The sequence below is a fragment of the Cervus elaphus genome, chromosome 22 (genome assembly GCF_910594005.1).
Source record: "Cervus elaphus chromosome 22, mCerEla1.1, whole genome shotgun sequence".
Lineage (NCBI taxonomy): Eukaryota > Metazoa > Chordata > Mammalia > Artiodactyla > Cervidae > Cervus > Cervus elaphus.
The window spans coordinates 6,868,153-7,006,487 of NC_057836.1; the positions used below are offsets into that span (position 1 = coordinate 6,868,153).

The 138,335-nt window shown below is 50.0% G+C and overlaps 4 protein-coding genes across 10 annotated transcripts; 3 read left to right on the plus strand and 1 right to left on the minus strand.

Annotated features, from left to right (window-relative positions):
- Positions 1-8,164: 8,164 nt before the first annotated feature.
- Positions 8,165-17,969, minus strand: LOC122679921 (proline-rich protein 2-like). Its single transcript, XM_043880782.1, has 5 exons — positions 17,960-17,969; positions 14,920-15,456; positions 12,243-12,334; positions 10,415-11,430; positions 8,165-9,794 (listed from the first exon to the last, which is right to left on the minus strand). Exons 1-4 carry the CDS (start codon positions 17,967-17,969, stop codon positions 11,203-11,205), a joined length of 867 nt encoding a protein of 288 aa, XP_043736717.1. The 3' UTR covers positions 8,165-9,794; positions 10,415-11,202.
- TCF20 (transcription factor 20) lies at positions 14,235-103,810 on the plus strand. 3 transcript variants are annotated; one of them, XM_043880583.1, is made up of 6 exons: positions 14,242-14,564; positions 56,430-62,114; positions 89,120-89,213; positions 95,932-95,981; positions 96,915-97,042; positions 102,509-102,644. In XM_043880583.1, exons 2-5 carry the CDS (start codon positions 56,466-56,468, stop codon positions 96,996-96,998), a joined length of 5,877 nt encoding a protein of 1,958 aa, XP_043736518.1. In that variant the 5' UTR covers positions 14,242-14,564; positions 56,430-56,465; the 3' UTR covers positions 96,999-97,042; positions 102,509-102,644. The 3 variants fall into 3 exon arrangements, with proteins under 3 accessions (XP_043736519.1, XP_043736518.1, XP_043736517.1); XM_043880584.1 differs by lacking the exon at positions 96,915-97,042 and having other exon boundaries at positions 14,235-14,564; positions 102,509-103,810; XM_043880582.1 differs by lacking the exon at positions 14,242-14,564 and having other exon boundaries at positions 96,948-97,042.
- Positions 103,811-109,942: 6,132 nt separating this feature from the next.
- Positions 109,943-115,421, plus strand: LOC122680394 (cytochrome P450 2D14). Of its 5 annotated transcripts, none has more exons than XM_043881719.1 (9): positions 109,943-111,376; positions 112,103-112,274; positions 112,831-112,983; positions 113,089-113,249; positions 113,630-113,806; positions 113,967-114,108; positions 114,309-114,496; positions 114,933-115,074; positions 115,174-115,421. In XM_043881719.1, the coding sequence occupies exons 1-9, from the start codon at positions 111,176-111,178 to the stop codon at positions 115,350-115,352; spliced, it is 1,515 nt and encodes a 504-aa protein (XP_043737654.1). In that variant the 5' UTR covers positions 109,943-111,175; the 3' UTR covers positions 115,353-115,421. The 5 variants fall into 5 exon arrangements, 3 of the variants coding, with proteins under 3 accessions (XP_043737654.1, XP_043737653.1, XP_043737652.1); XR_006336692.1 differs by having other exon boundaries at positions 111,022-111,376; positions 114,868-115,074; positions 115,235-115,421; XR_006336691.1 differs by having other exon boundaries at positions 111,022-111,376; positions 114,868-115,074; positions 115,174-115,311.
- Positions 115,422-122,979: 7,558 nt separating this feature from the next.
- Positions 122,980-128,030, plus strand: LOC122680396 (cytochrome P450 2D14). Its single transcript, XM_043881720.1, is given in 9 exon segments — positions 122,980-123,992; positions 124,719-124,890; positions 125,436-125,588; positions 125,694-125,854; positions 126,231-126,407; positions 126,567-126,708; positions 126,918-127,105; positions 127,542-127,683; positions 127,783-128,030. Coding segments are annotated over 9 exon segments (1,515 nt in total). The 5' UTR covers positions 122,980-123,791; the 3' UTR covers positions 127,962-128,030.
- Positions 128,031-138,335: the final 10,305 nt, after the last annotated feature.

Sequence of the window (138,335 nt, forward strand, 5' to 3'; positions counted from 1 at the left end):
CTGCCTTGTCCCCCATCAAAGGCCGCAGCTGCTCGAGTGGCGGCTGCAGCTTTGAAACTGCCATAAAGAGCGATAGCGGGAGGGGAGCGCGGGGGATGTTCAGAGCAGGGCCCGGAGGGTGGCCGGGAGAGGAGGGGCGAGAGAGGCGGGCGGAGGAGGGGGGCGGTGGCGCTGCTCTGGGAGCCCGGGAGCCCGGGGCGGCAGAGGCAGGGGCGTGAAGGCCAGGGCTCCGGGTCAGAGTCCCAGGGGCCGAGTCACTCTCGCTGCCCACCCCCTCCGGTCCGGCCAGCATCCTGGGGCCGGGACCCCAGCCTTGAAGGTGCAGAGGCGGCAGGGGGCGGGGGCTGGCTGCTGCACACCCCCAACCCCAACACCACCACCACCGTTATTTCCAAGGCTTATTCTTCCCTCTCCAGCAGGCCATTTGTCAGCGGTGATTCGGGACAAAGGAGGGGGCAGTGGGTGGTCCGCTCCAAGTTGGGCTAGGGGCACACAGCGCCAGGCCAGAGAGAAACGCTGACAATTAAGAGGCCGATGGAGGGCTTTGCTCATTGACGCTGTCGAGGGAGCCGTCATTTTGTGTTAGCGTGTGCGTGTATGTGTGTGTGTCTGAGGTGGGAGGAGGAAGAGAGGGGAGAATGACAGGAGAAGGATTATGACATTGTGTTGTCTCTGTTTGTGGTAAATGCAAATTTGGCTCCAGCAGCTTCCCCGGGAGAAGCAGCAGTGAGTAACCCAGGCCAAGGCCTTGGCCCAAACCCGCCGAGGGAGCCCCATGTGGGGCGGTTTGGGCTTTTTTCTTTTTCTTCCTTTTTTTTCCTGTCTGGCGTGTGCTTCTTCCATTTATTTTTACAGTGAAGTGCTGGAGACAGACAGGCCAGCATGGCGGGGAGGAGCTGATTCCCCCTCCTCCCTGGCCCGCCAGCCCCCACCCCTCACTCCGTGGGAGGCCCCCCCGCAGGGGTTTTCCTGACCCCCAGCTATCACCCCGTCTTGGCTGTCTCCCTAGCCCAGGGTCTCCGTCCTGTCAGGCGCTTGGCTGGGGCAGCCTGAGGTCTCAGAAGGCTATGTCCACCCAAGCTGCTTCCCCAGGGTAACTGGAGACAGCCAGCCAGGGGCTGGAGCCCAGATGGGGTTTCTAGAGGCCAGAGCTGGGCCTGCCCCGGCTGCAGGAGGCGAGCTGTGGGTTCTGTGGCTAGGTGGGTGATGGCAGAGCGTCCCAGGACCCCCCGTCTCCTCTGGCGGAGTGTGAGGGCAGAGCGCATGAGCCTGACCCGGGCTGAGGGCAGCCGTAGCCCTTTAGCTGTGGATGCCAACAGGGCTCAGGCAGAGGCAGCCGGGCCATAGAGCTCAGGCCCCAGCAGGGAGGGGAAGACCCCAGGTGAGCAGTCGAGGCGGGAGCCCACCTCACATGGAGGGTCGGGGGAAGGCTGGGGCCCTCTGGGTCTGGCGTGTCGCACACTAGGCCTCAGGCTGTAGCCCTCATTCTGGGTCTCCGTCCTCAGGAGCTTCTTCCTCACCACCTCTCTTGCCTGGTCAAGTGCTTCTGGACTCAGTTAACCTCCTCCAGGAAGCCTTCTCTGCCTTCAGTGTGACCTGGGGACCTGCCCATCCCCGCCTCCCCAACACACACACACACAGTGCTGTGAGAAGCATTGTCACTGTCAGGTCCTGGGCGACAGGAATTTTAAGACATCCTCAGTGTTCCCAGCACCTGCCCAGAGCTGAGCACAGAGATTTGTGCCCAGAAACCAGGGGTGGGGGGCGGACACAGATCCAGACTCGCTGATACCCCAGGAAGGCGGGCCACCAAGATGGAACACTTGCCCTGCTTCACACCCCGGAAGTGGTCATGGGCTCACTTCCTTTGGACAAACCCGCCAGAAGGGGACTTTTCTCCCCATGGAGCCTGACCTGTGGGGACAAGCCACAGCTATGCCCGTGCCTGGGACATCTGCCCCGAGCTGGAGAGCCTCCTGTGGCTAATGTCCCCTTTGGAAAGAGTTGTCTTCAGGTCCTAGACCCACAGGCAACCTGCATGGGGGAGCCAGGAGCTGTGTGTGAGGGGCAGCTGCCCACCTGAGCTTCCCTTGCGGGGCTCTGGTGCCCCATGGAGCCTCCTTTGCCAGATGGAAAAGGAAGGAATGGCTGACAGACTCTTCTCAAGGCTGAGGTGCTGGGTCCGTTCCAGGTCTGGACTCCAGAGCCTTCTGCCAGAGGTGCTGGGAGCACCAGGCGAGGTTCCAACTGGCCAGTCAGCTCATTTCACCCAGTCCAGGCTCACAGAGCCTGCCCCCTTGGAGCTGTGTGCCCACCCCTCCGGCCTGCATAGAGGGGAGAGGCACAGCAAGCCCCTCTCGTCTGTATGCCCCCAGTTTGATGCACCCCAGGAGCTTTGCAGGCAGACCTGAGTTACAGTTCTCCCTGGCCGTTCTCTAGCTATATGATCTTAGGCAAGTTATTTAATCTCTCAGAGATGCAGTGACTTACTAGCAGTAAGCTCTTCCTGCAGGCTTGTTATGGGGTTAAGGAGACTACAGGTGCCATGCCTGTACACAGCAGGTGCTCAGCGAACGGCAGCTGTGGCTGTGAGATAGCTGGCTGGCCAGCAACCTAGAGGCACAACAAAAAGCTCCCCCGAGGGTACCCTTGTGAATTCCGACAAGTCAATCAAGAGGGGCTTCAGAGAGGAGGTGGCATTTGAAGGTCTTGGAGAATGAGTAGGAGTTTGCCAGGCTAAGGCAGAGGAAGGTGGATCACCAGAAGGAAGAGCAACAGCAGAGCTGTAGGTGTGAAAGGCCAGTCACCTCAAGTGGCTGAAGCCCAGGAGGGGAAAGGGGAGGGACAGCGGGAGCCATTTCTGGAGGAGGGAGAGACTGACTTGATGAGAGTGGGCAGGCTGCCCACAAAGGTGGCTCATTCTAGCTCCTCCCAAATCAGCCTCGCAGGCTGGCCTTGTACTGTTGGGATTCCCGGACCGCCTGGGAGTTTAAGGATCAGCCTGGGTCTCCTTTTAACTTGCAGTCTCAGGACATCTCTGCCGCCCAGAGCCAGCCTAGTCCCCTCTCTGAGCCGGGGCCAACATTGCCAGGGAATCAGGGTAGACGCCTGGTCCCCAACTTGAGCGAGGGTTCCTGGAGCAGCTTCTTTCGCCTGGGACCCTGACGTGACTGGAAGTTCCTGCAAGAGCCTTCCTGCAAGAGCCCAGGGCCGCTACTCTCCCCATTTCACGAAAGGAGCTAGCCTGCCTACTTCAACCCTGGCTCTACCATTTACCAGCTGGGTTGCCTCAGGCAAATCACCTGCCCTCTCTGAGCCTCGATTTCCTGGCCACAGGGCTGTGGTGAAGATTAGGGGAGATAACTCTCACAGAGGAGTCAGCCCAGAGCCTGGCTCCCCAAGAGCCACCCAAGAACTGTTAGCTCAAAGAAAAGTCAGCCCAAGAGAGTGTAGCATCTCTTGTCTGTGGGCCAGTCACTCAATCCTTCTGAACCTCGGTTTTCCTAGCTGTAAAGTGGGGAAGATAATCATGCCTGGTAATGATAGCTAATATTTATGAGCACTTGGGTGGTAAGGAACCCGCCTGCCAATGCAGGAGATGTAAGAGACTCGGGTTCGATCCCTGGGTTGGGAAGATCCCCTGGAGGAGGGCATGGCAACCCACTCCAGTATTCTTGCCTGGAGAATTCCATGGACAGAGGAGCCTGGCCGGCTACCGTCCATGGGATCGCAGAGTTGGACACAACTGAAGCAACTTACCATGCATGCACACGCGCACGCACACACACACACACGCACACACACACACACACACACACACACACACACACACGAGCTCTTACTGTGAGTCAGGCAGGCTCTGTTCTAATTGCATAACTATGTAGTATCTTATTGAATACAGTAACTGACTAACATGTGAGGGTGGGGGTGGGGTGGGCAGGGGATCCCAGAAGCCAGAAGCACAGGGAAGAGCCTGTTTTCTGGGCAAGGCTAAGCTGGCACCCTTGGTACTGGGGGCCAGACCAGACGGTTTGGAAGGCTGGGGAGTGCAGCACGAGGAACACAAGGGCCCACCCACCACTGTGAATGGGCCACCTGGGACTGGACACCCCTTTATACAGGGTAGAGCCTGGGACACACATGGGGCCCCAAGTCAGTCCTGGCCCCACCCTAGGTCTCAGTCGTCCTGTCTGTCTGATAGAGGCTTGGGCTCGATCACCTTTCAGCTGCTGTAAGGGGCACCCATTTCTTTGGTCTCTTTTGTTTTCTTGGCTGGCTTCCATGAAGGTTGTGACTTGGGGGTTGTCCTCTGTCCATTGATTTTTCCAGAAAGGATGCTTTCTTCCCTTCCATTCTGCAGTCAGCCTACAGTTGAACAATGTGAGCATCCAGCCTTCCCACTGCTCCTCCCGCCCCACCAGCCTCCCTCACCTGGGCTGGAGGAGGGGGCAGATCAGGTCCAGTGAGATAGGGGCACCCAGGAGGGCATGAGGCTGCCCCCACACCACTCGATGTGCACCGTTTGGGGACGGTCCTGGGAGTGGGTGGGTACAGGACTCAGGAGCCACGACGTCCAGCCACACCCAGCAGGGTGACGCTGAGCTGCCTGGAAGACCCAAATAGTTCATCTACCCTTCCTCCTCTCGAGCTTCGGGGTCGGACAGACTGCTCACTCCTTGTCCCACTGCGCTGTGCTGGGTGACCGATGCTGCTTGAACGTGAGCCTGCCTGCTCACGGGAAGAGTGATTCCACCTCAAAGGGCACCTGAGGTCAGAATAAGAGAACCAGCGCTTAGGTGTGAGGTCGCAGAGTAAGCACCTGTGTGGATGCAGCCCTCTGTGGCGGGCAATGTTAATGTCCCCATTCCTCAGATGAAAAAGCTGAAGCTCCATGACTTAAGGAGCTTCTCAAGGCAGCATCGCCCTCTGCCCCATCTCTCTTTTCTATACCCCATGCCTGCGTGCTGAGTCTCTTCAGTCATGTCCGACTCTTTGTGACCCTATGGACTGTAGCCTGCTGGGCTCCTCTGTCCATAGGATTCTCCAGGCAAGAACACTGGAGTGGACTGCCATGCCCTCCTCCAGGGGATCTTCCCAACCCAGGGATCAAGCCCAAATCTCATGTCTCCTGCATTGGCAGGCAGGTTCTTTACCACTTGAATGACCTGGGAAGCCTGTTGTACACCCCACCTAACTACCATAAAGGAGATGTGGTAGATTCTAATGCTGGGAGCTCACAGGTAGCAGGACAGGTTAAGTGAGCCCAGAGACCATGGGGTGGAGGCGGGAGAAGGAGGCTGGGGAGATGCAAAGCCTGCAATGAGGTAGTGACTATGCCAGCAAGCCACTGGAACAAGGATGTTGTGGTTTAGTCGCTCAGTCGTGTCTTGACTCTTCCGCGACCCCATGGACTCTAACCCACCAGGCTCCTATGTCCTTGGGATTTCCCAGGCAAAAATACAGGAGTGGGTTGCCATTTCCTTCTCTAGGGGGGTCTTTCAGACCCAGGGATCGAACCTATATCTCCTTCATTGGTAGGCAGATTCTTTACCACTGAGTCACCAGAAAGAAAGAAAGTGAAGTCATTCAGTCGTGTCTGACTCTTTGCAACCCCATGGACTGTAGCCTACCGTGCTTCTTTTGCCTGATTTTCCAGGCAAGAGTATTGGAGTGGGTTACCATTTCCTTCTCCAGAGGATCTTCCCAACCCAGCGATCGAACCTGGGTCTCCTGCATTGCAGGCAGACGCTTTACTGTCTGAGCCACCAGGGAAGCCCCAAATAACGGTCATCAAATAGAAAAAGCAAAAAACAGAAAAGAAAGAAAAAAAAAAAGTAATGGTCATCAGGTGTGTGGGGGAAGGGCACCCACATGGTCCCAGTCCTGGAGGATGCATAGTTGTCATTTCCCCTGCCAGGGACGCCTCTGCCCACTTTTACTTAGCCAAGGGCTTGGGGTTTCTTAAAGGGCTCAAATCCCAGCTCTGCCACTCTCTGGCTGTGGGACTGCAGGCTAATTAGTTATTGCTCTGAGCCTCAGTTTCCACATCTGTGAGTGGGAATAATTGGGCTTCCCTGGTGGGCTCAGTGGTAAAGAATCCTCCTGCTAATGCTGGAGACATGGGTTCGATCCCTGAGTTGGGAGGATCCCCCAGAGAAGGAAATGGCAACCCACTCCAGTATTCTTGCTTGGAAAATCCCACAGACAGAAGAGCCTGGCGGGCTATGGTCCACGGTTCGTTCACAAAGAGTTGGACATGACTGAGCGACTAAGCAACAACAAAAGTGAAAGAAAGTGTTAGCCACTCAGTCGTGTCCAACTCTGAGCCACCAGGGAAGCCCTAAACAATAACAGAGGTGGAGGTCATCGTGGTAGTCACCTCTTAGGCTTGTTTTAAGGAAAACCTGAGCCAATGCAGGTAACTCTTGAGCGTGGCTCCTGGCGCACAGGAGAGCTGTAGGAATGTTCTCTATTGTTCACCCTCCAATCTGCCCAGGTTGCGCTGGAGAACTCTGAGTCTCCCAAGCACCTGCTTTGTGCCAGCACCCAGCCCAGGCAGCTGAGGCTCCATCACTCCGGCCCTTCCCAAGCCCTGGGCTAAGCCACCAGGGCCTGGGGCTAAGCGTGAAGATCTGACATGCAGGGGGAACGGCCTGCGAGAATTGGTGTGTTGGCTCCCACTGCTGGCGTGACAGACATCCTGATGAAATATATCACTTTAAAAAATTTTTCAAAAGAAGTTTCCAGAGAGCTCTCTTATCCTCACGGGAACCATAAGTAGCCTGAACGGTTGTCAGGTTCCAGGCTTGGCTTTGAGATGACTTTTCAGAGACCCTCCCTTGCCTGGGCCTCAGTTTCCTCATCTGTAAAACAGGGCAGGAACCGAATCCACCCATGAGGGTTGACCCTGTGTGAGTCTGCACGTGTGAAATGTGCTTTGTAAACTCGAAATCACCTTACCGCGATTGGGATCTTTCGGTTCTGTTTCTGGTCGTTTGGGACATGGTCACGGGCAGACGCCTGTGTAGTGTCATTGCTGGGTGCTGGCCCTGGACGCAGGCTTCAGTGAGATGCTGGCTATCCTTGCAAGGGCTCCTTGAGGAGTGACCTCACTGAAACCCTTGAATTTTGTGATTTCCAGAGAATGTGGAAGCCCCCCCACCCCACCCCCAGGCAGCCTGGCCCCTTCCAGGGGAAAAGCTGGTGTCATGTCTGTTAGCTCATTCCACAAATGGTTTTGGAGCAGCTCCACACACGGAGGATGATGCTGGAGAACTGGAGGTCAGCTCTACCCTTGAGAGCTCAGTCTTGGAGGAAGGGATTGAAAACTCCACCCCTAAATGACCAGACGGCCAAGGGTCAGGGGTGGCTGGATGCAAAGCATGGGCTTTTCAAAAGACACTCAGCCATGGAGCAATTGGCGGGATCGTTTATAAATGAACACTGACTCTTTTCTCTGCTTGGAAACCTTCCGCAGTTCCTCGTTTTGCCTTTGGGATAAAGTCCCCAAGCCTTTCTCGGTTTGCACTGTTTTGCTCCAGCTGCACCTCCAGCTTACTCATTTCATTTGAATTGCACTGGCCTCCTTTCCCTTCCTGGAAATCCGCTCGCTCCCTCCTGCCTGAGGGCTTTTGCCCGTGCTGTGCCCACTGCCTGGAGCTCTCTCCTCCAACCTCATTGCTTGGCAACTTCCTATCTGTCCTGCAGGTCTCAGCTCAAATGTCCTGGATCCCCCAAGTCCCAGGCTCCCATTACATACCCTCTGTGCACCTTCCTGCTTTCTTATCAATGTGTATTGTGCGTGCATGCGTGTTTGCGCGCATGCTTAGCAGTTCAGTCGTGCCGATTCTTTGCGACTCCATGGACTGCAGCCCACCAGGCTCCTCTGTCCATGGGATTCTCCAGGCAAGAATTCTGGAGTGGGTTGCCATTTCCTCCTCCAGGGGATCTTCCTGACCTAGGGATCAAACCTGCATCTTCTGTGTCTCCTTTGTGGCTATTACCAAATGATTAGTTATGTGATGATTTTTGCTCTAATGGTCCCAGGGGACTATATGCTCCATGACAATAGAGACCCTTGGGCTCAAGACCTCGTGTATGGTGAGGGCTCAATTACTGTTTGTTGAATGAATTTATATTGAGTATTAAAGTAAGGGCTCGTGGAGGTGGTAGCATTTGCGTAAGACTTGAAAGAGACTTGAAAGAGGGTATGATTTCAGTCTAGGAAAGAGGGAAAGGCTTCCTGCTTTGGGTAGCAGACAGACACACGGTGGGGACACGACTCATTTGGTTTGGCAAAGAAGCAGGATGGGACACGTGAGAGAAGGCTGGAGAGGTGGTGGGGGCCAGATGAGGGCTTTGAGAATTTACTTGAATTCTGAAACTCCTTGGGACCCACCGACAACTTTTGAGCCAGAGGGAGTTGGGGCAGTAGGGTCAAAGCTGGCTTCTGGAAACTGTAACGAGTTTGCGGCAGGGAGGGGTGGGCCGGGAAGAGAGGCTGCCATCCAGAAGACCAGCTGGGAGTTGGAGAATCCACTGACTTGGCTGCTTTCTATTTCCCCGGCATCACACATGTGCCTTGGAGTTATCCTGTGAGCTCCTGGGGAGACGCAGACAGTGATGTGGAACCTCACAGGGCAGGACTGCTTCCAGAAGGCTCTCACCTCGGTGGCAGGGCAGCCTCGCCTGAGTCCCTGGAGGGAGGGAGGTGGAGTGGAGTGGACGCTGACATCCACACTTCCCACACCTGTGTCCTAGTACCTTCCCCGTGGCCCGGGAGTTGTGACACCGTGTGGTAGAGGAGCAACAGCAGCATCTCCGTCAAAGCCCAGCACACTGGGGCCACCTCCGCACCCCTCATGGTGGGGGTGCGGCCGATGCGTCCCGAAGAACCGGGATTCTGGAGAATGACCCGGAGCCGCAACTTGGCAGCCGTGTGCCTTTGCGGGGGGGCATCTTATGAGCAATTCTGGGCTTCAGTGTCTTCAGCTGTGAAGCGGGGGGCTACTTGGGTGTCGTGAAGGGTCAAGGATGAGGACACACACACATGGAGCCCCAAGCATGGGGAACACTGGAGGCGCGGGAAGTCGTGGCTGTTATCATGGCTGCGTATTTTCTCCACGGTTTGAATTCTTTGCAGGAAGCTGGGGTTTCAGGCTTAAAGTGAAGAGCGTGTCAACAGAACAGGACGGAACAAAGTCTTTTCCCAGCATGCCTCAGCATGCAGCACTGCCTTCCTGTGGAGCCCAACAGGGACGGGGCTAAAAGTCTTGAGCTTTCAAGCAGAAATAATCCCGATGGAAAGGAACCTCCCTATTGTTCGCCTGTGATAAAGCCATGCAGGGGCTCCACAGTCCGACCCGCCTGGGTTCAGATTTCGTCTCTGCCTTGTGACTCAGTTTCCTTATCTGCGGAATGAGGTAATAATAGTATCCACCTCTTGGAGCTTTGGTGAGGATTAAGCAAGTTAACGCAGGTGAAGCGCTTAGAACATGCCTTTGTCACTACTATTGTTAGATCATTTCATCTTCAGTTTAACACTTTGCCGGGCTGCAAGTGACTCAGCTGCGGCTCTGGGGCCAGAAGGCTGAGTTCAGACTAGCTCTGTGGCTTGCCAGCTGTGTGACCTCAGGCAAGTTTCTTAACCTCTCTGTGTATCCCATTTCCTGCTCTGCACCGTGAAGATGGCAATCCCTGCCTCATAAGGTTGGGAGTGGGGAGGAGAGACGGGTCGGCCAGGTAAGGGACCCGACTTCCTGGAGGCAGGTAGACCACTGGGCTCTTCTTCCCACCTGTTACAATTTGAAGAAATGAGACTCAGGGCCATCAGATAATTTGCTGAAGGACACATGTCAGTAAAACCAGGCTAGGCCCCCAGCTCAGCGCCCTGTACTGGGCCACCACGCCAGGGACTTCCCAGGGAGACTCGGACCACAAGTGGCAGGAGTGGGGAGTGGGCTGAAGGGTGATCTGTCCCGTGAGAGGGGCCTCCTGTTGCCTGGCTGTGTCTCCTCCTGTGTCCTGAGTACGCTGATGCCCGGCTCCTGCCGTTTGGTGGGCAGGCCTTGGTCTTCCAGGTGTGGGTCTGAGGGTCCAATGCCTGCAAACTTACCACGCTCCAGGGATTTACGCTGTTACTTTGGGGAGAGGCTGACACCCACCCTGCTGTGTCCCCTCCCATCTCTTTTCCCGTCTGCCTGCAAACGTTGGGGCCCACCAACTGTCTGTGTCCATCCATCTTTCCCATGTTTATCGACTGCTGGGAAACTTAGTGGCTAAGAGTGCAACCTCTAAAGACCCCGGTTCCAATCCCAGCTTGGCCTCTTCTGAGCAGTGTGACTTGGGACAAGCTGTCCAGCTCTCTGTGTCTCAGTGGCTCCATCTATAAAGTGGGGATGGGAACACTACCAACCTCATCGCGTCGCTGCAAACCCACAGTGCCTATTCCCAGTGAGCTTGGATTCTTCTGGGCTGGGGATCCATTTCTAATGGGATCGTTGTTATGGTGATGGTGCCTGGCCCTGCCTTTGAATGCTGGAGACCGGAGGGAAGCAGAGGGGTCTGCCCTGCCAGTGCTCACGGTCCTGTGGGACAGAAAGGATGCGAGCACAGACAGCCCAGTGAGACCAGTGAGGGCTGAGGAGGAGGCAGCCACTGCTTGGGCCCTGGAAGAATGAGGGGGAGGGCAGGGTTGAGGGGCAGATCTCTGGGTCAGAGGCCACTGGGAGACCCCATGAAACCAAGTGTCCCAGATACAAGGCCTTGTAGGATCCCACCCCTACCCACCTCTGCACCCCCATCTCCGGTTCCCATGGCTGTGTGCACTCCTGGGAACGGCGTGGCTGTCCGCACTTGGCTCCGTCTTGGGATTCCCCGACACTCTATCTCTCTGGAGCCATCCCCACCCCCTGCGCCTTCCTGCCTGCCCTGCCCTTGCCTGGGAAAGACCTGTTCTGAGGTCCTGTGTTCCCTCCATCAGGGCCCGCAGCCTCGCACACCGCAGGTGGTCTGTGTGGAAGGAAGGCGTGCCCACAGAGGTTCTGGCCACCCCTGCTGTTTGTGCTCTGCGTGGGGAAAGTGCCTGACTGGGGACAGGCTCTGCAGGATGGGGGCGGAGGGAGGGGGGTCCCCTACTTCCGGTAAGCGGAGGCTTTTTTTGGTAATTCGTCTCCTGGAGGCCTCCCTCTTCGTGTGCTCCAGTTAGCAGGAGGCCCCTCCCAAGAGGAAGGAGAGCTGGGGCCCACTGAAGGATAAAGGTGCGGGCGGGCGGTACGTGTGCTCGAGAGAGCGCCAGGGAGCCAGAGGAAGGACATCCGCCTGCCGCTGAAGGCGCCGCACCCAGCTCACTTCGCACAAGTCACTGATATGCCGGGCAGGGCCAGTCTCCTCAATCAATCCGTGCTGACAGATGGTAGCGGAATCACTGACCTAGAGGCAGAAGGCTCCATTTGTAATCCCGGAGTGGCTCAGGCGCCTGGAGGAGGGCAGAGGAGTTTGTAATAAAGGGAGTGACACGGGGTTTCCAAAAGCCATCTCGGAGCTGGAGGAGGAGGGAAAGGATTAATTTTGCTTCTGGAATTGAAACCACTGATTCAATTCAATAAGTATTTTTTGAGGGGACTGGGTTAGACGAGAGAGAGGGAGAAAAAGAAAAAAAAACTCAACTAATCTACTGTTCTTCAAGTGTGGTAGGAAAAACAGGATTCTCACAGACGGGACAGTGAGAGAACAATGGAAGATACTAATGTGATCAAACAGGTCCCCAGTTAATTGTGCTCTGGCCACTATGGGGTCTTGACTAGTGACTGACTAGCTCTCTGAACCTCAGTCTGCTTGTCTGTCCACATCATAGAACTGTTGCTATTGCTAATGTGTGCCTGGTACTGTACTGAATTCTTTATGCATCTCTTTAGATTCCCATAACACTTCATGAGTGAGGTCACATTATCCCCATTTTACCAAGGTTCAGAGAGGTGAAGTGACTAGTCCAAGGTCACACAGCCCAAGTCTGTCTGTTGGTCATAATGCCCACACATGTTCTCTTTCCAGATGGTACTGGAAGGGAAAGTGATAGGCTGCTAAGGGGAAAATGTCCAGGCTGGCCCGGCCTGCGGGCTGGGGAAGTCTCCAGGTCGGTCGGATGTTAGCTAGCCACTGTTCCAGCAGGGTCCAAAGTGGGGGCTGTAGGGTCAGTCTCAGGACAGGAGGCCGGAACAAACAAAAGCCTGGACTTCAGTTACCTGTCTGCATTCCTTCCCTTCTGAATGAGGCTTTGCAGGGCTTGTCGCCATCCCTTTCATGTTCTGGTCCCCCAGTCTGAGACCCAAAGGGGCTGAGGAAGAAGGAATAGGAAGGAGAGAAGGATGGGGGCAGGAGACTCTTAGGAAATGGGCTTCCCTTTTCTTCACAAATTCTCTCAAGAAATTGAGAGAGCTCCCAACGCCAAATGGAAGCTCTCACACATCTTTCTGTGTTTGTCCAGAAAACATGGGTCTGTGCTAAGAGTTCCCTCTTTCCCTCTGTAGCTCTGACTCAAGCAAAAGCTAGCACTGGCCTTTTAAGTCTTGGTGCCAAAGAATTTGAAAATGAAACTCACAGAACAATGGGAACAGCCAGAGGGCAGGGCTTGGCGGCCTGTTAAGCTCTACCCCGGAAGAGACCGGCACCCCACCTGGCATGCAGGAGGTGCTGGGGGACCAAGGGTCCAAGAATAGCTCTGACCCACATTGGAGCCAGCCCCCACTTTGTACGATTGGACAGAAGCCAGGAGAAATCAAGGCCTTCCCCAGCCACATCCTCCTGGGGTGCCAGCAGCAACTCAGACCCTGCTTTGGATCCTTTTGCTGGCAGCAGGTGTTGCCACAGCCAGAATCCTCTGCTGGTGGCCCAGGGCAAGACAAAGCTAATGTCTCTGTCTAGGTAGGGTGACAGGTGAAAGGGCAGAGCCAGTCCCTGGGGAGCTGTGGACCTCAAATACACTGAAACTGCACCCCAGGCCGTTCCTATCAGCTTCCACCTGCTGCCCACTTCTTCCAATTCCAGTTTACTTTCAAGTCAGGTTGCTTTAGGAAAGGAAGCCACATATACTCTCTTAACATCTAGGGCAGATGGGGGCCCAATTTAGAATTAGCAGTTTTAGTCAACGTTAGGGACATCTAGTCCACATGCTCCTCCTTCCCACTGTACCAACCGGAAACAGGCCTAGAGTGGGGAGAGAATTTGACCAGGTTTCTGGGTGAGTGAGAGAGGGGATTACAAACACTTCAAACACAACCGACCCTCTCACTGGTTGTCTCACTGTGATGGCAGTGGGTCAAGCAGCAGAAACATCTCCGGTTGTTTTACAACTGAGATTTTCTAAAAAAAAAAAAAAAAAAAAAGTCAACCATTCCTTTGCTCCATAAAACGTACAGGAGATTTGCAAAAGAAGGCTGGGAACTGCCCGAGGCCTTGGCGCCACAAATCCTCCACCTCATCTCCAAATTAATTCTGGACCCTGGGTCCAGCCAGCCAGGCGTGGCAGTTTTTTTTTAAGGCTGCCTCAGGCAAAGGCAACTGGCATTTGGTGAGCATCTACTTTACAGGCGAGGTTGGTGGGCCTCCTCATCCTTGCTTTTATTGCGGAGGAAACTGAGTCCCAACAGGGCCCAAGTCATTCATCCAAGGACATGAGGCGCCAAGGGGTGGAGGGCGGTTAGGGAAGTAGGCCTGCGGGCCCGGAGGGCGCTAGGGCGGGCAGGAGCCGGCCCCACTAAGCCAGGTTACAGGGGGTCTCTCCACACGGGGCCAGAGGCACGATTTTGGTTTTGGTGGCTCCGAGGGAACTCCAGAAATCTCAAGGAGAGATTCCGGGCCACAAACTCCCCAGAAAGTTGGCTCGCGGCCACTCCCAGGACGGCCGGGATCTGCGGGCCAAGATGGCACTGGGTGAGCGGCGAGACACGCGCGCCGCACCCCGCAGCTGCCGAGGGGGACCCGCCGCCGCCTCCGCGCGACTCAGGCCGCCGGGCGGGCGGGGCGGGCCGGGGGGCGCCGGGAGGTCTCCGGCTAGGCGCGCGCAGGCCTCGGCGCGGCCGCACGCGGGTGGGCACGCGCGCGCCCGCCGGCCCCGCCCCCCCGCCGCCCCGCCCCCGCCCCGCGCCCCGCCCCCGCCGCGCGCCCCGCTCCCGCCCGCCCGCGCGCGCCGCTGCTCGGAGCCCGGCGATTGGCCGTCCGGCGTCACCTGACGCTCTGTTATTTCCTGTGTGTTGGGAGAATGGAGAGAAAAAACCCCGAGCCGAGCGGCTTTCGGCCCCTGCGAGGCGGCCGCGGCCTCCGCCGGGGGAGCCCGCCCTGAGGCGCGCCCGACCGGGGAGCGAGCGAGCGAGCGCGAGCGCGCGGGCCGGAGCGAGCGTCGAGGGGCCGCGGCCCCCCGGCCCGCCCCGCCGCCGGCCCCGGGCGCCCGAGCTGGAGGCGGCGGAGGCTTCCCCCACCCCCACCCCGCGCAGCGCCGTCCGCCGCCGCCGCTCCTTCCCCTCCCGCCCCCGGCTGAGGCCGAGGGACCGGGCGGGGGGCTCCCGCAGGTAACCGCCGCCCGCGCCTGAGGGGGAGGGGCCGGGGTCAGGGGCTGAGGGGTTTGTGGGGAGCGGGCAGGCCGGGTGTCTTGGCCTCCGGGGCTGGGGGCAGACAGAGGTCCTTGCCCTGCCCGACCTGAGAGTGCGCCGAGCCCCCCGGATTCCGAGGCCAGGACTCGGGGTGCTGAGGGGCCGGCCCGACCCGACCCGGGCGTGCAGAGAGGAGCGGCCTGCCTTGGCCTCGGGGCGCTGAGGGGAAAGGGCCCGGCCTGGAATCATCGGGGCGCTGAGGCGGGGGTTGGGGGGTCTCGGTCTGACCGGGCGTGGGCACCGGTCCTGGCCTGAGGGTGCCGGAGAAAGGTACCTGCTCGTCGCAGCCTCGGGTGCACCGGCGGCGGGTGTGAGCGGGCGGCGTCCGGGGGGTCGGCGGGGTCAGCGCCGCCCGCCCCGGGGTGGGGGGTGCCCCCCTGGCAGCCCCGGGTATATCCCGCAGCTCTCGCCACTTTGCTGGGGGCGAGGCGGGCGGGCGGGCGGAGGGCCGGGCTTGGGGAGGGGCCGGACGGGCTACCGCGGGCGGGAGCGGAGCTGGGGAGCCGTCGCGCGCCCCCGCCGCGGGGAGGGCAAAGGGCCCGCTTCTTGCCATGTGAACACCTGAAGCCATGTGGACGCGGCTGCTTCTCGCCTGTTGGGGGCGGAGGGCAGGTACCAACTGGCCGGGCGCAAGGTCCCGGCCCCCCACCCGGGGGCGGAGAGCCGAGCGCGGGACCCCCTTCCTGTGTGGGGTTTTTCTCCCCCGCCGCGGTGAGCAGGGCTGTGGGTGCTGCATCCGGTGGTCCCCCGTGTGCGAGCGGACGGCTCGTTTTGGTGGGGGGGGGGGTGCCTGGGGCTTTAGGCTTCTGATCTTTTTGGGGAAGATGGGGAGTGGTGGTGGAAGGAGAGCGGCCGGTCCGGCCCAGCCCGCTCTGGCAGAGGATGGAGGTGGAATGTCTCCCGTGCGCCGGGATGGGAGTGGAATTTAGTGAGTTGAGGGGCGGGGAGGGGGGGGTGTGGGGAGGCGGCGCAGAGGAGCGGCCGCCTTCCTGGGCCTGTGGGTGGGGATTATTGTCTTTCTGTATTTGTGGTTGTGGATTCTAGCTCTGTCTGCAGCCCCTTCGTTTGCCCTTAGGGGACAGATCAAAATTAGGATACCGCCCCCCCCCCCCCCCACCTCGCGAAGATTAGATGTCTCTGATAACTTCTGTAAAATGGATGGAATTTTCTAGCTGTTATCTAACAGGCAGATCTTTGAATGATAATCGGACCCTTCTGTTAACAGCTTCGGTGAGGAGTTTAAGGGAGGATCCTCAGTTAAGATCCTCACTGAGGATCTTAAAGGGAGTGGAAGCTGGCTGAAGTGGGAAACTGCCCTGAATGAAGTTCGACCAGGAAGACCCAGGAATCTCCTTCCAGCTTTGCCACCAAGTGAACTATAACCCTGGCCAAGTTACCTGCCTCCCCAATACTTCAGTTTTGTCCGCTTCAGTAAAGGCTCAAACGTTCCAGGGCTTTTAGGTAGTCCCTTGTGCTTTTGCTTTAGTGGTAGGTGACTTCCTGGGAGATGCAGACTGTTGCTTACCTGGCTTTTAAAAGCCTATCTCACCTTTCAGTTTTCAGCTTCTACTCCGACAGAGTGTAAGACTTGGTCAGGGTGCAGTTTTTCCTCGAATTCAGATGCTTTTCTGTGCTTCTCAGAAAGTATATTCTAGCCTGGGCTGAATGTGCCTTGTATTTTTTTTTTGTCTTTGCAAGAAGGAGTTATCAGGGAGAGGTTTTTTGGTCGTCTTCTGACTACTTGGAATTGCGGATAATGTGTATTTGATTCTGTGTGTTGGTTAGCTTCAAGGAAATCCAAGATCTTTCTATGCAGGATATTTCGAAGGGACCTTATTTAAAGTTCCTTCAAGGGATATTTGGCTAACTTTTGAAATTTCCAGCTTTAGTATTCTCAGAGAAGGAATAAAGTGGAATTCTATAACATCTCCTGTGAAGTGGCATGCTAGTGGAATTAACTATCACCTCAGGGTGCACTAATTATTTGCATCCCCAATTTATTCCTTAATGGTAGCTGGATGCTTCCTCTCAGATGCTGAAGAACCCCAATTAATTTCACTGATTTTATGGTGTGTGAGGGCCTTAGGCCATGCCTTTGACTGGCTAGGCCTTCTGGACCAAACTCAGAGGTTGGTCTTGTTTGTCTTAAATTTCTAGTATTGGGATTCTTGAAGGACATGTACCTAATGTGTGACATGTCTTTCTTAGACCACTTTTTAATTCTTTTTGTGCACACATTTCAAAAAGGGTCACAGCTTTGGGAGGTAGGCCCATAATGCCCACCTTGGAGATGGATTGATAGACTTTTCCTTGTGTGTTGACATCAGGCCTGTCACATAGGTAGACGCTTTTATATGGCTGTGCAGGTTGATTATTTGGGGTTTTCCAAAACAAACTATTTATGTTGGTATTTGAATTATGACCTTGCTTTGTGTGGGCTTTTAAAAACCTTACAGTTACTTAAATTGTAAACAGTTATCCTACTCACGTAAATTTACATTTTTGTTGTAACTTATGAGGAAAAAGTTATAAAACTCTTACAGAGGAAGCGTTTATTTGTGTGTACGTTTGTGAGAGAAGGTTGCCAAGGCAGTAAGATGTCAGGAGATAAGGATTTTAGGTTCTGTAACCTTTTTTTTTAACCTTCATAAAGTGTAGTGGGATGTAGATCAAGAAATTAGAGTTGGACTTCTAAGTTCAACCTGGTCTTTCTAAGGAGAGGAAAGGATGCTAGCATTTGTTTTAAAAAACAAAACCAGAAATACCCCAGTATGTTCTGTCCAAGGCGTTTTAACTTATCTAACAAAATCCACCCAGCAGACCTGAGAGATATATCACCTCTTCTTTTCCTGAGAGGTCAAGGAGCTGATGAGAGTCAGGGTTTGGTTGTGACTGTCCTCCCCCTGACTCCAAAGCCTCTGTTAGGTCCGTTATAGCTCACTGCCAGCTCAAGTAACAAATCAGCTAGTGGTAGATTGGCTTTGGAATCCAAATTGCCTGCTGTGCTTCCCTTCTTCATCTTTTCCTTTTTTTTTTTTTAATTTAAAAGTTATAATGAATTTGAAACCTGGCCTCAGGAAGGCTGTGCCTTCTGATTTAGTGATGCCGAGAGTTTTCTAAAATCTCACTTTCCTCAGAACTGGCCGGTTTTGCCAGTGCACCTGAGATTTAATCGAAAAAGTTTCTCTTTCATACCCAATTCTGCCATTCTGGCTTGAACTGAAAACTTCTGTCAGCTCAAAGAGTGACACAATATATAAGAGGCTGTCTCCCTTCCTGTCTGTTTACAATGTACAGGAACCATTATCTGGTACCTGCTCTCATTTTGGCCAGATGGGATTCAAAACGTACATTTATAAAAGACAGCTCTTCCCTAGTATGCCTTCAGCTGTCTTCCCCCTAGGGGCTTGTGTGCAAGACACCTTGGTGATATCGTTAGCTCTATCTGGGGCTTCTGACTGTGTGCCTTCATTTCCTTTTTGTGGAGGTAAAAGTAACAAAATAAAGGAAAACAGCATAATGCTATTTATATTGGAGCAAAACTGTACACATAAGTCATACATTTGAAATATAATGAAATCAAGCCTTTCATAGAGCATAATTTGGTCACATTGCATTTAGACTGAATAGGGTTTTTTTTTTTATTATTATTAGGTTTGAAGGTCGTCTTAATACCTACGGTACATGCAGTATGGGTGGAAAGATTCTCATGGCGACAAACACGATCAGTACTTTCTGCATTAGAGCTGTATTTACTTTGTAGGTAATGTGCATGGCCCAGCAGGAAGGTGAACCGTAAAGTGACTTACTGGTGTATCTGTGGCTTGTTATCTGATGCTTCATTGTGGGAATGTTAAGAAAGAGAAAGCATTAGCTACAGGGGAAGATATCCTTACTGCAGTCTGCATATGTAAGCTGTTCTGTGGGAAAGGGTGGAAGTTATTGCAACAGTTGAATATCCGCCTGATTGGAAGAGTGTTTTCTGTGTGTTTGAACAACACATCCCTAAACATGGTTTAAGGTTCTCTATGTTCTAATTTTCATTGACAAGCATTTGTAAGCACTGTTCTGAAACATGGGAGGTACAGTGGTGGGCAGGATAGAGAAGGAGCCTACTCTGGAGACGGACTGTTGACAGTAAGTAAATGTGTCTGGCAGTGAACATAGTGATGAAGAGAATAAAAAGACAATGTGATAGTGACTCAAGGGAAGCTGCTCAGAGTGATCATAAAGATGTCCCCGCTTCTGGAGAATTTTCTGCCAGTAGGGCAGTCAGACTGGATCTGTGGGATGGATGAAAGTGGCATTAAACAAAGTGAATGATTTGCTTTAGTCCTGAGCATCTTGAGAAGTTAATCCAAAGAATAGACGTGGGTTGGCTGAAGTCTTCCCTCTGCTTTGTGAATGGGGACCTGGCTCAAGAGAACTTAAGAGGGATTATTAGTGATACTTTATAAAGGGTAGGAAAGAGAAATGTGTGTGCTTTATTAACATTGTTCTGATAAAACCCAGAAATGTGGAGGGAATTCCCCTGGTGGTCCAGTGGCTAGGGCTCTGCTCTTTGACTACAGGGGGTGTGGGTTCAAACGAAGATCTTGCAAGCCATGCACAGTCCCCCCCCAACCCCGCAAAAGAAAAAAGCAAAACCACAGAGATGTGTCGTTATATTGATGACTGCTAGGCATTATTAGAAACATCATATAATTATGTCTGTTTCGCTGTTAAGAAGTTGGATTGGGGTGTTAACAATCATTGTACTTGGTTAAAACTTCAACTGAAGCTAGCAAAAATTAGTGATATCTGTATGCAGGGCACTCTGCTAGATATTGCTTCAAAGAGAAGATCCCAAGTGACCTTGGGTGGGGTAGTGGGGTGGAGGAAGCAGGGGTATCTGAGAGTGGGGACTTCGGCAGGAGAGGAGACAGTGCAGTCAGAGAGGCTTTGTTATCCACAGCCGGGAGGGTCTGTCCTCCACAGTTTTGCCGGCCAGCCAGTGGCATCCAGATACCTTCACCCACCCTTTCTGTGCTCTCTGGTAGTTATCTAGAGAGCTGAAAGAAATCGTCTCGTCTAGCACTTTACAACCTCTTTACTACTCAGGGAAGGGGCCAGGGGGTGGTGACCTGCCCATAGTTAATGTAGCTTTACACTGACAGTCAAGGCGAGGACCCTGCTCTTTGCCAGCAAGGCTGGTATTCTTTCCACTGTAGCCCCTGCTCTGACCAGAGGGTTGGTCGTTAACATTCGCTCCTGAGTAGAAAAAGAAAGGTCGCCTTGGGTTGCTAATGTACTCATGTAGGGAAAAGCCTGTGTAGTTCCAGTCTTAAGAAGTCAGGGAGAAGACACACATCAACCTCAAAAGCAGGGTATGGACAAAGAGAATTGTACTGCTCTTTTTTTTTTCACACAGATATGTATATATAGTGTTGGTTTCTTTGGGCCCACCAAAGACATAATCTCACCCTGGTTTTATCTTGATCCAGAATGGATGACATGGAGAAGTTCTGCCACATTTAGCATTAGTTGTGAAGTTCACGCTAGGCCCTTTAGATGTAGGGAGAAATTTCTGGTACGTGGCTAAAAATGAGTTCTAAAACTCAAAAGAGGTAAGGCCCTGGCAGTCCTAAGGTTTTCACCTCTCGACCTCAGTTTCAGGGAAGATTTCACTTTTACATTTGGAAGCACCCTAGGCTAAACCGTTCCTTTGGGAGCCTGGAGATCATCGACGGTGCCTGATCAGAGCAGGGGTTCTTGAGCAGGACTGCATCCCTAGATGTTTGCAGGACTTAGTGCTCAGGTGGGTCAGTTACCTGGGGGCAGGTTTTGTATCCCTTTCGCAGTAATGTGCAAGGGTATTCTTGCTGTAGAAATTCTATGTGATGGGCAGTTTATGGAGGCAGAAGAGTGTGAAGGAGAACATGTGGCCTCAGTCTGGCTCCATCACTTATTAGCATGAGTGAGCTTAGGCATTTTGTTTGAGCCACAGTTTCCTTGTCTGTAAAATGGAGATACATCTTCCTCAGGGCCAATGGGAAAAGGAACTAAAATAGGAAAAGTATATAGTGGAGTGCACCACCTATAGGTGAATGGTATCACCTGTAGGTGAATGGTAGTTGCCCACTGAAGCATTCCACTCTGTGCTGTGTGCCAGGACACTAACTGGAGCGGAGCTTGTTTTTCAGTCCCTCAGTCATGTCCAACCGACCCCATGGACTGCACCACACACCAGGCTTCCCTGTCCTTCACCATCTCCCGGAGCTCGCTAACTCATGTCCATTGAGTCGGTGATAACCGTCTCATCCTCTGTCATCCCCTACTCCTCCTTCCTTCAGTCTTTCTCAGCATCAGGGTCTTTTCTAGTGAGTTGGCTCTTTACATCAGGTGGCCAAAGTATTGGAGCTTCAACTTCAGCATCAGTCCTTCCAATGAATATTCAGAATTGATTTCCTTTAGAGCACAGCTCATTCTAGACCACCTGACCAGCCTCCTGAAAAATCTGTATGCAGGTCAAGAAGCAACAGTTAGAACTGGACATGGAACAACAGACTGGTTCCAAATCGGGAAAGGAGTACGTCAAGACTGTATACTGTCACCCTGCTTATTTAACTTATATGCAGAGTACATCATGAGAAATGCTGGGCTGGATGAAGCCCAAGCTGGAATCAGTCTTGCCGGGAGAAACATCAATAACCTCAGATATGCAGATGACACCACCCTTATGGCAGAAAGCGAAGAACTAAAGAGCCTCTTGATAAAAGTGAAAGAGGAGAGTTGAAAAAGTTGGCTTAAAACTCAACATTCAGAAAACTAAAATCATGGTATCCGGTCCCATCATTTCATGGCAAATAGATGAGGAAACAATGGAAACAGTGACAGACTTTATTTTTTGGGGCTCCAAGATCACTGCAGATGGTGACTGCAGCCATAAAATTAAAAGACGCTTGTTTCTTGGAAGAAAAGCTATGACCAACCTAGACAGCGTATTAGAAAGCAGAGACATTACTTTGGACTATAGCTGAACTTTAAAGAAAGTTGAGTACCAAAGAATTGATGCTTTTGAACTCTGGTGTTAGAAAAGATTCTTAAGAGTCCCTTGGAGTGCAAGAGGATCTAACCAGTCCATCTTAAAGGAGATCAACCCTGAATATTCATTGGAAGGACTGATGCTGAAACTGAAACTCCAGTACTTTGGCCACCTGATTCAAAGAACTGACTCATTGGAAAAGACCCTGATGCTGGGAAAGATTGAAGGCAGGAGGAGAAGGGGACAACAGAGGATGAGATGGTTGGATGGCATCACCGACCCAATGGACATGAGTTTGAGGAAGCTCCAGGAGTTGGTGATGGAGAGGGAAGCCTGGCGTGCTGCAGTCCATGGGGTTGCAAAGAGTTGGACACGACTGAGTGACTGAACTGACTGACTGACTGACTGATTCCTGCCAATCCTGTTGATTTTAGATCCTCATAGGTCTGCTCAGTGCCCATGCTCAGTTGTGTCAGACTCTTTGCAACCCCATGGACTGTAGCCCACCTCTGTCCATGGACTTTCCCCTGCAAGAATGCTGGAGTGAGTGGGTAGCCGTTTCCTACCCCAGAGGATCTTCCCGACCCAGGGATCAAACCCGAGTCTCCTGCATTGGCAGCCAGATTCTTTACCACTGAGCCACCTGGGAAGCCATCTGCTCAGTAGAGAAGGGCAGTTAAAACAGGGCTATTGGAAGTGCTCTAATGGGGAAATACATGGAGCTGAACCAAGACATATTATTCTCACTCAAATGGTCATACGAGACTTCTCAAAGGAGGGCCATTGGCTTTTTTGTCCTGACGCTTGTTGTTCTCTCAACAGTCTCTTCCCAACTCTGTGGCTCGTTCCTCCGCTTTTGCTTATCGGTTGGCATTCTCTGGACCCTCTTGGTTCATTGCACTCACTCTCCAGGTGCTCTCAGATACCACTAGGTTTTGATGATTGCCCATAAGTTGATGACCATCATGTTAATATCTTTAGCCAGACTCTCCTAGCTCCTCTTAACTCCTCCTGCTTGATGCTGCAATTTGGATAGCTCATCAGTAGGTTGAGCTTTGTAAGTCCAAAACTAACACATACTCCTTAAACTCTCCTCCATTTGTTCCCTTCTCCATAAGTGATTTTAACATCTAACCACTTTCTCAAATCCCATTCCTCCTTTTCTCTCACCACCCTCCACGTCTAATCTATCACATTACTGTCAGTGCAGTTGCTGTAATATGATTTGAATCTGTCCACTCTGCTGCCACAATCTCTGAGCCACCATCATCTCTTACCTGGAACATTGTGATTGCCTCTTAACATGTCCCCCTGACTTTTGCCCATCTGACTTTATTCCACTTTGCCCAGAGCGGCCACAGTCACCTGTCTTTGCTCCACTTTAAATCATTCAGCGGTTTCTCATAGCACTAAATAGAAAATCCAGACTTCCCATTTCTCACAAGGCTCTGAATACCCCGGCCCTTGCCCACCTCCCCGGTTGCCTGTCTCCTGGTTTTGCTTGCCATCTTTCAGCAACATTGACTTTCTCTATGTCCCAGAAGGCCCCAAACTCTTTCTCATCTCAGGGACTTCTTTATATGCTATGTCCTCTGCTCAGAACACTGGCCAACCCAGCCTTTTCTCATCCTTCAGGATATTTGTGGAATGAAAATGCATAGCAGTAAAGGTGATAGGGTAAGGAGGAAAAGTGTCCTTGGAGTGCGTCTGTTGTTCAGTCGCTCAGTCGTGTCTGACTCTTTGCGACCCCATGGAGTGTAGCACGCCAGGCTTCCCTGTCCCCTACTATCTCCTGGAGTTTGCTCAGAGTCCTGTCTGTTGAGTCGGTGATGTCATCCAACCATCGCATCCTCTACTGCCCCCTTCCCTTTTTGCCTTCAATCTATCCTAGCATCAGGGTCTTTTCCAGTGAGTTGGCTCTTCTATCACATGGCCAGTTTCAGAGCTTCATTGAAGCTTCATAAAGTCTAAAAAAGTGAAAAATGTTTGAAGAGCTAAAAGAATGTGAGTTTGGTTGTGTTGCAGGTGGAGTTATTCAAGCGAAACACTTAGGACTCAGGCAGCCAGAACTCCTATACTGCTGATGATGCCACGCCATTGGAAAACTGTTTTGAAAGGTTCTTAAAAGGTTAAACATGTCTGCCCTGTGACCCAGCAGTTCCATTTGTAGGTATTTACCCAAGAGAAATGAAAACCTGTGGCCACAAATAAGCCTTGTACGAGAATATTCATAGGAGTTTTATTCATGATAGCTGAAAACTGGAAACAGTCCAGTTGTCCATCATTGGGATAATGGATAAACGGAATGGATATTCATACAGTGGAAGACCACTCAGCAACAAAAAGAAACTGCTGATACATGTAACAGGGAAGAATTTCACACAGACACAAAAAAGTACACAATGGATGATCACATTTATAAGAGATTCTAAAATAGGCAAAAGTCTGTGATACCAGACATTGCATCAGTGGTTACCTCTTTGTAGCAGGGGGTTCACTGGAAGGGGACATGAGAGAACTTTCTAGAGTGATGGAAGTGTTCAGCACCTTGGATAGGCGTTCATCACATCTTACTGAGTGATAACCCTATATGTAATTTTGCTGTATGTATATTATACCTAAAAACAACTGAAGAGTTGTCCTAGATTTCTTTTTCCCTTTCACTCTCAATATTTAGTCTCCCAGCAAATTCTGTTCATTTTATGTCCAAGACACATTCTGAATCTGTTCCCCCCTCCCCATCTCAAGCACCATCTCCTCTTATCCAGGCTACTCTACTACTAGTTTCCTGACTGGATTTTCAGCCCCCAATATTTTTGGCCCTCTCAAATAATTTCTTCTGCTTTTCAGCTAAAATGATCTTTAAAAGTTCACGTTGGGTTTTGTCAGTTGTCTTCCTGCAGCCCTTCAGTAGCTTCCTACAGCCCTTCAGTAGCTTTCCATTGATTTCATGGTGACCGACAAGGGTCTCTGAGCCCATCTGACCTGGCCTCCTCCTTGCTCCCTTCAGTTCCAGTCTCTTTGACCTTCCCTCTGTTTCTTGAACACCTCAGGCTCATTTCTACCTTAGGAGCTGTTCACTCAACATTGCCTCTGCATGGGACATCCTGCTTCCCAAATCTGTGTGAGACTTGTTTCTGTTTGCCATTCAGGTTCAGTTTATCTTTTCTTTTTTGGCCACACCAAGCCACATGCAAGATCTTAGGTCCCCAAGCAGGGATCTAACCTATACCCCCTGCATCAGGAGTCTTAGCCAGCGAACCACCAGGGAAGTCCCCAGGTTCCGTTTAAATATTTCTTTCTCTCTGCGTTTTCTCTAGCCCTTATGGTCTGAAGTAGTGCTTCGTCACATCAGCCTGCTTTATTTTATTTATAACTTTTATCACCACCTGAAATTATCTCATCCTTTTATTTGTTTGCCCGTGCCTTCCTCTAGGATTGAGGTTGGCTTGTTCACCGTTGTACATCAATGTCAGCAGCAGTGTTTGGCCCATAAAGGTGGTGGTGGTGGTTTAGTCACTCAGTCATATCCGACTCTTTGTGACCCCATGGACTGTAGCCTGCCAGGCTCCTCTGTCCATGGGATTCTCCAGGCAAGAATACTGGAGTGGGTTGCCATTTCCTTCTCTAGGGAATCTTCCTTACCCAGGAATCGAACCCGGGTCTCCTGCATCACAGGCAGATTCTTTACCGACTGAGCTACAAGGGAAGATTTTGGCACATAGCAGTTGTTGTTTGGTCGCTAAGGCGTGTCTGACTCTTGTGACTTCGTGGACTGTAGCTCGCCAGACTCCTCTGTCCATGGGGTTTCCCAGGCAAGAGTGCTAAAGTGGGTTGATCTGGCACATAGGAGGCCCCGATGCTGGGGAGGATTGAGAGCAAGAGGAGAGAGTGAACACAACTTAGTGACTAAATAAACAACAAGGCCCTGTGTATTGACTAAGTGAAGGTAATGATGCTGGTGATGATGGGATGAGAACAGGCCAACTAGGAAGTAGATTTGTGAGGGAAAAGGAGGAACCAAGGAGAATCCAGACTTCTAGCTCGGAAACCAGGTGCTGGTGGCGCCATTCACTGAAATAGAAAACAGTGGAGAATGAGAAGATTGGGGTGTGGTAGGAAGTGATAAATTTAATTTTGAACTTAAATTCGAAATGCTTATAAGGACGGCATTAGGTGTTAGAGGCACAAAATGGACATTAGGGGAAGGGACTGGGCTATAGGGTAAGACGTGGAGGTGAGCATGTCTTTTCCAGCCTGGGAATAGATGAGGTTGCTGTCAGGGTGAACAGGGAGTGTCTGTATGTAGGAAAGTGTTCCTTCCTCTTTCCTGCCTGAGTGATGGGCGTCTGCCACCAGTAATGGGGACTTCACAGGACTCAGCCCCTCGCGGGTCTCGTAGTTGACACTCCCATCCGCCCTGCCCGCCCAACTTTGTGCCCCAGTTATATTGTTGCTGCTAATAATGACAAGGGCTCAAAGGGTCAGGACAGAACTGAGGAATGTGAACATTTAAGGCAGCAGGGCAGCGTTTAAAGAAGAGCGGAGAGGATGCAACCAGCAGGTGAGAAGGAAAACCCAGACAGCCTGACATGAAGAAAGCCTCAAGTCAGAGGCAGTAGCTAAGCTTGCTGAAACATGTCATTTGAAAGGATAGGGGATGACTGAAGCCAGGTGGTTGTGTATTGATGAGAAAGTGGGGTGAAGAAGTGGAGACAGTAAGTTTGGAGTCGAGCCTTTGTAAAATTTGGCCACTGAGGAAAGTAAAAAGTAGTTATAGGGAGAACCTGGGGTTAAGTGAAGAGTTTTTTTAGACATAAGAAAAACTTAAGCGTGTGTAAATGGAGGTGGGAAGGAGCCAGCACAGGGCTGAGTTGAAGATGCGGAAGAGCACTGGGTTGAGGACCTTCCAGGAGATCTCAGGGCCCTGTGTGATCCAGGCGATTGGCTTTGAATTGTAGGAATGCCCTCTTCTGGGGGAAAGCAAGTTGTGTGGGTGGGATACATGTGGGCCTGGGGGCAGTGGGCAAGAGTGCTTTCCGGGGAGCTCTGTGAAGCTCTCTGCTGGGGGACAAGAGCGAAGTGGAGAGCAGGAAGCTTGAACAAGGAAAGCTTTCAAGAGACTGCTGTGGCAGGCAGATAGAGCTGGCTGAGGAAACAAGGTCTGCAGGGGTAAAGTAGAAAGTAGTTAAGATGAGCTTGCTGCCTCTTGGGATTTTAGAGAAACTGGTCGGACCTTGACCAGTTTTGGATTCCAGTGATTTAGACTCAGCTTTTCCTGCCTGTGTCCCCGTGTGCTTCTGCTGTTCCCGTTTATTAGACCAGTGGCTTGTAAATTACCCCAGAGCTCTCAGACTTGACCTAACCACTGCTTCCATGCACTCCCTGTGTTAGGTGGGTGGCAGGGTTCTCAGTGTTGTACCAACACAGGTAAGGTGGGGGATATTCTTATCCCCTTGGACCTGGGTACCCCAAGTGGCCTGGCTGTAGTGGAAGAAGTGTATCATCTTGTGAGCTCCACAGCTCGAGCAGCTCTCATCATCTCTCTCTTCTTATCTTGGGTACCTGTAAGATTTTTGCTGGAAAAACTGCAAACTGTTTTCAAATACTCCTGCGCGAGGCTCTAAGGCCCTGTGGTCAGGGCTGTGTTGTGTTTTGTTTTGGAGCCCCCGCAGCTGGCGCGCTGCCCGTCAGCGCGTGGAGAGTGAACGCCTCTGAGCCTCTCCCTGGGCTGTCCTCCCTTTCTCCTGTGTCTGTCCATGTGTTACAGTTAATGTGGAGTGTGTCTGTTTCACCACAAGATTGGATTCCTAGATGGTCACCGTACTTTGTTAATCTTTATTTCTCTATGTCCCCTTCATATAGTACGTATTAAAGTAATGTTAAATTTGAATTTGTTGTTGAAAAAAACTTGCAAAGCATCTCTAAGAGTAACTAAAATAGTTGAAGAATGGAGGGAAAATTCGGAGACAATATCAGCCAAAGAAATGAGTTAATTTAGCCTGATAAAGTATTCTCAGCAATGAGTTGATGAGGGTCTTCAGTTCAGTTGCTCAGTCGTGTCCAACTCTTTGCGACCCCATGAATCGCAACACGCCAGGCCTCCCTGTCCATCACCAACTCCTGGAGTTTACTCAGACCCATGTCCATCAAGTCGGTGATGCTATCCAGCCATCTCATCCTCTGTCGTCCCCTTCTCCTCGCGCCCCAAGTCCCTCCCAGCATCAGGGTCTTTTCCAACGAGTCAGCTCTTCGGGTATGTTAGAGTGACGGCCTGCTGTTCCTCTCCTCTGACACGGAAAGCAGCAGATGAGGTCAGAGGGACTGCTAGTGGCTGGGGTGGACAAACCACATAACTCCCTGCCCTGTGATACCTTTGAAGGGAAGAGTTTGGGTTTGAATTTAGAAAAAAATAGAGTGGGGTCCAGAAGTGCCATTTTGGGGCCTGCTTGTTAGAACATCATCTGTGTGAGGGCAGGGACTTTCTGTTCCCCATCATATCCCTGGCATCTAGAATAGTGCTTGGCAAGTTGGTAGTGCTCAGCAAATAGTTTTTATATGAATTAATAAAAGAAGTAGAGTTTTCTTGCCAGCTTTCAAAGGAATGTGCCATAGGAGCTTCAGTTTCTTTTTCCCCTTTGGCTCACTGTTCATGATCCCTTTCTGAATTAATGAGTTCCATGCGTTTATTACTTGCTTGAACTTATCTTGCTCAGCTTTCAAAGGATGCCAGCACAGTCTACTGTTCTCTGGATTTAAAAAGAAATCAGCAGCTTGTTTTCAAAATGAAAAGGTTTTAAGATTTCATCAGAAATCTTTTTATATAGAAAAGATTTCTTTTGTTGATGCTTTTTGCTTATGTTTAAGATGTAAACCTTGAAAATGTTAAAGAGAATTGAAATTGACTTCTAATTATAGTAGTTGATTATATGTTTATTGAATCTTTTCTCAACAGACCAAACATTATCTGTACTTCCCTTTTTTTTTTTTTTTGCCATATTCTTAATATTTGATACCAGTCCTTCTGTATCTGCTCAAGAATCTTCCTCAGTGAGTAATTCATCAGGAAATCTCTTCTCAGAAGCCTGTGATAATACAGCTCAAGGGGTGTCTCCGCTAATGTAAAGTCACAACATTGACTGTGTAGAAGTCGTGTATCTGATTTCATTAGCAAATTAATAGGTGATACCGGTTCTGAGGAGGAGAGACTAATGTTTTCTCTCTGCTTTAGTTCATTCTAAATTAAATCATTTGGAAACAGGAAAATGGGAAATTCTGTCTTTCCATCTAGAGATGAGTAAAGACCTGGTTCTGTAAGCCAATACATTGTTTCTCTTGTTGACTTGATTCAGCTTATTAACATTTTATTGAGATACACTTTATAGTATTTTAAGAATAAGATTAGAATCTGCTAAAATAAAAATTTGAAAAAAAAAAAGCCCTACTACTCTTAACAGTATTTTTGTTCTAGAGTTAAAATAGTCATATGAGAATAGTTACTTTTGTTGAAATAGTTGTACATGGAAATAATTATATATGTTAAAGAAAAATGTCAAGAATGTTAGCATAGTGTTTTAGTTGAAACAACTTTTAGAACTTTTTTTTTCCTTGAAATGCATCCTTTTATTATAAAATTAGTGCATGCTCTTGGTATAAAATTCAAACAGTACATAGGTGTATAATCCTACTCTTTGGATATAGCTGTTGTTTATAGCTTAGTGCATATCCAGTACGTTAAAAAAAATAGGCTGTATTTTTTTAGAGCGGTTTTAGATTCACAGCAAAATTGAGAGGAAGATACAAATATTTCCTATATACCCTCTGCCCCTACACATGTGTAGCCTCCCCGGTTTATTAACATCTCCCACCACAGTGGTTCATTTATTACAATTTATGAACGTACCTTGACACATTTTCACCAAAGTCCATAGTTTACACTGTTGTTTACTCTTAGTGTTGTATTGTATATTCTGTGACTTGGGAGACATTTATGACCTGCAGCCATCATTACAGGATCCTACAGAGTAGTCACTGCCCTAAAACTCCTCTGTGCTCCGCCTGTTCATCCCTCCCTCCCGGTCATCCCTGGCCACCATGGTCTTTTTACTGTCTCTGTAGTTTTGACTTTCACAACATGATATAGTTGGAATCATACAGTACATAGTCTTTTCAGATTGGCTTCTTTCACTTAGTAATATGTATTTACATTTCTTCTTTGTCTTTTCATGGCTTGATGGCTCATGTCTTTTAAGCATTCAGTAACAGAACTGTCTTTTTATTTGCAAATGAAGGTGGTTCTTGGTACTGTTCTACAAAATATTCTGAGGTTTCTATTTGCAGGTGGTTCATCTCCTGAAGACTTCTTAACTATTTACTTTTTGAAACTTTCTGGAATCTTTTTTCCCCCATGTGGTTGGCTGAACTTGTGCATACAGAGAACCAACTGTATTTGGTTTGGACACAGGGAAGTCTTGTCCTTATCCAAAGATTGTTTTGGTGGTTAGGAACCTTTTGGAGAAGAAATCAGGATAGAGGTAGGTAGAGAATGAAGCGTAGCACGTCTTGTACGTTGGAATACACAACAGGAAGCCAGAAGTGACCAGGTGAGCATCAGCAGTTGTTCTTCAGAACTCTGGGATGAGTCCTAGCACTTATCCTCAGGGTGTTCAGTAGTGTAGTGAGGAAGCAAACAGGCAGTCAGTGATCCTGCATTGTAAAAAAATTGGCCACAGACAAGGGAAGGTGCTAGAAAACAGTTGTTGGTTCTAGAGAAGTGATAGCAGTGAGAACCAGCAGCCTTAGCAAGATTGTGGTCCTGACAGGTGGACAGAAAGGTTGGCATCACGCAACAGGAGGCAGTCTTAGGGCCAGGACGTCCATTGTCCTGTCTCCTTAAATGAGCATCACAGAGGGCATCTCAAAGCTATTTTAGAACAGTGATGGTGAAATGTTAGCTCTTAGTGTTCCAGCTCAGATCTTAAGGGAGAAGTAAGTTAGTATTAACAGAAACAATGGTGAATTTAGTGTTTGAAACCCACAGAGCAGCTTGTTCTTCAGTACCTCATGTGTTTGCAGACGGGAGATTGAAAGTCATGGCAGTGAGCCAGGACTGAGGGAGAGGAGGGGGCACCAAGGAGTGGGATGACTTCACTCTTTGGTGTCCAGGTTCTTTAAGGTACCTCCTTTGGGTTTGGTTTTGTTTCCTTTTTTTAAAATTGATGTGAAACACATATAAAGTGAATCTTTTTTAATGTAATATTGTTAACTGGGGCTTCCCAAGTGGCTCAGTGGTATAGAATCCCGTTAGCAATGCAGGAGAGGCGGGTTCAATCCCTGGGCTGGGAAGATCCCCCAGGGAAGGAAATGACAACCCACTGCAGTATTCTTGCCTGGGAAATCCTGTGGACAGAGGCGCCTGGTGGGCTAGAGTCTATGGGGTCACAAAGAGTCCGACACGACTAAGCAACTGAACAGCAACATTATTATTAGCTATACTAATCATTCCATACCTTAAATCTCTAGAATTTACTCATCTTACAACTGAAAGTTTGTGCCCTTTGACCAAAATCAACTCTTTTTAAGTGAACAGTTCGATGGTTCAGTGGTATTTAGTACATCCACAACATTATGCATCCACAGTCTCTGTCTAGTTCCAAAATATTTTCATCATTTCCAGAAGAAACTCCTGTACTCCTTAAGCAGACAGTTCAGTTTTCTGCCTTCCCCCAACCCCTGGCAACTACCAATCTGCTTTCTGTCAATAGATTTGCCTGTTTTGATTATTTCCCATAAATGGAATTAAACAGTATGTGGCTTTTTGTGCCCGACTCTAATTCAGCGTGTTTTTAGGTTCGTCTTTCTTGTAGCATGTGCTTTCCTTTTTGGGTGAATAATATTCCATTGTAGTATATATCACAATTTGTTTATCCATTTACCTATTCAAGGACTTTTCTCTTGCCCACAATTTTTGGTAGCTTACTAAGTTGCTGTAAACGTGTAAGATTTTGTGTTTACATAAATTTCAATTCATTTAGATAAATAGCTAGAAACATGGCTGCTGGATTGTGTAAGACTGTTCTAACTTTGTAAGAAACTGTAAAACTGTTTTCCAAGAGGGCTGCGTGTGGGACTTCCCTAGTAGTCCAGTGGTTAAGACTTCGCACTTCCATTTCAGAGGGGCACGGGTTCGATCCCTGGTTGGGGAACTAAGATCCCACGTGCCACACAGTGCAACCCCCAAAAATAAAGGCTGCATGTTAGCTTCTCTTTTTTTTTAATTTTGGTTAAGAAAATATATGACAGAATAGCCGTTTCAACCATCTTAATTTACTTTCTGTCTTTTTGAACTTGCCTATTCTAAATGTTTCATAAATAGAATCATACGATATGTATCTCAGTCTCTGGCATATTTCACACAGTTTAATGTTCTTAAGTTTTGTCCATGTTGTGGTACCTATCAGAACTTCATTCCTCCTTGTGGCTGAGTAATACTTCGTTATATGTGTATGCCACATTTTGTTTATCCGTTCGTCTGATGGACGCTTGGGTTGCCTCTGCCTTTTAACTGTTTTGAATAGTGCTGCAGTGAACATTGGCATACAGGTATCTGTGTGTCTGTTCTTAGTTCTTCTCGGTGTACACAGGAGTGGAATTGCTGGGTTGTATAGTAATTCTGTGTATAATTTTTTGAGGAACTGCTTGTTTTCCAGAGTGGCTATACTGTTCCCACCAGCAATATATGAGGGTTCCGGTTTCTCTCCATCCTCCTCAACACTGGTAATTTTCCTTTTCTTGATTATAGCCATCCAGGTGGGTATGAGGTGGTGTCTCACTGTGGTTTTGATTTACATTTCCCTAATAATGTTGTGAATCTTTTCATGTCCTAGTGTGCCATTTTTGTATCTTTGGAGAAATGTCTATTCAAGTCCTTTGCTGATTTTTTTATTGAGCTGTTGTCTTTATATTGTTGAGTTGTAAGAGTTCTTTATATGTTTACTCTGATCAGATACTAGATATATGATTTACATTGTCTGAGAATTTGGGATCCTTTTTTTCCGGTATCATTTGAACAAGTTTGGACACATTGCCTTAGTTCCCCTGACCAGAGTTTGAATCCGTGCCCTGGCAATGAACGCGCTGAGTCCTCACCACTGGACCACCAGGGAATTCCCAAGACACTTTGGTTTAGATATGAATAAGCCTGTATGCAGATTTGAACAGTACTTGCATCCCAGAAATAGAAGAAATTTTGAACGATTTTGAAGTTTGTTTGATGTCTGTACTTACGTAGTCATTGTATCCTTTCCTGATCTCTTGGAAGCCTATGCAGCTCACGAGACTCATGAGATCTAGAGAGACCACGCTTTGAGAGGCAGACCTAGCATGCATAAGATATTTATTCTAAGCCACTTTATTCCCAAGACAGACATTTACAGTTATGTATTGAATCATGTCTCTGTGTTTTAGTCTGAAGGTCATATTCCAAACACAGAAACATAGGAGCGCTCCCAAGTGATGGACAGCCTGTCCTGAAACTTCAGTAGCACTAGGCTTCAGGAAGGGTTTGTTTTATTTCATCAACACATTGGTCACTCTATCACCTGCTTCTTTGCATATCAGCTTTCTGACTTGGGAGCAGGGTTTATGCATTAACCTTTCAGCCAGTTCCTCTTCCACTTGATTCCCTGTGTGGGAATGAACGTGCCACGGAAGCTTGCGGGAACGGCAACAATGCAGGCTGTTTCCCTCCCTGACCCCTCTCTCTGGGATGAGAGAGTTCCCTGCGCATTTTGAGCTTTCTAGAAGGCAGAGACCTTCGGCTTTTCACAAGTCTGATTTTCCTGTAACTTGAGGATTCCATGTATTACATTTTTGCTTGTTTCTCCTCTTCACTCAGCTAGCTCCTGGTGGAACCCTCCTTCCTTTGCTTGATCCTCTTTGATCCAGCTTCTCCACGTTGTCTCAAGTAATAGAGGAGAAGATGGTCATTATAATGACGATGTCACCACTAGTAGAGCTAAGTTCAGTTCAGTTCAGTCGCTTAGTCGTGTCCGACTCTTTGCGACCCCATGAACCGTAGCACCCCGGGCCTCCTTGTCCGTCACCAACTCCCGGAGTTCACCCAAACCCATGTCCATTGAGTCGGTGATACCATCCAACCATCTCATCCTCTGTCATCCCCTTCTCCTCCTGCCTTAAATCTTTCCCAGCATCAGGGTCTTCTCAGTAAGAATTGTCTGTTTAGGTTTAATATTAAAAAAAAAATTTACTTAGATTGAAAAGGAGGTATAAAGAAATGATTCTTCTTTGACTTTCTCATGCCAAGGACTTGAGTTTAGCTTGTGAGGATGCTTCGTTAGCATGGTGAACGGAACGAAAGTAGCGTCTAGGCCTGGGCCTTGGCTCATGTTGGCATGTCCTTACTTTTACTCCTACAAGCGCCTTTTAGTTTATTGTTTTTAAGCTTAACCCATTTTCTTTTTAAATACTTCTCTCTAGCATTTTTTTCTGCCTTTTCCTTTTCTTCCCACCCCACCCCGTTTATTTTCAATAGTGCAGATGTAGAGGGAGTGTTGGATTATTATGATTGTAAGGGCTTGACTTGAGCTCTTCACATGCTGGGAGCCTTCTGTCTTTCTCTTGTCTATGTCTGGCCCCTCGTAGGACTGCAGTGGATGCTCAGTTAGCTGTGGCACTAACCTTATAGCACAGGCCATATTATTTTTAGAAGACCTTCCAGGATAATAAAGATCGTTGATTTTGTGTTCAGCAGGCTTCTTGAGTCTGTGGCCTGACTTCTGTCATCTGTTCTGGAGGATTCCCAGTGATGCTCTTCACACACTGCTCTGGTCCCAGTCTCTTCTCATTCTGCAGCTCCACTTATCTGGATATGCTCGACCTTCTCAGGGTTTCCTTTTGATCACTCTTCCTTTCTCCTGTATTTTTTATTCTCTCCGTTTTTCATTCTGGGTGGTTTCTTTTGACCTGTATTCCATATAACCAGTTCTCTCTGTCTAATCTGTGTTTAACTAAAATTAAGAACTCGATAAGTTTGAAAAAATACAACAAAAACTGAGAAGTTTGGGACCTTTCAAATTTTCTCTGTTGCTTTTATGGATTCCTGTTCCCTGCTAAAGTCTTCAAGCTTGGCTTTTATTTCCTAAAACAGAGTAGAGTAGTTGTTTTAATGATCTCGTTTTCTCAGTTCTGTTACCTGTGTCTTTGACTGGTTTTGATGGTTTTTACTCATGGTGTTTTCTCTATTCATGTGTTTGTGTGCTGGATGTAGTATTTGAAACATTATTTATAGAAATAATTAGAGGCCTTGGATGTCTTTTTCCAGGGAAGATTTTTGTTTACTTTTTTCCAGGTGCCTAAGGGCACCAGCAAACCATGATTATTTTAATCTAGGTTGAGAGTTTGAGATTTTATCCAGTTGACTGGGTGCTGAGTCTGAGAAGATTGGTTTACTTCTAGTTCGCTCTTAGCCCTAGGATGCAGCCCTTTAGGGCCGCAGTCCCCTGGTTTGGGGCCAGGCCGAGGTTACTCAGCGTCTCCTCTGCAGGACCTGGAAGGGTAGACGTGCGTGCCCCCTGGGCCTCTTGGCCACATCGGGCAGATCAGCAGTTGCCCTCGAGTCTCTATCACATCTTTGGGTTTCCATTCCTTCTAGGATTTTAACTAGGTAATGCCTCACTATCCTGTTAGCTTCTTGTTACTTTTTAAAAGATGTGTATATATTTCATCCAGTTTTTTCCCCAAAATTGTTTAATCCATCATTTTTGAATGCAGAAAAGGAAACCCGATTTTCATGGGCTCATGTTACGCTCATGTTCGCTTTGACACAAATGACCATCAGGTGAGCGACACGACACCGTAGTCTCGGTTACACACTCAGTGTGACACCAAGTACAGGGTAGCACAGCTGATGAGGACAACCAGGCATTGTTGGTCAGAGGGTTCTCTTCTAGCAGTCAGCGTCTGGAGATGGTCTCCAAAGCCAGCTACCTGATTTTTGAATCCCAGCTATGCCACTTATTAGCAGCGTGACTGTGAACAAATCTGTGCCTCTGTTTTCTTGTCTAAAAAATGAAGACATGAATGTACTTACCTGTGGTTGGGCTGATTAAATCTGTTAATAACTCAAGCTTTTAGAATATTGCCTGACTCATAGTAATCAGCAGATAAACTTTAGTTACTGTTATAACCATCTAGAAAATTTGGAAATTGCTGATTTTTCAGAAAATGTTTCTGTTGTTTTGACTTCTATTTTTTAAAACTTGGAATTGCAAGTGGTGATGCCTGTTTATTAGCCTCCTGTTCTCTTTGGGCTTATTTCAGAAAAACTGAGATTGGTATTTGCGAACTCCATGCCAGTGGTCAGGGGAGAAAGAGACACTCGCTGCTGGCAGAGACCGACTGCCTCCAAGTGGGTCCCTGCCTTGGTGGGGAGGGCGGGGATCTGTCTTGTGGCTGGTGGCTCCTGCCCGTAGAGTAGGAACGCATTCCATTGGCATTTTGACTGTGAATTAGGAGCACTGATTCACCGTGATGTGATTTTTATGAATCACGTTTTTATGATGTGATTTTTATGAATGGGCTATAGACCCCAGACTATGGGAGCTTTCTTAATTAGAGAAGTAAAGTGAAGCGAAGTGAAAGTTGCTCAGACAGGTCTAACTCTCTGCAACCCCATGAACTCCATAGAATTCTCCAGGTCAGAATACTGGAGTGGGTAGCCTCTCCCTTCTCCAGGGGATCTTTCCAACCCAGGGATTGAACCCAGGTCTCCCACCTTGCAGGAGAGAATGACACAGAAATTAACGATCATAGAGTGGTTTTCTATCAGTCATTGGGTATTTCGTTTTTTAGGGTTTGTTTGGTTGTATTTTGTTTGATTGATAAGTAACTTCTCCCATTGTTTTTCCTCATTGTTTGTCTTTTGCCTGTTTTGTTGTTCGTTCAGACTTTTACCTGGGAAAGAGATGATGGTAATACTGCTAATGATCACTTGAATTTATATGGTACGTAGCAGCTTACAAATTTATTATTGAGCATTCCTGTGAGGCAGCAAGGTAGGTAACTCCATTTCTGCAAATGAGGAAAGTGGGACTTTGAAGTTAAGGAACTTGCCTAAGTCACCAAACAGGTGGCAAAACTAGCATTTAAATATAGGTTTCCTGATTCTGAATGTAGTATTTTTTTCCAGTGCGTCACCCAGGAGAATCCATTGAAAACAGGTTTAATAGGGAAAGCAATTGTACCTTGCAAAAATAAAGTTGTATTTTTGCTCATCTTGCTTGCTAAAATAAAATTCTATTTCCAGAAGGTTTTTTAAACATGTTTTTCTTGGTTTCTTCAAGACATTTGGCTTGCCTCTGGTTAGGAGAAAGCGATGCTTGGTGCTGCACTGTCCCGTAGGAAGAGAGGATTCTGTGTTCATGGTGAGGGTAGGGGGGTGGTAGTCAAGAAGGGTTTTTATGGTTCTTGCTTTGTGAATATCTTGAAAAAGTGAACAGTTGTCAGGAGTGGCTTCTTTTGTCTGTCAGTGACTGTTACTTGTACATTTGGCACCCTCCCCCCCTTTTCCTTTTTGAAATAAGATGAGAACATAAAATACAGTGCAGAGTTAAAGCCATTCACTGAGATATCTTACGCTACTGAAATGATCTGCTTTTTATTTCTTTAAAGTTCTCCAACCCCAAATTAATTTGCTGATTAAGAGGCTCTTCTTGGAGGCTTAGAGGTGACTCTCTTTAGTTTGAAGTTGGGAGTTTAGAAGTTTGCTAGCATGTTTAGAACAATCTTTTAGCTATTTATAGGTGTGGGATTTTTGTGGGGTTTTTTGTTTTGTTTTTCGTTTCTCTGTTTTTAAGTGGAAAACTCAGTAATCTTGAGGACACTTAGCTTATAGATGCATTTAACAAGAACTAACACATTGTTCCTCAGTATTTTCAAGCTGTGAGTTTGAGGCAGTGGTCCAAGTTGTTGACACTCGGCTCACCTCAGCTTCTCCTGGCACCTGTGCTCTTTCACAGGACTTGGTCATCCAGGCAGTATTCCTCCCATGCCTGCTTCTCCAGCCACATGCAGAGGACCCCATAAACTGTAAAAAGGCCCATTGGCTTTTATCGGGAGTGGACTGCACCCTTAGAGCTCAGCTCTGCCTCTGCTTCGTTTGACAGGCTGACCTGTGGTCTTGGCACCTCCAGTAAAATCAAGTCTTAATGCTCGGTTGACTGCCTTTCTCATCGCTTTGCCCAGGAAGGCCAAGGGCACGTTAGAATCTGTTCATTCCATCTTGTATTTCCTTTCTGAGATTGCTGGGGCAGTGTTTTTGTTTTACTGTGTGTTGTTTGTTTGGCCTTACTTCTGCTCATAAATTCAGATGTGGTCAGATGGTGTTAAAAGAGCTTTCTGCATTTTTAGGCATGTCTGATTCACGGGGTCACATCTCTCCACGTTTATGTGTATGTAAGGTATCTTAATGTTTTTACACTTCTTTGTGCTGAACTTAAGGGAGAAGGTAACCAATTTTAAAGAGATGTTTAAAAAGAAAACCTTTTGATTTACACTGTTTACATTTTTAAATAGTAAGTGGTTTTTATTTGTCAGAAGTGGTGATCTGAAATGCTCAGCTCCTTTAATAAGTGCAGGAAGCTGAGGCTGAAAGTGGGGGAAGGGCTGAGGGAGGGCTCACAGAAACTCCCTTCTTAAGATTAACTTCCCTCACAGATGAGAACTTTTGGTCTCTGTGTTCTTTGCTTTTGTCAGAAAGAGATTACATTGTCAACTTAATTCACCCGGGATTTGAATGCTCGCATGTTTCCTCTATTGGGAAGTAGAGGGTTTAATTACTCTCAGGTAATGTTGCTGGGGGCTTCCCAGGTGGCTCAGTGGTAAAGACTTCACCTGCCAGTGCAGGAGGCACAAGAGATGCAGGTTCAGTCCCTGGGTTGGGAAGATCCCCTGGAGGAGGAAGTGACAACCTGCTCCACTATTCTTGCCTGGGAAATCCCATGGACAGAGGAGCCTGGTGGGCTACAGTCCATGCCGTCACAAAGAGTCGGACATCACTGAGCAGTGTTGGTAAACACCTCTAGGGAGGGGAGGAGTCAGGGGAAAGGCAGGATTTGCCCTGGACCTTAAAGGCCAGTGGCGTGTCAGCATAGCTCAGTTATTCAGGCAGAAGAGCCAGCTGGAACGAAGGAAGGACTGCACGATGCATGCAGGGGTGCTGAGGGATGCCAGAACAGGACTGAGGACAGGAGAGGTTAAGGGCACATTCTTAATTAGACCTGGGTTCAAATCCCAGCATTTCTTCTTTACAGACGAGCTGTGTAACCTTGTGAGAGTTACTTCAACTTTCTGCGCCTCAGTCTCTCCCTCTGCAGAATGGCTAAGACCTACATCACAGACTTGTTAAAATTAAATGAGACTATAATACGTTGTCTAGTACATAGGGTAAACACTCAATAAATTAACAGCTGCAGTCATTAAATTTCTTTTTAACTTTTGTTTTAAAGTTAACATGTTCATTAAATCAGTTCCTAGAAGGTCCCTTGCAGCCTCACTCCAAAGACAGCTGTTGTCAACAGTTTGAGGAATGTTGTCTTTCTCATTTCAACTCTGTGCATCTTTTTCATATTTGTTTTGATTGTGTCTGTTCAAGCATTAGGGAGTTTGGGAGGCAGGGAAGGGCAAGGCTGTGTGGCGTTTCTAGAAGACACGACTGAGCTGACTATGTGTTGTGCTAATAATTCGGAGCCAGAGAAGGTTTTAGAGTCAGGGGTGATGTGATCAGCTCTCAGTTCAGTTCAGTCACTCAGTCATGTCCAACTCTTTGTGACCCCGTGGACTGCAGCATGCCAGGCCTCCCTGTCCATCACCAACTCCCAGAGCTTACCCAAACTCATGTCCTACGATTCGGCCATCCAGCCATCTCATCCTCTGTCATCCCCTTCTCCTCCCGCCTTCAGTCTTTCCCAGCATCAAGGTCTTTTCCAACGAGTCAGTTCAGCTCTGTTTCAGTAATAATGCTGAATAATAATATAAGTCGGCTTGTAGTGGGGAAGCAAGCCTTTACTTGGCTGTTGAAGTGCCAGGCAGATGTTGAAAAGATTTGTTACCTGCTTCCAACTGTCATGTGATCCTCACTGGGGAAATGAGGTGCTCCCTGAGGCAGGGAAGTGTGGACCATGCAGGGACCAGGCACTGATGTGGCTTGTGGACAGGAAGTGCTGGTGTGAGGCAAGCCTTGAAGAGTGACTCCGATTTGGGAAGTGTCTGGGAGGGGCAAAGCGCGAGTCAAGAGTCAGGAGAGCAGGGGTCAACAGTCGGTCTGGGTGACGTGGTGGACATCAGCTGGCCAGCAGGGTGACTGGTGCCTTCGTCAGACCTGTTCACGCTCTGCCCCGTGGCCCTGACCTCACTCTCACTGTACTGCAGTTTTCTCCTTTTCCAGAGTGTAAGCTTCTTTAAAAAGACATCAGAGTTTTAGTCATCCCTGTGCTCCCCAGCCTGGTAAAGGGCCCAGTATGTAGTAGATGCTTTTAAAAAAAAAAAAAAGCTGAACAGCCGAGTATTTGCTACTTATGGAAATTATGACTGGATACCCTGTTGTCCCGACAAATCAAGGTCTAAAAACCCTACTCTCATCTCTCTCCCCCCTTTCATTCTGCCCTCAGCTGCGAGGCCTCCAACAGGCCGCCCTCCCCTGAGCGCCCACGTACCTCTCCGTCCCATAATCTGTGTACACCCGTGTGCGCTCAGGAGCACGTCCCCCTCCCGCAGCTCCGGGGACCCCCGTGGCCTTTCTTCCTCGCCAGCCGTTTCTTCCCTCCACTCTCCCTTGCTGGCTCCTTTTCCTCTTTCCCAGCCTCCAAATGTTGGTGGGATTCAGGGATCAGTCCTACTCTTGGTCCCTAGACCAGAGGCTTTACACCATTTTTTGACCAAACTACACGCCAACCTAGTATATGCCCACTGCGTTCACTTACGCACCTAAACTCAAGCCTGAAACAAAAGTTTCACAATAAAGTTCTCATGCTTCATCTTACTCTGAGCCGTCGTCTCTGTTATTTTCCATTCTGTTCTATTTCATTTTGTTTTTTTAATGCTGTTCATGACCCACTAAATTGATTTCACAACCTCCAGTTTGAAAAACTGCTCTGGGTGATCTCATCCACCCTTCTGGCTTCAAGTCCTATCTCTGTGCTGATGACTTTCCCATATGTATCTCCATCCCCACCTTCCCCTGAGGTCCAGATACGCCAGCTGTCTACCTGACCTCTGCACGCGGACCTCACCAGGAATCTCAGAGTTAACGTGTCCAGAAAAGCACCCGTGGTTCCTTCAGCCCTCCCCTCCCTGCCTCGTCCCTCTCCGCAGACGGTGCCCGAGTGCACGCTCCCTGGGCCTGGTGCTGCCGCCTGACGGGCTCTGGGGCCTTGGGCAGTCACTGAACCTCCTTCTGCCTGGCTGTCTTCATTTTAATAGAGCCGGGCTTTCAGCTGTACCTTTTCCTGGGACTGCCGTGGGACCTGAACAGATTTCTGCCTGTAGAGGACCCGGAGCAGTGCCTGTCACGTGGCTGCTGGGGTTTGTCATTGTTGTCAAGTCCCTCACATCCACCTCCGATCCATTAGCAATTCCCGTCGGCTCTGACTTCAAAATACGTCCGTCCTTTGACCACATATCACCACCTCCATCAACACCACATTCATCTCTGCAGCCAACACCCCTTACCCAGGCGACCAAAATAGCTTCTTCACTAACTCCCTGCTTCTGCCCTCGCCCCTCCCAAAGTCTGTTTTCCGCAAAACAACCAGAGCAGAGGTGGCCATTTGAGAATTGAAACCAGAGGGTGTTGCTCTCTAGCTCAAACCCTCCAAAGTCTTCTTGTAAAATCCAACGTTCCTACGTGGCTTAAAAGGCCCTTCATCTGTACTCAAACTGTCACATGTATGTGACTGACTGGTGAGCGTGTTAACATGCGGATTCAGGTTCAGTAGGTCCCCAAGGCCCGAGACTCTGCAGCTCCAACAAGAACCCAGACGGCGGTGCTACGGGTCTGTGGACCCCTCGAGAGCAGGGCCTGTGTGCTCAGGGTCCCTTTCTCTGGCTGCACCTCTCTCTCTTCTCCCTGCACTTGGCCTCTGCCGCGTCAGCCACTTTGCGGATCCTCTCGGCAAGCCCATTCCCGCCTTGCCTCTGTGCCCACCTCTCCACGGGTCTCCGTGTGGCCCGTCCCCGCCCCTCCTTCCAGTTGCTTGTCACCTCCTCGGGGGGTTGTCGTCCTGTGTAAACCATCCTGTTCAACTCCCACCCTTTCCCTCTACCCTTCTCTGTCCCCTTAGCCTCCCTTAGTTTTCCCTCAGCGTTTCTTAGCTCCTGGCCAACCCGATGTCTCTTTGTAATCGTTCAGTCTTTATTTGCTGTTTTCGTGGTAGCTCAGAACTTTTGAGACTTGTTTGTTGTAGCTGTATCCCCAGAACCTAAAATCAGTGCCTGGAATGTGATATTTGCTCAGAATGTGTATTGAAGGATGGCTATGCATGTGTGTGATGTTCCCCGTGTTGGACATGGGCCCCTGGAGGGAGGGGGCCTTCCTCACTCCTCCTGCTTTTCAGGTCGTTAACCTGCCTCCTCACCCCAGGCCTCTCTCAGCCTTCCTCGCCCTCAGAGCAGCAGTCCTCAGTGAGTGTTAGCTGGTGTTTGCTAGGCCGTTCTGCTAGGGGCTTTCGATAACCTTATGTGTTTTACAAACCATACTTTCATGTAAGGAGCACATGCGTGCGTGCTAAGTCGCTTCAGTCGTGTCCGACTCTTTGCAACCCTGTGGACCATAGCCCACCAGACTCCTCTGTCCATGGGGTTCTCCAGACAAGAATACTGGAGTGGGTTGCCATTTCCTTCTCCGCATAACACATGACTGTAGTCTTACTAAAAATAAAAAACAATTAAAAAGTCATTCCTCCCCTAGTTAATGTTGCCATGTATCCTTTCCAGCCATTTTCCCGACTTACTGTTTTGAAATGTATCAGTAATAAAAGAAAAGAGGGGAGGGACTTGCTTCACTTCTGGTATCAGGAGAAGTGTTCTTAGTGGAATAGCACTCTATGTTTCACCTCACCACAGGCAAACTCCAGGGGCATTTCTGTTCTACCATTGAGGAAACCAGTGCTTAAGAAGTGAGCAGTTTTGCTCAAGAGCTCACTAGCATTAAGCTGCAAAATCCAGTTCAGAATCTGACAGTGTCTGAGTTCAAGGTCCAGGCATACCCTTTCCGCCACTTCATGCTCCCAGGAGCTGTGGGGAGAGAGACTGGAGTGCTTGACTCATTGGAAGGAGGCTCCGAAGAAGGGATGTTTGAGTAGGTCGTCACAGAAGCATCTGAATTAATTGGATGGTGAAAGTGGGCAGGGGACTAGCATTCCGACAGGTAACAGCTTGGACAAGACCTGGAGGTCTGACTCACCTTTGAGGAATGGAGAGAAGTTTACTGTCCACTGGAATGAAGGTGAAAGCCGCTCGGTCGTGCCTGACTCTTTGCAACCCCATGGACTCATCCATGGGATTCTCCAGGCCAGAATACTGGAGTGGGTAGCCTTTCCCTTCTCCAGGGGATCTTCCCAACCCAGGGATTGAACCCAGGTATCCCGCATTGCAGGTGGATTCTTTACCAGCTGAGCCACAAAGGAAGCCCACTGGAGTAGGAGGTGCAAAATGAGGTCATGAGATATGGAGCTAGAAATTCTGTTCACGTCAGAAGCTGAAGGATCTTAAATTCCATGCCGTGAACCAGTGATGTTTCCTCAGACTGGTTAAGTGGGAAACCAGAATTCTGTTTATTTGCAAAATACGTCAAACACACAGAAAAGTACAAAGACTGATGACACCTGTGTACCCATCACCCAGACTGGACAGTGTCACACTGCATCCTTCTGAGTGTCTCCCTCCTTCCGCTGAGACCCGTATTCCCAAACACCAGGCCTTTTCCGTGTATTTGTTGTCCAGTCGCCAAGTCGTGTTGATTCTTTGTCACTCTTTTTGTGTATATTGTTTCTAAAATTTATCCATGTCCATAAATACAGAGCTACAGAACTAGTTTGGAAATTTTTCATTGCTAATTCATCTAATCCAGTAAAAGGAATAAAACTTGATCCCACCAAATGAGGAGAACCCTCTCAGTCTGGTTTGACATATCTGCATTCAGCTGAAAGTATATCCTGGCTTTCTGGCGTGGTTCAAGTATTATAGATTTATGCCTTGGGCTTGTCTGCCCCTTGGAGAATCAAGACATTTTTCTAGCCTGGGTTCCATTTAGTGAGGAATGGCATTTATAAACTCAAAACTGAATGTCAGCTTGTTTCCCTTGAATTATTAACGTTTTCTTTTAAACTGCCCTGCCCCTCTCTCTTCCTCTCTCTGATGTTTAGCTTTTTAATTCACCTGGAGTTTATTTTTGTGGATATCATGAGATGGGTCTAACACAATTATTTTTCTCCCTGAAAAACAACAGAAAGGTAGCATGTTATCCCTTTAGTTTATTTTAATTATAATTTAGAAAAAAGTACAATCCATGGTAGAGTAAGTATCTTCTGACTTTCCATAGTTTCCCAAATTTTCTTGACTAGCTTCATGTATTTCCTTTAATCGAACTTTATAATTTATTTATCAGAGCCTCACAGAGGCAGTGGAGAGTCTTCTGGTTGAGGGGTTGATGGTGAGGAGACGTGAAGGATGAGGCTGCAGGGCTTGGGAGGTCAGTTTTACTGAGCAAATGAGCAAAATAAGTACGTTGAGTAAGCAAGTGTCTAAGTACATATTGAGGCCAATGGGGGCCAGGTGCCTGAGCTATTTGAGGAGGAAGTCGCAAACATGGCAAGGTGAAAGGTTGCAAAGACCCTGGAGGGTGCTGGGTTGGAACTGGAGGTCTCAGGATGAACCCATGGCTCCTAGATGCATATACAGCTGTGGGTATGGAAATAGTTACGGGTGTGGGTGTTTGTACATAGTATTTTCTAGCTAGAGGCAGTGACATCCCAGCAGCAGTGAACAATCCTAGCATCCAGATCTTTGTTTCTGTATATTATCCTTCTCTAAAATGAATCATATCCTTGGAGATGCGGCTTGTTCCTGGGGGCGGCGTGGAAAGGGGTATATGATCCTGAAACACTTTGTGCCAGGACGCAAAGTCACGCTCAAGGGAGGGAGTGTGTCCAAAGGGTATAGGGACCACTTTGAAGAGGTCTTCACTGGCCAGAGCTGGATAGTTTGAGAATCAAATAGATGAGTGGACACGTGGGTTAGGAGGGGAAGTTCTGCCAGCTAGTGATGGACAGAGAGTCACCATTTGGCATCCATCATAGATGGCTCAGCGGTAAAGAAGCCACCTGTCAGTCCAGAAGATGCAGGTTCGATCTCTGGGTTGGGAAGATCCCCTGGCAGAGGAAATGGCAACCCACTCCAGTATTCTTGCCTAAGGAATCCCATGGTCAGAGGAGCCTGGCCGGGTTACATTTCAGGGGGTCTCAGAGTCAAACACATTTGAGCAACTGAACAATAACAATGAATCATCATAGTGGTGCTTGGTTGACACGGGAGTCGTCAGTAAGTGGATGTTTGACAAAGAACAAGCTATTGGCACAAGATACTTGATTGATAACCAAGGTAAACTGGTAAGTTTGTGGTGGGGAAACCTGGCAGGGGTGGGTTTGACCAGATGAATGTGATTGGCATCACAGTGGAGGGTACACTTGCCCTCCCTCCCTGGCGTGGTGCCCTGAGCAGAGCTCAGTGTCATGCCTCTGGTGTCGTTGCCAAGAAAGTGGGCCCGAGGCTGGACGTGCCTCCTGCAGAATGAGAGGACCGTGCTCTGTCAAGGACATGGGAGTCAGGAGAATACTGGGGGACCATTTCACACTGACGAGACACTGGTGAGGTGTGACAGCTTGTGCTCCTGGATGGGATCCTGGGCCAGAAAGGAAAAGGAGACACGTTGGGACAGTTCACAAAATTGGAATGGACTCTGTGCACTGGGTTGGTGGTATAGTTGATGTTGCGGTTTAGTCGCTAAGTCATGTCTGATTCTTTTGTGACTCCATGGACTGTAGCCCACCAGGTTCCTCTGTCCATGGGGTTTTCCAGGCAAGAATACTGGAGTGGGTTGCCATTTCCTTCTCCAGGGGACCTTCTCAGGTGGCTCAGTGGTAAAGGAATGTTAATTTCCTGGTGCGGAGGGTTTTATGCTGGTTATGTAGATGAATGTTCCTGTTTTTGGAAATGTTCACTGGACTGGTTGGGGGTGATTGGGCTTCAGTCTTCAGCCTACTCTCAAAGAGATCAGGAAGAAGCTAATGGGTATCATACAGGGTATATATCCTCTTCCTCAGTATTTGTAGGGGAATGGTTCCAAGGCCCCCTCAGACACCAAACTCTGTGGGTACTTGGATTCCTTATATAAAATGGCATAGTAGTTGCATATAAATCTTTCCACACATCATCTCTACATTACTTACAATATCTAACACAATGTAAATGCTACGTAAATAGTTATCAACTCAATGTGAGTACTGTATAAATAATTGCTAGCCATGTGGCAGATCCAAGTTGTGCTTTGTATACCTTTCTGTAATTTCTCCCCTAATACATTTGATCTGCGGTTGGTTGAATCCACAGATGCAGACCCCATAGATAACAGAGGGCTGACTGTATAGGTAATGAGTATGTATAGGTAATGCAGCAAAAGATATAAAATATCATTAAATTAAAAGTGAAGTGATATTATCAGTTGGAGAATCTTGTTGAAGGGATTATGTAAGCCCTGTACTATTCTTGAACTTTTCTGTACAATTTAAAATTATTTCAAAATAAGTTGTATTCTGAGACCCTACTGAGATTCTGACTGGCATGTTACTAGTTTTATAAGCTAGTCTGTAGGAACTTGACCTCTGTATGATACTGTGTCTTTGCATGTGGATACATTTGTGTATTTCTCTGGTGGGCTGGTTGGTTTTTGAGCTCTTCTTTGGGGTCCTTCAGTAGTTTATCTATATATGTAGTTTTTGCCTTCTACTTTGAGTTAGTCCTCTGGTATTTTTTTGTTGTTGTTGCTATTATAAAATGGAGCTGTTTTTGCCTACAAGTGGTGACACGGATTGCTTTCTGTGACCCTTTTTGTCTGTGACGGTTTAGAAATTATGTACTCATACAGCCTTTAAATGAGGGGAAAACATTAATAACATCGCAAAACCCCTCAGGCTTAACTTAGGAAAAACCCACAGGGAGCCCGTGCTCCGCGGGTCCCAGAGACACCAGTGGCCCTGCCCTTTTCCCAGCAGCTTTGGCCATCCTGCCCACAGAGGGGGTCATCTAAGTTGATACTGCAGTTACGAGACAGGCAGCTCTCTAGTGGATGGCGTTGGGGCCCCTTTGGCCTGTCTGGGAGCAGGGTTATGGCATCTCCATGCCGTTACAGACACATGCAGTGATAGGATGCTACAGTCTCTTTGCTATTTGAGATTATGTCTAAAAATAGGACTGCCCACTCTGGGGTGGAATTCAGTTGTTTTTATGCCTAATTCTGAAAAATAGCTCAGAGCTGGTGGTGTGTGTGTGCACACTCACTTGGGCACTGCAGTGCACATGCAGTGCTAGTGCCAGGTTTTCTGAAGCAAGGATTTCTGCAAGTGCCTCTCTCCCCCACCTGCCCCTGGACAAGATATTTTTGAGATAGTGTGAGAGGTGTATTTTTAAAATAAGGTTAATGAAATCATGAGAAACGCTGGGCTGGAAGAACCACAAGCTGGAATCAAGATTGCCGGCAGAAATATCAATAACCTCAGATATGCAGACGACACCACCCTTACGGCAGAAAGTGAAGAGGAACTAAAAAGCCTCTTCTTGAAAGTGAAGGAGGAGAGTGAAAAAGTTGGCTTAAAGCTCAACATTCAGAAAACTAAGATCATGGCATCTGTTCCCATCACTTCATGGGAAATAGATGGGGAGACAGTGGAAACAGTGTCAGACTTTATTTTTGGGGGCTCCAAAATCCCTGCAGATGGTGATTGCAGCCATGAAATTAAAAGACGCTTACTCCTTGGAAGGAAAGTTATGACCAACCTGGATAGCATATTTAAAAGCAGAGACATTACTTTGCCAACAGAGGTCCGTCTAGTCAAGGCTATGGTTTTTCTATTAGTCATGTATGGCTGTGAGAGCTGGACAGTGAAGAAAGCTGAGTGCCAAACAGTTGATGCTTTTGAACTGTGGTGTTGGGGAAGACTCTTGAGAGTCCCTTGGACTGCAAGGAGATCCAACCAGTCCATCCTAAAGGAGATCAGTCCTAGGTGTTCATTGGAAGGACTGGTGCTGAAGCTGAAACTCCAATACTTTAGCCACCTCATGCGAAGAGTTGACTCATTGGAAAAGATCCTAATACTGGGAGGGATTGGGGGCAGGAGGAGAAGGGGACGACAGAGGATGAGATGGCTGGATGGCATCACCAACTCGATGGACATGGGTTTGGGTAGACTCTGGGAGTTGTTGATGGACAGGGAGGCCTGGTGTGCTGCGATTCATGGGGTCGCAAAGAGTCGGACACGATTGAGCGACTGAACTGAACTGAATAAAATTTTAAAGTGGTTATTTTCTACACAAGAACTAATGTCAATAGAAATGAAAAGGAAGAAAATGCATCCACAATCCTGCCACCTTGAATAATGGAAGGGTTTTCATTTTTCTGTGCTGATTGGCCCTGGACCAAATTGATCTCCAGATAGGTGCAACCATAGCACAGGTTATTTCCTTCATCTTAGTATATAAAATAAGCGTTTCCTATGGTGCTGGAATCTTCACAGTTGTTTTCAATGAGTATGTACCATTTCGTTGAGTGAAGATACCACAATATGTTTAATCATTTTCAGATGATAGAAAATTAGATTCTTGCCTGTCTTTACTGCTTGTAGATATCACTAGAGTGAATATGTTGGTACCTTGGTTTTTGCTTGGTTGTTTTGAGATTTCTTTAGGATAAAAATCTAGTGAATAGAATTACTGGGTCAAAAGTTATTAATATTTTTATCACCAAATTGCTTTTCCAAAGGGTTGTAATAATTCATGCCGTTATTGTTTGTACCAGCTTCACCCCAACCTCGCCAGGTATCATATCATTTCTTCTTTTGAAAATTTAAAGCTGTAGTTTTGTGTCCCCACTTTATGCCAGCGTGTATTTGATCACAGGTGAAGGTGAGTGGATGTTTTTTGTAGTTTGCGTGGCTAATGTAATTCAGGTTTTCACCCTTAGAGAGACTTTTTAGGTCTGTAACATTCTAGTGGGCATATTTTCCTCTAGACTGTTGACTTGTAAATTCTGACTGAGTTGGTTCCTTAAGCTGTTTCTCTAGGCTCCCAAACCAGGGGACAGCCCACACCATCAGCACGTTATCTTACCCTTAAGGCCTGATTGCACCTGAGACACCTGTAAGCCACTGAGGGAGAGCGAAGCTCTGTTCATCGGCAAATAGAACATAGAATTTGAAATACCAAGTCAAATCTTCAAGCAAATCTTTTGCCTGATCTACTTAAGAAGATCCCATGTTTGCACATACATAGAGCAAATAACATAGAACTATCCAGGTATAGACAGTAGACTCAATTCTAGGAAGTGTCATGATTCCTTTATAAAATGCTCCCAATCCGTGCCAGTCTCGCTGCTGTTTCACGGAAGGCTTCTGCCAGAAGTACAGACTGGGTTGGGGTGGGGATTCCATATTCCACCTGGACGTTTACTATGAATGTTTTGCTTGTTTTAACTTTTCTGAGCCTCACTTTACCAAAAAGAGCGCTAATACTTGTTTAGAGCATGGTGAGGATTAAATACGTTAATATTCCTATAAAGCGCCTGGTGCAGTGTGTGACTTGTGTTAGACATGCAGAAAATAGGCGATAGCTATAGTTATTGTCTGTTAGGGTTTTTGTTTTTGGCCATGCTTCATGGCGTGAGGAATCTTAAGTTCCTCGACCAGGGAGCCAAACCCATGCCTCCTGCAGTGGAAGTGCAGAGTTTTAACCACCGGACCGCCGGGGAAGTTCCAAAGTATTAGAAACTTCTAAAAGCTGGATTCAAGTGCTCCCTGCTCAGTTTATGGTACAGTGAGAGAAGGGAAAGTGGGTTTTAGAACCAAAAGAATTTGAGCTATAGGTTATCAGCTTCAGTTTACTCTAGAAGAGTGACTTTCGGCAAATAACATAATTTATCTTTTTTTTTTCCCCCAACATATCCATAAGTTGAAATACATGTAAAACGACCAGCGCCTCACACATAGAATCAATGGTAGATATTCTCATCAATAGCACATACCTTAAATAGTGGTTAAAGGCAAATCCTTCCCAGATGGTTAAAGGGCTTCCCTGATGGCTCAGACGGTAAAGAATCTGCCTGTGATGCAGGAGACCTGGGTTTGATCCCTGGGTTGGGAAGATCTCTGGAGGGGGCATGGCAACCCACTCCAGGCAACATTCTTGCCTGGAGAATCCCCATGGACAGAGGAGCCTGGTGGGCTACAGTCCCATAGGGTCGCACAGAGTCAGACACGACTTGAGCGACTAAACACAAAGGCACATGCACTTCACTGTTTGTTTTATTAATAGAGAAAAGCCAACAGATGACCTGCTTTAAGGAAGATTTGTGGAAAAGGTCACATTTCCAGCACTCTTTTTGAGAACCATGTGACCTGACTTAGTAGGAAGGAACTGTGGACCTAGGAATGTTTCAGAGATGGGCTCAAGGTGAGGGCAGGGCCATAGCACAGAGGGAGCTGAGCAGGTTTGTTTGAAAGGGTAGAGAGGAGCAGAACCTGGGGTGAGAAGATGCTGGAGGGCCACAGGCATGTGGAGAGGCAGTGCTGTCAAAACAGCTGGTGAAGAAAAGCTGTTCCAAGAGAGTGGTCCTGGGGAAGAGAGATGTTATTCTCGTCCAAGAAAGATGAAAACGGCAGTGACAAGGCTGGAGAGGTAAAGGGCAAATACAGGTGGCGGAGAAGTTGCAGGATTAGTTAACACCTTAAATACAGAGAATTCAAGCAAAAAATGAGTTTGGGGTCATTCTAGGGCATCTTCCTTAGAGTATCTAAGAGATGTTCATGGTTCTCCTTGGGGGTAGGAAGTTGGGTCAGTTGAGGAAAGAACATTTTTGTCATTGAGAATGAGTTGGTGACTACCTAAAAATGTATCTTGTCATCTTTATAGAGGTTAATCTAGCCACAAGTGACACTGTCTAGAGTCTTTATGTGCAAAAGTGACTGTTCTGTTTCACCACCACCATCACCACAAGAGGGCTGGAGGCCTTGTCTGCTGTCCCTGTGTGGGTGGTCATTAAAAGCATTACCATGTTCATGGCACTTAATAAGTCCTGTAGACCTGACCCAACTCATCCCTCCTGGTCAGGGTTCCAACCAGTTTAGAATCCTGGGCATTCATTCTTCCTCACAGCTTGGCTGTGCATTGTCTGACATTTCTAGGTGTTTTGTTATGGGAGGACTTTAGACCTTGTGGTATATTTCATGAAACAGAAGTCTCTCACTCCCCCAAATAAGAATATGTTACTCTGAAATCCTAGGATTGAGAGAGGGGCGACACTAGTTGGAATCCTGGTAGGAAGCAGATGGCGCACAGAAACGGAATGATTTCAGGAGTGCTTGTTTCCTTCAGGCATCCGGAAGCTTCTGTTCCAGATAAGAAGAGTGTGATACAGGCACTAGGATCTGCCCAGCTGTAGGGGGAGCCGCGATTGGGATGGTCAGGGAAGCTTCTCCTGGCCATTCAGACTGAAGCCCCCCAGTGAGTGGTTCTCAGGAGCTCATGGGGAAGACACATGAATCCGTGTCTACTGCAGCCACCTCTGGGAGTGTAAACCTCTCGTTTTCTTCTGCCTTTCAAATCTTTCTTGTGCTTCTCTTTGTAAACTCTAGTCCAGATTATGCTGGAAAAGGGTTCTGAAAAGGTAGCTTCCAGCTTCTGATCTGCAGAGAACTTAGAAAGAGGGTGTTCACAGTACTGCTGAGTTGTCCACAGTGCAGACTGGGACTGTTTACCAAGGGTGAGCAGGGTCTGGGGACACCAGTGGAGAAAGTGGCGTCTCCTGGGCTGGCAGCAGTTAGGGTTGCTGCCCCTGTGCCTGGAAGGTGGGAGGAGGAAGCCGTTCTGGAGGGTGGAGAAGAGGGATATCTCAGCCAGCCTCAGCCATGGCCGGGGCAGGGGGCTCGGGGGGAGGGACGACCGGGACCGTAATTTCCTCCTTCTCACTCTCTTCCTGCCTCTTCCCATACAACTGGACCAGAAGCCAGAGGGGTGGTGGAGCCTCCTGAGTCCCTATGGTGACCCTCCCAGAACAGAGAGTAGGATGGAGGTGGGTGAGGAATAAGGTTGGAGAGAAAGCAGAATAATCCACCAGACAAGGGCCATATGTGTTGTTAACATCTTGGGGATTAAAGCATTTTTGTCAAGGCAAGGAAGGATATGAGCAGAAAATCAAGGGTTAACCCGAAATAAAAGAGGAAGCAGGTACTTGAAAAGATCTCTCAAAGAAACTACCTGAAGAGAGTTTGGAAAACTGTGAAGAGAATGGATTGGGGCCTGGGACAGTGTTGGACACAGGAAGGAAGACAGAGAAGATTAGTGTTGGTTTTCTACCAGACAGCAGGGTCGCTGGCACAGGCGTAGGGTAGGGGGGCATGGGTGCAGGCGGGAAGCGATGCTTGTCCCGAGGTCTCATGTGGACTCTGGATCATGGCCCCTGAAACAGAAACGGCGAAGTTCTGGACCTCACCAGTGCACCTCCACAGCCCTCCTGAAACCGTTCAGGAGGTTAGGAAAATGGGAGATAACCAGGAAAGGGGAGAATTGGGGAGGGAGGCAGCATTAGTAAACTTTTCAAAAGTGTGTGGCTTGCTTCCTTTTAGAGTATCACATTTTCTTTGCTACATCTATACTCATTCAAACGAAGAGATTCAGATGTTTATCACTCACTGTTAATCATGATGCTGTAAACCTGATTACACTGACAGCTTTGCTTCTCTTAAATGGTGGGACAGTATTGGATCAGTGTATTAGCAGCTTACTTGCCTGCCCACTGCCTGCTAAGTCACTTCAGTTGTGTCTGACTCTTTGCAACGCCATAGACTGTATCCTGCTAGGCTCCTCTGTCCATGGGATTCTCCAGGCAAGAGTACTGGGGTGGGTTGCCATTTCCTTCTCCAGGGGATCTTCCCGACATCTCTTGAGTCTCTGCATTGACAGGCAGGTTCTTTACCACTAGTGATTAGTAGCTTATTTATATACTAATGGTGAAACTAAAATATTCTGAGTGTACATTTTCAATTGCTAGTATACTTGGGAGTGATTTTTTTCCCCCCTCATCTAGTCCAAAAACCACAATTACAATAGTAGGGAGGATGCCATCGTTGCACAGGACAGGAGACCTCCAAGTAAGGCCAAGAGCAGACCTCTGAAGGAAGCACACTCACACCTTGTCTCCCTCTCTGGGGATGGGATTCTCCAAGGAGCCTGGCAGCCAGAGGTGGGGAGTGCTGATGCTAAGGGTTCTTTGCTTTCTAGCAGTGCTTATTTAGGAAAAATTTGGAGCAAGTGGCAACATTGTTTATATATTCAGTTTTCAGAAGCCTGATTTTATTTGCAGAACGATTAATTAAACTACATATAAGGTATTTATTTATGGAGAGATTATCTCTCAAGGAAGCTTTCCATTAAACTGCCAGATTTAGTCTTTTTGTTCTGTTTAAGTCGTGCATACTCAGACAGTCGTGTGTCTTTTGTGACCCCATGGACTGTAGCTGGCCAGCTCCTCTGTCCACAGCCTTTCAGCTGCCTTTTATTATGTAGAGAAGGCCTTTGGCTCCGAGAGCCAGGGTATAAGAAAACCACAAAGAGGAAAGATAACCTGTGTGGACAGAAGCCATCCTGACTATGTTAACTCCTACCCAGGTGGCTTATTTGGGGGCTCCTTACGAGAGGGAAACAGAGAAGGTGGAGGCACCCACTTTCCAGGCTGACCTATGACAAGTGCAGTTATCACTGACCACGTCTTCCGTCCTCTGGTTTGTAGTGCTGAGAACGTGGCCTGAGGAGCAGACTGCCCAGCCTTGGGAACTCTGGGCTTCAGTTTCCTCTCCTGGAAGATGAGGGTACCGGTTTTGTGAGGATTCGAGGAGTTGGTGCTTGTGAAGTGCTGGTACAGTGTCAGGCACTGCAGCAAACACTCCAGTAGGAATTACCTGGTGCCCAGCAGCACAGAGAACAGCAGTCTGAGGAGGCTGAGAAGCAGTTTCCTTTAGATGCTGAGATTGTTTGTTCTTGAATGTTTAAGGGTGACTTTGGGTCATGTGATCATATCATCAAGCTTAATATCCAAGTGGTAGACTCTTGTCTAGCTGTTTAGACTTAAGATATTTCAGGAAGAAGTGGCTCAAGCTTTTCAGAGTTTGGCATTACCTGACTGACCGTCTTCAGCTCTGATCCCTGTTTGCTTTCTGCAGTCTCCTCACAGCCCTCATGTGGCCTTGAGTTGGGTTTTTCCCCCCTGGAACCGGAGAATTTTACAGACAAAGTCTTAAGCGTCATCTAGCTTTCAGATCCGTCATATTCTGTCTTCCCTTCCTGCCCTCCTCTCATAATCACTGCCACTCTACCGCCTCGAGTATGGATGTCGTAGCCCAGTTCTCTAAGGCTTACCTCCTGTCCGTGTACTGGTTTACAGAATGCCTGCCATGTGCTCCTTACTGTTTTCATGACAGGAGGATTACAGCAAGGCACCAACTCTCTGCCCTTGGAAGTTTGCATTCTGCTGGGCTGGGGGGGCTGTGTGTATCTGTGCTTGTTGGGAATAAATACTGGGGAGGAGACATAGCAGGGGGATCAGGAAGGCCCAGGTGAGCATGTGAAGGTAGCTGTTTTTAATAGGCTAGCCAGGGGAAGGCCAAACTGGTTAGGTAACGTTTGTCCAGAGACTGGGCAGGAAGTAAAGGGGCCAGCCGGTGCCTGGAGGAAGAGCTAATAAGTTTCCGTGTGGAAAGGCTGGTAGCCTGTCCCAGAAGCAAGGAGACGACAACAGAACTAGAGCAGAGAGAGGCAGAGGAGGAGGTCAGAGAGGTTATGCGGTGGGGGTGGCCCTACCAGGCCTGCTTCACTTGGGATGAGATGGGGAGCTACTGCAGGGCTTGGACATGAGGAATCTACTTAACCTTTAAAAAGGACCACGGCCTTTCCTGCTGCAACTCCTTTTTCAGCTCCCCTGAGAGGGAATTTAAGAGGTGGGAAAACTTTGTAGGAAAACTTTGTCTTAACCTACCCATGTGTGTTTTGTAATTTCTGTTTTGAATAATTGATTTTAAAATCCGTTGGAGCAGTTTGGCCTTTCTTCTTCATCTCTGACTCTGAGAAGGAGACAGGCCCAGGTGAAAGGCAAAATAAAATCAGCTCTTGATTAATTGTGTAAGAGGAATATTACATTACATGAGAATTACGTTGAGTAAGATAATGCAGTGTTGACCGAATCAGATGACTTTGTAAAGAGTCTAGGTCCTAAGCTGGGTGAATTCTAATTTTCCTCTGTATCTTCTGCTGTCCTCCTGTGTGACTGAATTCCCTCTTTCATAGAAATGGACAGTAGTAACTTTGTGAATACTATATTGGCAAGTCAAAAACTACATGGAGGGTCAGAGATGCTAAATCTTCTTGCACACCTCTGGAAAAAATCTGGAAGAATAATCACTGCTACTTTGGCTTATGCTGCCTAGTCCATTTGCATGGGAATTGAGGATGGGGGCATGATGGCGGTGGGGGGGTCTTGGACATACTTACGTGTCAAGAAGAGGTTCACCTCCTAAGATTTTATGTCTGGCTGAAGCAGTAAGGCACCCATGCAGTGATAAAGAGTTGAGTGTCCTGGGATCACCCAGCATCACAGGTTGTTGGTAGTTATAGTAAACCTGCAAGAACATGCATTAGGGTATACGGAGCTGACTTCTGTTTTAGGTCAGGGAGGAGATAGGCCAGGGGAGTGACTGCCTCATCATCATGTGAGGCTCTCACGTGATGTTCCGTGATCAGTCTAATAATATATGAAACAAACTAAATGAATGTGTTTTTTTCTCACCCCTCCCCGACCACAACTGGAAGACTTATTTTAAAATAGCTGGATATTTTATTGACAATATAGCCCCATATTTTAACCCAGTTGAATGGGGGGGGGGGCGGGGCTCCTTTGTTTAAGAGAGGTCTTTAGTGAAGTGTACTGTAGTTTGTATTTACCCAGAGTGTTTTCTTTTCCTACTACCATAGAGTTTGGCCTCACACTTATGGCCATTTCTCTGTGTATTTGCGTCTTTAGAAACAGACAGGATAAGAAATAGGAAAGTGAAAGTCACTCAGCTGTGTCCGACTCTTTGCAACCCCATGAACTACACGGTCCATGGAATTCTCCAGGCCAGAGTACTGGAGTGGATAGCCTTTCCCTTCTCCAGGGGATCTTCCCAACCCAGGGATCGAACCCAGGTCTCCTGCATTGCAGACAGATTCTTTACCAGCTGAGCCACCAGGGAAGCCCAGATAAGAAATAAAGGAGATGTAATTAACTTTACCTGGGCATCTGAATTTCCGTGTCCCCTCCGTCTCTAAACTTGGCTTTGTTTGTCCTGGGGAGATGTGTGTCTCATGCTTCTCTTTTCTCCTTCTGTTTCCAGGAGGGCTGCTGGCCTGCTGCTGCGCTGCTGAGCAGTATGCAGTCCTTCCGGGAGCAAAGCAGTTACCACGGGAACCAGCAGAGCTACCCCCAGGAGGTGCACGGCTCATCTCGGATAGAGGAGTTCAGCCCCCGCCAGGCCCAGATGTTCCAGAGTTTTGGGGGTGCTGGTGGAGGTGGCGGTAGCAGTGGCGGCAGCGGCGGTGGGCGACGGGCGGCAGCGGCGGCGGCGGCCGCGATGGCCAGCGAGACCTCCGGCCATCAGGGCTACCAGGGCTTCAGGAAGGAGGCTGGAGACTTCTACTACATGGCCGGCAACAAGGACCCCGTGGCCACAGGCACCCCACAGCCTCCTCCGCGAAGGCCTTCCGGGCCGGTGCAGAGCTACGGACCCCCCCAGGGGAGCAGCTTTGGCAATCAGTACGGCAGTGAGGGTCACGTGGGCCAGTTCCAAGCACAGCACTCTGCCCTGGGCGGTGTGTCTCATTACTCGCAGGATTACGCGGGGCCCTTCTCCCCGGGGAGCGCTCAGTACCAGCAGCAGCCTTCCGGCCAGCAGCAGCAGCAGCAGCAAGCGCAGCAGCTGCGCCAGCAGCTCTACCAGTCGCACCAGCCCCTGCCGCAGGCGGCCAGCCAGCCGGCGCCCGGCGCCCCCCACCTGCAGCCCATGCAGCGGCCCTCCACGCTGCCGGCCTCCGCCGCCGGCTACCAGCTGAGGGTGGGGCAGTTCGGCCAGCACTACCAGTCTTCTGCCACCGCCGCCGCCGCCTCCTTCCCGTCACCGCAGCGTTTCAGCCAGTCTGGGCAGAGCTACGACGGCAGTTACAGCGTGAACGCCGGGTCGCAGTACGAAGGGCATAGCGTGGGCTCCAGCACACAGGCTTACGGAACGCAATCCAGTTACAGCTATCAGCCTCAGTCTGTGAAGAATTTCGAACAAGCCAAGATTCCACCCGGGACCCAGCAGGGGCAGCAGCAGGGGCAGCCGCAGGGGCAGCAGCACCCCCCTCAGCACGTGATGCAGTATTCCAACGCCGCCACCAAGCTGCCCCTGCAGAGCCAGGTCGGGCAGTACAGCCAGCCCGAGGTTCCCGTGAGGTCCCCCATGCAGTTTCACCAGAACTTCAGCCCCATTTCTAACCCTTCCCCAGCTGCCTCCGTGGTTCAGTCTCCAAGCTGTAGTTCTACCCCGTCTCCTCTCACGCAGAGCGGGGAGAACCTCCAATGTGGGCAAGGCAATGTGCCAATGGGCTCCAGAAACAGAATCCTGCAGTTAATGCCTCAGCTCAGCCCAACCCCGTCGATGATGCCCAGTCCCAACTCTCACGCTGCAGGCTTCAAAGGGTTCGGGCTGGAAGGGGTGCCCGAAAAGCGGCTGACCGATCCCGGCTTGAGCAGTTTGAGTGCCCTGAGCACGCAGGTGGCCAACCTTCCTAACACAGTTCAGCACATGCTACTTTCCGATGCCCTGACCCCTCAGAAGAAGACCTCAAAGAGGCCCTCCTCATCATCTAAGAAAACAGACAGCTGCCCCAACTCAGAAGGCTCCTCACAGGCTGAAGAACAACTGAAGTCCCCGTTGGCAGAGTCGCTGGATGGAGGCTGCTCCAGCAGTTCTGAGGATCAAGGCGAGAGGGTGAGGCAGCTGAGCGGCCAGAGCACAAGCTCGGACACCACCTACAAGGGCGGGGCCTCGGAGAAGGCAGGCTCCTCACCAGCACAGGGAGCTCAGAACGAAGCCCCCCGACTCAGCGCCAGTCCCGCAGCCCGAGAAGAGACCGCCTCACCGGGTGCCAAGGACACACCCCTGTCATCTGAGGGCAACCCGAAAGTCAATGAGAAGACAGTCGGGGTGATCGTCTCCCGGGAAGCCATGACAGGCCGGGTGGAGAAGCCTGGTGGGCAGGACAAAGGCTCCCAGGAGGAGGACCCTGCAGCCGCACAGAGGCCGCCCAGCACCGGGGCGGCGAAGGAGACCAGCCACGCGCCCCTTCCCCAGCCAGAGCCTCCGGGGGGAGGCAGTAAAGGAGGCAAGAGTGGAGACAGTAACTCCAACCACAACGGGGAAGGGAACGGCCAGAGTGGGCACCCCACAGGGGGCTCTGGTTTCACAGGCAGGACTGAGCCCAGCAAATCTCCTGGAAGCCTGCGCTATAGTTACAAAGACAGTTTGGGGTCAGCCGTGCCGAGAAACATCAGCGGCTTTGCCCAGTATCCTACAGGACAAGATAAGGGGGACTTCACCAGCCACGGGGAGCGAAAGGGCAGAAATGAGAAGTTCCCCAGCCTCCTGCAGGAGGTGCTTCAGGGTTACCACCACCACCCCGACAGGAGGTACTCCCGGAGTTCTCAGGAGCACCAGGCCATGGCTGGCAGCCTCGAAGGAGCCACAAGGCCTAATGTCTTAGTGAGTCAGACCAATGAGTTAGCTAGCAGGGGCCTTTTGAACAAAAGCATTGGGTCCCTGTTAGAAAACCCCCACTGGGGCCCCTGGGAAAGGAAGTCAAGTGGCACGGCTCCTGAGATGAAGCAGATCAATTTGGCCGACTACCCAATTCCCAGAAAGTTTGAAATAGAGCCTCCATCATCAGCCCATGAGCCCGGGGGTTCCCTCTCTGAGAGAAGATCAGTCATCTGTGACATTTCTCCACTAAGACAGATTGTCAGAGACCCGGGGGCTCACTCGCTGGGACACATGGGCGCCGACACCAGACTCGGGAGGAATGAGCGTCTCAATCCCAGTTTGAGTCAGTCGGTCATTCTTCCAGGTGGGCTGGTGTCCATGGAAACAAAGCTAAAATCCCAGAGTGGGCAGATAAAAGAGGAAGACTTTGAACAGTCCAAGTCCCAAGCTAGTTTCAACAACAAGAAATCGGGAGAGCACTGCCACCCTGCTAGCATCAAGCACGAGTCCTACCGAGGCAACGCCAGCCCTGGAGTGGCGGCCCACGATTCCATCTCAGACTACGGCCCACAGGACAGCAGACCCACGTCGATGCGGCGAGTCCCCGGCAGAGTTGGCGGTCGGGAGGGCATGAGGGGTCGGTCCCCTTCTCAGTATCATGACTTTTCAGAGAAGTTGAAGATGTCCCCTGGGAGGAGCAGAGGCCCAGGGGGAGACCCTCATCACATGAGCCCACACATGACCTTCTCCGAGAGGGCCAACAGGAGTTCTTTGCACGCTCCCTTTTCTCCCAATTCGGAAAGCCTGGCCTCCGCTTATCACACGAGCACGCGTGCTCATGCTTACGGGGACCCCAGTGCAGGTGTGAATTCCCAGCTGCATTACAAGAGACAGATGTACCAACAGCAGCAAGAGGACTACAAGGACTGGGGCGGCAGTTCTGCTCAGGGAGTGATTGCTGCGGCTCAGCATAGGCAGGAGGGACCCCGCAAGAGTCCACGGCAGCAGCAGTTTCTCGACCGAGTCCGGAGTCCCCTGAAGAATGACAAAGATGGCATGATGTATGGCCCACCGATGGGGACGTACCATGACCCCAGCGGTCAGGACGGCGGGCGCTGCCTCATGTCTAGCGATGGTCTTTCTAACAAAGGCATTGAACTGAAGCACGGCTCCCAGAAGTTACAGCAAGAATCTTGTTGGGATCTCTCTCGGCAGACTTCTCCGGCCAAAAGCAGCGGCCCTCCAGGAATGTCCAATCAGAAAAGGTACGGACCACCCCACGAGACGGACGGACACGGGCTCTCAGAGTCTACGCAGTCATCCAAACCGAGTAACGTTATGCTGAGACTTCCAGGTCAAGAGGATCATTCTTCTCAAAACCCCTTAATCATGAGGAGGCGTGTCCGTTCTTTTATCTCTCCCATTCCCAGTAAGAGACAGTCACAGGATGTGAAGAACAGCAACACTGAAGATAAAGGGCGCCTCCTTCACCCGTCAAAAGAAGGCACTGATAAAGCCTACAATTCCTATGCCCATCTTTCTCACAGTCAGGAGATCAAGTCCATCCCTAAGAGGGAGTCCTCCAAGGACCTTCCGAGTCCAGATAGTAGAAACTGCCCAGCGGTTACCCTTACAGGGCCTGCTAAGACCAAAATCCTGCCCCCAAGGAAAGGCCGGGGGTTGAAACTGGAAGCTATCGTCCAGAAGATCACATCCCCAAACATTAGGAGGAGTGCGTCCTCGAACAGCGCGGAGACCGGGGGAGACACGGTTACTCTTGACGACATCCTGTCTTTGAAAAGCGGCCCTCCAGAAGGTGGGAGCGGTGCTGTTCCGGATGCTGAGCTGGAGAAGAGAAAAGGCGAGGTGATATCTGAGCTGACCTGTCCCGCAAACCAGGAGCTGAGCGGAGAGAAGCCTCTGGCCCGGTCTTCGGAGGAGTGGCGCGGTGGTGGGGATGACAAGGTGAAGACGGAGACGCACCCCGACACGGTTGCTGCTGGGAAGGAGCCCCCTGGTGCCATGGCATCCGCAACCTCACAGAAGCCTGGGGGTAACCAGGGGAGACCAGACGGGTCCCTTGGCGGGACAGCACCTTTGATCTTTCCTGACTCAAAGAATGTACCTCCAGTGGGCACGTTGGCTCCCGAGGCAAACCCCAAGGCTGAAGAGAAAGAGAGCGATGCTGTGACGATTTCCCCCAAACAGGAAGGCTTCCCCCCAAAGGGTTACTTCCCCTCAGGAAAGAAGAAAGGAAGACCCATTGGTAGCGTGAATAAGCAGAAGAAACAGCAGCAGCCCCCGCCGCCACCCCCTCAGCCCCCTCAGATACCAGAAGGTTCTGCCGATGGAGAGCCAAAGCCAAAAAAGCAGAGGCAGCGGAGGGAGCGAAGGAAGACTGGGGCGCAGCCCAGGAAACGGAAAACCAAACAGGCCGTTCCCATCGTAGAACCCCAAGAACCGGAGATCAAGCTGAAGTACGCCACCCAGCCCCTGGATAAAACCGATGCCAAGAACAAGTCTTTTTTCCCTTATATCCACGTAGTAAATAAGTGTGAACTTGGAGCCGTGTGTACAATCATCAACGCAGAGGAGGAGGAGCAGACCAAATTGGTGAGGGGGCGGAAGGGCCAGCGGTCCCTGACGCCTCCGCCCAGCAGCACCGAGAGCAAGGTTCTCCCAGCCTCGTCCTTCGTGCTGCAGGGCCCCGTGGTGACAGAGTCTTCTGTGATGGGGCACCTGGTTTGCTGTCTGTGCGGCAAGTGGGCCAGTTACCGGAACATGGGCGACCTCTTTGGACCCTTTTACCCCCAAGATTATGCAGCCACTCTCCCCAAGAATCCACCTCCCAAGAGGGCCGCGGAAACGCAGAGCAAGGTGAAGGTCCGGCACAAAAGCGCTTCGAACGGCTCCAAGACGGACACTGAGGAGGAGGAGGAGCAGCAGCAGAAGGAGCAGAGGAGCCTGGCCGCGCACCCCAGGTTTAAGCGGCGACACCGCTCGGAAGACTGTGCCGGAGGCCCCCGGTCCCTGTCCAGGGGGCTCCCTTGTAAAAAAGCCACCACCGAGGGCAGCAGCGAAAAGACTGTTTCGGACTTAAAGCCCTCCGTGCCCACCACTTCAGAAGGTGGCCCCGAGTTGGAGTTACAAATCCCTGAACTACCTCTCGACAGCAATGAATTTTGGGTCCACGAGGGTTGTATTCTCTGGGCCAATGGAATCTACCTGGTCTGTGGCCGGCTCTATGGCCTGCAGGAAGCGCTGGAAATAGCCAGAGAGATGGTGAGTACCAGAAATCCCCGCCACCGCGGCTCTCGGTTACTTCCTTTGGGTTCTTTTTCTTCCACCTTCATTTGTTTCAGCCATACTTTTTATTCTTACAAATCACAGGGTAATTCCTCCACAGTAAAGCCCCAAGACTAATGGACAACACAGGGAATATAGCTAGTGCTTTGTAATGACTCTGAATGGAGTATAACCTTTAAAAATTGTGAATCGCTGTGTTGTATACCTGTAACTTAATACAGTACATCAATAATAATAATGCCCTTAGGCCTAAATGAGGGACAGAAAATGAAGTAATTTAGAGATTTGTTTAGCTTTTACTTTTATCAGTAATTTGTGTTCACAGGTTACAGGGTCATATTAGTCTCCTCTGACTCATTAAAACAAACATCAGTGTTTCACCCCTTCTCAAACCTGTCCTCTGCCAGTTCCCTCTGATTCTGAACAAACTAAGCTTTTACTGCTGTTTGGGTTATCTATGGATTTTTTTTTTTTTTTTTTTTCATTTTTCAACATCTGTCTCTGTAATACTGATGAAATTAATACTATGGTTATAACTTCTTTCTTTTAAAACTTTTTACTTCACTAGAATTACTAATTCATGTTTTTATTTGCTTTTTATTTTCTTGGACCACACATTTCCGACTCACACTTTCCCAGGGGGTTTTGTTCTTCAGGTCTGTTCTGTGTCTGTTTTTCTGGGGCATTCTTCATTGTCGTCGTCATCTGCCTCTTCCCTCTGTTGAATGCTGTTTTCTTACCCGTGTCTTCCCCTTACTTGGTCTGGGCCGTCATTTGATGGTGTGCGTCATCCTTTAGCATTTTCAGGAGAAAAGGGCGGGAGGCAGTATGTTGAGATCCTGTGAATCGGGATGTCTTTTTTCCATCTTCTTGTTTAACAGGAGGTTGCTTGGGTATAGAATCTAGTTGTTTCTCACTGTCTTGGAGTCGTGGTTCCTGACCTGTTCTCTGGTTCCTAGAGAAGGAGGTATTACAGTTGACTGGAACTGCTCTGATTTTCAGCCTTAATTTTGCATTGAGTCTTTGTCCTCTGAAAGTCTGAGGATCTTCTCATTTTCCTAGAGTTCTGAAATCTCAAACCATAGGCCTTTGTTGGCCTTTCCATGTACTGGGTGGCTGCTGTGAGATCTTGCCATCTGTAATTCATAGCTATTCGATCGGGAGGATTGTCAGGTGTTATTTCTTGGATAATTTCCTGTTTTCTCTGTTGTCCCCTTTTGCTGGAATTCTTATTAATTAGGAATCGTATCTCCTGGCTTCACCTACTGGCTTTGTCATTTCTTTCCTGTTCTGTGTTCTAGCTCCTTTTGTTCTGATTTCTCCATGCTTTCTTCAGCTTCATCTGATCAACATTTTATTTATTTATCTTCATTTCTGATATTTTCAACAACTTTTTTCTTCTCTGTTTCTCTGAGGGGACAGTTACCTGGTTAAATGGGGGTAAGTAAGGGACCTAGCTCCTCATAAAAACTTGGAGCGAATGTTCTGGTTTCTAGCCTTGTCTTACACCCCCACTTTCTGAGTGTTGCAGTTCCCAGACTCCAGGCCATGAGGTGACTGGCTTTCAGCGACTCCTCTCCTGCACGCGTTTTCTGCTTGCTTTCCATCAGCTGAAGCACTTGTTCTGCCTGTTCTGTTTCTGGTTTTTAGAATTTGGGCATCTCCTGTGCGTTGTTTGTTTCCCTGCCCTTTCTTCATGTCCTCATTAATTTGTCTATTCCTTTGATAAGTTTATTCCTTTTTTTTTTTATGGAAAGGAAACAGATGTGTACATGTTTGTTTAGTCTGTGATGTATAGTCAGATGAGAGATTTTTGTGTTGATTTACATTTAAAACATACTTGACACATGTACTGATGACTTCCAGTCATACCTAATAAGTGTTTTATCAGCCAGGATCATAGTATTCTTGGGCACTTCATACTGTCCTCTCCCTTCCCACTGCGGCTTCCCCACAGAGCTGTTTCATCACTGCATTACCCCAGAGTTTATCAGGGTCTGAGAGGAAGTACTCGCATAGTCAAGGGTGTAATTAGTGTGACGTCCACATACGTATTAAGTGAGAACGTTCTAACTGCCTCACAGGGAGCTCTCCTTTCCCTCTTAGACCTTTTCCCTATCCCCTTACTTCCTCACAGGACTTTTTCCTCCCGTCTCCCCTCTCTACCATCAGTGTCACTCCCAGACCCCAAGTTTGAAGTAGATTTGCTTCTTAGACACGCAGCATCTTTTTTTCTGGTCACACTGCTTGGCTTACAGGATCTCAATTCACTGACCAGGGGTTGAACCTGGGTCATGGCAGTGAAAGCCGAGAATCCTACCCACTAGGACACCAGGGAACTCCCCCACAGTGGCATTTGTGAAAGTCCTAAAGGGACATAAAATTTAAGACCCTAAAGTGTTGGGTTGCCAGAACGTTCTTATGGGTTTTCTTGTAACAGACTTTTTGGCCAAGTCAGTACAAAATTCTTCAGTTGCTTCTGGGAGCTCAGTGATCTATTAATCATCATCTTGTCCAGTTGATGGCCTGCTTTCTTCTGAAGGTTACAGTAGTTGGTGGGCTGGTTTGTTGTTAGTTTTTGGTGTGTGTTCCTGTCCAGTTGATGGCCTGCTTGCCAGCTTTCCTCTGAAGCTTACAGTATTTGGTGGGCTGGTTTGTTGTTAGTTTTTGGTATGTGTCCCTTTCCAGTTGATAGCCTGAATCCTAAATCAGCAGGCTAAATCCTTCTCAGCAGATCACTAGATCCTCTGTCTCAATTTAAGCCTAGTTCATAGACGGTAGCGAATACCCTATAGTGATGCGACCACCCTGAATCACAACCCCCTCCATCTTCAGGAGTAAGGAATTCCTAGTCAGGAGTCCTGTCTTCCAAAAGTAACAGTTTAGTCTTCTCCTTGTCAGCTTTGATCCCAAAATAAAATCCGGAACATTATAGTTGAAACAAATAGCTGAATGTAAGAAAGCAGTCTCTTTCTTTAACCCATCCCTCATATGGTTTAAATAACATGAAGCGCATTAGATAGAGAACATTGAAAGTAGTTTTTAAATTTTAAAATATTAATTGCAGCCTTAATTGTCTCAGTTGGAATGTTTCACTTAAAGGTAAAAGGCACGAAAACAGGTTTTTTTGGTCCCTACACTTGTCTTTACAATAGAGACCTGAACTTAGACCTTGAGGTTCCATGGTGGCGCCATCAGGACTGCAGGTTCCACTGTCTCCTTTAGTAACAGGTTTCATAACAGCTGACCTACTTTTGTTTTTTAAAATTGAGATGTAACTGGCATAGAATGTTATATTACTTTCATGACCAATCTCTTAAATAAATCTCATACTGCCGCTTTATCTTCTTGTATTGTACTCACTCACTCTACCAGTGCCCTTTAAGAATATTACATTTCTCTTCCCTTGATCCCATTCTATATTTTACATCCCTCTTTTAGAACAGAATGCTAGCTTGGGATATTGAATTTAGTTTTTCAATACACTGCACATCTGTTTTATTCTCACAAGCCTCCCAATGAGATAGGAAGAGAGAAGACACCAGTCCATTACCCTCAGAATACAGGATGGCTTGGCTCTAGTGACAGATGCTTAGGAAGTCTTGCCCCCAGTGATGTGTTGGTTTTTTAAATGTTTTTAAAAGTTATGCTTCTTGGCTCTTGGAACTGATGTTCCACTATGACTGCGAGATCCTTTTCAGTTTTATTTGTCTAGCTTTTATTCTCCGTAATGTACTTGAGAACAAATTTAAATGACACTAACTTGACTTCTTTTATTTAATTTGATAGATGCTGTTTCAGTTTGTCAAGGTCACTTTGAGTCTAGTTTTATCTCAGGTTTTAGCAGATGCCTTCAGCTCTGGTCTGCTCAGTAAGTGTGTTCTCAGTCCTATCATGCTGAGATAAGGCCACGTATATTTGATTAAAGATCCATTTTGGCCTGGGTATGTATCAGGTGTTTTGACAAGTGTGATATTTTAGCAAAATAATAAAAAGTCTTCAAAACATACTATTTCCTCTCCCTGTAAGCCCAAGTTACACTAACCTGAAAACAGCTGAAAGCTAGAACACTCCTGTACAAACGGCTTTCACTCTCTTTACGTTTCTGAATGTCTGTAAGTTTAAATAATGGGCAATAATAATTTGCCCTCTTATATCTAACAGGCTAGCATCCACCTTAATTTACTTTAAACTGTGACAAAAAATATAATTTGCCAAGTGTAAAAGTACTAATGCGTTGATTATCTTGAACGTGTGATTGCGTGTTAAAATGTCAAAAATGGGTTGGTTAGTTTCCCCCGTTATCTATAAAATAAAGACATATTCTCCCTGAACTCCATCTATGTGCTTCTTAAGCTAGCAGCCTTGCAAGGGTGCAGCCGTCAGCCCAGGTCCCCCTGAACCTTCTTCTGACTCCTGGTCTCTGCCCTCAGCTCCAGTCCCCGCCTTCCGCTAGTGACTCTGCCCGCCCGTTGCCCCTGCGCTGCCCGCTGCGTTCTCCTCCTTCTCCCTCATTCCTGCATTATTCGCTGTCCTCCTTCTCCTCTTCTGTCTTCCTCACACTCCCTCCCTCCCCAGCCCCCAGTCACCATAGCTGGCACAGCCTGTCTGCAGTAACGTTAAGGCACCAAGGGTTGTTCATCTCTCTGTTGCCATGTTATCATGCAGCAGAAAGTTGTGTAATTATCTTATTTCCTATTTTTCTTAACATTTTATCCGTGTGATAGATATCTCTTTTTCTATTCCTACATGATGGCCTTGAGACCAAACCTCCAGAGAAAGGGTTAATTTTCTTTTAGAATTTGGCTTTTCTGAATTCTAGGGAATCTCCTGTGAAACTTGGAAGTTTTTAATCTTATTGTTTATATTACCTTACACATTGGAAGAGTTTTCCTACGGTCTGTTTCTTTATTTCTTTTAGGGGTGGAGGGATGATGAGAGAAGCTTTACCCCTGATTTTTAAATAAAACTTATGAGGCTCAAACTATTCTTTGAGCATGCTGAAGGACCATAAATAAGAATATTGACAGGTCACTGTATATTAGGCCGAATAATTCATCCCTGAGAGATTAAACTAGGTATTGCTAATGTTAAAGAGCTTATAGGATCAAATAGCACATAAAAGTTAAGTGTTCATTTCAGTTCAGCACGTATCCGAGTCCTTGTTAGAAAGCCAAGAGTCTGACATTAGGGTGAGGTGGGGACTTCTGTCCCTCACAGGTGTGTGGAGGGGGCTAGGTCAGACCTGGAGTCACGTTGCTTCTGGGGAATTTCCTAGCTGGTCACTTGCTCAAGCCACTGACGTCCGTACTTCACTTTCCTCATCTGTGAACTGTGGAAGCAGATGGCACCTGCGTAAGTCAGTTTGTGCTGAGTGTGAAACAAGGTGCTCTTTGGAAAGTGCCTAGAGAGGGGCTCGGCGTGTGCTGTGGGCTGGCGTCTGCCCTCGAGTGGCATTTTCACGTGCTGTTTTGGCAAAGATGCATTCCCGTTGTAAACTCACTCAGTAAGTGGGGGTTTGTATCATTTCATCCTAGCACAATTAGTGGTTCGTCCCAGGGGTGTCCAGAACATATCCTCCTGGATAGCAAAGTTGCCCTGCACATAAAACAAACAGTTTCTCCTCATTTTTATTACTCTTGTGGGAGGCTCTAGTTTGAGGGGAGCAGGGATTCTGGTATGTAAGGTGCAGTATTAATTACTGTCTCATGAAATAGCTTTAGCCCACATGAACACCCTCAGGAGTTAGACTCCTCAAAGGAGAGGAGCAGAAGGCAGAGAATAAAATCTGCCTGCACACTAAGTAAAAGCATTAATATTCTTGTGAGTTGGTAAATTTTGATAGTGATTACCTAAGGCCACAGTAAAGAGTCTACCTAGTAATAAAGTTCTTTAAATAAGCATTTTTGACGGGTCAGCCCTATAAACGGAGATGCAAAATAAGAATTCACGGAATGATTCCGGACAGCCACACTCCGTCTCCCACCAAAAATAGCTAGTATGTGTCATATATATGGATGGCGGAGGGCTCTGTCGTAGCCTTTAATTTATGGGCAGTGCAAAACCACTGACAGTTTCTAAGCGTGTGTCGTATGATCGGGTGTGTGTTGTATGAAGGAGATTCAGGAAGGATGTGGGGAGAGATAAGCAAGCTGACCAGATGAGAGGCTGCGGCTTAAATTTATACAGGAGATGGTAAGGGCTGAAGAAAGGGTAGTGAAGGAATCAGAAGAGTGGGCATATGCTAACAACATTTTAGAATTTAAAGTTCATAGCATCTAGAAACTGACTAGACCTGGCAGGTAAAAGAAAGTGAGGTCAGTGGGCATGTGAGTGTGAGTAGGACAGCAACCGCAGAGAGAGATTGAGAGAGAGAAGGGCAACATTTCGTTTTGTGGCTGATGCGTAGCAGACCGAAGATGCTGGTACGAAAGCAGTCCACGTGAGTCAGCACTCTCAGCCTCTTTAATAAGGTTTGCTGATTTGTATTTAGCTTTTTGAGTTAACATGAAAGCTAGAAAACTTTTAAATCTAAGTTGCAAGAAAGTGGAGGGAAAATAGGAAATCATGAGATCTGTGTCATTTTTAAAAAATCTTATGTAGCGAACCCTGAAAAGGCATCAGAGAAAGAAATTAAGCTTATCATTGTAATCATTGCCTAAAATATGATTGTGGAGGGGTGGGGTGGGGCAGAAGGGGAAATTTGCTGGTTTTGGTTTTTGAATAATTTTTTTCCAAGATGTTGACATTATGGACAACAGAGTGGAATACCGAATTGCATATAATTACAGTGAGGAAGGGCTGGCTGCTAGGTGGGTCTGAAAAGGCTCTGTGGTGCACAGAGGCACCCATATTCTCAGAGTTCCAGAATGTAGCTAAAGCCTTCTGTGTGTTGAACTGAGGCTAGACAGAGTGCATGCGCTTTACCAGATGGGCCGCTGGGCTCCGAGGCTGTGTCCCTGGGTGGACACTTGTCTTTTGAGGGCCTGAGGCAGCTGCACTCATAGGAAACCTGGAGGAGGGCAGCTGAAGAGAGAGCTGGGCAGGCTGGCCTCGGGGTCTGGAGGAGGCGACTGGCAGGGTCCTCGGGGTCGGAGTTCCCAGCCTTACTCCCAAGTTGTGCAAATATGAAATACCCTTTATAAAGGTGTTACTTATCTACATAAGGTAAATAATAACAATGTTAATGTGTTTTGTTTTAATGCGCTGTAATTTCTACAAGTGTTCTTAGACTGTTGGACATTGAGGTTTCCAGTTAGTTTACTATCTGTGTTGTTCAGTCGCTCAGTCTTGTCTGTCTCTTTGTGACCCCATGGGCTGCAGCATGCCAGGCTCCTCTGTTATGCAAACAGATGAGTATACATTTTTATTCATGGAGTTTTATTTAGGGGAAATTTTTAAGATGTCCACTACTGAATCAGAAAGTGACCATTTTATGGTTTTGATAGGTATTATCTTGTGGTTTAACTGAAGAGGATTGTACCAAACTATGATCATCCATGTGAGTGTATGTTTTACTACAGTCTCATGACAGTGGATATTTTAAAATTTTTTTATTCTTTTTAATTTTATTTCATGTATGGGTGGTATGGCTGTTTCCTGCTTTAGAGCTTTATGCCTGATGATCATTAATTTAGAACTTTAAAGTCTCTCCTCGGGGTGTTGCCATTTTCCTGTGCATCTTTTTCCCAGTCTGAATAACTTCGGTTACCTGGAAATGTCAGATGTGTGAAAGCCCTTTCTCCAGGAGCGCCACCTGAGTGAGGCATCAGGAGGGCTCTTAGACGGTTTTCTCATCTATAAATAGGAAGATGACAGAGGACTGTTGGGGTGAAATTAACTTCACTGGAGATCAGGTAGCTTCCTTGGTGGGTTCCAGACTATTCCTAGAGGCTTTTGAGTTGTGGTTTTCAGACTAAACAAGTACTATGGGCTGATGTCCGTCCTAGAAGGTGTCCTCCCATGTCATTTTAGTAAAGATGTATTCCTGTCATTAAGCTTATTGGGTAGGAGTCAAACTGAAGAGAAAATTCAGCCCTTTGGGACTCTGTCCCAGGAAGCCAGGTATAGTCTGTGTATGCCTACAACAGACACTAGATTTGAACATATCCGCAGCACGCTGCTGTCTAGTAATGTGCCTCGTGAGAACAGAACTAAAGAACTGCCACAGAGGCAGATGCCTGAGCCAGGGCCAACGAAATAACAAACTTGGGGTCTGACGTGGTGCTGGTGCATTCTGATGGGAGTGACTGCAGTGATGTCAACCTTTCTTTCTTTTTTTTTCTTTTGGAGTATAGTTGATTTACGACGTCGTGTTAGTTTCAGGTGTACAGCCAAGGGAATCCGTTTTATATATATATATATAGCCACTCTTTTTTAAAGTCTTTTCCCATACAGGTCATCACAGAACACTGAACAGAATTTGCTCTGTACACAGTAGGTCCTCGTTAGTTATCTGTCTTATGTATAGCAGTGCGTCTGTGTCAGACCCAATCTCTGGTTTATCTCCCTGGCTTACCCCCAGGTAACTGTAAGTTTGCTTTGCTACATGTGTAGTTCTGTTTCTGTTTTGTAGAGAAGTTTACTTGTACCCTTTTTTTAGATTCTACTTTTAAGCGATACCATATGATACTTGTCTTTCTCTGACTGACTTCAGTCAGTGTGACAGTCTCTGGGTCCATCTATGTTGCTGCAAATGGCATTGTTTTGTTCTTTTTATGGCTGAGTAACATTCCAGTGTGTGTGTGTGTGTGTGTGTGTGTGTGTGTGTACCACATCTTCTTTATCCATTCCTCTGTTGATAGACACGTTGTTTCCATGTCTTGGCCATTGTACATAGTGCTGCTGTAAACATTGGGGGGTGTGTATCTTTTCAAATTATGGTTTTCTCTGAATATATGCCCAGGAATGGGATCGCTGAGTCATATGGTCGCTCAGTTTAATCTTTTAAGGAACCCGCATACTGTTCTCCAAAGTGGCAGCACCAGTTTACATTCCCTCCAACAGTGTAGGAGGGTTACCTGTTCTCCTGTGACATCAACTTTGAAGGCATTTAATTTCTTATCTGTTTCACTAAGCAGCTAGTGGAAGAGTTTTAGAAAAATGTACGTTCATTTAACAACTGTCAGGCATATTCACTGTGGCTGGCTCCATGGAGATGCCAGGTGGTTCCAGACTTGGAAAATAGTCTAAGAAGTTTAAATCTTGGTTCAGATGGGTGTCAGATGTAGGTCCTTGGTTTACTTGAGAGTGGCTTCGTTTTTTCATTCAAAAATTGCTTTAAACTGATTAAGGTAAGCAATAGGATAATTGCCAGATGGTTCTCTCTGCTTGTTTCTTGATAGAGTTCTCTCTGGAAGGAATCAAAATATATTAATGCCTTGAAAAGGCAGCCCCTGAGGAACGATATGCGAAGCCACCATGTGGTTGTAGGTGGCATCCTTGTGAATTGCTGCTTCTGCCTCCTGGCAGGCGAGGCCCTGCCGTGCTGCAGACCTTTTCCTCGTGAAAGCCCCTCCCCTCCAGGATGCTGCCTCTCTGGCAGGGGAATTCCACCTACCCCACCCCCACTTTGGAAAAAAGAGAGTTCCTTTTAAACGTGAATATGCCAACAAGATCTCATTGCTCAGCTCTGGAAGACTCTCCATTCACAACCTTCCCAGTTAACTCTCAGAAGCCCAGGAAATGATCCAGACACTCACAGAGAGACACACATACACACAGGCAGTGAATACCAGTTGCTGCCTTTAGCTCCTTACTTTGACTTGGGAATTGTGAAGCCCCGTTTTCTGTTGTTTGTGTAATCTCACTCATGGAAGAAAACCCGTATACATGGTGGAAGCACGTTTCATCACATCCCTGCTCATCACATCACTTCACAGGCTGCCCCAGGAACAGGGGCCAGCGGAGAGTGGAAGTGGCTCTCGGGTTTACCCCACTGATGCCTCTGAAAACACGGGAAGAGATTGCGTTGGGGAGCATTAGTGGTTACAGAATTCTATAGATCTCATTTTTTCCTTCATCCAAATATTGATAAGGATTGAGTTCTTGGAAAATTGTAACAGAACATAAGTCATTTTAGCCTATCCCAGCCTAATTTCTTTCTTTCTTCTTCTTCTTTTTTTTTTTTTTTTTTTGACATTCTATTTTTCTAGTCTTTTCCCCCATTTCACTTTTTAAAATTTATTTATTTTTTAATTGAAGGATAATTGCTTTACAGAATTTTGTTTTCTGTCAAACCTCAACAGGAATCAGAGATAGGCATACATACATCCCCTCCCCTCTGAACCTCCCTCCCATCCCACCCCTCTAGGTTGATACAGAGCCGCTGTTTGAGTTTCCTGAGCCATCGCCATCCTCATTTCTTAACCTATGAAGTGGAGGTAGAAACTGGGCTACCTTGTCAGATTATTGTAGGGATAAAATATTTCCAACAGTCACTTGACATTAAAAAAAATGGCAAAATGGATGGTGGCAAAGGTAGTTGTTGAATTTAACTAATTGTGATCTTGGTCATATAATTTCCAAGTTCCCATTTCCTCCATCTGCTGAAGTGAGCAGTGGCCTCTTGCTGAGATCTTCCTGCTCTTGAAGAAGAAAAGAGTCCACATCCATGAAGGTGGATTGAGCCAACAGCTATTGGACTTCCTTGGGTGGAGGAGTCACATTTGGCTGCCGCACGTTCAGTCTTTCTGGGTGGTGGTGATGCCAGGGCAGGCGACAGACTGGAATCAGCCCTGAAAACTCAGTGTTTAGGTAGTTGACTGAAGCTCGATTGTAAGCTAGTCGACTAACTCAGTCCCAAAGTTTCCATGCTAGGTTTGGACCAAGTTTTCCCTTCCAGTGCAAGGTTTCTGGGAAGAATAGGCCCTGTCTCATTAAGTGGCCCCATGCAGCCCACTCAGAGGGTTGGTGGGATCTGGATCTTGGATATGGGGACCAGTGACCCTGTGGATGGTTACACTGGCTTAATATGCTTAAATATGCCAAGAGGTCCCCGTTTTTAAAAATTCCTTTCTGCTGGCACTGTGTCCCTGTGTACAAGTGCTTCTGCCCTCTGTGCCTGTTCAAGCTGCCCTCCGCTTGAAGAACGTGCTGCTTCCAGGAATAGGGTGGCCTTGCCTGGCAAGATCTGGACTTGCAGAAAGAACTCTGTTGTTCCGTTGGGGAGTCAGGGATGGGTGAGGTAGAGGCAGATCTGGTCGAGAAGGGATAAAACAAATGCAGGTAGGGGGAAAGGCAGTGAAATAAGGGGAAGGCTCTCCGAGAGTTTGGAACATCTTCAGAGATAGAAGTTCCAGGATAAGCTGGGCAGGTTTGAGATGTTGTTAAAGGAAGCCATCTTTCCTGCCGCTGAAATGATAAAACCTTTAAACATGAGCACCTCTCTGGATGCATAGACCCAACTCCTGGGTTGGAGGAGCCTTAGAAAGGAGCAGGAGGCACTTTCCTAACAGGTAATTTCTTTTACAAGATACCTTTTTAGATTCAGAAAGCAGTCATTTCTCCTTGCGAGCCAGTCCATTCTTTGAGCAAGGGGTAAAAAATAAGCCAGCATGTAGTCTTCTTTTAAACTCTGTGTATAAGCGTTTGTCTGTGCACTTGGAGGAAAGGCCCATCTTTCTTCTCACTGGGCTGCCAAGGGCTCCTCCTCCTGCTGGGCTGGCCTTTCTCAGGTTCTCAGCTGCTGTTCAGAGCAAACATGCTAATTACTGCCTCAAACCGCCTTTCTAACTTCTTAAAGGGCACACATCCCTTTTTTTCCTACCATGTGGAGACTCCCCTTAGACAAACTATATAATGTTCTCAGCAGAGTTACAGCTTTCTTCTCCAGATATCAAAGAAAGCCTCTGATTAGAATTATTTTAATGGAGTATATGTACCTGTGGGTAGATAAAATGCAAACTATGTTTCAGGAAAAAATCAAAGTCTGGTTAAACCACAGAAACTTCATTAGTGAGGCCAGTACTGACTTTCTCTTAAGTGGAGTTATGAAGAATACATGTTAATGTAACAATATACAGTTCAAGAGCAGGAGAAAAATGGTTGAACCCAGCCTTTTATATACTTTAATATTCTAGAAGGGGGGGTGATGAAAACTGGTTTTAACTTAAATCGTGGTGAGTGGATGTACTTTCTTGGGAAACCTGCTTTGTATTGCTTTGATTTTGCCTCTGTAAATGTGTTATTGCTGAACCTGGAGACTATAAACCAAAGAGAATTAGAGTTAGACAGGAAATTATAGAACATTTAAAACCTACAGTGAACAGCCAGTATCTGTGCCCACCACAGCCACATTTGAAGTTCATACCACATGTGGTAATTAAAACTTTCAACTTTGTGGGCGCCTTGGTAGAAATAATTACTAGGACCTGTACTAATACTAGTACATGTTTAGAGAACATTGTTGGTGGGAAAAAAAAAAAAAGTGGTTAAGAAAAAGAATGTGCCTGGCCGGTTTTTTAAAAATGCTATTGTAATAAAAAGATAAATGTTCAAAACCAGTGCGTGAAAATGGCAGCATTGCTGGGTGTAGGCATTAGTAGTGGGTTGTTTTACAGGCTTCCTCCTCCTGGATGTCTACACTGATGCTGTGCCCAGCCTTCCAGGCCAGCCCACAGGGCTCTCCTGTTCGGGGGCTGTCCCGGGAACGCTGCTGGGCCTTCTTTTTCCCTTGTTTTTATACAGTGTCTTAGGAATCCCCTCCACGTCATTTAAACAGATACTCTTTTTTTTTCCCTTCATTGTCAGGCATGTTCTGGGTTGACTGGGGAGACTTTGGGTTTGTTTTCTTGTTAATTTTCCTGAAAGATTTTCCATCCTCCTCTTTTCCCCATCTGGGTATTGTTCCCAGTTTACTGTTGAAGGGAAAAAAAAAAAAAATTGAGGCTTAAACTAATTAACTGGCCCCAGGCTGGTCTTGCGGAGGAGGAGGGTAGCTGGCCGGCCCTGGTCTCCTCTCCTGCGGAGCCTTTTGCTGCCTGCCAGTCCACCCCCAGACGGCTTCCCTGGACAGCTCGTCCCAGGAAGGAACTCGGATCCTCCTCCCCTCACCCGCTGTCTCTCCGTTCTTCTCTTTTTGTGTCTTGTCTCTCTAGGCTGCCTGTATTTGAGGCCGGGATGGAGAGAGATAGCCCACTGAATGTGAGGCAGGCAAACCCAGGGGATGTCGGCAGCAAACCAGAGCATGTCTTTAACTGGGTTTTTTTTCCCTTCCTTCCACTTGAGGATAAATAAGAAAATGATCAGGAAAAAAGCTTATTAGCAGGTATTTATTTTTAAAAGCAAGTTTTAAGTTATATCTGGGAGTCATTTTGATTAAAAAAAAAAAAAAGCCTAGTCTCTATCTTGTACCTTACAAGACTATCCCTAATAATAGAATCATCACTGGGGCAATAGAGAATAATCAGTTTAATTCAAAATAATGTAGACCCATGTGTTCCAGAAAGGTTTCTAGGTTTACCTTCAGTTACCCAGAAAATGTCATTTGGAATTAAACCCTTTCCTCATCACTCCAAAGTCCAAAGCATTCTCTTCTTAAATGGACTTTTTCAAGGGCCCCTTGTGTCCTTCCCTCCTCAGAATCCAGCTGCACAGATGCTGGAAGGGCTCCCCTTCCACTGTGCCTGTCCAGTGAGGGTCCCCCCACTTCACCACACACACACACACCTAGGACCTGTGAGACACATCTCAGACTCCTGTCTCAGACCTCCATGGCTGTTGCTTATCATCAAGTCCTGTTGGTTTTATCTCCAGATCTCTAAATGCAGCCTCTTGAGTGCATTTCCACCCCCACCCCGCATACCCAGACTCTGCCATGACACCCCTAACTCACCAGTGGGCCGTCTTTGATCCCACCTCCTGCTCATCAGCTCTCCACCCCTTCAAAATCCTGCTCCACTGTGTCAGCCCTCCACACGCAAAAGTGCTTGTTCCTACAAGGCAGCTTGTTCCTTCTGCCCTGACATCTGAGTGCTTTCCTGACCTGCCTCACTAAGTCAGGGACCCCAATTCTAAGCTCTAAAGTAGTATTTATATCTTGACACATCACAGTTTTGGAGTCTTACTTGCAAGCCCTTCTGTAAGTCCCCCCGAGGGCAGACTTTTGATCTTCAGTTCAGCCCCTTTGCCTGGCACGTAGGCAGGTAAAATCTGTTGAATGAATAGAAAGGAAAAATTATTCTATTTCTGAAGTTCATATCATTTAAGAAGACTATCAAAGCAAAGGCCACTGATAATCAAAGGCACCTTGAGAGTCTCTTTCAACCTTTAGAGCAATCGAAATATTAGAGGGAAAGATAAGGAATAGAGAAAACTTGAGCCAATAAAGACCAAACTAATTGGGTTCTGTCTAATTTTCTTCTAACTCGTGTTTCCAGTTTCTCGGCTTTGCAGTTTTATGCTGTAGATGCAGAATTGACATGTTAGTAAGGCAAATTAAAAGTCCCAAGAGCAGCTCATTAGGAAGTCAGAATCCTTCATTTTTTAGTAGAGTAACTTGTGTTTAGTAGAGTAACTTGTATTTCATGATTCTGTAAGGAAGTACCAGCCTGGGTTTTTACTGTCAGCCAGTGGTTACTAACCTTTGCATCTGATGGAGGTACAACAGATGTGCCTTACTTCTAACACACCTAACAGGTGAGAATCTGGAATTTTAAAACAGCAACCACAAGAAAAGATATGTATGTGATAGAATCTTCTAGAGAAAAGACATCCTTCCCCAGCTGCGTCCTAATGTTTTCATTATTTGCTTGCTGAATGATAAAATGAACAAATCCGTCACAGAAAAGCATGTGCACTGTAATATTTTTCATGTGCTCAAGGTTGAAGGTAAATTCTGGCCTCTTCTGTTCGGCAGACGAAGTGCAAAAAAATAAGAAAGGACAGAAAAGCAGTCCTTTAATCTCACACTTCGTACCGTGATCCAAAGCATCGTAACTTCAGTGTAAACCCATCTGCAAGTACAGAGATGGCAGGAAGGAAACTCAGGGACTCGGGGCCGGGCTGGGAGCTGGGAGACGCGCCTCAGCAGCAGCACTTCGATTTGGACTTTGGTCACACCGTCTGTGTTGTGCTCCACTTCTGAGGCCAGGCACCCCACCCCTAACCCCCACTCAGCCACATTTTTTATAGGTTTATAATGTGGTTTAAAAAGCTTTCTCAGAGAAACTAATATTTTTCAGAAACTATTATTTTCAGCAGCAGAACCATTCTTTTTAACTTGGATTTTTATGGGAGGGGAATGGGAATCTAAATGAATAGTTTCAGTCCAGATTTTTCTGTCTGAAGGATCACAGTTGGATTAGTTTGTGCATGTGTGTTTTCTCTCCTGGTTTCCAGGGGAAGCAGAGGACTCTGTCCTGGGGGCAGGGGGAGATGAGCCGCTGCTAGGTCAGGTGTGTCGTGAAGAGGAGCAGGACTGCCTGCTGGGCCTCAGCCCCTCATAGTGAGGGATCCAGAAGCAGTGGCGGAAATGAGATTATTCTAGTGTGAGTGAGGGAGTTGCGTAACAAGGGCGGGGACAGTCTGGGAGAACCACGCTAGGAGGTTAGCAGGTGACTCTGTTAGAGGTGGCAGACCAGCCTGAGGGGCCCTTTTCCTCACTCTGGTTGTGCCAGCTCACGACGCTTTCGGCCTCCTGCTAGTGTTTAATTTGTACTTGATTGCCTTATTCCTTGTTTATTTACACCCTCCCTCCCAATGCAGAAGTGCTTCACAAAACATTAAAATTCCCACGAATCTGTGTTGATCAAGGATAGAAGTAGAAAGGGAAATGAAATGAAAATAATAGCTAATAGTGGGAGTCCCTGGTGGTGGTAAAGAATCTGCCTGCCAATGCAGGAGACCCGGGTTCGATACCTGGGTCTAGAAGATCCCCTAGAGCAGGGCATGGCGACCCACTCCAGCATTCTTGCCTGGAAAATCCCATGGACAGAGGAGCCTGGTGGGTTACAGTCCATGGGATCACACAGAGTTGGACACGACTTAGCAACTAACCCTCCACGAATAGCTAATAATAGCTAAGAGATGCCATGTTCAGAGATTTGGCCAACAGCCATTGATACACACCCTCAGAGGTGAAATACTATTGAAACACATGCACAGCAAATCAAGTCACAGAAAGACTGACAGCAGACACTCAGGACCACCTAGGGTCTGCTTGTTTCAGGCAGTATTCTAAAGGAAAAAATTAGTTCCAAAAAGCAGTTTTTAAACTTAATTTGTCTTCATTTAATAGTATCTACTTGGTAAATACATGACACATTATAGACGACATGTTTTTATAAGCCCTAACAATTATATAAACTCTTTCTAGTTTATAAAACACTCTCACAGTTACTTTGAACAACTTTATGAGAAAGGAAGACAAAGTAGACCCTTGAAAAGCACGGGGGTTAATCTGAGTATAGCTGATGGTCAGTTCTCCACATCCTTGGTTTCTTCACTTCTGCAGATTCAACCAGCCATGGACTGTGTAGTTCCGTAGTGTTTACTGTTGAAACCATCCACATATAATCACCAGCAGTTCAAACCTGACTTGTTCAAGGGTCAGCAGTGTTGTTATCCCCATTTTGCAGATGATAAAATTGAGGTGGTACCTATTTTTGGCTTTTTACACCTCAGGTTCTCTTCCCATTGGCCCCTCTGCTGCTTCACATGTGGGTAGTATTTTCATTAGACCATCTGTATTTATTCCAAAAAGTCAGACGGACCTGAAGCTCTTGTCTTAAGGCACACAGTTAGCTGTTAGCCAGTACATGCTGCTGACATGAATGATGGCATTTAAACTAGTATTGTCATAATTTTTTCAAGATGTAATGGTTTTGCTGGAACAGCTATGAGACATAGATGCTACTTTGTAATATATACCTCTTTGTAGCATGGAGTAAGTGCACATGGAAAGACCCAGTGTCTCTCCCCTCGGAGGGGGCTGAGGTTTTGATGGCACTCTGGGCCGTGGAGTGAGCGTCCAGAAACTGGTGCCGCGCCGTCCTTCCATGTCTGTGAGAATGGCGAGCAGCTGCAGAACTTTCCAGCTGGTCTCACGAGCTTTCAGGGAACATAAAGAGATTATCTAACTCTGAAGAAGCAAGAACCCAGAACACAGAGGGCAGCTCCTTGCAGGTGGACTGTGTCAACTGGCACGTGGCTGGAGTTGACCGCTCGGGGCAGAGGCTTCTGTCCTAGATACAGAAGGCGGAATTAAGAGGGAAGGAAGCTCTCACTGGGGGCCAGAAATTAACATGTACCATGTTCCACATGTTCCCAGCTCTACCAGCAGCAGCTTTTTAGTTCATGTTGAAGAGTAGCCTCGTTAGTCTTTTCCACACTCAGGTGTGTCAGGCATCGTGTTCATTCCATCCGGCTGCATTCCCAGTTCCTGCAGTGTGCCAGGCCCTGGGGATCCAAGAATGAGTCTCGCAATTTCTGGGAGGTGGGCAGATATGAAGAGGTTAATGCCGGGAGCATGAGCAGAAGTATGTGTAGTGCTGGGTAAAAGCCATCTTGGGCACAGTAGTGGCAGCGTATGTGATCTTTGAAGCTCTAATAGAACCGATTGTCGTCAGCACTAATAATACCCTGACCCAAATGCTTCAGTGCACGGAGGCTGCTCAGAGATGCTCATTAAAACAAAGCAATTATTCAGGTCACTGCTACATCTCACAGGAAAGACGTTTCTGTGAATGAAGAGGCATGTAAAATTCTCCCTCTGAGATTCTGCCCCTGCAGTTTGCCACCTCCAGTCAATGAGCCCTGCCTCTGGGCAGTGACAAGGGCTGGTAAAAGGGCTAGGGAGGGTGTTTGGCCACTTTCTCTGGTTTAAACATGTCCCAGAGCTAAGGATATATTTTATAGTTTATTTCCCAAGATTTATAGTATCACAAAATGCAGAGTTGCTTAAAAAATAACCTTTATTCCACCCCCTAAATAAATGAAGGAGTCACTGTTGAAATAATTGGACCATTGCTTGTTTAAAAAAGTACTTTGATTTATTAACAGCAACGATGACTGAAAAGTCCCACTGTGTGTCTGCCCTGTGTGGGGAGCAGCACTTTATGGACTTAACTCTCCTAGGAATGGATATTATTAAACTTGTAACAACAGTGGCATCAGAAACAAGGACATTGAGCTGTACACTGATGTTATTGCATTATTTGCACTATGGGAGAATGGTATCCTAACTTCTTCAGGTAAAAAGTGAAGAATAAAAATCCAGTTGGAAGCAGTATTGGCTTGGATATTGATTTTAGGATAGAAAGGGTGATCAGACATAGAAGCTGTTAGAGAAATTTTTTATATTCTATCTTCAGCACCTGGCATGTAGGAAGTACTTTTCAAATGCTAGGTAGTTGAGTAAATGAAGGGGACTAGAAGGCAGCACCGTGTGGTATAAAGAGTGGTTGAACTTGGAGTTCAGAAGAAGAGAATCTTTAGTTCTAAGTTCTGGTACTTCTAGTTATGTGATCCTCAGCAGGTCATCTTGCTTCTAGTCTGTTTCTTGAACCAGGAAAAAAAAAAAGTCATTGAAGACAGACCCAGGGCCCCTTCTAGTTCCAGTGTCACTGATCTGTTGCCAGAATTTGCCTAAGAAAAAGTGAGTGAAATTTTGTTACATCGAGCAATGTAAGAGGAAAATAAACAGTCACTTCTCTTACCGTGAGTTTCTCAGGAAATCCCCACTCACTGGTTTTCCGTCACTGCTGTAATGTATTACTACAACCTCAGTGGCTGAAAACACACTTGTTATCTTACAGCTCTGTAGGTGACAAGTCCCACACGGTCTCACTAGGTTCAAGTTAATGTGTTGGCAGAGCTGTGCTCCTTTCTGGAGGCTCCAGAGAAGAACTTTTCTCGTCTTTTCCAATTTCTGAAGGCCGCCCGCGTCTTGGCTCATGGCCCCTTCCACCACCGTTAAAACCAGCAGCGCTACATCTCTCTGGTCCTGCTCTCATCATCACATCTCCCTGGTGCCTGTGATTCTGATTCTTCTGGGAGAGGTTCTTTCCTTATATGGACCCACGTGATTAGATTGGGGCCATCTGGATAATCCAGCAAACACTCCCCATCTGAGGTCCTTGACTGAACCACATCTGCAGGGTCCATGGCCATGAGGCAGAGCTTCTGAGGATGAGGCTGGACATCTGGGGGGGTCCGGTCTACCTCTTACGGTCCACTGTCTACATTAGTCTGCAAGGGGCAGAAACATAGTGGAAAAAGCACTCAATGGTACCCAGGAAACCTGAAATTCTACCTCAGCCAGTCACAGCATCTTTGTTTTCCCTCATCTAAAAAGTTTGGGAGTTGAAATTGGACCAGTGATTCTCAAACTCTATTGGAGCATCAGAATTGCCTGGATACTTGACATGGGACTTGAGAATTTGGATTTTTGTTGTTTTGTGGTGAAATAGACAACATAAAATTTACCATCCTAACCATTTTTGTTATTTTTTATTGAAGTATAGTTGATGTACAATATCATGTTAGTTTCAGGTGTCCAGCACAAAGATTCAATTATATATATTGTGTGTGTATATATACACTATATATATATATTCTTAAACTTTTTCCCCCTTACATATTGTTACAAAATACTATCGTTCCCTGTGCTGTACATTTATATTCCCACCAGATGATTCCTTTTTCTCCGCATCCTCTCTAGCATTTATTATTTGCAGTTTTTTTTTTTTGTTTTTTTTTTTTTTATGATGGCTATTCTGGCCAGTGTGAGTTAGTACCTCATTGCAGTTTTGATTTGCATTTCTCTAGTGATTAGTGATGTTGAGCATTTTTTCATGTGCCTATTGGCTGTCTGTATGTCTTCTTTAGAGAAATGTCTATTTAGATCTTCCATCCATTTTTTGATTGGGTGGTTTACTTTTTTAATATTGAACTGCATGAGCTGTTTGTATATTTTGGAAATTAACCCCTTGTCAGTTGCATCATTTTCAAATATTTTCTCCTATTCTGTAGGTTCTCTTCTCATTTTGTTTATGGTCTCCTTTGCTGTGCAAAAGCTTTTAAGTTTAATTTGATCCCATTTGTTTATTTCCGTTATTCTTGGAGGCAACTCCAAAAAGATATTGCTGCAATTTATGTCAAAGAGTGTTCTGCCTGTGTTTTCCTCTAGGAGTTATATTTATAGTATCCAGTCTTAACGTTTAGGTTTTTAATCTATTTTGAGTTTATTTTTGTATATAGTATTAGATAATGTTCTAATTTCATTCTTTTTTTTTGTTTTGTTTTACTTTTTGGCTGTGCCCCGCTGCAGGTGACGTCAGCAGTTGTGGCTTGCAGTCTGTACAGTGCAGGTTCAGTAGTTGTGATACACGGGCTCAGTTGCCTGGAGGCAGGTGGTATCTTCCCTGACCAGGGATCGAACTCATGCCCCCTGCATTGGAAGCATGGAGTCCTAACCACTGTACCACCAGGGAATTCCTGATTTTATTCTTTTTGATGTGATGATAAGTGAGATTGTTTTCTTAATTTCTCTTTCTGATCTTTTGTTGTCAGTGTGTATTTGTAGCAGTGCAACAAATTTCTGTGTATTAATTTTGTTTTTGTATCCTGAAACTTTACTGAATTCACTGCTGAGCTCTAGTAGTTTTCTGTTAGCATCTTTAGAATTTTCTGTGTTTAGTATGTCATCTGCAAACAGTGACAGTTTTACTTCTTTTCCAACCTAAATTCCTGTTCTTTTTCTTCTCTGATTGCTGTGGCTAGGACTTCCAAAACTATGTTGAATAAAAGTGGAGAGAGTGGGGGTCCTTGTCTTGTTCCTGATCTTAGAGGAAATGTTTTCAGCTATTCACCGTTGAGTCTGATGTTAGCTGTAGGTTTACCCATTTTTTGTTGTTTTTGGCTGTGCCGCACATCATGCAGGATCTCTTAGTTCCCCAACCAGGTATTGAACCCACACCCCTTGCATTGGGAGTACAGAGTCAACCACTGGATGGCCAAGGAAATCCTGGTTTAACTGTTTTTAAGTACATAGTTCAGTGGTGTTAAATACCTTCAGGCTGTTGTGTGGTCTACATTCCCATAGCTCTTTCTCATCTTATAGAACTGAAACTCTGTATCCATTAGACAAGACTCCACAGTTTCTCCTCCCTCTAGACTATGGCAACCACCATTATACTATGATTATTCTGAATACCTCATATAAGTTGAGTAGTGTGTTACTTGATTTTTGCTGACTAACTTACTTAACTTGGCACAATCTCCTCAAGGTACAGCGTGTGTCAGAATTTCCTTCCTTTTTATGACCAAACAATATTCCTTTGTATGTGTATACTGTACTTCACTATCCATTCATTCATCAATGGACACTTGAATTACTTCCATATTTTAGGTATTGTGAATAATGCTGCTACGAACAAGGGTGTACAGATACTTTTCAGACTTTGCTTTCATTTTGGTGAGATATATACTCAAAAGTGGACTTGCTGGATTATATGGTAATTCTATTTTTAATTTTTTGAGGAACTACGTATAGTTTTCCAGTGTCTGTACCATTTTACATTCCCACCAGTAGTGCCCGAGTGTTGCAGTTTTGCCACATCCTCACCACACTGTTGTTTCCTGTTTGACAGTAGTTGAGTCTCGTTTTGGTTTTGATTTGCACTTCGGTACTGACGAGTGATGTTGAGCATTTTTTCCTGTTTTTTGGCCATTTGTCTACCTTGTTTGGAGAAGTATCTGTTGAAGTCCTTGGCCCACTGTTGAAATGGGTTGGGGTTTTTTGTTTTGCTTGGGGGTTTGTTGTTATTTCTTGGTGGAGATTTACGAGTTCTCTCTAGATTCTGGATATTAATCCCTTATCAGATAGATGATTTTTAAATATTTTCTCCCAACTTGTAGGTTGCCTTTTTACTCTGTTGACAATTATTTTGATGTACAACATTTTAAAATTTTCATAAAGTTTAATTTGTCTACTTTTTGTTATGTGGAACTTTAGGTTCATAACCCAAAAAAAAGATCATTGCCCATCCAGTGTCATGAAACTTTGGGGTCACGTTTTCGTCAAAGAGCTTTATTGTTTTAGGTCTCACATCTAGGTCCTTCATCCATTTTGAGTTGATTTTTGTGTATGCTGTTAGGTAAAGGTCCAACTTCATTCTTTTGCATGTGGATATTCGGTTTTCCCTGCACCATTTGTTGCAAAGACTGTCCTTTCCTCATTGGATGATCTTGGCACCCTTGTCAAAAATTGTTTGGTCATATATGGAAGGGTTTATTTCTGGGCGCTCTATTCTATTCTGTTGGTCTATCTCTGTTTTTATGCCAGCGCCACGCTGTTGATTACGGTAGCTTTGAAGTTAGAAGCATGAGTCCTCCAGTTTTGTTCCTTTTCTTTCAAGATTGTCTTGACTATTCAGGTTTCCCTGAGATTCCACGTGGGAATTCCCTGGCAGTCCAGTGGTTAGGGCTCCATGCTTTCAGTGCTGAGGGCCTAGGTTCGATCCCTAGTCAGAGAACTAAGATCCTGCAAGCTATGAGGCCCAACAGCAACAAAATAGATTCCACATGAATTTTAGGATAGCTTTTTCGACTTTTGAAAAAAACTTTGTTGGGATTTTGATTGTGTTGACTCTGTAGGTCACTCTATTTTAATAATACTAAATTTTCTAATCATTGAGCATAGGATGTGTTTCCATTCGTGTCTTCTTTAATTCCTTTTGGCAATGTTTTGTAGTTTTCATTGCCCAAGTCTTTCACTTCCATAGTTAATACTTAAGTATTTTATTCTTTTTGATGCTATTGAGAGTCAAATTGTTTTTGTAATTTCTTTTTCAGATTGTTCATGTATAGAAAGGCAACTGATTTTTCTGTGTTAAACTAGCTACTTTGCGGAATTCATTTATTCATTTATTGAATTAATTCATTTATTCTAGGGGGGTGTGTGTGTGTGTGTGAGTGTGAACTCTAGGGTTTTTATAAACATAAGATTCATATCTTCAAGCAGATAATTTTACCTTTTTCTTTCCAGTTTGAACCCCTTTTATTTCCTTCTCTTTCTTAATTGTTCTGGCTAGAAATTATTATGTTGATTAGAAGTGGTGAAAGCAAGTGTCCTTGTTTGCTCCTCATCTTAGAAGAAACACTGCTGGTCGTTCACCGTTGAGTATGATGTTCTTTGTAGGTTTTTCATATATTTCTTTTATTTCCTTTTATTCCTAGTTTGTTGAGTGTTTTTATCATAAAAGGGTGTTACATTTTGTCAGATGCTGTTTCTGCATCTATTGAGGTGTTCATGTAGTTATTTCCTGCATGCCATTGACATAGCACATCACACTGACCCATTTCTGCATGTTGGACCATCCTTGCAGTCCAGGAATGAACCCCACTTGGTCAGGATATATAATCTTGGTCAGCACATATAATCAGGTGCTGTTGTTGAATTCTGTTTGCTAGTGTTTTGTTGAGGATTTTTGCATCAATGTTCATAAAGGATATTTGTCTGTAGGGTTTGTGTGTCTGTGTGTGTGATTTTCTTTTTCTAGCTTTGGTATCTGCTAGTGCTGGCCTCATTAGAATGATTTTGAAAATATCCCCTTCTCTTCAGTTTTTGGGAGAAGTTTCACAAGGACAGGTGTTAGTTCTTTCTTAAACACTGGGTGAAATTTACCGATGAAGCCATCATCAGGTTCAGGGTATTTCTTTTTTGGGACTTTTGTGATTTAACCTTGGTAGATTTTGTGTTTCTGGAAATTTGTCCATTTCATGTAGATTATGCAGTTTACCGGTGTACAGTTGCTCATATGATATGATATGATATGAAGTCGCTCAGTCGTGTCCGACTCTTTGCGACCCCACGGACTGTAGCCTACCAGGTTCCTCCATCCATGGGATTTTCCAGGCAAGAATACTGGAGTGGGTTGCCATTTCCTTCTCCAACAGTTGCTCATAGTACTCTCTTTAATCCTTTTTATTTATGTAGAATCAATAGTGACATCCTCAGTTTGGTTTTTCTCTGTTTATAGTCTGTTCTCTGTTTCATTTATCTTTGTTTCAGTCCTTATTATCTCCTTCCTTCCGCTAACTTTGGGTTTAGTTTGTTCTTTTTGTAGTTCCTTAACTTACAAAGTTATAAAGTTAGGTTGCCTGCACTTGGCTGGAAGTGGGGAAGATGGGCAGAATCAACTGCCATTTTCCATCCATGTCTCCCTGGGAAGTTGCAGGCCTTCAACAGACTCCAAGGCTCTGGAGCAGTTACATCAGATAGATTCTACCAGTGCAGTTATTGTCTGGGTGTGGAGATAGGTTCCTGGTGCTACCTACTCTACAATCTGCCCAGAATTCCAAAATTTGCATTTTTAACAAGTTTCCAGGTAATGACAATGCTGCTGGTTCAAGGACCACACTTGAAGAAGCACTGAGCTAAATGCTATAAGGTCCTTTCTCTAAGGCCTGAATAAGCCCTGCAGGGTCGTTCTCCTCTGGAAGTAAAAACAGTAAATTAATTGCATGGTTTTGTTTTGTTTTGTTTTTTAATTAGAAGAAGCAAGCATCATTTTACTGATGTCATTTCTTGGTGAGGGAGTTTGCTTTTTTTTTTTTTTCCTCTGAGAAAAATGGGGCCTGTGGGCTGGTTCTGGGCAAGAAGCTTTGTGAAGCCCTGCCAGGGGCACAGAGGCATGTATGTGCTGAGGTGGGAAGGAAATGGACAGTGTTCAGACCCAAGGGAATGACAAGGCTGCTCCGCTGTTGGCTGTTTGTCGGCCTGTGTCTGGCACATGGGTGTCCTTGGGTCAGGTTTGCTGAGCACTTTTGATCCAGCCACTGTTAAAAGCCTGGATTAACACATTCAACCCTCCCAACATCTCTCTGAGGTAGGTCATACTATCAGGTCCACATCTGCAGATTGAAGAGACGAAGGTTAGGACTCTGACCAAGAACAGCACAAAGATGGGCAGCAGTGGAGTCACTTCACCAAGGAGTGACTTGGATTCCAGAGTCCACGCCTGTAACCAAATACAGCAGGGCCTCAAGTACTGGGTCCCTTCCTGCTTGTCAGGATATTTGGACTGCAAGTTACAGAGTTAAACAAAAAAGTGTGTGTGTGTTTTAAGAAAAGTGTCCTCCTCAACATGTCTGGACACAGGTGGTCCTGGTGCTCAATTATGTCCCAGAAATCCAGGCTCTGTCCGCCGTGTCTCGCTGCAGTTCTCAGCAGGTTGGGCTCTGTCTCCCGGGCTGTCCCCTGTGGTGATGAGATGGTTGCGACAGATCTCACCATACCCTCCTCACAGAGGCCGAGTGAGAAGGCTTCCTGTCCCTTGGTAGAGGCCTAAACTTTCTCAGAAGTTCTGTTCTCTTCAGACGTTACTACCAGAAATGTTTGACACACCCGCTCCTCAGTGGCCACCAGAGCAGGGAGGGCCCGGAGCAGGAGCCCCCTGGTGGCTGACCGTCAGGGCTCCTTCAGGAGAAAGGGGTGTAGCGGAAAGGGCTGTGGGTGACCGTGGAGGAGTTAGCCATGTTCCTTCTCTCTGGCTGACGACTGAGACCTGTGTTCTGAAGGCACCCTGTGGCACTGACAAGGGCTGCCTGAGACGCTGCCAACTGCCCTGGGTTTACCCTGGGCCGGAAGTCTTTATTTCTTGGCAAGGGTGTGGGGGCACGTGGTTGTCAGCACCCGGAAGGATGTCGCTCTCCAGGGCTCTCCTAGCACCCTGTTCCTACCCCGGTTGCCTCTGGAGGAGGCCAGGTGTGGTCAGCCAGGACTGGCTCTGACCGGGCGCGGGTTTCTCCCCTTCTGAGGCTCCAGGTACCTCGTCTGAGAGCGGGGCTGTCACAGACTGGTTATGACCAGACGGGGCACATGCAGCAATGCCCGCCGCGCGGTGCAGGGTGTGCTCGGGGCCGCGCTATGGCTGGCGTCCGTGTAGTTCTCCATCGGCGTCAGTGTCGGGGCGCTCGATCCAGCTCACTGTCGCCCTACTGCTGCCGCTGTGGGTTAGGAGTGTCCACTCCATGGCTCCGTCCAGGCAGGCTTCACGAACCCCCCTCAGTGAGGCGTTCCTGACTGCTGCCGGCCTGTGTGCCACATGGACCTGGAAGGGCGCCCTCTGGTCCCCTTGCCCCAGGAGGGTTGCTGTGTGTGTTGGGGGAGAAGCCATTTTCCACAAGTGGAACTGTTTATGGAGCACTTTTATTTTCCCTAGAATCAAGAACAAGCATCCACATCGTTCAGGTAGCCTCATCTATGTGGCCTCAGCCCCCAGAAGAGTCTGCGCCTTTCCTCAGTGGGGCCAGTGGGGCTCATTTCACAAATGTGATTTTTGTTGACAGGACACAGAACGAGCACGCATGGGCAGCCGCATCACACGCTAGAGGTGTGCCCCGCTGCATGAAAACCTGAACATAGGAGGAGGGGCATCTCAATTACAGGATCATGTCTCAGCCAGAAATTCATGGCAGGTTTCCTAGTGCCTTTAAAATAGGATTTGGGTGTAAAAATACCGTGTGCACACAGGAGCCTGTATTTTCTGAAAAGAGAAATATACTTGTATTGGGCATTTGGGATAAGCAGAATAAAAATAAATTCTTCTTACAAAAATAGGAACTAGAAACTAAATTCCACTTTTAATTCTTAAAGACTTATATATAATCTACTATCGCACCCTCCTACCCCAGACTTCCACAGCAGAAACGGACGGGCAGGGTCTATAAGCAGCTCACCAGAGCGGTGAGGATGGGGGGAAGGACAGGCGGACGGCGGGCGGGCAGGGCTGGGGGCCTGTGTGCTGCTCTGTTTGATTTATTTGTGAATGTTCGGGAGGCCTGGCCTGAAACGCTGCTGCTGGACGGCTTCCATGATGTGGTCAGTGAGTGGCGGTTGGAAATTGACAGCCCGCCCTGCCGCCAGACTCCGGTAACCGCAGGGACACGCGCTGAGGTCTGACCGACGGGGTCTGGGGCAGGCCTGGAGGAGAGGGTGTCTGGGATGCTGACACGCCTGACTTCTTCCTCCCTTGCAGAAATGTTCCCACTGCCAGGAGGCGGGCGCCACCTTGGGCTGCTACAACAAAGGCTGCTCCTTCCGATACCATTACCCGTGTGCCATTGACGCAGGTAAGAGGGGACCACGGACCCTTGTTCAGAACATCTGAAGGGTAGGACATCCACTTTGATTCTCTGTCTTCTTTATTGTTTGTTTTGTCTCATCTAACCCTGTCTATATGTAAATTCTGAAGGAATGCAGAGAAGGTACCAAAGATGAATTAAGTGGGATGATTTTTATAAGTTTTGTAATTCATAAAAGATTCAACTACTTAAGTGTACAATTCAGCGATTTTTACCATCGTATTCACAGTGGTGCAGGCACAAATCGCAGTTAATTTTAGAGCATTTTCATCACCTCTTAAACTCCTACCCATTGGTGGTCTCTCTTACCCTCCGCCCCCTGGCAACCACGAGTCTGCTCTATCCCCGTGGATTTGTCCATTCTGGACATTTCATGTACGTGGAATCACACAATATGTGGTCTTCATGACAGGCTTCTGTATCACTTCGCTTCCAGACTCAGATTTATCCACATCACAGCATGTGTCAGTACTTCATTTTATTTTTGAACAGTATTTTATTGTAAAGATACACCATATTTTATTTATCATTCCGTTGATGCACATTTAGGTTTTCCACTTTTTTATCATGAATAGTGGTGCTGTGAACATTCATAGGCAAGTCTCTGTGTGTACTTACTGTTTTCATTTCTCTTGGGCATAAACTTAGGGGTGGTATTCTGAGGTTACATGGTAACTCTGTTTAACCGTTTGAGGAATGATCAGACCATTCTTCAAAGTGGCTGAGTCATGTTACATCCCTCCAGCAATGTGTGAGGGTTCCAGTTTCTCCATCATCACCAGCACCTGTTTTTAATCTGTCTTTTTCACCATGGCCGTCCTCATGGGCATGAAGCGGTGTCTCGTTTTGTGATTTGGGTTTGCACATCCCTAGTGGCTAATGACGTTAAGCAAATCCAGTTTATTTTTATTTTCCTGCTTATGCTGTTTGTTGCTTTTCTTACATTTAAGAACCATTGCATAATCCAAAATCACAAAGATTATATATCTATGTTTTAGTTTTAGCCCTTACTCGAGTCTTTGGTCTGTTCTGCGCTGTTTTTTGTATGTGGTGTCCAGTTCATTGCTTTCCGCATGGATCCCAGTTGTCCCAGCACCATTTGTGGGAAAGGCTACTCTTTGCTCATTCACTCACCTTGTCACCTTTGTCGAAAACCAGTTGACTGTAGATGGGTAGGCTTATTTCTGGACTCTCCAGTACCACACTGTTGCGGTCATGGTAGCTTTGTAGTAGACTTTGAAAGTGGAAAGTGTGAGTCCTCCAACTTTGTTCCTTTTTTCCAAGATTGTTTTGGCTCTTCTGGATCTTTTGCTGTTCTGTGATAAATTTTAGGATCAGCTTGTCCATTTCTGTGGGTGAGAGGGGAAACAGCCATTCAAGCTTGGATAGTGATTACCCTGATTCTGAAAATCACAGGGAGCACTGCCATCTTGGTAATAATGTATCCCTCAGTCCATGATCATGAGGTATCTGTCTTTCCATTTATTTCAGTCTTTAATTTCTTTCAATACTGTTTTGTAAATTTCAGGGTAGACGTTTTGCACTTTCTTTGTTAAATGTATTCCTAAGTATTTTTATTTTTAGTACAATTATAAATAGAATTGTTTTTTTTAAGTCAGTTTTCAGGTTCTTCACTGTGAGTGTATAGAAGTATAATTGATTGAGGTATATGTATTGATCATGGATCTTGGAACTCTGCTCAACTCACAGATTAGTTCTAATAGTGGTTTAGTGGATTTCTATAGATAAGATACGTCACCTGCAAATAGGTCGTTGTACTTCTTTTCCAGTCAGATAGATGCCTTAGTTCTCTGGCTGGATCTCCCACGTAACGCTGGATGGAAGTGACACGAGCTGGTGCACTTGCCTTGTTTCTGACCCCTTTTGATGATAGCTGTGGGATTTTCACAGACGTTCTTGATGTAGCTGAGGAGGTTCCCTTCTGCTCCTAGTTTGATGTGTGTTTTTATCATGAACTGGTGTTGGATTTTGTCAGACATTTTTCCAGGTCTCTGGAGGTAATCAGAGTGGTGTTCTGCAGTGTGACGACTGCTGAAAGAAGGACCCCTTCTGTCTGAGAAGTGCCATCCAGGGAGCAGTGCAGGAGACTTGAGTCTGACTCAGAGCTTCAGTGCCTGGGAGAATCCTCTTTCTTTCTCCTGACGCATAGCTCTTTGTTGATTGTCTTCACCAGTTACTTTTTGAGTGTTAGATGGGTCTGACACCTTCACCTAGCAGGTCGCTCATAATGCTGGCAGTCAGGATGCAGGGAGAGAAAAGGGGAAGACAGATGAGAGTGCTGACGGAGCCTGGGGGCTGAGCAGGTGACAGCCGTGCAGAGCACAGAGCACTTGGAGTCGGATCTGGCAGGCAAGGAGGAATCCAAGTTCCCCTTGACTACCCTTCACCCCGCTCACCTACACTTGCTCCTTGCCCCTCACATCCTTCTCATTGTCCCTCCTTTCCTCCTCCCTGTTCTCTTCTTTCCAGGTGTCTGTAGCGGCTGCAGCTGAAAAGAATAAGAAAGGGAATTCCCTGGCGATCCAGGGTTAGCATTCTGGGTTTTCACTGCCAGGCACCCAGGTTCCGTCCCTGGTTGGGAGCTAAGACCCCACGAGCCACACGGCACAGCCAAAAAACAAGAAAAATAGAGAAAGATAATGCTCTTAACTTTATGCTGAAGTTAGATTCTGGTGAAAGTATGTTTGCACACGCTGAAGGGCAGCTGGTGGCCAGGACCCCATGTGACCAGAGGGGAAAGTGGGCATGAGAAGGGAGCCTTGAAACGTCAGCTCAGGGAGTTTGGGTTCCGGTCTGTCCCTTCTGTCCTCTGTCCTCCTCTGCGTGTTTCCAGGTTGAATCTGAGCTGTAATTCACCTGGACCATGGTCTGGGGTGTTCTGTAGAACAGCTGCTAAATCCTTCTCCCTCAGAGCCAACCACTGCCTTTTCTCACTTTCATGATACAGTCAGGGTGCTGTCAGAATGTTTTGTTTCTTTTTCTAGTTTAAGCTTCGTGGTCTTTAAATGAAGATTTTTAAGGCTCCGGTTTTTGGCGGTGGTTTGTAAGTTCTATGAGTGAAATGCAGCAAGAATTCCTCCCCCCGTTAAGTGGCCAGTGAGCGGAGGTCTCCTGCACAGGGGCTCTGCCCAGAAGCGCCAGGTGGGCAGCAGGCAGGCCGCCTCGCCCCGCAGGTGTGCTCCCAGCGCGCACTCGGGGCTCCCAGGGGTGGAGCAGTGCTGCTCGGTAAACTTGCTGCCGTGGGGGAATGTTCTAGACCTGTACTGTCCGATACAGCAGCCATAAGCCACGTGTCACCACTGAGTGCTCGGAAGGGAGAGATTTCTTATTTTATCTTACTTCCCTTGGTGGCTGGCAGCACAGGCCTGGCGCCACCTTGGCCAGGCGGGGCGGTGGAGGTTCTCTGGGAAAGGCCCTGGGCTCTCCTCCCTCTGACGGAGGAGGCAGGGCTGACTTCGCCAGCTGAGGGTCAGGAAGTCAGTGACTTTGTCGTTGCTCTCTTTGAGCCTGTCTGTTGTAGCCTGCCAGGTAAGCTGGTAACATCTCTGTCTGGCAGAAGTTGGTGGCCAAGTGTCCAGGTAGGGGGGGCTGTCCAGGTCGGCGCCCTGGCCCTCTGGCTTTGCTGCCCCAGCCGCTGCACACTCTGCTCCTCCACATGGGGCTGGCCCCAGAGCAGCAGCTTCGCAGGGTGACCACGTCTGGGGCGTTTGTTGGTCTCTCTGATGACCTGAGTCACAGTGACCCAGAGCCCGCATCACTCTGCGGACTGATGTCTGGATCTATCCACAGTCTTCCCAGGAATTCTGTAAGTGGTGAGTCTTTGTGTCTGGAAAAGCCTTCACTGATTTCTTTTCTTCCTAATTATAAAAAAAAATAAGTCCTCTAGTCAAGTCCCCCGTCTCTGTGCAAACTAAGGAACAGTAGAGCATTTTCATCTCTGCCTTCTTGCCAGCTGCCCAAACCTTAGAAAGCCGTTGGTATTGAAGGGAAAACTTTTACCTCTGGGCGCATCTCCATGGAAACCTAAGGATCTGTGGCTCCTGCTAACCGCAGTCACGCACTTGTGACGTCATGGTTTGCTCCCTTGTGCTGCTCGTTACGTCACAGACACGGGATTTGTCTCCCAGAGGAAGAGGAAGTAATAAGAGCAGGAGCGCCAGTTTAAAAAGAAAAGGCTGGAACGCGTTTAATGCAGCGAGCCGCAACAGAGCCCAGAGACGGAAGACTGCGGTGGCTCAGCAGTAATCCCGCCGTGCGTCAAGGATCTTGGCCAGAGGGGCTTCATGAGGAAACACAGCTGGGAATCTCACCTGCGGCCTCCCTTCCTGCAGCATTTTAAAGCTGCTCCTCTCTGCCGACTTTGATCTTGGCAGCGGGTTTAGGGCCCCTGATGGGCTCTGTGAAAGACCGGTGGCCTTGCCACTCCCTGGAGAGGAGCTGTCTGCATCACAGAAGCCAGTTCAAGGCTTTGCTTCTGCCCTCCTCCCCCTTCCTCTGGCCCCAGGAGACTGCTGCTCGGTGAGGCTGGCGGATCCCCCAGTCCCAGCCTGGTTTTGCCAGTGTGAGCGCTCACTGTCACCCTGAGAGACTGTAGCTGAGCTGGAGACTGCCGGGGCTCGGCAGATCCCAAGGACACTAGATGCCCTTCCGTTTTCTCCACCCTAGCTGGAGCATCTGTGGGTGCACGTGGGTATCTGAGGCTCCACCTAGCTCGTTGCCAGGAGCTCAGCAGAGTCCTCTGCCCCTACGCCTAGAGAGGACTCTCAAAAGTGGAGCACCAGCCTGGGGTGTTGGTGTCTGTCTGGAAGCCACCCTGCCAGCTCAACAACCTGGTGAGTCTCTGCCGGCCTGTGTGGTGATCTGACTTCACTGTGGGAAAGTGCTGACCGGGCCCTCTGCACTGGGTAGGCCAGGGGCTCCTGGAAGCCAGTGAGCGGCCGGCGCCTGCTGCCAACCTCCCTCCCCTCTTCCCCCTCCCCTGGCGGAGGCTGGCGGGAGGCAGTCAAGAAGAGGCTCCCCGGCCCCTGGCGGAGGCTGCACTCTTCAGCCGTGCTTCTCGTCCTGCCAGGAAGGGGAAGTGCATGTCCTGCAGGCCTGTGACCTCACCAGAGTGCGGAGCGCCTTTGCCTGCGTGGGAGGCCTTGCCAGAAGGTCTCGTAGATTGGTTCAGGACACTCCGTTTCCAGAAGTACCAGGCACTAGTTCCAAGTTGCCTTTAGCGCGCACTTCTAGTGTTTCATTTCTCTTCTGCTTTTAACTTCGTGGGGACATGTTTCCCAACTAGAAGCACATTTTACTAATGGTTCATCGCTGCCGGTCACTGTTCCGTGGCTGTGTGAGGACCCTCTCAGACCTCTGCCTTCCTGATGGTATCTTTTCCAACTCACACGCCCCCTCCTCAATTCTGTAAACCGCTGGGGTGGGAGGGTAGCCTCACCGCGCGTGGCCTGTGCCGTCTCTGTCGGCATGCTGCGGCCACCGCCCAGGTGAGACAAAGGCGCCTCCTTCGGGCTCCAGCTGTCTGTCCCTGCTGCCCGGGAGCTCTCTGGCCAACTGGAGCGACAGGAGCCTGGGTCACACCGTGCACTTGTGGGTTGTAAATTAGCACATTTCATTTACTGCTGTGCTGTTTGCTTGGGGGTGGGGGGTGAGGCAAAGATGAGCAGGACTTGCTGTTTCCCAAGCCCTCAGGCTTGCCTGGGGCTGAGAGGACTAAACCTGCCCAGTCCTAGGATCCTGGGACTCCAGAGGGGAGGTGGCTCAGCCAAATTGTGGGAGGGTCTCTGTTGGTTTACATAAAATGTAGAGGGCCTCAGAAGTTTCCATTTGTGTGTCCCCTTGCTTATTATTATTTCACTTGAAATCTGTGGCTACACAGGCCGCTCATCTGGACCTCGCTTTAAAGCTGAGTTAAATTGTAAATTTAGCAAGGCTAACTATGCCACCTCCTGCCATGGTGCCTGGGAGCTCGCTGAGAACGTGTGACCAGTATTAACGTCCTGCCACCACCTCTGGCTCTAGGGCTGAGGATTCACAGCCCCTCGGGGGGGTTCACTTTCCTCTGAAGCCGTGAGCGTGGCTTGCGGAGCTTCTCCAGCATCTCCATGGTTGGGGGGAGAGGGCGGCAGCAGGGCTGGGCCTGGCCTCCTTTCTGCCTCTGACCTGTGACTCGACAGGAGAAAAGAGGCCTGCAGATTCAGTGTTTCCACAAGGAAGCCTTGGCGTGGGCCTGTGGAGTGGGCTTAGCCTAGGATAAGAAATTCTAAAAAGAACATTTAACTGGAGATTGTTAAAATAACAGGATGTGATCATGGGAATACAGAAAAAATAAAATTAGTGTCACCTACAATCTTACTATCCAGAGAGTAAGGGTTTGGATACTGTCCTGTTTTGGTAGATTTCCTCTGCCCTGTTCTCTTCACACCGACGCTGTGACACACGGGAGTGTGCTCGCACGCGTCTGTGTTGGAGCAGAGTCTGGCTCATCTTTTCCCCGCTCTGAAACCTTGTCTGACCGACTGATACTGCGCCATGTTGAGGTGCCCCAGGTTATTTGGGGGTATCTCTCGTGTTCCCCTATTAGAAACCACAGTGCGGGGCCCCCTACCTCCAGGTGTGACCCCGCCTGCGCCCCGCGCCCCCAGGCTGTGCCGCACCGCCCCTGACCGCCTGCTCTGTCTTGCAGATTGCCTGCTCCACGAGGAGAACTTCTCGGTGAGGTGCCCCAAGCACAAGGTGAGTCAGCCTGCAGGGCCCGGGCACGGGGGGCAGACGGGAGGGAGCCCTGTGATGTGGAGTCAGCACCGTGCGGTGGGGGCGCTGGGGAGAAGGTATTTTTTATCTGTTAAGAGAAACGCGTGAAACGCGTGGTTTCTGCCTTAGTTTAGTGGAACCCCAGACCACAGACTGGCGTGGGGTGCGGTTGGCTGCAGGCCTGGATGCAGAGCAGAGGCGTCTTCACGGACTAGAGAGAGCTGACGCCCGGCTCTCGGGGAAACACCGTCCCCGCCAGGTTCTGCTTCTGCAGGCGCAGCCCATGGTGTCTGCATTTGGTTCAAGAGTTGGTCTCTTGGTCACCTCTCAAATTTAGGAAGGGAAGAAAGATGCGGGCGGAGTGTGTGAATGGCCTGTTTCCAAGACACCACTCACGAGTGTGGAGAGGGGAGGGTGTGGAGAAGGGACCCCAGGAAGGGCTGGGCCCGCGGAGCCCTTCGCCTGGCGCTCCTGCAGCGGCGGCTCTCTTCCGGCTGAGGTCACACTGACCCCTGGTGGCCGCCGGTGCTCACAGCCTTCAGTCTGCTCAGTGGGGCCAGAAGGTGCTAGAAAGAGGTCATCCTGACGGTCTGCCCTCAAATTGCTTCTGAAGGATGCTTACTGATGCTTCTCTTTAAAAATTATTTCCCGGGATGGATCCTTGGATCTTAGAATTTTCTCTTTATTTTTTACTTAATTTGCATTTTTATTTTTTTAAACTTCCCTTTTTGAAGGGTCACATTTTGCCTCAGTCTTTTGCCCTGTCTTGAGTATCTCCTGTATGTCGTTCAGTACTGACTCTCTGCTTTTTCTTTCCTTTTCCATGTGCGTTCCTCGCCTCACCTCCGCCTGCCCTGACCCGCACGCTCGTTCTCTGTCCCTCCTGTCTCGTCTCCTTGGCTTTGCCGGTGTCAGCCTCCCCTTCCATGCCCTGTCCCCCCCTTGCAGAACAAGACAGCGAAAGGCAGCCTCAGCACAGAGCAGTCGGAGCGGGGGTGAGGGGGGCAGTGTGCTCGTGGGAATGGAAAGTTCAGCAAGCACAGGTGAGTCGGGGCCGCCGCCCCTGCGGACTGTGAGGGGGTGTCGTGGCCTCTGCCTCCTGATCACCCGGGCCAGGAGGCACCACGGTGTCTTAATTGCATGAGGCCAACACCTGGTGGATAAAATACTTCTCCATTGTTGCTTAGCCCCCTAGAATACATGTAGAAAGATAATGTGGGGCTTTAAAATGGTTCCATCGTCCCCTAGGGTCCAGGAGGCTCTTCCTGAAGGCAGGCCTTGGGTGGGGGTCCTGGGGGCAGCTGGCTTTCAGGACAGAGCCTCTGAGGTGGGGGCGCTTTTGCCTGCAGCCCTCGCTTTTTCCCCGTCTCAGAAAGGCTTCTCACCAGAGATCTTTTCTTTTTTAGTTTGCTTGATGTCTCTAAAGCTTGGGCTTCCCTGGTGGCTCAGCCAGAAGGAATCTGCCTGCAGTGTATGAAACGCAGGTTCCATCCCTGGGTTGGGAAGATCTCCTGGAGGAGGAAATGGCAACCCACTCCAGTATTCTTGCCTGGGAAATCCCATGGACAGAGGAGCCTGGTGGGCTACAGTCCATGGGGTCGCAAAGAGTCATAACTTAGCTACTACACCACCACAACTCTAAACCTTTGAGTGAGTTCTCCTTTGAAAAACAAAAAGTTCCCCAAGTTTTGTTATGTGAAATCTTCCCCCGCCTCCCGGTGCTATGAAAGATTCCTTTCATAAAAGTACAAAGGGAAGGACAATCCCCTCAAAGATTTAGTAGACTTTAGCACCACATTTAATTTTACTTTTAAAAATCTCAGGAGATTGAGTTGTGCTTTCTATGAGTGTGTCTGTGGGTTCGTGGTGGGGCTGGTAGCGTGTGCCTGTGAGAGCATGATTATATGACTTGGGTCTCTCAAAGCAGTGGGCCCGCAGTGCCCACCCCCACCCCGCCTTCCACATCCTCCCCCTCCTTACTGAGTCACTGAGGAAAAAGCAAAACAGATTATGAGAAGAAAAAGCAAAATGTAACTAACCTGGGGCACTTGCTTCTACAGGATGGGATGGGCAGCTGGTTGTCTCAGAAATGTTCATTAAGGGATTATCTCTCTTCAGGTGAGGGCATCTGTGTTTATTCCAGGCGTCTGTGACCCACGCACAGGTGTGCAAGGCCTGGCTCTCTGGGGCAGCACTGTGTGCCTGAGCGTCTGGAATGTTCCCTCCCCCTTGTTACAAATCTTCCCCGGGGGTAGTGCAGGAGACAGGAGACTCAGGTTCGATCCCTGGGTCCAGAAGATTCCCTGGAGGAGGGCATGGCCACCCACTCCAGTGTTCTTACCTGAAAAATCCCATGGACAGAGGAGCCTAGAGGGCTACAGTCAGTGGGGTTGCAAAAAGTCAGACAGGACTGAGCATCCGTGTTACAAGGGGTGGGAGTCTGCCTAAAATTCATCTGGGACGTGGCAGTTTTCATCTGGGAAGTAACTTGTTTCTTAGGTGGGTCCCGGTACCAGCCTCCAGAGAAGGCCCTCTGCTGGGTGACGAGCCCGTGAGGGTTACAGTGCTCTCATGAATGTGTCCAGTGAGGACTCCACGCTCTCTCTCTTCTTTCCTGCTCTTCTGGGGCGCAGGGGTGGGAGGCTGGCCACCCCGGGGAGCTCCCCATGTTTCTAGAACCCACGGGGTCCAGTGACCCTCAGGCAGCAGCAGTCTGGGGGTTTCCAGGCCCTTCTGTGTGTCCCTGTTTCTGGGCGGCTCTGCCACCTTCCCAGCCCCAGTGTTTAGAGCCGCTTGGGGCGGAGGCCACGGGGAGTGTTCCCGGAAGTGTCCGGGGAGTGTTCCCGGAAGTGTCCGGGAAGAGCTGGCTGGGGGAGAACCACGGGTTACCTGGGGCCTTTTGGTCCTGTCCTGGAGTCCCAGCCTGTGTTTGAGAAAAATAGGAAGTCTGGGCCCAGTTTCCTCTTGGAAATTTTAATTTTGTTCATCCTCTCTGCCCATTCTTGGGCGCTGCCAGCTGCCAGAGCCCTCGGCTCTCACAGGGCAACAAGCCTCATGGCCCATTGCTCACAGGGTTGGTGTTGCTGTCATGTTTATACCAAAGAAATGAGGCGCCGAGTGATTAAGTGGCCTGTCTCTCAGTTTGGGGTTGTTTCAAGTCTGTTGAGGTCAGGCCTTTCCCTCTTGGAGGGAAGGGAGGGACAGAACGCCGTCTCATCCCCCTGAAGTGCTTGTCATGTCAGGGCAGGGCCCTTCCGGGTTGGCCCCTCAGCCCTCTGCAGGTGGCGGGAAGCCCCAGCGTGAGGGACAGACGCAGCCCCTCCCCTCAGGGAGCATTCACCTTGGGGTCTGTGCTGCGGGCGCAGATCCACCATCACACGGTGGGGAAGGGGCAGCGATTATTCCTGTGTGGAGACTGCGGTGTGACAGGGTCAGCCCACTCAGCGTCTCTGTGCTTCGGTTTCTCCTTCTATGAAAAGAGGACTGACAGTGGCCAACCTTGTGAGGATTCCATGAAGAAATGTCTCCACCGTGCCTGGTGCAGCCCTGTCTGGCAGAAAACCCCTGGGCTGGGGGCGCGGGGATGCGAGCTCTCATCTCCCACTGCCGCGAGAGGCACCTGGCGCTAGTCCCTCACCAGGCCAGCTGTGCCCGGAAGGAAAGGTCGGTGGGCGGCCCTCTCCCTGGCTCAGGGCAGCTAGTGGACGGGGCTCCTCACCCGGCCCCTGTTCTCATCGGCAGTAGACACGGGGACTCCATTCCCACCCGGCCCCCACCCCGTGGGCAGGAAGCTGTGACCTCCATCCAGCTCTGCCTTGGCCTGGGTGCCAGGTTAGTGCCTGGGATCATGTCCCAGGTCCCCCTTCCCTCCCACCCCATGGCCCCGCACGCTCTGCACCGGCTCCTGTCTCTCCGCAACTTGAGGTTCCCGCTGCCTGTAGGGCCAAGTGCAGCTCCTCAGCTCACCTCCGAAGGCCCTGGGGTCACCTCCTCTGACTCCTCAGCCCACACTCGGCTCCCCGGGCCGCGGCGCTGTGCCTCGTCTCCGCTCTGGGTCTCAGCTTCAGGGCATGTCCTCAGAGCAGCCTTCCCAGTCCCCGTGTCCCCACTCTGCCACCTCCCTGGCGTCACCACGCTTTCGAGTCGCTGTCATGTTCACATACAGTCTGCGTCTCCACTCGACTGTCCTCCCATGAGGACAGGGCGGCTGTCTCGGCCTCTTCAGGCACTGACTCGGGATCAGGGGGGACGGGGCACGCATGGCGGTTCCTGTCCTCATGGGGCGGCCCAGGGACGAGGGTGCTGACTTGACGGTGTCGGGCGGGCGCAGGCTCCTCACGTGCTCCCCAGCAGCCTCGGGTCTCAGCTTACAAAGGCGAGGGCAGCCTCAGCCAGGCGGGGGGCCCGCCCAGGTCCAGGCAGCTGAGGTGAAGCTGAAAGGCAGCAGAAAGAGGCTGATGGGAACGCTTGGGCCTGGGATGAAGGCCCAATCGTTGCCGACAGCCGAACATGCCGGTGCCTCCACAGAGAAGAGAGCGGCCTCAGCACAGAGGGCCGCCCGCTCTCTCAGGGGCCACGGCTCTGCCCGGGTGCTGCCTCCGCAGCCCCGTCCGGCACCTTTGGACAAGACCTGCAGTGATGGCGGCTCCGAGGCAGAGTCCCAGGGGCCCAGTCAGAAGAGCTTTGTGGCCGTGAGCCCCAGGCCCAAGTCTGACCAGCCCGGGGCTTTGGGCTGCACAGGGCCCCCTCTCAGGGCCTTGTCTCCAAGATAACGGGGCGGGGTGGGGGGCAGGCCTCCCAGCGTTCCAGTGAAGTAGTGTCTGTAGGGCTCCTGGCAGAGTGCCTGGCTCCTACTAGATGTTTCAAGAGGTTTCTTCCCATTCTTCCTACTAAAGGAATAGTTTTTAGGAATAACAGAGACATTAGGGTCTCATTGTATTCAGGGAACCAGGAGTTTGGGCCTGTCAAGTATCAGATCCTGGGGAGGTCCCTGCGGGGAAGGCCGGAGGCTGGGTGCAGGCAGGGGTGTGGATGGGCCACAGTGGCACCAAGGGAAGGAGTCCAGGCCAGCAGCCTGCAGAGCCCGCCAGCCAGGCAGACCCTGGTGCCGAGACCACCTGCGTTCTGGGGGGTGCGGGCCGGAGACTGCCAAGCGCTGCGGAGAGGGCAGACCCCGCCCTGGCCCTTGCTCCACAAGCCGAGCTTTTGCAGAATGTGAGGGCACCTGTCCTCTGTTCCTGCCTTGGCCCACATCCCTGGCAAGATTTGACCCCTTTGGTTCTTGTTTGAGGCGCCCTGCCAGCCCTTCCCTGGTATCACTTTGACAGAGGGCCTTTGGTTCCTGGCGACACCAGAGAAGGCTGCTTCTCCCCTTTTCCTGGCAGCCTCAGTGCTGGGGGAGGGGGCTCTGGGGTGACCCCTGGGTGCAAGGGAAGCCACACTGTGGCCTGTGGCAGGATTGCTCAGCTCCTGGTCCAGGCAGCCAGAGGCCCAGGGTTTGCTTTTACCTGAGGGCGGTGACACTGTCCTGCTGTCCCTGCAAGTCTCTTACTGTTTGTTCATGTTTTCTGCCAAGCAGTTAGGAATCTCTTTCTGGCAATGGCGGGTGGGATGTCTGTTCTTAACTCATATACACAGGCTAGCCTAAACAAGTTTGTGTATTAGTAAGTTTTACATAAGCAGAAAAGGGACTGGTGATGCCTGGGTTTTCCTGAGGTTTATTGGTTGGTGGAGGGCACCAGAAAGGGTTTGAGGAAGAAGCCAGGTGAGCCCCCCTCCCCACACGTGGCTCTTGGCTTAATTTTTCTGGACTGGATTCCTTGGAAACTGCTGTGTCTCTGAGATCTTTGCATATGTAAGGACCCATGAAGTATCCTGAGGATGCCCTTGGTACAAGCCTGCATACCCTCCGTGGTCACCAGGAGAGTCTTCCTAAGCCTGGAGCCCAGGCCGGAAGGAGAGACAGACGCCAGTGGCAGGGCCTGGGGCGCCCCCAGAGGATGACCTGAGAGCCACCCTCCCCAGAGCTCCCAGGAGTGTTCGCTGTTAGGTGTGAGAGCCGCCTGTGGCTGGAGGCGACCCGGGCGTGGTCCTGAGCTGGTTCTTCCACATCGGCCACCTCTGTGAGCACAGGTCCCCGGGCCCTCGTGCTGAGTCCTGCTTTGGGCTGCAGGGGGCAGCGTCCGAGCAAGGCTCACCCCAAGAGCTGCCCCACTGCGGGCAGCCCCACCTCCGGGGTCAGGGGAGTCTCTCCTGGTCTCGGCTCCCTCCACAGCCCTGGGGACGGGCAGTCTGGGTCCATTCCCGGTGCGGCTGGCCAGGTCATTGCCGCCTCTGCCCTGTTTCAGGCCCAGGGACACACACCCGGCTCCACCATGGGCCCTGGGTGTCTCCGGGGCCGGCTGCCGGACCCTGCAGAGTCCCCCACCCCAGCGCCACCACAGAGCTGGGGCTGTGGGCTACAGCAGCAGCAGAGGTTCCCAGCACCCAGTGTCTGTCTGTCTTTGCAGGTGAGACTGTGGAGATGAGAAGGTGGTGGACACTCGTGACGGAATGGAAACGGTCCTCCTGTGCAGCCACACCCCACCCCGCCCCACCCCGCGTGCCTGCCCTCGCCAGCACTTCCTTCCTAAGTTCTTACATCACTCTCAAACCGGTGACACCACAGGAAAGAAAGACCCAAGAAGTTGGAATGGCTGTTTCCATGGACACAATCTCCATAGTGACAGTGTGGGGGGAGGGGGGAGGGGTGGGATGATGGGAAAGGGTGGGGGGAATTAAAAGGGAGGGATAAAAATATATATATATAAATCTATTTTTAGTCTGGAAAGACTTTGTTTAAATGAAAGGTGCGCTATCCCTTTTGATTCTATTTTAAAATTATCTAGTTAAAGAACTCCAAATTTGTTCCAATAACGTGAAATTTAAATGTGAAATTGAACCGAACAAACTCTGATCTCACAAGGACAGGGGTGGCTTAGATCCTTGGCCCAGCTCACACAATTCAGAGACTCTAGACCTGGGGTTGGAAGGACAGACGAACTACACCAAACCATGTCTTTGTCAGTAATTTGTCTCAAAAGTGGGAAGGTCGAGGGGGAGGGAAGTGGGGGATGGTCCATGTTTTCAAGAATGGGAGAATGATGTTTAAACACAAAAATAAATCTTTTTCATTTCCAGAAACACTATTTATTTATTATTTTTTAAATTTTTATTATTTTTTTTTTCGGGGGGGGGGCGGGACATTGGCGGATGCCCCAAGGCGGAGGCCCCACGGTCACAACTGTGTCCTGGGTCCTTGGCCGGTGAGAGCCCCGAGCATCCCACCAAAGCGGCTTGGCCGGCAGGATCAAGGGATGGCCACCCCTGGGCACGTTCCAGGCAGCTGTTGTGCCCTGACCCCCAGGGCAGACGGGACAAACCTGAGCCGTAGGAGTGGACACAGGGAGGGGCGGTGTCAGGTGTGGTCACGTGGGGTAAGCTGACCAGGAGCACCCACTCCACCCTTTCTTCTTTTGCTTTCATTTTTATAAAAGAAAAGGGAGCCTGTCAGTTGAGCAGCCCCACGCTACATGATTCTCTATGTTGTGTTGCTTTGTTTTGTTTTGTAAATTGTATAATTTTTAAATATCTGAGTTTTAAAAAAAGAAAAAAGTACAAAAAAAAAAATCTTGTTAAGGCCTTAAGAAGGGGTTAGTGCATCTTTCAGGGGTCACTCTGCCATGGGGATAAAATAGCTGTTTCACAAACAGTTTTATTTAAAAAACAAAACAAAAAAAATCAAAAAAATAATAAACTTCATTTTAACCTTGTTTCCTTTTTTGTTTGAAGCAAACGCGTCTCTTTCTCCTCCCATCCCAGCCCCCAGGCTGGCTCTGGTTCTGCTGCAGGGGTGGCTGCCATCAGACTGGCTCAGCCACCCAGGCCTCCCGCAGGCCCAGGGCCCTTGCAGCAGACCCTGGAATGATCCCAACCAAGGACAGTTCTAGCCGCTCAGCCTGGCGGGTGGAACTCAGCCGCGTGTGTGAGAATAGCCAGATTACTTAAGTTGAGAGGAGGACAAAATTCCAATCAACGTGAATTTTAAAGCTTATTAAAAAATAATGCAATGTTAATGGACTTTGTTTTGTTTTAGAGAACAGAAACACTGGAAGGAATGTTGTGAAGTAGAAATAAGCAATTATAAATGAGTTCTGGTGTGCTTATCAGTTTGAGGCTGCAGAAATGGCAGATTAATTTTGCTATAATGGCTCCATCCAGCAGTGTGGTCCATTTCTCATTTTCCTCCAGCAGGATGGAGGTGTGGGTGGGTGTGCCGTGTGGGCCACGGAACCTGCATAGGAATGATGGCTTTTTATTTCCCTGGCATCCCGTCTGGTCTTGGCATTAACACAGTTCAGATGAGATTGAGAGATTGCAGGTGTTGGGCTTAAACCACAAACCTTGAACGTATCTTCAGGAAAATACTTTCCTGACAGCAGATGGTTGGTTCTTCATTTTGCCTTTTTTTAACTCTTTTGACTGGGCTGATGATACTTTGAGTAAAACACTGGTGATGGTCCCTCAAACTGGCTCCTGAAATGACCGTTCACTAGGGAGTGGCCCTGCTCCACGCCTCACTCCCAACTCTAGCTTTCCAGCTTCTGCAGGAAGCCTCAACTGTTCATGGGCATTTCAACTCCTGCCACTCTTGAGTTCTTTGTATTTTTTGGACAGACTTTTATTTCTAGAGCAGTTTTAGGTTCATTGCAATGTTGAGCAGAAGGTACAGAGATGCCCCATGTATCCTCTGCCCCCCCCCACACATGCACAGCCTCCCCCAGTATCAACGTTCCCCACCAGAGCAGTGCCTTTGCTTTGGTGAACTTGCATCAACACATCATTGCCATCCACAGCCCATAGTTTATGTTGGGGTTCACTCTTAGTGGTGTGCGCTCTGAGTTTGGACAGATGTACAATGACATGGGTTTGCTGTTGTTCAATCATTAAGTCCTGCCCAACTCTGCAACCTCATGGACTGTTGCCCGCCAGGCTCCTCTGTCCATGGGATTTCCCAGGCAAGAACACTGGAGTGAGCTGCCATTTCCTTCTCCAGGGGATCTTTTGACTCCAGGGTTCAAACCCACATCTCCTGCGTTGGCAGGCAGATTCTTTACCTCTGAGCCCACCAGGGAAGCCCATAATGACATGTACACACCAATAGTATCATACAGAGCAGCTTCACTGCAGTAAAAATTCTTTGTGCTCCATCTCTCTATCCCTACCTCCTCTTAACCCCTGGCAACCACGGATCTTGTACTATGTCCATAGTTTTTGTCTTTTCCAGAATGTCATATGGTTGGAGTTACACAGTTTGTAGCCTTTTCACATTGGTTTCTTTCATTTGGTAATAGGCATTTAAGGTTCCTCCATGTCTTTCCATGGCACGATAGCTCGTTTCTTTTTGTCGTTCAGTTGCTCAGAGTCCGACTCTTTGTGATGCCATGGACTGCAGCACCCCAGGCTTCCCTGTCCTTCACAATCTCCCAGAGTTTGCTGAAACTCATGTCCATTGAGTCAGTGAGACCATCAAACTATCTCATCCTCTGTCATCCCCTTCTGCTCTCAATCTTTCCCAGCATCAGAGTCTTTTCCAATGAGTTGGCTCTTCACATCAAGTGGCCAAAGTATTGAAGCTTCAACTTCAGCATCAGTCCTTCCAATGAATATTCAGGGTTGATTTCCTTTAGGACTGACTGGCCCCTTGCTGTCCAAGAGACACTGTTCTCCAGCACCACAGTTTAAAAGCATCAGTTCTTCAGCACTCAGCCCTCTTTATGGTCCAACTCTCACATCCACACATGACTACTTGGAAAACCATAGCTTTGATTATATGGACATTTGTTGGCAAAGTGATGTCTCTGTTTGAATACACTGTCTAGGTTTGTCATAGCTTTTCTTCAAAGAAGCAAGCATCTTTTACTTTCGTGGCTACGGTCACATCTGCAGTGATTTTGGAGCCCAAGGAAATAAAAGTGTCGCTGTGTCAGTTTTTTTCCCCATTTACCATGAAGTGATGGGAGTGTCATGAGCTTAGTGTTCTGGATGTTGAGTTTTAAGCTTTTTCACTCTCTTTCACCTTTAAGAGGCTCAGTTTCTCTTGAATGTTCTGTTGCCTGGATGCACCCCAGTTTATCCATTCACCTACTGGAAGACAGTTGTTCCACTCTTAAGCAATTATGAATAAAACTGCTATAAACACAAGTGTGCAGGGTTTGTTTTTCTTTTCTTTTTTAATAAGCAACTGCCAAACTGTCTTCCAAAGTGGCTGCCCCAGTCTGCATTCCCACACACCCGCAGGGAATGAGAGTTCACCCTTGTCGGAGTTGGGTGGTGTCGGTGTTCTGGATTTTGACCATTCTATGATAGGTGTGCAGTGTTGGTGTATTTTTGAAGAGTTACGTTTTTAAACCACGATTCAAAAACACAAGGTTAGGGTGACCACCTTAACCAATAAGTAGCCTGCGGCAAGTTCACATTGCGCAGGCAAGCTCCAGAACTTTCCCGTCGTGCCCAGCCCAGTTCCCAGAAAATCCCAGGAATCGGCCTGCACCCCGCGGCTCCCGGCCCCGCCCCCCGTTGTCCGCCGGCGGATTTGCAGGCGCGGTCGCTGCCTGGACCCCAGCGGGCGGTACCGGAGTCCGGTGAGACCGCTGGGCCCCGCCGGACCCCGCACCGGCAGCGGGAGCCGTCTCTCACTCCTCCCGCCCCCCAGGCAGGAGCGGGAACTAAGCGGGTGTCTGCCGCAGGGGCGGGGGGGTGGGTGAGCGAAATGCCACCAACTTTCCCCGCGCCCTCGCTGGGCACTGCAGCTCCTCACCTGCTTTCCAGGGAGCTTCCTCCGCATCGCCTTGGGGGCCCAGGGCTGGGTCTCCGCGCCGGGGGCTCAGGCCTGGAGCGCTGCTCGCCCGCCATCTTGCTGACGTCTCCCCGGACTCAGGCCCAGGTCTGGGGCTCGGAGGCTCCTTCCCTGCCGGGGCCAACACCTGCGGCCCCGAGGTGTGTGGGGGTGGGGGGGGGCGGGGAGAAGGAGCGGGGAGGGGTGCCCATCCCTCCAACACCAGCCGCTTCACCAGAGCAGAAGCCAGCAAGGGCCGCCTGAGCACGTTTCTAAAACAGTAAGCCTGCAGGAACTTAAATGCTGGGCCTCGGGCCTCATAGAAGTTTATTTCCGCTGTAGAGCAGTGGTCCAGAGCCTGAGTTTTGAGATCGACCCTAATGGTGCCCTATGACTTTGACCCACTGCTGTGACTCCTGAGATGGTGCTTTGGGAATCATAAAGCCGCCTATCTTACAGAGGGTGGGGAGGATGGGGGTCAACAGCAGTGCCTGGCGTGTGAGTGCAGGGTAATCCAAGGCTACGATTGCACAATGATTGAAACAGGCCGTTGGCCTCACGATTGAGGTGTTCGTCAAGGCCACCCTGTCCTGGACTAGAGCCCCCCCATCCCCGGTGTTTGGAGGGCACTGCCTGAATTACAAGCATATCTGTTAACTGCCCTCATACGTCCATTAGGGTGACTGTTTGCAGAAGGCATGACGCAAAACAAAGGGTAGATGGGGGCAGTTTAACGGGGCCACTGTGACAAAGCTGTGATGGCCATCCTACCAGCCCCACCAGTACCACCAGACTCTGGCCGTCCAGGGCGGAAGATTGCTGCCCATGGGGACAGAAACCTTCAACTGAGGTCGGATGGGAGACCACCGGCTGGCTCTGAAAAGTCCCCAGGGCTCCCCACGGGTCTTCCCCTCTTGGTCTTTTCTTTTTTTTTTTTTTAATTTTTATTTATTTATTTTTTTTGTTAGTTGGAGGCTAATTACTTCACAACATTTCAGTGGGTTTTGTCATACACTGATATGAATCAGCCATGGATTTACACGTATTCCCCATTCCGATCCCCCCTCCCACCTCCCCCCTCTTGGTCTTTTCAGTGGCCTCAAAGCTGGTCTCTCTGCCTCCTTGAGGCCCGAGAACCTGAGTTTCCCACGATCCAGTCCCTGCCAGACTAAAAGCCCCGCCTGGAGCGGCCACCGTCCTGCTGCTTCGCAGTGGTGCCTTAACCCCACAGTCAGGTTACCTCGGTTTGCAGTCCCAAGCCACCCGAGGTCCTCCACGTTTTCCCAGAAAGTCTACTCCAGCCTGGGGAAACGTCCCCGCAGCCCTCAAAGCCCTCCCTGCCCCTGCTGGCCTGGTGCGTCACCTCCCTAGCTCCCACTCCTGCTCTTGGTCGTGAGCACTTTGAAGCAGGGGCCCACCCTCACCATCCCTCCACCCAGCCCAGCAACCAGCACGGGGTGTGTCCCGATAGAGTGGGATAGAACGGAATCCAGGCCTTGGCCAAGGCAAGATGCAGGAAAGGCTGGATAAACTGAGGAAGGGCAGTTGGGCCCCAGCCAGCCCCACCGCTGGCCCCCAGCCTGGCAGGAGCGTGGGGATGTGGGAATTTGGAAGGGGAGGAGCCGCTTGCACAAGCCAAGCCGGGATTGCAAATGTTGACGACCCACACCTGGAGACCACAAGCATCTGTCCTGTCCAAGGCAACCTGGGAAGAACAGGTCCTCTCACAGTTGGGGGGTGGGGTGCGAGGGAGGGAACAGGGTAAGGGGGTACAGGATGGCAGAGCGCCTCCTGCAGGCTCTCAGTGAGCTAGGGGAGAGCCTCCAGGACCCTCAACTACTCCAGCTGTGTTCAGAAAGAAAGGTTGCCTCACATACTCGGCATCGGGGTTGGGGGGTGGGGGTGGGGGAGGGGGGCGGTGCAAGGGACTTGACCCCTGCCCAGGAAATGCCCCCTTCCCCACCCTCTGAGTTCCCATGCCTTTACATTTGAATGAGTTTGGGCCTCTGAGTTCCCATCAGCTTCACTGGTTTAAAAACTCAACCTCAAATCTTACCCCTTGAGTTGTTGGAGAGTTCTGAGGCTAGCAGAACCCTGGCATAATGTGACCAGCCCCTTGCCTGGAGGAGGCAAGAGGCTGACCAAGAGGGAGTGCCTGGCAGTCGTAATTGCAGCCTGGAGGTGACACGCACTGGGGCAGGGTGGTACCAAGATTTGCATTTGCACCTTTGTGGAGGACTGGAAGGAACCAGAGAGCCAGGGTCGAGGATATGGGGCTGCAGCCAGAGTGGACTGGACCCATGGAGAGAGGGGAGGCCCAGGAATCCATTCCTTGAGGTCCTCGGCAGGCCTGTGAGAGGGTCAAGAAACTACATCCCCATCTGGTTTCCATCCCATTGTCTTCTGAAGTTTTAAAAGCTGATGTTTAAGGACAAAAGCAAAGAGGAACTGAAGAGCCTCTTGATGAAAGAGGAGAGTGAAAAAGCTGGCTTAAAACTCAACATGTAAAAAGCTAAGATCATGGCATCCAGTCCCGTCACTTCATGGCAAATAGATGGGGAAACAATGGAAACAGTGAGAGACTTTATTTTTTGGGGCTCTAAAATCACTGCAGATGGTGATTGCAGCCATGAAATTAAAAGACTCTTGCTCCTTGGAAGAAGAGCTATGACCGACCTAGGCAGCATATTAAAAAGCAGAGATGTTCCTTTCCTGACAAAGCTCCGTCTAGTCAAAGCTATGGTTTTTCCAGTGGTCATGTATGGATGTGAGAGTTGGACTATAAAGAAAGCTGAGCACCGAAGAATTGATGCTTTTGAACTGTGGTGTTGGAGAACACCCTTGAGAGTCCCTTGGATAGCAAGGAGATCAAACCAATCAATCCTAAAGGAGATCAACCCTGACTATTCATTGGAAGGACTGATGCTGAAGCTGAAGCTCCAATACTTTGGGCACCTGATGGGAAGAACTGACTCACTTGAAAAGACTCTGATGCTGGGAAAGACTGAAGGCAGGAGGAGAAGGGGATGACAAAGGATGAGACGGTTGGATGGCATCACCGACTTGATATAGACATGAGTTTGAGCAAGTTCCGGGAGTTGGTGATGTACAAGGAGGCCTGGCATGCTGCAGTCCATGGGTTCCAAAGAGTTGGACATGACTGAGTGACTGAACTGAAGGACAAATTTAGCAGGAGGAAGCAGGCCCACTTCCCTAAGGACAGTCACAGCCTATGCTAAGCCATCCTAGTACCGTGAGCTTACTGGCAGCCCAATCAACAAAGTAAAGTGCCCAGCTTACATTTTTCCAAGTCAGGAAATAGACACCTACATGAGGAAATTCATCACCTCAAGGCCACAAGAACTGGAAAGTCCAAGGACCAATTTCTAACAAACTTAGGAAAGGGCCTCTGGGCAACCAAACTGGCTGGTCAGGTTGATTAGGGAACTCTGAAAACAATCCTGCTGCCTCCCTACCCCCAGATTCAACCTTCCCACCGCCACAACAGGTGGAAACTGAGGCAGCAGCCAGCCACGTGAAGGTGTCGGCATCACCGTGAGCAGCCTCAAGGTGTAGGGAAGCCGGGGAGTCCAGGCAGCCAGTGAGAACTAGAGACGTTGATGTTGGGTCTCTGTGAGTGGAAAGTGGTGACACAGGCGTTCATGGATGTGGTTTTGTGGGTGTGTAGATAGGCGTGTGAGCATGGGCTAGTCACTATGTGAATATGTGTAAATGTGGTTTCTGAGTGTGTGATTGTGTGTGTGTTGAGTGTCCTAGTGGGAAGTGAGGGGACACCAAGAACTTTATCGGTGGTCCCTCTGATCATTAGGTCCTCCCTCCAGCACGGGGCAAGGACCAGTAACGTACTTGGAAGGTGAAGGCCACTCAGGAGGAGGACAGGGACAAGTTCTGGGAACGAGGCTGTGACCACATTAGAGGGTGACAGGTGACAGGTGGGTGGCAGAACCCATTCCCAAGACCCTGGATACTTGCTTCAAATCTGCCGAGCAGGGGAGTCAGGCTGGGGGAGGGGGGGCTTTTTGTGATCTCCAGCCACCCTCCAGAAGCACGTGGAGAGCACACGTGATGGACAGTGGCCACCCGGGCACCTGACTCTCTTTGACTCCTCTCTGTGCCCTCTGGCAGCCTAACCCCTGACAAGATACCTCAGGGCAGAGGGCAAAGGCCGCTTCTCCGCCCCTGTATAAAGAGGCCCCAGACTGGTGGAGCTCTGGAGGTGCAGTGGGAGTGCCCTGCTGGCCTGGTCCCGGGTGCCGGTGTGGTGAGGAACCCAGCGCACATGGAGGCAGCCATGGGGCTGCTGTCTGGGGACACGCTGGGGACCCTGGCCGTGGCCGTGCTCATCTTCTCGCTCTTGCTGGACCTGATGCACCGGCGCTCACGTTGGGCCGCACGCTACCCACCAGGCCCCACGCCGCTGCCCGTGCTGGGTAACCTGCTGCAGGTGGACTTCGAGGACCCGCGTCCCAGCTTTAGCCAGGTGAGGACGGAGGGCTGGGGAGTGCGCAGCGGTGGTCCTAGGGCCCCACCGAGCAGCGGACAGTGGGCTCTGGGTGAAGCCACAGGCCGGAAGAGGAACCGGGCCTCGAAGAGGGGGTGGGTTTGAGAGGCTTCCTGAGGGAGGGCGTTTGTTCAGGGCCCGAGAACAGTTTGGATTTTCCAAACAGAGGTCAGAGAGGACAAGGCCAGGGGCTGGGGGGTTTTACAGCAAGGCGACAGGCTGGGGCTTCAGCTGGCCAGTTCTTTAATTATGTGAGCCTGAGTCCCTAAGGGTTACCTTGGGAGGGAAGGTCTTGAGAATGGGGGAGAGGAGTTTGGTCATGAGCCCTATTTAAATCAGGAAAGTTGAGGTTGAGAGGGGCACAGTTCAAATCTTTTGCCTCCATGAGATCTTGGGCCTCCCTGCTTCCCTCTATGAACCTCAGTTTCTTCACCTGAAAAATAGGATGCTAACTTGGCCTACTGACCATTTTGGTGACCCTTGCACAGTCATAGGTGGGTCTATGAGTAGGATGGTCTGATCCAACTTGAGATCCTCAAAACGAGTGGATGTAACCCCCTGGGGCTCACAAGACTAGATAAAGTCCTTGCAGTTGCTCGCTGCTGGAGGGGGACCCAGACGTGCCACAAGGCTAATGCCAGGAGGCTGGGCCCACAGCCTGGCGGGGCCTGGGCTTGCCAAACACCCTCGACCTTTGGCCTGCAGCTGCGGTGCCGCTTTGGGAACGTGTTCAGCCTGCAGCAGGTCTGGACGCCTGTAGTCGTGCTCAACGGGCTGGAGGCAGTGCGCGAGGCGCTGGTGTACCGCAGCCAGGACACTTCCGACCGTCCACCTCCGGCCGTCTACGAGCACCTGGGTTACGGGCCGCGCGCCGAAGGCAAGCGGAGAGGGCAGGCCGCGTCCCTGCAGGCAGAGGCAGGGTCGCGGACATTCGGTGCAGGAAAGAGCCAACGAATTTGAGGGGTCGGCAGGTGGAGAAAGGAGACTGTGCCAAGCGTTGGGGGAAGGAGAAATTGGATGAGGCAGAGGGCGGGGGCCTTGTTAAGACACGGCGGTCCAGGGCCATTGCGAGCACGAAGGGGACAACCGGGTGGGCAGGAAAGAGGACAAAGTCAGGGGTGAGCAGGGCAGGGCCTGGCCAGCACATTTCCCACGTGGCAGACGGGGTCTCGGTGGGCAAAATAAAAAGTGGAGACACGACTTGCCCCTAGCAGGGGAGACTCGGGGAGCATTGTGGGACTCCAGCAAATGAGACCAGTCCTCAGATGGAAGGGGGTGTCAAAGTGGGCGGGATTTGGGAGGGGAGGGCGAGGCCAGTGTGGGTGGGGCAGCAGCGAGAATTTCTCTAAAGGGCGGGTAGGGGGTGGTGAGCAGAGCCCCGAGCGGGGCGGGGCCAGACCTGAGCCACGCCCACGTGCCCGCCCCGCCCCCAGGAGTAATCCTGGCGCGTTATGGGAACGCGTGGCGGGAGCAGCGGCGCTTCTCCCTGTCCACCCTGCGCAACTTCGGCCTGGGGAAGAAGTCACTGGAGCAGTGGGTGACCGAGGAGGCCTCGTGCCTCTGTGCCGCCTTCGCCGACCAGGCCGGTGAGTGAGTGCTGGGGCAGAGGCACATGGAGGTCTGGGAGGTTTGGAGAGGCCTGGGAAAGAAGAGATGGAGGCGACGCCCTACCGTGCACCGTCCCCTTCCAGGACGCCCGTTTAGCCCCAAAGACCTCCTGAATAAAGCAGTGAGCAACGTGATCGCCTCCCTGACCTTCGGGTGCCGCTTCGAGTACAAGGATCCTCGCATCGTCAAGCTGTTGGACGTGACGGAGGATATGCTGAAAGAAGAAGCTAGCTTAGTGCGCCAGGTGCGGGAAGGGATCTCCGTAGAGGCGGCCTCGGTCCTCCAACGGGTCCCCCCGCCCCGGGGGCAGAAGGGCTTTCCGGTAAAAGGCACCAGCAAGGAAAAGGCTTGGAAGTGAGGAGATGGCAGACACTCCAGATGTGAGATGCCCGGCGAGGGTCAGCGAACTTAGGGGAGGGAGGACTCTCACTGGAAGGCAGCGGTACCCATTAATATATACATTTTAGGTTTCTATTTCTGGGCTCAGGGCCAGGAGAGAGCGGCAGGGTCTGAACCTAGGGAGGAACAAGGTCGATGGAGGGGACACTGGAGTAAGCTGGGGCCTGACTGGTGAGCACCTGAGCACCAGGCGGTCCCAGGGCCGCACGGCTGTGACCCACACAGGTGGTGGAAGCGGTGCCATCGCTCCTGCGCATCCGAGGGCTGGCCGCCAAGCTCTTCCCGGGGCAGAAGGCCTTCATGGCCCTGATTGATGAGCTGATCGCTGAGCAGAAGATGACCCGGGACCCGACCCAGCCACCCCGACACCTGACCGACGCCTTCCTGGATGAGGTGAAGGAGGTAAGGTGATCAGGACAGGGATGTGTGTTGAGGGCCCAGGAGGCAAACTCAGGCCTGTGTATCACCCAGGGATTAGATACCTGGGCTGACCGGAGCAGAGTGGGAAGCCATCTGGGGACTTTACCTCTGTCCCTGGGCTTACCTTCCCGGTGTGACCCAGGCCAAGGGGAACCCCGAGAGAAGCTTCAATGATGCGAACCTGCGCCTGGTGGTGGCCGACCTGTTCTCCGCCGGGATGATCACCACCTCGACCACACTGGCCTGGGCCCTCCTCCTCATGATCCTGCATCCAGACGTGCAGCGTGAGTCTAGCCCGGAGTGGGGGGTGGAGGGGCGAGGTAGGACAGGGCCAGCCCGAAGCCCCTGAGCTCAGCTGGTTTGGCCCCAGCAGCAGTTCTGCGCAGAGGCTGAGCCCCAGCGCAGACGTCACAGCGCCCTCCTCGGAGTGGCGTCGGGAGGAGGCGGGAGCCCAGCCCTTGGGTCTGACCCGCTTGTTCTCCAGGACGGGTCCAACAGGAAATCGATGAGATGATAGGGCAGGTGAGGCGACCAGAAATCGCGGATCAGGCCCTCATGCCCTTCACCGTGGCCGTGGTCCATGAGGTGCAACGCTTTGCGGACATCATCCCCCTGGGAGTGCCCCACATGACATCCCGTGACATCGAGCTGCAGGGCTTCCACATCCCAAAGGTAGGCCTGCAGATCTCCCAACCCTGGCTCTGCACCACCTTCCACCTGGTATCCCCAGTGTGAGTGTTGCCAGCTGTGGCCAGGACTGGAATCCGAGCCACCCCGTCCTCATGGCCGCAGGTGCCGAATGTCCCAGCCTGAGTGGGCGTGGAGAGGAGAGCGGAGCAGGGCTGGCTCTGTCCCTCTGATTCCCTGGCCGGGCAGGGAAGACAAACTAGACCATGTCACAGTATTGGCGGAGCCCGTGCAGAGGGGCAGTAAGGACACCTGCCATGGGGACGGGGACGGTGCTGAGAAACCTTTGGGCTGCGGTTACTTGAGTCCAGGTGTGTGCCAGGCATGTGTGTGCGCCCACATGTGTTTGGTGGCAGGGGTCTGGGCACCCGCCCCCCCGCCTCCGATCGAGACCTCACCCATGCCAGACATTTGCCACCAGGGGACGACACTCATCACCAACCTGTCGTCAGTGCTGAAGGATGAGACCGTCTGGGAGAAGCCCTTCCGTTTCCACCCGGAGCACTTCCTGGATGCCCGGGGCCGCTTCGTCAAGCAGGAGGCCTTCATACCCTTCTCCGCAGGTACCTTGGGGCTGGGGGGTGCTCGGTTTGCTTGCCCTCCCTGAGGGGATCTTGGGGGGGTAGAGCCCAGGCTCACAGAGCCCCCGTGCCTGCCCACAGGCCGCCGCGCGTGCCTCGGGGAGCCCCTGGCCCGCATGGAGCTCTTCCTCTTCTTCACCAGCCTCCTGCAGCGCTTCAGCTTCGCCGTGCCTGCCGGGCAGCCCCGCCCCAGCGACCACGGTGTCTTTGCCTTCCTGGTGACCCCAGGCCCGTACCAGCTGTGTGCGGTGCCCCGCTAGAGGCAGGCACCCAGCCCCCAACCTCAGCGGTAGCCCTGATGTTCAATAAACCACTGCCTGGTGGCTCCATCCTGACTTGAGTCCCAGCTGGGGCCCCTGACCATACCCTGGCAGACATGTAGCCTCAGCAGTCTCCCCAAAACCAGTCCCCACCCCCAGACTGAATCATCCTTACCTGGTATTTGACCCCATTTAACAGATGGGTGTACTGAGGCTCTGAAGGTGTAGCAGGGTGTACTGTGAGATGGGTGTACTGAGGCTTACACCCAGACACCCTGGGAGACCAACCTCGGTTGCTGGGTGTAGTGACTGAGCCTATATAAACAGCTCCTGGCTTCTGCAGGGACGAGCTCACGTAGGCTGGGGAGAGACTTCAGGCCCCATGCAATAAGGGGCCCCAACAGCTCTCACACCCACATTTCAGGCCTAGTCACAGCCACCTGGCTCCACAGACCTCAGCCAGCACCTCAAGTCTGCGGCCCCAGAAGGTGGGGGCAGGACTGGGAAGATATGCCGGGGGAGCCCAGAGCGCTCAGTCTCTTGAGGCCGGAGCTCTTCCCAGGAGGGAGCCACCTCCCTGGGCCTCTTTATAGGATGGGCCCCCTTTCCCTGCCCCTTAGGACACTCATCCCCCAGCCCCTGCCCAGTCGGAGTTGCCACTCACGGCCACGCTAGAGCTCGGCTCCAACCTGGGCTCCATCCTCTGAGTGGCCAGGTGAGGCCGGGCTCTCGGGAGGCTAGGCAGGGGCCGGGAATGAGCCCCTGTGGACCGCAGGCATGCCCTGGGGACAGGGTCAACCTTGGGTCCTGTGACAGCGGGACGGCAGAGCTGAAGGAGGCCCTGCAGAGCTCAGAGGAGGACACCCGGGCCCTCATCCTTGCTGTGCTCTGCCACCATGTGGCCTTGGGCTTCTGCCTCCCCTTCGGCCAGGAGGAGGTTTGCCTCTGATGGCTGCCGGGTCCTGTCTTCCTGCGCCGACTCAGAGGCTGAGACCTTCTAAGCCTGGAGCCCCGGCCAAGGGCAGGGACACCCATCCTCCACCTCCAGCCCCCAGTCTGGTCTGGACTGAGCTCACACAGACACTACCCAAGGGCTCTAATGAGTGTCTGCTCACCCGAGTCTCAGGCAGACTCCCTGGCACATTGAGGTTAGGAGCTGGGAGGCCCCAGACAGGTCAGAAGCACCAGCCGCTAATCAAGCCAGTTGTGCCTTCATGACAGTCAGGTCTCAACATTCAGGGAACCTGGTCCGTCCCTTGGCACTGACTCAGAAGACCAGCCAGGGCCCCCGTGAGTCTCCAGCATCCCCACGTCTGCGCCTAGTGGCGGGAGGCGGTGCTCCAGCAGTGGACTGGGACGGGGCCGTGGACAAAGCCACACTGAGTTTGCAGAAGCCTGAGGCCCTGAGAGGAGGAAGCCGGGCCTGCAGAAGCATCCACTGTGGTTTTATTGCACACAGTGTCACTCGTGGCTCTGAGTCTTAGGGATGTCAGAGGCGGGGAACCAGCCCAGCCAGAGCTTCCTCAAGGGCTGGGGGACCCAGCCCCCGGGCCTTTCCTCCACGATGTCCACCTCGGAAGCCTCTGAAAAGCACACACAGACACGCCCTGTGAGTACCCTGCTGGAAGGAACCTTGCCCAGGGCTAGGGTACCCTCTGTTGGCAGGAGAACAGGTCAGCATTGCTAAAAAGGAGGAAACCTTCCTCCAGCCCAAGGGAAGTGGCCTCAAGTCCTGCCAAGCCAAGAAGGAAGAAGGATGCAGTGGTCTCCTTCAGGAAAGGCTGGGCATCGGGCTACCTGGGCTTCGTCCCCGCCCCCTCCCTGGGCCAGGAGGGTCGGGGAGGAGCTCAGCTATCTGTGACCTCTGCAGGGTCCCTGAGATGAGGGAGCAGGGCAGTCCCGCTGCACAGGATGGGGTCTGCTTCTTACCAGAAACATACACGGCTGTCTCCTTTCAGGCCTTCTTGTTCTCCTAGGAAGGGAGAAGGGGCACGGGGTGGGATGAGGCAGGTTCTACATTGTGCAGCTGGGGAGACGGGCCTCAGTTCACGAGAAGTCGGGGGAGGCCAGGGTTCAGATCCCCTCGCTGCTCAGACCGTGTCTGCACCTCAGCTGCACGCAGAGCTGCTGCTCCACCGGGATGGCAGTTTGACCCCGTGGTCTTGGGGTGCCCCGGCCTCCCCCAGCCGTTGCCACGGTGGCATGGGCCTGGCCTCTCCCCTCCACCCTGCAGAGCCCGGGGGCTTCCCAGTAGGACCCACACGGCGATGGTGTTCCAGCTGAGCACCAGGCTTCCTTACCTGCCATCCTGGGGTCCCTGCCACCTCTTCCTTCTCAGTCACCCCCTTCGCACCAGGAATGAGGCTGGCTGCTTCCTCCCCCAGGGGCCCCACCTCGCCCTCTTCCCTAGACAAGACAGCAGTCTCCTCCTTGGGGGCAGCATCGTTCGGTCCTCCCGTGGCCTTGGGGGTCATGGCCTGCAGAGGGGCAAGAGGGCGGTATGTGGGCAGCAAGGCCGTCCGATGCCCTCCCCCCCGCTTCCTGCTGTGCACACTTGGAGTCTGTAGTTCTTTGTTTCTCCAGGGAAGCCCCTCCCTTCTCAGCTCGAGGTGTGGTCGGGTTGTAGGTTTCCTAAAGGAGCCCCCCGCTATCCCTGGGGCCCTGACCATGCGCTGGACGGACTTCCTGTCTCGGGGAGCATGGACAGGTGGCAGCCCCCAGCCCCGGGCCCTTCCTGGCCAGGCCTCACTTACCTCAGAGTCGTGCTTCTTCCCACTCCTGACTCTGCGTCTCTACAGAGGGAAACAGGGGCCGTCACATACAGCTGAGAGTGCCCGGGAGCCCGTCCCTGCCTGGCCCATCCTCTTTCCGTGCATGCCCACCGAGGAGGCCCAGGACAGACACCCCACTCCAGGGGAGGAGGAGTGCCCAGCCCTCACCCACCTGAGTGGTCACGGGGTAGCACTTATCCATCGGCCCCCACACTGGCCTTAAGGTCTTCCCGATGGGCTGTATGACAAGGAGGAAGAGAGAAGGCTGAGGTGACTTGTCAAGGGCTCAGTCCTGCACTGGTCCACGGTCAGTGCATGCTGCAGACACTAGACTACAGGGTTTAAGGACGCGCCATACTAACAAATGATCGCTGTCTTGAAACATAAAACGCTGCATTCACAAAACAAGGATCGGTGCTAAAATACAAATGTTCCAACAATAATCTCTAATTCTTTCTTTTCTTTTTTTAAATTTCATTTTGGCTGCATGGGGTCTGTTGAGGTTCATGGACTCTTCATTTCGGTGCTTGGGCTTTTTTTTTCTCTCTCTAGCTCAGTGCACAGGCTTCTCTCTAGTTGCTGGGCATGGGCTTTGTTGTCCCACAGCATGTGGGACAACACTTCCCCGACCAGGAATTGAACTGGCATCCCCTGAATTAGAAGATGGATTCTTAACCATTGGACCACCAGGACTCCCTACAACATCTAATTCTTCAAAAAGAGAAATATGATCATGGGAGTTAAAAATCCAATCAGAGTGTAGAAGATAAAATTGAAAAAGAGTTTCTCCCAGAATAGAGAGATCAGGAGGTCCAGCAGCTAAATCACAGATCTTTCTGAAATAAGGAACAGAGTCAACAAACTGGGGGGGGGGGGGGGGCAGGGAAAGATCCCAAATAAATACCAGTCATGTGTTATTGAGAGTTTTCCCAAAGATACAGGACCTGAGTTTGTAGAGGAGAAGGAATCACCAAGTGTCCAGGAAAATGGATGAAGGAGACCCACCCCAGATGATGTCATCAGTAAATATTGAAATACCTAGGATGAAAAGAAGAACCTAAAAACTTCCAGAGACATGAAGAAAGAAGTCTATTAAGTTTTATCAGACTTTTCAACACCAACCTTTGAAGCCAGAAGAAAATGAGGATCTTCAAAATCTGTGAGAAAATTATTTCTAATCTAAAATTCTGTACCTTGCCACACTGAGTTAAATATGCAGTAAGACCTTTTCGAACAGCTAATATCTCAGGACTACCGTCAAGAATATCTGAGGACTACCCCTCAGCACATCTGCAGGTTGTGCTGCCCCCAAAATAAAAGATGACACGGGCTCCACACGTGAAAGAAGTGACGTACTCCGCAGAATGATGGTGAAGGGAGATCCCAGGACAGTTGAGCTTCCGACCTCAAGGACGTCGGTCCATGTGGGAAAAGGGTGGTGGGCTCCATGAAATATGTCCCCAGGAAATTGATCATATTGATAAACCACTTAAATTGTCTTAAGTGTATATCAAGGATATTAATTGTTTTTAATAGAGAGTTTAGATGTATTAATTATAGGTACAGAGAAAACTAAAGTTTAAAAAAGAGGAAAAAGGCAAAAATCATGCACAAAGACTGATTATAGTATACTACATGACTCAGGAATACTGTTTGCATAGTTTTAAAATGTAAACCCTCAATATTGAGCTAAACAAAATGACGACACAAGCCTATTAGAATGACTTTAAAAAAGGAAAATCCTGGAAATGAAATGGATCAACGGATCCTTTCATTCACTGCTGCTGAGAATGCAAAGTGGATACCAGCCACTTTGGAAAGTTTCACAGTTTCCTAGAAAACTAAGTACACATTACCACATGACCCCGCAACTCCCCTGCGAGGTGTTTACCTAAATGGAAAACCTTTGTTCACACAAAACTTTTACTAGAACATTATAGTGGTTTTATCTGAAACTGCTAAAAACCAGAAACAATCCAAATGCTGCTTATCTGGTCGGTGGATAGACTGTGGTACCTCCATACAGGGGACAGCTACGCGGTAACGAGAAGGTACAAACTACCACCACGCACAACTAGGTGTCCTGTGCTCAGTGAAAGATTCAAAACTACATATTGGGGGCTTCCCTGTGGTCCAGTGGTTAGGACTCTGTGCTTCCACTGCAGGGGGCCTGGCTTTGATCCCTGGTCGGGGAGCTGAGATCCCGCAAGCCTGCTGTGTGGGCAAATAAATAAAGACTATGTACTGGGATGTTTCCAGTTCTATGACCATCTTGCAAAGGCAAAACTCTGGGGCCAGAAAACCATTCACTGGAGGCCAGGGGCTGGGAGCGGGGGAAGGGTTGAGTATTTGTGAGTATGGGGGAATTTTCTGAACTGACTGGAGCTGTTCTGTATCTTGGCTATACTGGCAATTTCACAGTTGTATATATCTGTCAAAACTCACAGAACTGTATGCTAAAAAGAATGGATTTCACTCTATTTAAGTAGTTCCCTAATCTTAAAAAAATGTATTAAAAAGAGCCCACTGTGTGGAAGAGGGATTTAAAACCCAAACTGGTGTAAAAGTCAGCAAAAAAAAAAAAATGATACTTAACTTTTAGCAACTAAAGATGTCATTACTCAAAACATTTAGAATGCCAAAACCTAGGATATAATCATGAGGAAGACTAGAGAGAGGTGAAATGTGTGTTGGAGGTAGCAGTAAGTGTTCTGTTGCTATGAGAGCTTAATCCTCACCTTTTGTTGTAATAATTCATTAGATAATGTTTAAATCTGAACAATCAAGACAAAGCAAGACAAGGTTTTAATTTAGAACAGCAGAGGGAAAAACAATGGCTTCAGCTAGAAAGTTGGAAGCTAGAAAGATTTCCACCCTGGGCTATGGGAATTGTGGGTGAAGAGGATAGGGACAAACAGCAGACTTTTTCCAGGTCTTAAAACTTTGACTCATCAAACTGTGTATACACATTTCTTTGATGACAATAAAGTTTTTTAAACGAAAGTTTGGTTAATTAAAACACACACACACACACACACAAAGGAAGCAACATATCCTCTGTCTCCGAAAGTGAAATGTGCTCAGTGGTGTCCAACTCTTTGCAAACCTATACAGTCCATGGGATTCTCCAGGCCAGAATACTGCAGTGGGTAGCCCTTCCCTTCTCCAGGGGATCTTCCCAACCCAGGGATCAAACCTAGGTCTCCCGCATTGCGGGTGGATTCCTTACCAGCTGAGCCACAAGGGAAGCCCAAGAGTCCTGGAGTGGGTAGCCTATCCCTTCTCCAGGGGATCTTCCTGACCCAGGAATCAAACCGGGGTCTTCTGCATTGCAGGCAGAGTCTTTACCCACTGAGCTATCAGGGAAGGCCTATGGCACCTGCCCACCTGGGCCTTCTTAGGTGCTCTCCAACCTCTGGCAGTCACTCCCTAACTACGTAGCCCACACGTCTCCATGTTGCTGGGCCACAGAGAAGCTTGTCCCTGTGAAAATCCTCTCTTCCCTGTAACACTAGAGGGAGAGTAGGAGGTCTCCAGGGACCAGGCATGTCACTCTAGCGTGTCATCTTGGGCAGCCTGGGTCCAGTCACTGTCCCTCTGGGAGCCTAAGTTTCCTCCCCTACAAAGTGAGAGCTGCTGGTGGGAGGCGGGGAGAATGGATACATGTGCATGCACGGCTGAGTCCCTTCACCATTCACCTGAAACTGTCACATGTTAATTGGCTATACCCCAATACAAAATAAAAAGTTTCCCTTCACCGCTCACCTGAAAGTGTCACATGTTAATTGGCTATACCCCAATACAAAATAAAAAGTTTGCCTTCACCGTTCACCTGAAACTGTCACATGTTAACTGGCTATACCCCAATACAAAATACAAAGCTTCCCTTCACCGTTCACCTGGAACTTTCCCATGTTCCCTGGCTGTACTCCAGCACACACACACAATGCCGCTGGGATGCTGTGAGGTTTCACCAGAGGGGCAATCCCTCATCCGGCACGTGGCTCTCAGTGGAAATCCCGCTTCCATGTGTGTTTTCCTGACAGAGGGCTGGGAGCAGGGGCTTCAGTCACGGGTTCCTGGACCTGGAGTGTCCGAGAGGACATGTCACCCCAGGCAGCTGTCCTGCTCACCACCACCCCTTTCACGTATGAATGTGAACCATGTTCCAAGACTACTCACACATTAGGGGTCATCTGTTCCTGTCGGTTCGTCTAGGCTCCTGCCCCGGAGCCCTGAGCTGAGCTGACGCCACAGAGCCCTGAGGTGACCAGCCTGCCAGCCCGGGGAGGGGGTGGTGATTGGGGGTGGTAAAGGGGGGCTTTGTTTGACACTTTGCCGAGAACACAGGGAATTTCACCAGAGTCCTCACACACACAGACACAGTTGGTCACCCATTTCTGATCAAGCAGTATGACCGCTCTTTATGTTACATGACGGTCCCCTTAGCCCCTGACAGAGGTCCCCACCTGTGATGACTCCACAGCAATCTCATGGACAGGGGCTGTTTTCCCCACAGACCCCTGAAAATAGTAGTATACCACGCCTGCAGGGAGATGCAGACTAGTTAAAACATTTAAAGAGTAACATAATTGTTTTTAAATGTCAGTATGTACAATATGGCAATAATGGTATATTTTTCAACTACTTTGATGTGTGATGAAAGACTTTAGACATTAACTGACAAATGTGTGAGAGGACAGTTATTCAAAAGATATAAGTAAATATTTGAAGATCATTGCTGTAGGATAGGACTTGGTTATATGTGTTTTGAGGGGGTAGTTTATGAGGATGTGTTTTGGGAAGATGCATGGGTTTTAGAAAACAATCCACTGCCTCCCTACCCCCAGATTCAACCTTCCCACCGCCACAACAGGTGGAAACTGAGGCAGCAGCCAGCCACGTGAAGGTGCCGGCATCACCGTGAGCAGCCTCGAGGTGTAGGGAAGCCGGGGAGTCCAGGCAGCCAGTGAGAACTAGAGACGTTGATGCTGGGTCTCTGTGAGTGGAAAGTGGAGACACAGGCGTTCATGGATGTGGTTTTGTGGGTGTGTAGATAGGCGTGTGAGCATGGGCTAGTCACTATGTGAATATGTGTAAATGTGGTTTCTGAGTGTGTGATTGTGTGTGTGTTGAGTGTCCTAGTGGGAAGTGAGGGGACACCAAGAACTTTATCGGTGGTCCCTCTGATCATTAGGTCCTCCCTCCAGCACGGGGCAAGGACCAGTAACGTACTTGGAAGGTGAAGGCCACTCAGGAGGAGGACAGGGACAAGTTCTGGGAACGAGGCTGTGACCACATTAGAGGGTGACAGGTGACAGGTGGGTGGCAGAACCCATTCCCAAGACCCTGGATTCTTGCTCTAAATCTGCCGAGCAGGGGAGTCAGGCCGGGGGAGGGGGGGCTTTTTGTGATCTCCAGCCACCCTCCAGAAGCACGTGGAGAGCACACGTGATGGACAGTGGCCACCCGGGCACCTGACTCTCCTTGACTCCTCTCTGTGCCCTCTGGCAGCCTAACCCCTGACAAGATACCTCAGGGCAGAGGGCAAAGGCCGCTTCTCCGCCCCTGTATAAAGAGGCCCCAGACTGGTGGAGCTCTGGAGGTGCAGTGGGAGTGCCCTGCTGGCCTGGTCCCGGGTGCCGGTGTGGTGAGGAACCCAGCGCACATGGAGGCAGCCATGGGGCTGCTGTCTGGGGACACGCTGGGGACCCTGGCCGTGGCCGTGCTCATCTTCTCGCTCTTGCTGGACCTGATGCACCGGCGCTCACGTTGGGCCGCACGCTACCCACCAGGCCCCACGCCGCTGCCCGTGCTGGGTAACCTGCTGCAGGTGGACTTCGAGGACCCGCGTCCCAGCTTTAGCCAGGTGAGGACGGAGGGCTGGGGAGTGCGCAGCGGTGGTCCTAGGGCCCCACCGAGCAGCGGACAGTGGGCTCTGGGTGAAGCCACAGGCCGGAAGAGGAACCGGGCCTCGAAGAGGGGGTGGGTTTGAGAGGCTTCCTGAGGGAGGGCGTTTGTTCAGGGCCCGAGAACAGTTTGGATTTTCCAAACAGAGGTCAGAGAGGACAAGGCCAGGGGCTGGGGGGTTTTACAGCAAGGCGACAGGCTGGGGCTTCAGCTGGCCAGTTCTTTAATTATGTGAGCCTGAGTCCCTAAGGGTTACCTTGGGAGGGAAGGTCTTGAGAATGGGGGAGAGGAGTTTGGTCATGAGCCCTATTTAAATCAGGAAAGTTGAGGTTGAGAGGGGCACAGTTCAAATCTTTTGCCTCCATGAGATCTTGGGCCTCCCTGCTTCCCTCTATGAACCTCAGTTTCTTCACCTGAAAAATAGGATGCTAACTTGGCCTACTGACCATTTTGGTGACCCTTGCACAGTCATAGGTGGGTCTATGAGTAGGATGGTCTGATCCAACTTGAGATCCTCAAAACGAGTGGATGTAACCCCCTGGGGCTCACAAGACTAGATAAAGTCCTTGCAGTTGCTCGCTGCTGGAGGGGGACCCAGACGTGCCACAAGGCTAATGCCAGGAGGCTGGGCCCACAGCCTGGCGGGGCCTGGGCTTGCCAAACACCCTCGATCTTTGGCCTGCAGCTGCGGCGCCGCTTTGGGAACGTGTTCAGCCTGCAGCAGGTCTGGACGCCTGTAGTCGTGCTCAACGGGCTGGAGGCAGTGCGCGAGGCGCTGGTGTACCGCAGCCAGGACACTTCCGACCGTCCACCTCCGGCCGTCTACGAGCACCTGGGTTACGGGCCGCGCGCCGAAGGCAAGCGGAGAGGGCAGGCCGCGTCCCTGCAGGCAGAGGCAGGGTCGCGGACATTCGGTGCAGGAAAGAGCCAACGAATTTGAGGGGTCGGCAGGTGGAGAAAGGAGACTGTGCCAAGCGTCGGGGAAGGAGAAATTGGATGAGGCAGAGGGCGGGGGCCTTATTAAGACACGGCGGCCCAGGGCCATTGCGAGCACGAAGGGACGTCGGGGTGGGCAGGAAAGAGGACAAAGTCAGGGGTGAGCACGGCAGGCTCGAGCCAGCACATTTCCCACGTGGCAGACGGGGTCTCGGTGGGCAAAATAAAAAGTGGAGACACGACTTGCCCCTAGCAGGGGAGACTCGGGGAGCAATGCAGACCGTCAGCAAATGGGACCAGTCCCCAGATGGAAGGGGGTGTCAAAGTGGGCGGGATTTGGGAGAGGAGGGCGAGGCCAGTGTGGGACAGCGGCGAGAATTTCTCCGAAGGGGGCGGGATGTGAGCAGAGCCCCGAGCGGGGCGGGGCCAGACCTGAGCCACGCCCACGTGCCCGCCCCGCCCCCAGGAGTAATCCTGGCGCGTTATGGGAACGCGTGGCGGGAGCAGCGGCGCTTCTTCCTGTCCACCCTGCGCAACTTCGGCCTGGGGAAGAAGTCACTGGAGCAGTGGGTGACCGAGGAGGCCTCGTGCCTCTGTGCCGCCTTCGCCGACCAGGCCGGTGAGTGAGTGCTGGGGCAGAGGCACATGGAGGTCTGGGAGATTTGGAGAGGCCTGGGAAAGAAGAGATGGAGGCGACGCCCTACCGTGCACCGTCCCCTTCCAGGACGCCCGTTTAGGCCCAAAGACCTCCTGAATAAAGCAGCGAGCAACGTGATCGCCTCCCTGTCCTTCGGGTGCCGCTTCGAGTACAAGGATCTTCGCATCGTCAAGCTCTTGGACGTGGTAGACGATGCGCTGAAGGAAGAGTTTAACTTAGTGCGCCAGGTGCGGCCATAGAGTTCAGTAGAGGTGACCTCGATCCTCCAACGGGTCCCGCCCTGAGGCAGAAGGGCTTTCCGGGAAGGGCACCTGCAAGGGAAAGGCCTGGAAGTGGGGAGATGGCAGACAGCCTAGGTGGAAGAGGCCAGGCGGGAGTCAGCGCGGCTGGGAGTGGGAGGACTCCTTCATTGCAAGAGACCGGTACCCATGAGATGTACATTTTAGGTTTCTGTTTCTGGGCTCAGGGCCAGGAGAGAGCGGCAGGGTCTGAACCTAGGGAGGAACAAGGTCGATGGTGGGGACACTGGAGGAAGCTGGGACCTGACTGGTGAGCACCTGAGCACCAGGCGGTCCCAGGGCCGCACGGCTGTGACCCACACAGGTGGTGGAAGCTGTGCCATCGCTCCTGCGCATCCGAGGGCTGGCCGCCAAGCTCTTCCCGGGGCAGAAGGCCTTCATGGCCCTGATTGATGAGCTGATCGCTGAGCAGAAGATGACCCGGGACCCGACCCAGCCACCCCGACACCTGACCGACGCCTTCCTGGATGAGGTGAAGGAGGTAAGGTGATCAGGACAGGGATGTGTGTTGAGGGCCCAGGAGGCAAACTCAGGCTGTGTATCACCCAGGGATCAGACATCTGGGCTGACCGGAGCAGAGTGGGAAGCCATCTGGGGACTTCACCTCTGTCCCTGGGCTTACCTTCCCGGTGTGACCCAGGCCAAGGGGAACCCCGAGAGAAGCTTCAATGATGCGAACCTGCGCCTGGTGGTGGCCGACCTGTTCTCCGCTGGGATGATCACCACCTCGACCACACTGGCCTGGGCCCTCCTCCTCATGATCCTGCATCCATAAGTGCAGCGTGAGTCTAGCCCGGAGTGGGGGGTGGAGGGGCGAGGTAGGACGGGGACAGCCCGAGGCCCCTGAGCTCAGCTGGTTTGGCCACAGCCAGCAGTCTGCGCAGAGACTGAGCCCCAGCGCAGACGTCACAGCGCCCTCCTCGGAGTGGCGGCGGGAGGAGGCGGAAGCCCAGCCCTTGGGTCTGACCACATGAGGACGCTTGTTTTCCAGGACGGGTCCAACAGGAAATCGATGAGATGATAGGGCAGGTGAGGCGACCAGAGATGGGGGATCAGGCCCTCATGCCCTTCACTGTGGCCGTGGTCCATGAGGTGCAACGCTTTGCGGACATCATCCCCCTGGGAGTGCCCCACATGACATCCCGTGACATCGAGCTGCAGGGCTTCCACATCCCAAAGGTAGGCCTGCAGATCTCCCAACCCTGGCTCCGAACCACCTTCCACCTGGTATCCCCAGTGTGAGTGTTGCCAGCTGTGGCCAGGACTGGAATCCGAGCCACCCCGTCCTCATGGCCGCAGGTGCCGAATGTCCCAGCCTGAGTGGGCGTGGAGAGGAGAGCGGAGCAGGGCTGGCTCTGTCCCTCTGATTCCCTGGCCGGGCAGGGAAGACAAACTAGACCATGTCACAGTATTGGCGGAGCCCGTGCAGAGGGGCAGTAAGGACACCTGCCATGGGGACGGGGACGGTGCTGAGAAACCTTTGGGCTGCGGTTACTTGAGTCCAGGTGTGTGCCAGGCATGTGTGTGCGCCCACATGTGTTTGGTGGCAGGGGTCTGGGCACCCGCCCCCCCGCCTCCGATCGAGACCTCACCCATGCCAGACATTTGCCACCAGGGGACGACACTCATCACCAACCTGTCGTCAGTGCTGAAGGATGAGACCGTCTGGGAGAAGCCCTTCCGTTTCCACCCGGAGCACTTCCTGGATGCCCGGGGCCGCTTCGTCAAGCAGGAGGCCTTCATACCCTTCTCCGCAGGTACCTTGGGGCTGGGGGGTGCTCGGTTTGCTTGCCCTCCCTGAGGGGATCTTGGGGGGGTAGAGCCCAGGCTCACAGAGCCCCCGTGCCTGCCCACAGGCCGCCGCGCGTGCCTCGGGGAGCCCCTGGCCCGCATGGAGCTCTTCCTCTTCTTCACCAGCCTCCTGCAGCACTTCAGCTTCGCCGTGCCTGCCGGGCAGCCCCGCCCCAGCGACCACGGTGTCTTTGCCTTCCTGGTGACCCCAGGCCCGTACCAGCTGTGTGCGGTGCCCCGCTAGAGGCAGGCACCCAGCCCCCAACCTCAGCGGTAGCCCTGATGTTCAATAAACCACTGCCTGGTGGCTCCATCCTGACTTGAGTCCCAGCTGGGGCCCCTGACCATACCCTGGCAGACATGTAGCCTCAGCAGTCTCCCCAAAACCAGTCCCCACCCCCAGACTGATTCATCCTTACCTGGCATTAGACCCCGTTTAACAGATGGGTGTACTGAGGCTCTGAAGGTGTAGCAGGGTGTACTGTGAGATGGGTGTACTGAGGCTTACACCCAGACACCCTGGGAGACCCAACCTCGGTTGCTGGGTGTAGTGACTGAGCCTATATAAACAGCTCCTGGCTTCTGCGGGGACGAGCTCACGTAGGCTGGGGAGAGACTTCAGGCCCCATGCAATAAGGGGCCCCAACAGCTCTCACACCCACATTTCAGGCCTAGTCACAGCCACCTGGCTCCACAGACCTCAGCCAGCACCTCAAGTCTGCGGCCCCAGAAGGTGGGGGCAGGACTGGGAAGCGATATGCCGGGGGAGCCCACAGTGCTCAGTTTCTTGAGGCCGGAGCTCTTCCCAGGAGGGAGCCACCTCCCTGGGCCTCTTTATAGGATGGGCCCCCTTTCCCTGCCCCTTAGGACACTCATCCCCCAGCCCCTGCCCAGTCGGAGTTGCCACTCACGGCCACGCTAGAGCTCGGCTCCAACCTGGGCTCCATCCTCTGAGTGGCCAGGTGAGGCCGGGCTCTCGGGAGGCTAGGCAGGGGCCGGGAATGAGCCCCTGTGGACCGCAGGTGTGCCATGGGGACAGGGTCAACCTTGGGTCCTGTGACAGTGGGATGGCGGAGCTGAAGGAGGCCCTGCAGAGCTCAGAGGAGGACACCCGGGCCCTCATCCTTGCTGTGCTCTGCCACCATGTGGCCTTGGGCTTCTGCCTCCCCTTCGGCCAGGAGGAGGTTTGCCTCTGATGGCTGCCGGGTCCTGTCTTCCTGCGCCGACTCAGAGGCTGAGACCTTCTAAGCCTGGAGCCCCGGCCAAGGGCAGGGACACCCATCCTCCACCTCCAGCCCCCAGTCTGGTCTGGACTGAGCTCACACAGACACTACCCAAGGGCTCTAACAGCTGTCTGCTCACCCGAGTCTCAGGCAGACTCCCTGGCACATTGAGGTTAGGAGCTGGGAGACCCCAGACAGGTCAGAAGCACCAGCCGCTAATCAAGCCAGTTGTGCCTTCATGACAGTCAGGTCTCAACATTCAGGGAACCTGGTCCGTCCCTTGGCACTGACTCAGAAGACCAGCCAGGGCCCCCGTGAGTCTCCAGCATCCCCACGTCTGCGCCTAGTGGCGGGAGGCGGGGCTCCAGCAGTGGACTGGGACGGGGCCGTGGACGAAGCCACGCTGAGCTTGCAGAAACCTGAGGCCCTGAGAGGAGGACGCCGGGCCTGCAGGAGCATCCACTGTGGTTTTATTGCACACAGTGTCACTCGTGGCTCTGAGTCTTAGGGATGTCAGAGGCGGGGAACCAGCCCAGCCAGAGCTTCCTCAAGGGCTGGGGGACCCAGCCCCCGGGCCTTTCCTCCACGATGTCCACCTCGGAAGCCTCTGAAAAGCACACACAGACACGCCCTGTGAGTACCCTGCTGGAAGGAACCTTGCCCAGGGCTAGGGTACCCTCTGTTGGCAGGAGAACAGGTCAGCATTGCTAAAAAGGAGGAAACCCTCCTCCAGCCCAAGGGAAGTGGCCTCAAGTCCTGCCAAGCCAAGAAGGAAGAAGGATGCAGTGGTCTCCTTCAGGAAAGGCTGGGCATCGGGCTACCTGGGCTTCGTCCCCACCCCTCCCTCGACCAGGAGGGCCAGGGAGCTCAGCTATCTGTGACCTCTGGGTCCCTGAAATGAGGAAGCAGGGCAGTCCCGCTGCACAGGATGGGGTCTGCTGTCTTACCAGAAACATACACGGCCGCCTCCTTTCGGGCCTTCTTGTTCTCCTAGGAAGGGAGAAGGGGCACGGGGTGGGATGAGGCAGGTTCTACATTGTGCAGCTGGGGAGACGGGCCTCAGTTCACGGGAAGTCGGGGGAGGCCGGGGTTCAGATCCCCTCACCTCTCAGACAATGACTGCACCTCTCAGCTGCACGCAGAGCTGCTGCTCCACCGGGATGGCAGTTTGACACCATGGTCTTGGGGTGCCCCGGCCTCCCCCAACCGTTGCCACGGTGGCATGGGCCTGGCCTCTCCCCTCCACCCTGCAGAGCCCGGGGGCTTCCCAGTAGGACCCACACGGCGATGGTGTTCCAGCTGAGCACCAGGCTTCCTTACCTGCCATCCTGGGGTCCCTGCCACCTCTTCCTTCTCAGTCACCCGCTTTGCACCAGGAATGAGGCTGGCTGCTTCCTCCCCCAGGGGCCCCACCTCGCCCTCTTCCCTAGACAAGACAGCAGTCTCCTCCTTGGGGGCAGCATTGTTCGGTCCTCCCATGGCCTTGGGGGTCATGGCCTGCAGAGGGGCACCAGGGCGGTATGTGGGCAGCAAGGCCGTCCGATGCCCTCCCCCGCGCTTCCTGCTGTGCACACTTGGAGTCTGTAGTTCTTTGTTTCTCCAGGGAAGCCCCTCCCTTCTCAGCTCGAGGTGTGGTCGGGTTGTAGGTTTCCTAAAGGAGCCCCCCGCTATCCCTGGGGCCCTGACCATGCGCTGGACGGACTTCCTGTCTCGGGGAGCACGGACAGGTGGCAGCCCCCAGCCCCGGGCCCTTCCTGGCCAGGCCTCACTTACCTCAGAGTCGTGCTTCTTCCCACTCCTGACTCTGCGTCTCTACAGAGGGAAACAGGGGCCGTCACATACAGCTGAGAGTGCCCGGGAGCCCGTCCCTGCCTGGCCCATCCTCTTTCCGTGCATGCCCACCGAGGAGGCCCAGGACAGACACCCCACTCCAGGGGAGGAGGAGTGCCCAGCCCTCACCCACCTGAGTGGTCACGGGGTAGCACTTATCCATCGGCCCCCACACTGGCCTTAAGGTCTCCCCGATGGGCTGTATGACAAGGAGGAAGAGAGAAGGCTGAGGTGACTTGTCAAGGGCTCAGTCCTGCACTGGTCCACGGTCAGTGCATGCTGCAGACACTAGACTACAGGGTTTAAGGACGCGCCATACTAACAAATGATCGCTGTCTTGAAACATAAAACGCTGCATTCACAAAACAAGGATCGGTGCTAAAATACAAATGTTCCAACAATAATCTCTAATTCTTTCTTTTCTTTTTTTAAATTTCATTTTGGCTGCATGGGGTCTGTTGAGGTTCATGGACTCTTCATTTCGGTGCTTGGGCTTTTTTTTTCTCTCTCTAGCTCAGTGCACAGGCTTCTCTCTAGTTGCTGGGCATGGGCTTTGTTGTCCCACAGCATGTGGGACAACACTTCCCCGACCAGGAATTGAACTGGCATCCCCTGAATTAGAAGATGGATTCTTAACCATTGGACCACCAGGACTCCCTACAACATCTAATTCTTCAAAAAGAGAAATATGATCATGGGAGTTAAAAATCCAATCAGAGTGTAGAAGATAAAATTGAAAAAGAGTTTCTCCCAGAATAGAGAGATCAGGAGGTCCAGCAGCTAAATCACAGATCTTTCTGAAATAAGGAACAGAGTCAACAAACTAGGGGGGCAGAGAAAGGTCACAAATAAATACCAGTCTTGAGTTTTTGAGAGTTTTCCCAAAGATACAGGACCTGAGTTTGTAGAGGAGAAGGAATCACCAAGTGTCCAGGAAAATGGATGAAGGAGACCCACCCCAGATGATGTCATCAGTAAATATTGAAATACTAGGATAAAAAGAAGAACCTAAAAACTTCCAGAGATATGAAGGAAGAAGTCTATTAAGTTTCATCAGACTTTTCAACGCCAACCTTTGAAGCCAGAAGAAAATGAGGATCTTCAAAATCTGTGAGAAAATTATTTCTAATCTAAAATTCTGTACCTTGCCACACTGAGTTAAATATGCAGTAAGACCTTTTCGAACAGCTAATATCTCAGGACTACCCGTCAAGAATATCTGAGGACTACCCCTCAGCACGTCTGTAGGTTGTGCTGCCCCCAAAATAAAAGATAACACGGGCTCCACACGTGAAAGAAGTGACGTACTCCGCAGCATGACGGTGAAGGGAGATCCCAGGACAGCTGAGCTTCCGACCTCAAGGACGTCCGTCCATGTGGGAAAAGGGTGGAGGGCTCCATGAAATATGTCCCCAGGAAAATGATCATATTGATAAACCACCTAACTCGTCTTAAGTGTATATCAAGGATATTAATTGTTTTTAATAGAGAGTTTAGATGTATTAATTATAGGTACAGAGAAAACTAAAGTTTAAAAAAGAGGAAAAAGGCAAAAATCATGCACAAAGACTGATTATAGTATACTACATGACTCAGGAATACTGTTTGCATAGTTTTAAAATGTAGACCCTCAGTATTGAGCTAAACAAAATGACGACACAAGCCTATTAGAATGACTTTAAAAAAGGAAAATCCTGGAAATGAGATGGATCAATGGATCCTTTCATTCACTGCTGCTGAGAATGCAAAGTGGATACCAGCCACTTTGGAAAGTTTCACAGTTTCCTAGAAAACTAAGTACACATTACCACATGACCCCGCAACTCCCCTGCGAGGTGTTTACCTAAATGGAAAACCTTTGTTCACACAAAACTTTTACTAGAACATTATAGTGGTTTTATCTGAAACTGCTAAAAACCAGAAACAATCCAAATGCTGCTTATCTGGTCGGTGGATAGACTGTGGTACCTCCATACAGGGGACAGCTACGCGGTAACGAGAAGGTACAAACTACCACCACGCACAACTAGGTGTCCTGTGCTCAGTGAAAGATTCAAAACTACATATTGGGGGCTTCCCTGTGGTCCAGTGGTTAGGACTCTGTGCTTCCACTGCAGGGGGCCTGGCTTTGATCCCTGGTCGGGGAGCTGAGATCCCGCAAGCCTGCTGTGTGGGCAAATAAATAAAGACTATGTACTGGGATGTTTCCAGTTCTATGACCATCTTGCAAAGGCAAAACTCTGGGGCCAGAAAACCATTCACTGGAGGCCAGGGGCTGGGAGCGGGGGAAGGGTTGAGTATTTGTGAGTATGGGGGAATTTTCTGAACTGACTGGAGCTGTTCTGTATCTTGGCTATACTGGCAATTTCACAGTTGTATATATCTGTCAAAACTCACAGAACTGTATGCTAAAAAGAATGGATTTCACTCTATTTAAGTAGTTCCCTAATCTTAAAAAAATGTATTAAAAAGAGCCCACTGTGTGGAAGAGGGATTTAAAACCCAAACTGGTGTAAAAGTCAGCAAAAAAAAAAAAATGATACTTAACTTTTAGCAACTAAAGATGTCATTACTCAAAACATTTAGAATGCCAAAACCTAGGATATAATCATGAGGAAGACTAGAGAGAGGTGAAATGTGTGTTGGAGGTAGCAGTAAGTGTTCTGTTGCTATGAGAGCTTAATCCTCACCTTTTGTTGTAATAATTCATTAGATAATGTTTAAATCTGAACAATCAAGACAAAGCAAGACAAGGTTTTAATTTAGAACAGCAGAGGGAAAAACAATGGCTTCAGCTAGAAAGTTGGAAGCTAGAAAGATTTCCACCCTGGGCTATGGGAATTGTGGGTGAAGAGGATAGGGACAAACAGCAGACTTTTTCCAGGTCTTAAAACTTTGACTCATCAAACTGTGTATACACATTTCTTTGATGACAATAAAGTTTTTTAAACGAAAGTTTGGTTAATTAAAACACACACACACACACACACACAAAGGAAGCAACATATCCTCTGTCTCCGAAAGTGAAATGTGCTCAGTGGTGTCCAACTCCTTGCAAACCTATACAGTCCATGGGATTCTCCAGGCCAGAATACTGCAGTGGGTAGCCCTTCCCTTCTCCAGGGGATCTTCCCAACCCAGGGATCAAACCTAGGTCTCCCGCATTGCGGGTGGATTCCTTACCAGCTGAGCCACAAGGGAAGCCCAAGAGTCCTGGAGTGGGTAGCCTATCCCTTCTCCAGGGGATCTTCCTGACCCAGGAATCAAACCGGGGTCTTCTGCATTGCAGGCAGAGTCTTTACCCACTGAGCTATCAGGGAAGGCCTATGGCACCTGCCCACCTGGGCCTTCTTAGGTGCTCTCCAACCTCTGGCAGTCACTCCCTAACTACGTAGCCCACACGTCTCCATGTTGCTGGGCCACAGAGAAGCTTGTCCCTGTGAAAATCCTCTCTTCCCTGTAACACTAGAGGGAGAGTAGGAGGTCTCCAGGGACCAGGCATGTCACTCTAGCGTGTCATCTTGGGCAGCCTGGGTCCAGTCACTGTCCCTCTGGGAGCCTAAGTTTCCTCCCCTACAAAGTGAGAGCTGCTGGTGGGAGGCGGGGAGAATGGATACATGTGCATGCACGGCTGAGTCCCTTCATCGTTCACCTGGAACTGTCCCATGTTCCCTGGCTGTACTCCAGCACACACACACAATGCCGCTGGGATGCTGTGAGGTTTCACCAGAGGGGCAACCCCTCATCCGGCACGTGGCTCTCAGTGGAAATCCCGCTTCCATGTGTGTTTTCCTGACAGAGGGCTGGGAGCAGGGGCTTCAGTCACGGGTTCCTGGACCTGGAGTGTCCGAGAGGACATGTCACCCCAGGCAGCTGTCCTGCTCACCACCACCCCCTTCACGTATGAATGTGGAACCATGTTCCAAGACTACTCACACATTAGGGGTCATCTGTTCCTGTCGGTTCGTCTAGGCTCTTGCCCCGGAGCCCTGAGCTGAGCTGACGCCACAGAGCCCTGAGGTGACCAGCCAGCCAGCCCTGGGCGGGGGGTAGCAATTGGGGTTAGTAAAGGGGGGCTTTGTTTGACACTCTGCCGAGAACACAGGGAATTTCACCAGAGTCCTCACACACACAGACACAGTTGGTCACCCATTTCTGATCAAGCAGTATGACCGCTCTTTGTGCTACATGACGGTCCCCTTAGCCCCTGACAGAGGTCCCCACCTGTGATGACTCCACAGCAATCTCATGGACAGGGGCTGTTTTCCCCACAGACCCCTGAAAATAGTAGTATACCACGCCTGCAGGGAGATGAAGACAGACTAGTTAAAACACATAAAAAGTAACAATTATTTTTAAATGTCAGTATGTACAATATGGCAATAATGGTATATTTTTCAACTACTTTGATGTGTGATGAAAGACTTTAGACATTAACTTACAAATGTGTGAGGGGACAGCTATTCAAAAGTGAAAGTGAAAGAGAAGTAACTGAAGTCTCTCAGTCGTGTCCGACTCTTTGCGACCCCATGGACAGTAGCCTACAGGCTCCTCCATCAATGGGATTCTCCATGCAAGAGTACTGGAGTGGGTTGCCATTTCCTACTTCAAGGGACCTTCCCAACCCAGGGATCTAACCCTGGTCTCCTGCATTTTAGGCAGACGCTTTTTACCATCTGAGTCACCAGGGAAGTGGTGTTATTCAAAAGGTATAAGTAAATATTTGAAGATCACTGCTCTAGGGTATGACTTGGTTATATGTGTTTTGAGGGGCTGGTTTGTGAGTTTTTGGGGAGGATGCATGGGTTTTAGATCAGACACAGGTTCAAATCCCACTTCTCCATGGAGGTTCAGAGGGAGGAAAGGGAGAAAGAAGGCCAGCCTTGGTTCTGAGCAGTGTGACCAGCCCTGGGGAGCCAGGCACACGGCGATCTCAGGAGGGGGCCTCTGGGAGTCCTGGGGAGTAGCTGGAGATTGAAGTGGCTCAGAGACGAGCACCCATTCCCCGGGCCCTGCCTTCACTCCCCCGACCACCCCAGCACCCAGGCCCTCACCTGTAAGAATGAAGACATTTATTGCGTAGAGGAGACTATAGAGCCTGGAAGGAAAGCAGAGCAGTGTGTGAGGCTGGGGTCTCGTGCCCTCACAGTTTTTCTCTCCCGTCCAAGCCCCAGCACCTATTCCACCAGGATGTGTCCAATCAACAGTGTGGATGAATAAATCCGCAGCTGTAACAGGGCTCAGCCCAGGCTCCCTGCTGACTGGCCATCATGACTGTGCCTCTGCTTATTCAGAAAGCCAGACTTGGAGCCTGGAGCCCACACGGCCCCTCTGACCCACTCCCTTTTCCTTTCCTTCTTGTTTACACAGGTCCATCTTGCCTCTCCAGCCTGAAGACAGGGGCTTAGCCTTGGCTCAGCATTCATAGCTGTTCGTTCAAGGGTTGTATTAGCTCTTTGGCCCACAGCCCCCCAAAGCCCTCCCTCTCTCCTCTGGACTGACAAGTCCTTCAGCCTGGATTAGAAATAATATCCCATTGTCCATCTTGCTCTTCAAGAACACCTCCCTTGGGACAAACAGAGTTTTCTTCTGGCCATTCTGAATAGCACTTGGGATGGTTCCCCAACCAGGGATCGAGCTTCCACAGTGAAAGTGCCGAATCCTAACCATTTGGCCACCTGAGAACCCCCTTGAACACAGCGTCTTGGCACTGCCAGAATGCTGGCACCCTGTCTATATACACACACACATGCACACACAAACACACACACACAGAGGCACGTCCCAGGCTCTCCACTCTGACCCTGAGTCCCAGAGACGCTGTAACCGTCAAGAAAAGGGCCATACAAAACCCCTTCCTCGTGGGACCCAGTGAGAGGGTCCCCTTTCCTGGTTGATGAGGGTATGATAACAGGGCCCACGTAAACTTTACCTCTCTCTCTGGCTGCACAGACCAAACACCATTTTCAGTCTAAGGAGAGAAGATGGGTATCAGTCAGTGCATCATGTTGCCCCAGGGGCCTGATATTCCTTTACTTTGTGGCTGGCGGGGATTGCAATGAGCCAGAGGCAGCTGGGGGAATGGCAGGACCCCCACCAGCAGGGTTCATCCAAGGGAAAGCCTGCCGGTTTCAGTTTGAGGCTAAACTCAGGACGATGGAGTGGGTTAGTACTCGGAGCTTGGAAAATGCTCAGGAATTTCTCCCAAGACCTCACACCTCCCACTGGAAAAGTAGGGGTCAGGATGGGGAGGGTGGGTTGGGAGAGGATTAAGGGAAAAAGTACAGCTCTACTGATCATCTGATGTAAAATGACCGCAGGGGGTAGGCGGCTAATTATAATAGTAAATAAAAATGATTAAAAACTACCACCAGTTTAAAGTATTTTTGGTGTTATGCAGCAGATTTGGAATAATCTTGGGAGGACAGGGGGAGATTCCCTAGCCTTTCGAAAGCACCCTCTCTGTCTAGAATCCCACCTTCAGCGTTGAGCTGCATATAAAGTGACACCAGGGTAAGTCAAGGTCTCCAGGGTGAGGTGGACCTCAGCATGGCCTGGGGAGCCTCTGTTCCCCTTGAGTCCCCCATTCTCCACAGGAACTGTCAGGGAATCTCTCTCTCAACCTTCCAGCCCCTTGTCCGCCTTGCTCACTCTCACTTGGGCCCACAGGCTCTATCAGACGGGTGTTCCCAGACTTTCTGCCACTAGACTCCTCCATTCTCTGCTTCTCACAGGTCATTTCCTCTTCAGGGGAGGAGACCGCACCCCCTTCTCTGGGGCTCACCCCCTCCTGTACTCCATTCATCTGGTCTTCTCACAACCTGGTGTTTGGGGGTCCCCTCTCTCACTTGTCTTTCCTTCTCTTTCCGTCCATATGTAATCACATCACCCAGCTCTTGTCCCTTCAACCCACATCCTTTCTCCAGGTGCCATCCTAATTGTCCCCTTCCCTTCACACCATCTCCTTGAGAGACTCTGCCGTGCATGTCTCCGCTTCACTCCACCACTCCCTCACTCCACATCCCACTTCAGACTCTGTGTTCCCATCAGCCTCTGAGACCTCTCTCACCAAAGTCATCAATAAGCTCCTAGTCCCCAAACCCAGGGGGCCTTTCTGGGGCCTCAGCTCATTTCGTCTCTCTCCGGGGCACTACCAAACCTACTGAACCACCTTCTCTGAGAATACTGAGAAGGTACTAAGAATATTGAGAATACTGTTGAACATACTCAACAGTAAGCTTTCGGTAACCTTTCAAAAAGCAAGATATCAGACTTTTTCTGAACGAAGGTTTGGAGGAGAGAAAATGAGTCCTGAGTCAGAGAAGAAGAGGAGGGAAGAGAGAACACCACATGGGAAGGGAGGCAGAACAGTCAGGCTGGGAGTCATCAAGAGAATTATCACCTGCTTGGGTGGTTTACTGAGGGCGGCCTTTTGAAACTGCTTACCAGATCTACCAACCTTGAGGATGTTAGCGATCTGCAGAGTATCCTTTGACTGTATCAGTGCGCAGGCAGCCTGTTCACCTCCCCTCAGGCTCCCACACTGAGAAGGGCACTGAAGCACA

Bases quoted from the DNA above. Each gene is read 5' to 3' on its own strand.
- LOC122679921 (XM_043880782.1), bottom strand. The intron at 12,335-14,919 runs GTACCTTTCTCC...CTTCTTCCTCAG, and splicing joins CCCGAGGCTGCGACGAGCAG to CCCCTTTGGGTCTCAGACTG. The intron at 11,431-12,242 runs GTAACTGAAGTC...TTCTGCCTCTAG, and splicing joins AAGGGAAGGAATGCAGACAG to GTCAGTGATTCCGCTACCAT.
- TCF20 (XM_043880583.1), top strand. From the start codon at position 56,466: ATGCAGTCCTTCCGGGAGCAAAGCAGTTACCACGGGAACCAGCAGAGC. The intron at 62,115-89,119 runs GTGAGTACCAGA...CCTCCCTTGCAG, and splicing joins TGGAAATAGCCAGAGAGATG to AAATGTTCCCACTGCCAGGA. The intron at 95,982-96,914 runs GTGAGTCAGCCT...TGCCGGTGTCAG, and splicing joins TGAGGTGCCCCAAGCACAAG to CCTCCCCTTCCATGCCCTGT.
- LOC122680394 (XM_043881719.1), top strand. From the start codon at position 111,176: ATGGAGGCAGCCATGGGGCTGCTGTCTGGGGACACGCTGGGGACCCTG. The intron at 113,250-113,629 runs GTGCGGGAAGGG...TGACCCACACAG, and splicing joins AAGCTAGCTTAGTGCGCCAG to GTGGTGGAAGCGGTGCCATC. The intron at 114,497-114,932 runs GTAGGCCTGCAG...ATTTGCCACCAG, and splicing joins AGGGCTTCCACATCCCAAAG to GGGACGACACTCATCACCAA.